This window comes from Aphis gossypii, chromosome 2, assembly GCF_020184175.1.
Source record: "Aphis gossypii isolate Hap1 chromosome 2, ASM2018417v2, whole genome shotgun sequence".
Classification (NCBI taxonomy): Eukaryota; Metazoa; Arthropoda; class Insecta; order Hemiptera; family Aphididae; genus Aphis; species Aphis gossypii.
Window position 1 is genome coordinate 71571882 of NC_065531.1, and position 125796 is coordinate 71697677.

The following is a 125796-nucleotide window of genomic DNA, read 5'->3' on the forward strand; positions in this document are numbered from 1 at the left end:
TCGATGAGCCGATCGTCGCATGGCGGCGGAGACGCGCCGGAAGGTTTGTCAGCGCCAACCCTGGTGGCCATTGATATCTTCGATACGGCAGAAGCCGTCGTCGAGGACGAGCCAAAAGGCAAATGTGATGCAATTGCTATTTTGGAAAAAGATGCGGGAGTAATACTGGCTGCGCAACAACTAGCCAACCGCGAACGACTAGAGAGAAAAGGTAATTCGTTATTACTTATTATAGTAATTACTGATTTAAATCAATGATATAATATATTTTTCTTAAGAAGAAGAATTGATTGTATCGATGAGCCGACCGTCGCATGGCGGCGGAGACGCGCCGGAAGGTTTGTCAGCGCCAACCCTGGTGGCCATTGATATCTTCGATACGGCAGAAGCCGCCGTCGAAGACGAGCCAAAAGGCAAATGCGATGCAATTGCTATTTTGGAAAAAGATGCGGGAGAAATACTGGCTGCGCAACAACTAGCCAACCGCGAACGACAAGAGAGAAAAGGTAATTCGTTATTACTTATTATAGTAATTACTGATTTAAATCAATGATATAATATATTTTTCATAAGAAGAAGAATTGATTGTATCGATGAGCCGATCGTCGCATGACGGCGGAGATGCGCTGGAAGGTTTGTCAGCGCCAACCCTGGTGGTCATTGATATCGTCGATACGGCAGAAGCCGTCGTCGAGGACGAGCCAAAAGGCAAATGTGATGCAATTGCTATTGCTATTTTGGAAAAAGATGCGGGAGAAGTACTGGCTGCGCAACAACTAGCCAACCGCGAACGACAAGAGAGAAAAGGTAATTCGTTATTACTTATTATAGTAATTACTGATTTAAATCAATGATATAATATATTTTTCTTAAGAACAAGCATTAATTGTATCGATGAGCCGATCGTCGCATGGCGGCGGAGACGCGCCGGAAGGTTTGTCAGCGCCAACCCTGGTGGCCATTGATATCTTCGATACGGCAGAAGCCGTCGTCGAGGACGAGCCAAAAGGCAAATGTGATGCAATTGCTATTTTGGAAAAAGATGCGGGAGAAATACTGGCTGCGCAACAACTAGCCAACCGCGAACGACAAGAGAGAAAAGGTAATTCGTTATTACTTATTATAGTAATTACTGATTTAAATCAATGATATAATATATTTTTCATAAGAAGAAGAATTGATTGTATCGATGAGCCGATCGTCGCATGACGGCGGAGATGCGCTGGAAGGTTTGTCAGCGCCAACCCTGGTGGTCATTGATATCGTCGATACGGCAGAAGCCGCCGTCGATACGGTAGAAGCCGTCGTCGAGGACGAGCCAAAAGGCGAATGCGATGCAAACGCTTTTTTGGAAAAAGATGCGGGAGAAATACCGGCTGCGCAACAACTAGCCCCCCGCAAACGACGAAGACGTTTGGCTGCGGCGTGGCGCGTCATAAAACGTTTCTTTTTATGTGGATGTTGCGCCCCGCGAGTAGAATAACTGGCCTCCGACAATTCATTCCCCTCCTTCGCTGAAGACTTCTCCTGTGATATTATGTTATAAATCTTAGTTTCGTGTTCCGTTTTCCGCCTTCCGTCGTCACCAAAATCTCGTCAATCGACACACCGTCGAAGCGCACGACATCGAGCGCTAGCTGCCATCGCCGTTGGCCCGAAGAAAATCGAGCCCCGCTTTCCGTCGTGATGGTCGATGCGTTACTCGTTCACCCGTGCAGGATCCGGTCGTGAAAATGTGTGCAAAGGTGACCAGTATAGAACTGGCAGTATAATGTCTTGCACCATACGCCATTTCAACCATCTCATATACAGTGTGTTTCGTTTTAAAGGTAACACTAAATAATTCTGTCCAGTGAGATCGGATTGATATGCGGTTTTTTTTTTTTGGGGGGGGGGGGGGGGGATAGGGAATACATAAATACACATTTATTGATGATTTTTACATTTTTAGATCTTTCCGTGTGCGCATGCGTAATGCAACTTTTTTGTTTTTTTGTAAGTGGCGGCAGGTGTTTTGAACATAGATAATAAAAGAATGGATAGGTCATTCCTATATTAACAACATAGGGGTTTGCGGGCCGGAATATGCATGAGAGACAGACTGCTTTTATATAGTGCTCTCACTTTAGCAAGGGGTATTATCATTTATTTATATAGCTATATATACATAAATATTGCTGTAATTTTGATATTTTGATAATAGATAAAACCCCTTGTAACATCAAAGTAAAATAATGTTCTTGCCCGTGCGATAAGGCCTGATGGCCTATCCATTCTTTTATTATCTTTGGTTTTGAATAACAAATTCAGGTAGACTGAAGTTTTCTATGTCAATTTGGTCCTCTTAACCATAGTTCTAAAACCAAAATTGACTAAATGGCAACGAGGTAAAGTTTTATTTAAAATTATTGCATTTTTCAACAATGAACCTAGAATTTTATGAATTTTCATTAATTTTAGATTCTGAACGAAGTGATGAATGTATTGATTTTACAATGATGTGTGTTTTTTTGTTTTTTTTTTTGTGTCTGTGTACAGCATAACTAGTCGAAATAATGCTCCAATTTCAAACTATGGGGGTGGTTTCCGATGTAAAAGTGAATATCCTTGGTGCATTATAAAGGTAAAAAGTAAACATTTTCCAACAGTTTTCAAAAAAAAATCGAGAAAAACAAAAAAAAAAATGATGGAAAAACGGGAATTTTAACGAAAATCCAGTTTTCGACCGAATTGATTTTTTTATATGGTTGTAATTCACAAACTAATCGCTGTAAATACTTGAAATTTTCACCAAATGTTTATATTAGCGTTCTCCATACACAGTTAAATTTTCAAAGAATTTTGACTTTTTTTGAACTATTTATAGACAATTGAAATTTTCAATTTTTCTAAGTATTTTTTTTTTAAATAACAATAAAAATTTTTTGGCTGACCAGAAAATCTTGAAAATTGAATACAAGGTTTCTTATAAGTTGTTCTTAAAGTGATAAAAAAAGTCACAATTTTTTTTATGAGTGCTTAAGTTCGTATTTATACGAAATATGTCAAAACTGCGAAAATTTGCAAGTAATTTTGTGGTTGGAAAATCGTAAAAATTTTTTCTTTTATAACTAAGTTTTGAAAATTTGGTACAAGATTTTCCATAAATTTTTCTTCAAATATCTGTAAAAAAAACTACCGGATTCAGACAAAAACTTTTTATGAGTGTTTGAAATTTAAATTTTTACAAAACCGCGTTAAATAACGGTTTAGCCTCATAACGATTTTTGATAATTGTTGTTTATTCAAATAGTATAAGTCTCGTAAATATTTAAAAATTTTACCAGTTATTTAGATTGTCATTTTCTTTACGTGATTTGATTTTCAAAATATTTTGACTTTTTTTGAGCTATTTATAGACAAATGAAATTTTCAATTTTCCTAAGAATTTTTTTTTTGAAGTGTCGATAAAATTTTTTTGGCCCTATCAAAATATTTGAAAATTTTATACAAAGTTTCTTATATTTTATTCTTATAGTGATTAAAAAATTATAAGAATACGTAGGCACAATTTTTTTTTATTAGTATTTGAAGTTCAAATTTTGACGAAAATTTGTCAAAATTATGAATATTTGCAAATTATTTTGTAGGTATAATTTATAAAAATGTTTGTATAGGTAGCTAAGAGTTGAAAATTTAATACAAGATTTTTCATAAGTTTAGCTAACAATAATTATAAAAGAACTTAAATTTTGGTGTATTCAGGCCATTAAAACATAAACCACCTTTTTCACCAACCACTGGAAATTATATTCTAGGGCTCTAGGCTGACAAATCATCTTCGTTCAGGATCGTTTTTCGTATACAATGATACCTATCATTGCATTCAAATTTAACCTACCCTAGTCCGAGATGCACCCCCCCCCCCCCCCCCCTAATGTACAGCAAAACGGTACCCACTTGCCCGCTTTTTTAGTATTGTTTTTTTTGTATAATATGTAGATTTTAAGTCATTATTAAATCAATTTAATTTAATTTTGAACAATTAATTAACCCCAATTAGACGTAAATGTTTAATTTACTAAACAAATTAACACAATATTCATAATTTTAATAATTTCTATTATTTATTTGGGTAAAAAAAAGTCTAATAACTATATCTAATAAATTGTTCAAAATTTAGCCCACCATTTTCCATACATGATTGAAGTCGACGAATCTAATAGTATTAGTATATATCTGTGGTTATTAGTGTCAGATTTATACGAACTTTAAGATAATATCATTCTTATCACACGATAAAAAAATTTGGTTTATTTTAGTAAAGACTATAAATAAAATTATCATAGAGATTACAAGTAATTACCCACTTTTATCACGAAAAATAACAATAAATGATAAAATTAATAATTGAAATTGAAACTTTATTAATAGAAATAATGAGAATAAATCATATCTGTTCGTTTAATCTTTTCTTAGTAAATTAAACATTTACGTCTAATAAGGATTAATTAATTGTTCAAAATTACATTAAATTATTTCAATCAATTAAATTGATTTAATTTTGACTTAAAATCTACAAATACAAAAATAAACAATAAATAAATAAAAAAAATAAATAAATAAATAATAAAAAAATTAAAAAATAAATAAATAAATAAATTCTAGGTTAATTGTTGAAAAATGCAATAATTTTAAATAAAACTTTACCTCGTTGTCATTTAGTCAATTTTGATTTTAGAGTTATGGTTAAGAGGACCAAATCGACTTAGAAAACTTCAGTCTACCTGAATTTGTTATTCAAAACCAAAGATAATAAAAGAATGGATAGGCCATCAGGCCTTATCGCACGGGCAAGAACATTATTTTACTTTGATGTTACAAGGGGTTTTATCTATTATCAAAATATCAAAATTGCAGCAATATTTATGTATATATAGGTATATAAATAAATGATAATACCCCTTGCTAAAGTGAGAGCACTATATAAAAGCAGTCTGTCTCTCATGCATATTCCGGCCCGCAAACCCCTTTTATTATCTATGTTCAAAACACCTGTCGCCATTTACAAAAATACAAGTTGCATTACGCATGCGCACACGGAAAGATCTAAAAATGTAAAAATCATCAATAAATGTGTATTTATGTATTCCCTATCCCCCCCCAAAAAAAACCGCATATCAATCCGATGTCGCTGGACAGAATTATTTAGTGTTACCTTTAAAACGAAACACACATTCTCCTTTCTCCTCAGTTTTGTGTCGTTCTGTCCCAAGTTTTTGTTTATTTTTTTATATACAGTGTGATTTTTTTATCAAACAACACTCATTATTTCCAAAAGTATTCATTTTTTCGCGCGGAGTGGAGTGGAACGGGGTTACCCCGCAAAATGTTTGTCCACTACTCCGCTTGTCTAAACTTTGAATAAGTATAACTCATAAACTACTCACCCTAAATTCGATTTTTATGTATCAAAATACTCAAAAAATTATTCTGCTTTGGAATATGAAATTAAAAATCTATGTTGTCATTCAAAAAAGTAAAAAACTTAAAAAATTATAAGAATAAAAAATATTTAAAAATTAATTTTTTTATAAAAATGTTGTTTTTTTTAACAATTTGAAACTATGTAAAAAAATATTTTCAAAAACATGAATACTTTTGGAAATAATGAGTGTTGTTTGATAAAAGAATCACTCTGTATAAATTATTATTGTATAAGCTACTTTGGCCACTTTTTTACGAATGAAATATTGTTTTTTTTCCAAATTTTATGCCATATAGTCCACCCATGTTTTTGTCATTAAAAAATTAAATACTATAATATATTATATAAAAATGTTGTTAAAATAAAATACTTTGATAAAAAAGTGTATTCTTTTTTTACTTAAAATTTAACAAGTTTAATTTTTACGTACATTGGTTATTATTTATTAGTTATTACTGATGTTAATGAACGATATAATATATGTTTCTTTACCAATTTTTTTTTTTATAAAATGAATTTGAAATAAAAATAGAATAAAATAAAATTGAATTATTTTAATAGTAAAAATTATTATTTTGTTATTTTAAATATTAATTTAAACTAACCTTACTTATGATTGTGATTAATTTTTTTATTATTATTGCAGTCTATTTAAATTGAAAGTACTAAAGATATAAAAAATTTATCGGCAAATAATGCGATTTAAAAAATTTTAATGGAAGTTGTACTTAGTTGATTTTATTTCAGCTCATATAAATAAGTTGTAAAGTACATTTTATATGCAATGCTATTATTGAAAATTTAATAGAAACAGTAACACTATCGAATTTTTACAGTTAGTATTTACTATAGAACCTCTCATGTAAGCTTAATGGCTGTTCAAATTATATTATAATTTATAGTACCTATTATACATAATATAATTTAAATTAAAGTTTTACTATACATTAATTATCTACAATTATTTCAAGTTGCATACTTTAGTAATGTAATCAGACTAATTTAAAGTCATTTTATTGATAATTTTATAGTGTTTTAGAAAAAATAATTTAGTTTCAATATTGATCAAATATGTATGATTTACTTCTTATTGATAAACAGATAATTGTAAAATTTTAAGATTTGTATTGATGGACCTTGAATTCTGTATACTAGTTATCTTATAGTGAATTATAGTTATAATTAATAAACATTACTAGGTATCTTAAAATGCTATAAGATCAAAGACAAGGCAAGAACTTGGTGAATATTAATTATTGACTATTTGTGAAAATTCTTTTGAGGAACCGATTCATTGTCAATTTTAGGTGACAGTTAGAATGATTTTATACAACCAATGAATCTGGATGACTAAATAAATACAATTTGTTCTAGTTATACTTCTAACCAATCATGAACTAATCTTAAGCAAAACTTAATAGGTAGGTAATAAAATTAATATTGCATATTATTTAATAATAAGTAATAACTAGTACATTATTAATAATTGTAAATACCTATGTAACAATTGTGTAACGATTTAGGTACCTATAATGGTTAAATATTTATACTAAAAAGATATTTTTGACATCGAGTGCATACTTTAGGAGTTGAGGAATAAGTCAATGTACCTTCGGTTCAATTCATTTTTGCCAATAAAATTGCAAATGAAAATACCATTGTGTATACACCAATATATATAATACGACTAAATACTAATGTACTTGTACTTTAAAAATGTCATGTGTCAACAAATAATATTTTTAAATTAGGTACAACAAAATAAGTAAAATTATTTTTCTTTGTTTAAATATTTAATATTTTCATCCAACTTTGAACTTAAAATGATTATAAAAAAGATTATATATTTTTTAGAATTTTGATCATAGTATAGAGATATGTAGCACTTATAAGAGTAATCTTCAGCTATAAAATTTGAAAATTTTATAAAGACGTCAGAATCACATACAAACACACATACAGATATAGGTATATTTTTTATACATATTTTTAATAAAAGTGTAGCTTAATTTGAATATATTTAATAATACTCGGCACAATACAGTGGCGTAGCCAGGATTTCTACAAGGGGGGGGGGACAAAAAAATTTATTAGATATTATTCAAATAACAGTATTTTTAATTTTTCAAATATGTGCACTAGTGTTTGTCGTTAATGTATTGTCATTTGATAAGCTTATGCTTATATTCTATTGTTTATACAACAACCAATTACCAATATTAAAAAGTATTAATAAAAAAATGTATCAGTATTTAGGTGAACACATTTATTTTCTTACCGAAATTGGAACTAAATCATTTGAACTCATATTATTTAATTTCTGTTTTGAATCAGCAATTCCTAATACATTTAGATTTTAGTCTAAATGATTTAACAGGAATATTTTACAAAAGAACAAATAACTAATAAGTAAGTTTTATTGTTTTAACTTTTAAACGTTTAATTTAACGGTATACGAATCCAATATTCCAACGTCCGTCGTTATCTGCAACTTCTACCGCAATTGTGGCTTATAAAGGTTATAAATTATAATTTATAACTTATAATAACTTATAATGTTATAGGTGTCTGCATAGAATAATAGTATCTGTAGAATATTTATAATCATTTTAACTAAACAATCATTTTTTTTTTAAATTTAAACTCCAAACCAATACATAGCCAAAATAAATTAATTTACATAATATGTTTTATGTATTATATGATACGGCCAATGGGGGGAGAGGCATGGCCCCTGTGGCCACCCCCACGGATAGGTTAATAACGTGATAACTTTGAATTATCCTTGATGTTTGTAGTAGGTATACATTTTATTTTAATAACATAAAACTATTTTGAAAATGTTTATAAATTAAATAAAAAATAATAGCAAGTATAAATGTAAAAAAAAATATTTCAAGTAGATACATATATAAATAATAATATATAAAATAATACATAATATACATAAAAATAATATATATATAATATATAAATGAAGCTTAAAAAAACTTCTTTTAAATAAATTTTGAATAAAAATTAGTTTTGGTATTTATAATAGTATCACAAACCAATTTTTTCATCAAACTTTGAACTATATTGTTTTGTATTTCTAATTCATCCATTTGAAAATCAGTCCATTTACTATCTTCTTCATACATTTGATTCACAACAAATTTATTTACTTTCTCTTCACACTCATCTATGTCAATAATTTGATTCATTTTTTTTATAACTATATCACTTAAATCTTTAGCATTTTTTGGTCTCGCCTTAAAGTTTTTCAATCTTTTAATAGACCTTTTCCATAAAGGTAAATTTGTTTCGTCAATAAAAAAGTCAAGTGAAATTTCTTTGCAGTAATCAAAAATCAATGTTTTATAATCAGCATGCAAAGCTGAATCTGAATCTAAAATAAAGTCATTTGATAAAGAGCTTTGAGAACCATTAAATATTTGATTAGCAGCTGTTAAAACTATTTTGTGAATTTCATCAGATGTATAAGGCATATCAATAATTGATGTACTTTTAGTGGGGCTTTTATAAGGAGGTGGTGGCTTGTTAGGGATTTCTCTTAAAAAAAATTGAGCTTCTTCGGACATTCGAAGACGTTCAATCTGAAAAAAAAACACAAATCCATTACATTGTTAAACATAATTTACCCTGAGAGACGAGAGTTATTCTACGTACTTCTTCTTCAATACGTATTTGTTCTTGTTTTAATTTTTCTGCTTCTTGTTGAGTATGGCTGAGTATAATATCGTTACTTTCATCTTGAAAAGTCTGAGATTTCTTCTAAAACAAATTTAATTTGGTTATTTTATGAATTAGTAAGAACATGTCACATATTTAAAATTATTATTATTACCTGCTCTAGATACTGTTGATAAAATAATTCAAATGATTTTTCATTGTCAACATCATTAATTTTGTGTTCTAGAGTAAAATCAATAAATACATATACAATACATACATATATTACATTATTTACAAAGTTGAAGCAATAAATATATTGTAATAAATTATAAATGATAAATAATTTGTTTTTAAATTGCATAAGAATAAAGTTCATATTATACCATAAATAAATTAAAATAAAATAATTTAATAAATGCCTGCAAAAAATGTAAAAACAAGATCTGAGATTAAATCCAACTTTTTACCCAAATTATAAAATGATAAATGTTTAACTAATAAACACAATTTGAGAACTTAAATTTGGTTTAGAATTTTATTTTATATGAAAAATACTTAAAAACCAATAAAATAAAAATATAAATTAATTTAGTCAATAAATAATACAAATTAGAAATATGGATGTTTAATGCACACAAACTAAAGTAAAAATTGATTATTATGAAATTGAAGTATATATTGATGCATAAAAAGCAAAATAACAGCATGCAGTAAGATAAGCATTAATGAAATAAAAACACAAGCAAAATACATTTTACAGCAGTCAAATTAATAACTGTTTTTTAACAAAAAAAAGAATTTATTCACTTACGAAAATTTAAACATTCTGATACTTTCAATTTTTTTCTTTTAGAAGACGACCACCCTAAATAAACTTTTAATTTTTCCATTTCTAAATCATTTAATCTGGGTAAATACATTTGAAGAGTTTCGGAAAAAATTGGTTGGAAATGTTGTTTAAAAAGTGCATCTGAAATAATTGTTGCTTGCTTTGAGAGAATAATTCGGTTTTGATTCTCTTCTTCGCGTTTTAAGATCAATAATAATGGAGTTTCTTCAGTTAAATTATTAAGATCATTTTTCTCTGAACGAAAAAATGATTTATTCATATTAGATTTTAGTGATTTTTTTGTATCTTTTAGAAGACAGTTAAAAATATGAGTGGTAATAGCATGCACTTTGTCATCAGTGGAATTTTCATTTTGAACCTAAAATATAATACATTAAGTTTGGTTAGGTTATTGGTAAAATAAAAATTTATTACTAAATGGTATGATTTTACTTACAAAATCACTATGCTCATCTGAATACTGTTCAATAAATGTTTTATCCTCAAATAGTGTTTCTCCTTCACTTCTTTCTTCTTCATAAGAAGTTTCATTACTTTGTTCACTGTCGTTTAATTCTATAATACTATCATTTTTATTAAATTGATATGACCCTTGAAAGTCGGATGTATAATCATCTGATGTAAAATCTGAACTATAAATATCATCTAATCCAATTTTATAATTTGGTACATCAAATTTATTGATATTGTTTTCTTGTTTTTCACATACATCAACATCATTTTTATTCAAGTTCATTAGTAGATTTTTTCCACTAGCACTTTTATCACATGAACTTGTTGTATTAGAGCAGTTAATATTGTCATGAACAATCAGTGACTTTTTATTATCTGTTATTAAACATGGTTCTTGGTTATTTGAAGTTTCTGATATAATTTGATTTGAAAAAGAATACTTGCATAAAGGAATATCTAAATTTATACGATTATCAATTGTTTTATTTACTTCACGTGCATGTTTTTCTTCTTTTGAATTTTCTTTGGGATAATTTGATGTTTGAATATTTAATGTATTCTGTGGTTGGGATTTAATACTTACTTCAGTTTCAATTTTATAAGATTTTTTTGAAGCATTACCTTCTTTTGCAGTGTGCTTTTCATGTAACAGCTCATCTCCATTAACTGGAATTGATTCTAAAGCTTGAAATGATTGTTCTGTAAGTTTTTTATTATCAATATTTACTGAATCAAACTTATTTGTATACATATTATGATTTTCCTTCAATTTATTAACATTTTTTTTTTGTAATTCATTTACTGATTTATCTAGAGATATACTATGATTACATGCTGTACTGGTTTCAATTGGATAGAAATATTTTTTCCCATCTATCCATGTTATTTTATCTGATTTATCTATTCGCTGATTATGATCATTTTCATAATTAATTATATTTTGAAGAACAGAACAGCTGGAATCTGTTGAAGAAGAATTAGTTTTTATTGAAGTTTTTGATTCGTGCATATTTTTTTTCTTAATTTCAACCATCAAACTTTTTTTTGATTCTTCAATTTTCTTATCATATAAATTTATTTGTTTCAAAAGATCTTGTTCTTTAGCTTTAAGATTCTCTAATCTAAGTTTTTTTTGTTCTTTTTTCAATCTTAACGATTCTAACTTTTTAGCTTCAAGCTGTTCTTGTAAAGTTATTATCCGCGTATCTAGGTCACTCTGTTCTGAATTTGTACCTTGAAAATAAATGAACATAAATAATTAGGTATAACTTTGTTTTGAAATTTCAATAATTTTATTTACTAATTGATGTTTCTGAAAGATGTTTCTTCAGTTTAACAGGACTTGTTGGTAAAATTGGCGACAATGATCTTTTATCCTTGGTTTTAATTGCATAAAATATTTCTTTTTTATAAGTTGAATCAATAGAATTAAGTGATTGTATATTTTCACTATTGGTATAGTTACATCTAAACATAATATAACTAGTTATTAATTAATAAATATAAATTTATTAGAGAAAATTATACACTAACTTTGTTTTAGAGGTTTGTATAGCTTTATCAATGACAGACTCAGAAGAATGAATAACATCTGTTTGAACTTCAACATTTTGAACTTGATTTAAAATATTTGTTTCAATACTAATAGGAGAAGTTGCTTGATCTAATAAACAAAATAACTAATAATTACCAAAAATTAAACATACAATTGTAAAGTTAATGCACTACTACATTATAAAATGGTAAATCATTAACTTATTTAAATGTCCATTACAATAATAACAATAACTTTTTCCTATTTTATAAACAAGTAAAAATTACAGAATTTTAAACACCTTTAGTGAATAAATCATCAATGTATGAACTCACTTTGCAATATAATTTTAGATTTATCCAATTCAAATTTTGTTGGTAAAGTATTATTTTTTGATTCAATCGGATTAATATTATCATGTTCACTATCAATATTATCAAAAAAGTCAGATTTATCAAATTGCTTAAAAACATGAGAATTAATTGACCGATAATCATGTTCATCTTTCTAAAATCAAATATTTCTTATTACTTTCAAGTACATTTAAGGTTTAATAGAGAAATATTACCTTTGGAAACTGATCTAAGCGTTTTAATTTACGTATTACTTGTTTGGATGATGATTGGTTTCTTAAATGTTGTAGCTGTTCTTCAAGCATTATAAAACGTTGCTTATATACTGAATCAATTACTCTACCAAGCCGTTTTACTTGTGACAAGGAGTGTTCCAATTTTTTTACAGTACCTCTTTGTTTTTGTTTGAACAATTGAAACTGTTTTTCATAACCAGGTCTGTTTTTGAAATTTCTTTAAAATGTACATAATATTGATTGTTAAAATTATTAACTAAGTATAGTGGTGGGATAAAGAACTTGAAATTATTAAAAAAAGTTCTTACTTCACTTGAAGGTCATACATAGTAACTTCCCACTTTAAACGATTAGTTAATGATTTTTCTCTTAAACTAAGAATAGTATGGTGTTGTTTTGCCCTGAGTTTTTCATCCTTCATTAATTGTTCAAACTAAAAAAAAAAAAATTATTCCAGTTTTTTGAGATCTTGGAAAAATATTTGTGTGTAGTTCCAAGTATTTAATTTATTGATTATTAAATGATTTTTTCTAAAAATTTTAGCATGAAAGCAAACATTAAAGAAATAATTGTTGTATTTTAATTGATATCTTCATATATTTTTGTTTTTATTCATAATATTAGATTTGTTATTAATAACTAACTTATACTAAATATTTATTTTAAGACACATTAAAAATCAATATACAATTACCATTTGAATAGAAAAGCCAGTTATTGTTTTATCTACACCCACCATGTTTGATGATAAAACATTTAGTTTGGAAAATGTTGAAGGGATATCACTGTCATTATTAGAATTAGTGTGATCATTGAGCTCGATAGATTGTTCCTGAAATTTTTGCAATTTTGTTAAATATAAATTAAAATTTTAGTAAAAAGTAAAATAGCACGTTGAATTATTAAATAAAAATGTTAAAATATATAAATATTACATTAGTTTTAATTGACATGTCACAACTCATTCTTTCAATATCACATAAAGAGTCATTTAATTGGTCAAGAGTATTAAGTTCTGCTTGGAATTCGTCATGGATTTCAGGAAACTAGTACATAAAAAATAATAATTTAATCTTAAAATTTAACTTATTTGGTTAATTCATTACTTACACAAATAGATGATCTATTATTTGTATTATTTTCATCAAATTTTAAATTAGTGATCGTATTATTATGAAAATTATTTGAATAATTACAATTGTTTTTTAATAACAAATCAAAGTTGTAATTAAGTTTTTTCACAACTTGTTTAATATCTTCATTAGTTATTATATTTAACTTATTAAATAGTATGTCATTATTTATTGCATTCACGTTTTCTTCACGATTATTATTTTCAATTGTTTCAATCGAAAACGAGTTACTAGACTTTGTCTTAGTTGGTTCATCAATTAATGAAGGTTTATAACTATCTAAATAGTTTTTTGGTTCAATATGATTGATACTAGGTAAATTTGTCTTTTCGTTACAAACATTTAGGTCTAGTTTATTAACTTCATTAGAATCAAGATTATTGATTTTATTAGAATACAAATTATTTTCAATTGCACATTCATTTATACTCAAATTAGCAGCTGGTTCACCGAATTCCAAATCATTTTTTTCTGATTGTTGTAAATTAAGTTTACATTTTAATACTGAAATAAAATTCATTGGAGGTGGAGGAGATTTTGAAGTCAACAATGATAATATATTATTATGATTCTCAGTTTGGGTGGATTCTGTATTACACTTTTTAACTGGCAAACACTGATCAAATAATAATTCTTGAAGTTCTTCTAGATGGTCAATATTTTTCATAATTTCCTCATGTGATCTAATAGGCAACTTTAAGCCTGTATGTGATTTAGTATTATTATTTACAATATCTAAAGGCTTTGTACTCAAATTAATGTCAGGCATAATCAATGTTTCTTTATCTAAATTAGCATCATCAACTGGTTGTTTTTCATTATCATGGCACAATTCATTTGAAATTGTCACTAAAAATATAAATTATATTAATCTTTATGTTTTTAATATTCTTAAAACAATATACCTACCATCATTATTATCTTTATGAACGAGAGAAATATCAGTATCAATTAGTTTAGGCATCGAAATATTAAACAAATTTTTATCAAATAATTGATAATCATCATCATTAAATTTTAATTTAGAAAATAAATTTTCAGGTTTGGTAACTTCACGTTGTTGAGGTTCTAAAAACCAATTAAAATTTAAAAACAAAAAATATAAGTTTAATATATTGAGCAGACAACTTACTTTGCTTGATTACTTTTGTTGTTGAAATTTTATTTGCTTCTTTTGAAGATGTACATGCACTTATAATCTAATGATAAAAAAAAATATATATATTTATTTGATTATTCCATTTATAATATATTTAATTTATGTTAAATTAAGTTTAAAAACAAAAACTGTATAATTAAATAGGTAACTTTAAATGTAGATAACTTAGGAATAATGAGCTAAAAGTATCTTATATTATAGTTGAAACAAATTAAATACAAATAATTACATCTTTTGTATCATTTGTACATGTATCTGTAGTATTAAAATCTTTTATTGAATTTTTTTGAATATTTCTAAGAGGTTCTGGTGGTTTTTTAAGACTTTTAACTTTAGGAGGTGGAGGTGACCACGTTTGATCGACCTAAAGAAACATTTTACAATTATAAATATTTTTATGGTTAAACAATAAATTTATGAGTTAGAATATTATGTATTATAGTGGGAACAAATAAAATAAAATTAATTACATCTTTTGTAGCATTTGAATATTCCTCTGCAATTTTAAAATCTTTTTTTGACTTTTTTGGTACAGGTTCTGGAGGTGGTTTTTTAAGACTTTTAACTTTAGATGGTGGAGGTGACCATGTTTGATCCATCTAATAATACATTTTAAAAATAACGTTTAATTGTTAGTAATAAATGAGAAATAATTAATGCTAAGTACTATACTTTAGGTTCATTTGATTCAGTTGCTAAATTAGTACCAATGTTACATTTGTCTTGAACACGGGGAGTCTAAAAATGTAAACATAAAATATAATATAATTGTAAAACCTAATATTTTAATAAACAATTTAAGTTATTGCAAGAAAATATTACACCTTCATATACAGAAATTGTTATTAAAATTCTTATTCATTACTCCAAAAAACATCCTAAAAATTTTTGTTATTTAATAAAAATGTAAAGAAATTATTGTTTTCAATAGTTAATTATTAAGATATGTTTAATACAAATGCATTATTAAGTATTATCATTTATCTTAAAAATATTTAAGTTTTAATTCAATACTCAATATGCTTTCTTAGCTTTCATATAATATAATTAATAATTAATAAATTGTAATTACCTTTTGCTTGATAGAAGCCTTAGCTAGTTCTCTTGTAGTTTTTTGTAACTGATCTAATTTTTTTTTTCGTTCTTCTAATAACTTTTTTTTTTCTAATAAATCTAATTTACATTTTTCAGCTCTTTCTTTTTTCTTTTTTTCAATAAATAATTTTGTTTCTATAGTCTTAGTATTTTTTGGCAGTGTACCTAAATTAATATAAATATTCAAGATAATTATTATATGAATTAGTAGGTAGTTACAATATTGAATTAGATAATACTTACATTGCTCATTAACTAGAATAGTTTCATTTATAGTAGGAATTGATGGTTTTATTATTGGCTTATTTAAAATTTGAATTGTATCCTTAACTGTTGGTAAATGTGGTTTAGATTTTTGCTTACAGGTATCCCCCGTTATTATAGCTTCTGATACATGAATCATAGTTTTGGTTAATTTAGTTTATAAGGACTTTTTGTCTTAAATTGAAACTAACACCTCTTTGAGTATACATATTCCTACAAAAATTTAAATAATAGTAAAAGTTGTTTAAGATAACACATGATTTTAGTCATAAGATAAACTTGGTTCATCAAACAAAAATACATGTTAAAATAGGAATTATACTAGTACATATTTAAAAACAAATAAATATTATACTCACTGTAGTTACTCATATATTTATACACATATTAAAAATATAACTAAAATTATGACATTTTTAGTCTATTTAGGCACTGATCAAATATAATTCGCTGTAATAAAAATAAGTTAAATACGCAAGATAAAATATATGGAACAAATTTTAGATTTTTTCTATTTTTTGTTGCAAAAAATATTAAGAACAAACGTTTTACGTTTACAAAAATACAACAATTTATCATAATAATATTATGAATCCAACGAATTCTGTTATCAGTTTGTTATCAGTACTCTTAATATTTACAATTTTTTTTTTTAATTGTTGTTACCTTATCCTGTGAAACCAGTAACCACAGTCAAAATATTCAAAGAAATTTTGATATGAATTCAATGTTACTTATGAATAAGAAATTATTATTTTAAGTAATAATTCCTTTGAATCATCATTGAAATTTCTCTGAATTCACTATTCAAGCATTTTATAGTACTATTTGATACTTAACACTTAATTACTCAAACCACTAAGATCAATTTATTGTACCAAATGAAAATATCAATATACTTGGCATGGCTAAACATGTATATTATATATTATATAATTTATATTTAGCCACGATACTTGGTAGGTAGGGTAGGTTACTAGGGTTACTTACGTATTAGAAAACCAAACACTATGACAGGGATGGAAATTCCATGATACACAAAAAACTTAAATATATTTTTATTACACACATATATTTTTATGTATTATATATATATATATATATATATATATATTAAAAGCGGACGTAAATTATAAATAATAATAATATATTGGGTACATATTAAATATTTTTCATGGCACACTCGAAAAAAAAGCTAATTTTTGGCACGTATCATTCAAATTATTTGCCACCCCTGTAAATACTATGATAATATATCTTACGATTATATTTTTAATGACTGATCACCGGATCACAGACTACAGGATTTACCTTTATTTAAATTTTGAATTAGGAAGTATTTATGTTTCAAGAACGTAATTGGAAAATGATAAATCTAATGTAGGGGAAACTGACATAAACTGTGTAAAGGCGTTATTTTTAGTTATTAAGTTTTTAAGTTATTATTACGTCATTATTAAAAACAATATAAGTAATCTCACACATTTTTGGAGACTACTCTGCCAACCTCCACGTGGTGGACTATTCTGGGTAATGCTAGTAGACTGAAGGGACTCAATTCGAAAAACCCAACAATATTGGTAGGACTCAACTCCGATAATCCAAAACTCAAAAGTATTTACGGAACTTAATTCAATGTCAGCCATTTTTTTCTCACATTAATATCATTATTCTTACACCCGGGAAATATATTATATGGCTGACATTGGATATAATAATATATATCATATAATATAGTAAATTTCCCGGGTGTAAGAATAATGATGTTAATGTGAGAAAAAAATTGTTTTTATTATCTATAAGTCTATAAATGAGGATTTATAAACAGCTTAAATTATTATTATTTTTCGTAAGTATAAGGTATGTACATTTTACTCGTATAGCATTTTATGATCGAAATAACTATAAGACAAAGAAACAGCCACTCAATTTGCAAATAACTATTCATAGGGTCGGAGCACGCCATAGTATATAAGATTATTAGTATATTTTTTCTTTGGTCTTCATCTCAATTGTACCAACTAAATTTAATTTTGAATTTTTGCTTCCAGGAACAATTCTTAAAAATTAAAAATCAAAACATTTTTACTTTTCCAAAAATAACGTAATTTATACATTGTTCATAATCCTCTCAAATATGAAAAAAAAAGTGTAATAATAGGTAGGTATTATAATACTATAACCAATGACAAATGATAATACATAATTATAATCGTGTTATTAGTTAAATAAATTATATTTAAGTAATATGTTAGTTTTTTCATAAATGTATTAAAAAATCAGTCGCATAGTTTTGTTAGTTTTGTATCGGATCTACAATCGTACCATAATTTGAAGTACTTAAAGTTTTTGGCTTAACTTTTGGATTTTTTAATACGTCATCTTTTGTTTCATTTAAGTATTCATATTCATTTGTTCGTTTCATATACAACCATCTAAACAAAAAACAAAAGTTAACAATTACTGTTATAGTAATATCTTAATTAGCTTATTTACTTATTCAATATTTTGTAAGTAGTACCTATAAAAAGTAAAGACCTGTTTACATTTAATATTTAAATCAAATATTGTTCGGATAATTCAATTAAGCAATTATTTTTCATTCCTATGTTTTAACATTGATACTATTTATACAAGTCAAAGAAAATATGCTTCGTATGATTATCATAAATCAATTAGAATTAAACAAAGAATCAATGGCGTAATTATGGTGAGGGGGTTTGGGCATCCCCTATGACTTTTTTTTCTTAAAGACTGGTTAACTAAATTTATGTACTGATTTAACTATAAAATATTATTATATTATATACTCCATATTTTAGAGAAGTAAAACAAAAAAATCCGAATTATTTATGCTAATTTTATACATTAAATACTTCGTAGTAAACGCAGACGCAGTGATAGGTATCACTATTGTAGTGTTGTACAATACTACTATGTATTGTATGATGTCTATTAATTGTGATAGTAATAGAAAAATAAACCACTGAGCAGTCAAGTATTATTTTATGGCGGATCGACGAATAGGTAAAATGTAAAAAAGTTTCACCCCCCCCTCCCCCCAACATGACCAAATTATGCCACTGCTAATAATGTAGGTATTTTATAAAAGTTATTTTTTAGTAAACAAAACTTTTTTCAAAAAAAACCTTTTAAATTTGAACATTTTAACTAATTTAGATAAAATAATTTTATTTACAGGAATAAAGCAATAGTCGGAGCGATGAATATGAAGGTGATCAAATAAAATGCTCCGGGTAGAACATTAATTGTGGCTTCGTATAAGCCATTGTACCCGAGTCCAAACACCAATGAAACCATAATTTCCGCAATGCCAAAAACAGCGGCTATTTGAGCTTAAATAGAAGACAAATACATTAATTATATCAGTCATAACTCATAACTATAATTAATTTTTAAAATTTAACAATTTATTAAATGTTTAGAATTTTGATATGTGATACATTGTAGATATATATGGGAATTTATGATTAATAGTTCTTTTATAATCTCATTATTAGTTAAATATTTTTCTAATAATAATGATATTTATAATTACTTTTTTTAAAGTAATAATACTATTAGTGATTTGGTACCAAATGTATTATTGTAGATATATGTAAAATTATATCTTTAGTGACTAAGTGATGTTTTTGTCTACTTACTTTTGGTGTAAAACATTAAAATATTGTAAATTTCAAAATATTTTTTACAAAATAAATATTTAAAAAAAAAAATGTAGTTAATATCATAAGAGAAAACAAATAGTTTTTCAAACTCTAAGAGGGATGGGTTATTTAAAAATAAATAAGGGAGAAGCTTGGAAAACGTCTATACTTATAGAATTGAAGTGATGTTATCCGTCTCGTATTATTTCCTTACTTTGACACTAAATAATATAATAATTAATGTTAAAATATTTGATCTTACTGAGTTCAGTTTTTGGTACTAATTTTGTCATCAGTGATTTGGTAGATACATTTTCTGCACATGTTAAAATCGATACTAATGGTCCTGTGTACACGGTTAAGCTCATTAATTAATGTAAAAAAAAAATATATATACTTATATCATCTATTATTTTTATTTACCAATATAGAAAAGCAATTCGGTTTTAGCGAAGGTGTAGAATAGTGCACCCAGTGTTTGGCTAATCGATGATAACATTCCTATTATTTCATCGGAAATTTTCAATAGCTTACTTAGCAAAATCGAGGTGAATAAAAGACCTTAAATAAAATAAATTTTGTTAATATTGACAGCCATTCTATTATTATAGTTTTTATATAATTATTGTTGATGCAAACCGATAATGTTAATTATTATTTCATACGATGCAAATACGCTGTATTTTAATTCATTCCAATTGAATTGAACACGAGTGTACAAATAAATTACTGTATGGTAACCTGTACAAGTATACAAATAAATATCATATTATAAATTATAATAAAATTAATTATGGTTTAGTTCTATAAACATCCTATCATATTATGAGATTACTAACATATACGAGTATGTTTGTAATGTAAAACTATTATTAAAAAACGTTTTAAATGGCTGTACCTTATTTTGAGTTTGATTAAGGTAATTGGTTTTATAATATTATGTCGTATATTATACGGTTCATACTCTTTTTAAATTTGATTTAGTTGTCACTTTGATTTCTTTATAAACATATAATTAAACATAGACCCCATAACATAACAATAATTAGAATAAGAAGCATTACAACTCGACCTCCAATTATGTATCATTTTCAATCCATTCAGCGGCGTATTTAGTATTTATTTAAGTAAGGAGATATGACTAAAATTGTCAAATCGATGCCAAATGTCCCAGCATCTTATTAATTATTATCTACTGATAAAGTTATAAACGAAAAGAAAACACTACAAGCACATATATATGTTAAAATGAGTTAAGTGGTGAGATATATCTCCCTAATTTACCCCTCGTAAATACGCCACTGCAAGTATTAATATTATTTACTTTTTGAAGGAAACTAAATATTATATAAACACTATATAAATATTAATTAAAAATTTTAAACTATTAGCTTGAGATGCCCTTTTAATAAAGATCAATAATAATACAACTAAATGGAAATTATTCGTTAAAGAGGTTCGTTTTTATAATATAGTATGTCAATGCTTAGTTTTTGTAAAATAATATCAAAAGAAATATGACAAATAACTGTTTTACGCTGATAGACTAATCATTTAAAATCATTATTAGGTACTTATTATCAGGGCCGGATTTAGGGTTGTGGGAGTCCCAGGGCCCACATAAGATTGAAATATAAGAATTTTTAGTTGATCTACATGCTTAAAAACTTAAACTTTAAAATTATATTACCGATGGGTTATTTCCTCATCATGCTATTAATTTCTTATCACATCAATTTTGCTTATTGAACATAATTAATACAGATTTCTAAAATGTCAATACAATTAATAAGTAAATACAAGCATTGACTATAGAATTCTATTCTATAATCAATAATACAAGTAACCTTTAAAGTTATCTCTTTTAATTTTTTAATTTAGTACATCAAAATCATTAAATAGGTAAGTGCGCAGTGTGAATATTTTAATATTATTAATAAAATCAGTATTTTTCTAGTAAACAGATAGTATCAAACAAAACATTATTTTTAGACAGTGGGCAATATTTTTTCCAGTAAATAAAATCCATATTTCGAACGTAGTGTACATATGTATAATAATTTATACAACATACACGAAATAATACTAGTTTTGAAATTCAAATAACTATTATGATTTATGACGCATCACTTAACTCTGTAGTTAAGTAATTATATTTATAATTAAGTAGTAATGGTAGAAAATTATCAAATCCAATCTAGTGAGTCGTTTAATCACAGTTATAGCGCCACTTGTTAAACTTAAAAAAAAAAATAGAATATTTTTTGCAAATTACTAGAAAAATTAAAAAAAAAAAGGTAATTATTTTGTGGGGACTCTTTTTTTAAATTGAATCTTGTGGGGTCACGGTATCTGGTCAACGTAACCTCCATAAATTCGGCCCTGCTTATCATTACTATTTATCATATAACTTTTGAATGGAAACAAATATAGTTTAATAATATATTAGGTATTGTTATTTTTTGAAACTAATACAATAGACCTGATAAATTAACTGGATTTATTTCAAATGTGAATAAATTCCATTGCAAATCTTAGAACTATACTTTGAATTTTAGAATCACCATAAAAGTAACCTCGATACCACTAAAGAAAAAAATCAAAATTTTAAACTTGAAAGTATTAATAACTTATTTGTCCTCTTTGTTTTTCAAACTCTAAAATATTATTATTCAACTATATAATTTTATTACTTCTTGCTTATACTAACCAGCATTTATGCCAGAACTTGCCATGAATATAATTAATAAAATTATGATTCTTATTCTTTGTCTGTTCGGACGTTGTTTAAAAGTAGTACTGAACGATTGGGTTATGTGAGTGAAATCTAGAAATTCTGATATAGTCGTCCGGTATGATTTGTTTTTATCTACTTCTGTGACTGGAGTCACATCTTTCACAAACAATAATCCATATACCAGACCTATTATAATCAATGAAGATGTTGTAAGATATGCACCGTAGAATCCTAACTTATTATATATTATGCCGGACATTGACGTTCCGATTGCCATAGATACAGCCATAACAGCATTCAACGCCCCAATTCTGAATGTTCGTTGTTCCAACTAAAAAAAATACAAAAAAAATAAAATAAAATAAAATAACGTTTATACACTAAAACTAAAACAATTAACGATAAATAGGTAGTCTTCATAGATTTTCAGACGATTTTCTATATATATTCTTATATTAAGTGTATGTATTTGTTAGTGGCTTATAGGTAAATTATAATAAATATATTTTTGTTTTAATCAAACAGTTTGATTTTTGCTGTAACATAAGTTTATAAGTTCTTTACAAGTATTATAAAGTTTTAAAATTATATATTTCCTATACGTCGTCATTCTTTAATAAATACTTATTGTGACTACTTATATATTATATATTATTGTCCGATTTTAGTGTTATGAAAATATTTGTAGGGCTTATCCCGAATTGTATACGAATCGATACGATTGTTAGGTGGGATATAACATATACATATAATATTTAGAAACTTTGCTTTATCAGTGTTAAAGTTCATGGTAATGAAAATATAAAAAATCTGTTTTTCAATAAATGTATATGTTCGTTTTTTTCGGATTATCGGGACAAAATTACAAGCAACCGATGTGTCCCAATAAAGCGGAATCGACTGTATTAAAAAAAAAAAAAAAAAAAAAATGAACCAACCGAAGTGGCGTCTCCGATGTAACTGTAAGCGGTCATGGTCATCAGGGTTTGGCCGCCAGTCAGGGCCCAAGGTATCGTTTCGGCGATGCCGGCCGCCTCCATGGGCAGCTGGTAGTAAAAGACGCACAGCAGTTGGCCCACGTTCCGGGCCAGTTCGCCGTAAAGCGGCAACAGCATGCACGGGACGCGCTTCCGGGTCCGGTCGCTCCAGGCGCCCACCAACAGCATGAGCACGCACGGCAGCACGTTTTGCGCGCACGTCTGCCACATCATCATGCCGGTGACCAGCTCCTGGACGGCCACCTCGTCGGCCGAATGTCCGGTCGTGCTCTTCGTCACCAGCGCCTCGCACGTCTCGTCCGGAAGCCGGAGGTTCACCCGGCACGCCTTTTGCATGTTCAGGTTGGACACGGTGAGCGTGACCATCGTGAACGCCGTCATGTAGCACGCGACTATTGGCTCGACGGTGACGCCGCTCCAGAACCGCCGCCACACCGACACCGTGGCCGCGGCCGGCTTGTGAAGGCTCATGTCGATGATTGACACCGGCACGTGGTCGTCGTCGTGGACCGAAGTGGACGGGCGATGATGCGCTTTATTGATCTGTGTTTAAGCAAATAAACAATAGCAAACTTTGTTCATGTCTCGTAAAGTTTTTAATTTAATCGTTTTGTTTGATTATTATTATTTTTGTTATTTTTGAAAATTTGATTTGCACTGTGTATATTATTATAGTCACTCAGATTTAACTTGTATCTATTTATGATTACCTAACCCAACACCCGTTCATCACTAATAAAGTAAAAATAAAATTGCAGTTAAATCAATGGACTGCTAAAACTGTTGACATTTAAAAACTGTGTTTTTTCTTTATAGACATTATTTAAGTTTCAATTTGCTTAGAAATTAGGTATTTTAAGGAGAAATAACGATATTTTTATTTAAATTTTGTCGTAATTTAAAAATATTATTCGCGAGTACTCGAAACTTTTAACCTGTATTACTATATTTTATACACTCTTTAATGATGATGTTTTACAATGCCGTGTTTTCAATAAAAATTAATTAAATCTACGGTAATACCCAATAATAATAATAAAAAAAATCACTTAGAAAATTATTTACTCTGAATTCAAAATATATAATATATACAAGCTAAATAAAATCTGAAATGTATTCTATGGGCATCCATTCTAACAACGGCATAATATATAGTCTACTTAATTTATAGTTGTTTATTTTTCCATTTGCTATTTTAATTTAAGAACTTAAATTTAATTTAATAATAAACCTTAGAGTTATAAAAACAAAAACATTTACTATTATAAAAAAATATTATGACTCAATAACTGATTTAAAACACTTAGGTGTATCGGCGTTTATATTTTATTTTTGACAGACACAAAAGGCGTTTTGAAGTTGTCGAGAAAAATTCACTCCTCGAATGTCGCTCCTACGTACTATTAATTATAATAAAACCATGAGGCATGCAGTATTAAAATTGCGATTTGTATGAAGATTGTTGAAAAAGTTCATGATGTTCCACGAAATGAGTATACAAAACTTTTGAGGAATCTTAGTTAAGTTTTCCCAGTATAAGTGCATCAGCCCTACTCCTTAAAAAGCAAAATTCTATTATTATACGTCATTAAAGTCATTATATGTAGTTATTGGGTAGTGTCAACTCTGCAGTTAGAATACAAATATTTTGGATATTGCTTGATGAAGTGGGATAAACATTTACTAGACGTTTATTATTTCGAAAAATGTCTTTAATATTATATTTTTGTTTATATTTTTTACTCGAGCATCTTATTACTTCTTTCTTTTTTATTATTGTTGGCGAAACTACTATTAATATTTAATTATTAATAAGGGACAAAATGTGTTTTTTTATTTCATAGTAGGTATAAAACAGGAAACTTTTGAAAAAGTTGATGTGTAAAGATATCAATATATACAGAGTGATTCTATTATTTAAAAATCTATTAACGTTTTGAAAATATTTTTATTGCTATAATTTTTTAAGTTTTTTGAATAAAAACACACATTTTTAATTTAATATTTGAAAGCAAAATATTTTTTGAATTTAAATGTATAATAGATGAATTCGTACGAGTAGATAGTTTATGTATGACTTATGACACATACTCATATGCAACATATTATACAACAATTCTCTTAAGTTGAACTTATTTCTAGCTCAAAAAAGTTTTTTTAAAAATACGATAATTTTTAGCAGTATGAAAACAATCTTAAACTTCCACTACAGCCTATATTAACACGTTGGGGTAATCGCAGTTTTTTTATTATTGTGACATCTTAGAAATTATCAAAGAAATAATTCTTCAATTGAATAGTGAAGACTCTATTCCAATTAAAAAATCCTAAGATCTGATAAAAGTTCCTAACTTGAAAGCTAATTTAATTTACATCAAATCAAATTTTGAAATAATTCCGAGCACGATAAAAATATAAGAATCGAAAGAATTAATACTTATGTTTTATATAATTTTAAATAAAATGTTTTCGATTCAATTTTAAGCGCATATTTTGTAGTACACTACAGCATTTTTAGAAACATATTTTATGCATATAAATCAGGTTCCTATTCATGAGTTATAATAGAACTTAATTTTGCCTAATAAACATATTCTACTCAGTTTGATAATTAAACTAGCAAGTAGATCATTTTATTTTAAGAACGTATTTATAGTGAATTTTATTTTTATTTATGACAAATGGCGTACAATAAAATAATTGTTTAGTTTAAATTACGCAATAATGAGTAATTTTGATTTGTCAAACACATTCAATGGATAGAATTTTGATAATCTATAAATGCGCACTGTGTGTTAGTTAGTTTTATATCACTTAAAAAAGTTGAGTTGACTTAACATTATAAGTTAAAAGTTACCTTATTTAAATTGACTATTGCTCCACTTAGATGGCATTCGATTTTTGACGGCAACGATAGGTTGACAATTACACGCTTCGCATCATTTTTAACGCTGAGTTGAGGAAGATAAGTATTCGTATTTATTTTTGGCGCGAAAATGCTTTAAACGTAAAAAAATGAGTGGTCCGGTCACTGTAGTAAACCCAACTAAATAATGTTACACTATAATAATAGTGAAATATTTAACTGACAATTGTACATATGTTAGGAATACTATGCGCCGTATACACGGTATGCTGTGGTGTTTTTCCTTATCAAGTATTTTAATTATTACTATCGGTTTGAATGGAAACACCAATGCTCACGGTGTATACTCTGAGAACTTTAAGCCCCCTTCTTTTTCTTCATTTATACATCGAACGATTCTTGTCAGTCTCGTGTATACTCTCAATGCTGATGAATACAAAATGAATGCTTCTAATTTAATACATTTATTTAACTGTTAAACACCAGAAAAAATGTTTGTCTGATTTAAAAAAAAATAGCTATCCAATGAAAAGTGAGGTATACTTGGTAATAAGTAATAGAAAAATACATAAGTACATTTAATTATAAAAATAAAATTACGTTGGTATGTAATGTACCTAATCAATATGGTGTAAGATATATTTCCACGTAAAACCATTATTAATAATTGAGATTTTGCATTCTTCTTATCGTGGCATCTTTAAACTACATGTTTTACATCTACAATGTCTTCTTTGTTGTATTTTAAACATCGAAGTGTGGCTTAAACAGGTAGTTAATGTTATATCAGTTCGCTGAACTTTCTGTTAATACGATAATCTTTTTTTTTTTTTTATAAAATAATGTATTTTTGTTAGAAATATTGAGACAAAAGTCCTATCAGTTAAGTAGTTAACTGTAATATTATATATATAGATATATATTACGTAAGTAATTAATATGTTATAATGTAAGAAGTAATTTATGTTTGTGTCACTGATTTTTGTGACCTATAAGATATAATGATTGTAGTTTATTCTGTTACTAAGTATGCATCAAGTAATGGTTCTTTATTTCGTTGTTTTCGTCCAGTTAATTAGAAAATAATGACAAATTTGAAATAGCAAGTTTATTTGACGACTATCTGATAACAATTTAATCAAACGATCAATTTACACAAAAAAAAAAAGTTGATAAATGTTTGTAAAGTTAAACGTTGATATTAAATGATATTCGTACCTAAAGAGTTGGCTTCGAACAAATCAGAAGTATGGTTATAGGGCCCAGTGACGTATTTAGCATTTTGCTATTCTCTGTTTACATTTTCTTTATAATATGTTTTTTCCCGTTGTTCAATGTTACTACATTGATAAACTAAATTGTATGATGCGATTTAGTGTTTTTACTATATACGAGTATTATGAACTACTTTTTATAGAAAATTATATAAATAAATTAATACTAAATTTTCCAAAACGAATTGTTGTAATTTGAAGATGTTATTTGTTTCTGGGCTTAGAGCTAACACAAAAGCACTAAAGAGTAATAATTGAAAACAACATAGAAATCTACAGATGATAAAAGTAAGATATTAGATAAATACAATGCATATATTTTAATTTAAGTATTTGATTTGATCACAGTATCACAAATTTACATTGATAAACCCAAAATAAATGACAATATATTGTATGGCGATGTATCAGTTCATATCAAAAATATGTGTAGTATTACATATTGTCTACATAACCTGTTGACTACCCCATAAAAAAAAAAATAAAGTAAAATATGCTAGCTGGGATATCTCCTCCAAAGATAATACGTAAAAATATAGCAAATAGTAGTAAGTTGGTTTTTGAAATTAATAAATTATCTTGTAATAATTAGCAAATTAAATTTTACACCGGATAGAAAAAGCTCATGGATGTTAGAAAATGATTTGATAGTCTATGTTGTTGAATTTTTCATCATCAACTAGGTATGCGCTAAGTGAAATTTTTAGTTATAATTAAAATGCCACGTGTTATAACTGCTAAACCAATTTGAGTAATATCAAATAACTACGTGAACCCAACTCATGTTTAATTTTAAGTGATCATTTATTTCAGATCCAAATTTAAGTTTTCTCCTTGATTTAATTAAAATATTAATGTTTTCTTATCATATTTTAGTAATTACACGTGTTATACTGTTTTACGAGTTCTATTAAATATGTATTATGCATTAGTCATATTATTATGCTAAATAATCAAAATTAGTATTATAAGATTTAGCAACAAACATAATAACGATATGGAAATAGCTAACTAATCAGAGAACAGTTCTAATGAAATATTTATTCGAGTATTATAATAGATACATATTTTTACTATAAACGATAATTTTTGTTTAGTCATATACAGGAAATAATAAATATTAAAAATGATGTAATGCAGTTTAAAAAAGCTATTGGCTTGATAGCATCAATGGTTATTTATTATTAGAGAGATAATTAGGTGCCTACCTAAATACAGAACATAGATGGAAACTAGGTATATATACCAGCGTTTTGGCGTCATGTGGCTGTAATGTTAGAGAGCACTACCGCTTGTTTCTCAATTATAGTATATTTAACTAATAACTCAACGTTATATAAATTAAGTACTAATTATTTAAGACTTTGATTAAAAAAAAAAAAAATGTAGTTATATTAATTAACAATTAAAGACTATTTATTTAAAAAATGTGACTTATTTCTACATTATCGATAAAAAGTTGCTGAACTTCGATCGTCAAACACATGAAACAACAGATACAAATTATACAATGTTTTCAATAAATTACTTAACTATTACCTATAATAAAACACCCAAAACCTTGCACTCTGCTATTATGATATTAGTACTTTATCTAAAACCTGGTTATCGAATTACGTTGATTGACGTTGAACTAGGCCTCTACATCAAATAAAAAGTATTTTGATGCGTTAGATAATATTTACACGTTGACGGAATAATGGGTGTGCTTATCGCAGTAAAGAACAAGTTTCCACGGCGCCAGCTATAATACTTATAATTCGCGACATGAAAACTAGCCCCTGATCCACATGACCCGCAAGCCAAACCTTGCTTTCTTGGAATCTCGAACTGAACCATTTACTCTGCAGCCGCGCGGTCATAAAATAGAATGTTTAATTAGCTGATATCAATTGCTAAACATTTTTTTAAAGACTTGATAAGATATTTCTTCCGAAATTTTTATACTTAAAAGCGTCAGCTACTAAGAGTTTTCCCTAAAAGCGCTCTATTTATTCTTAACTTTTTGATGACCGTTAATGTACAATTAGTCACTTGGTTCATAATGGACAGGGGCCATTTTTCGTGTCACAGACTAAATGTGATACCTTAATTCACGTGTCGGAAATCTGTTTGGTGTCAAAGGCTAAAAGATAAAAATAAAAAATTTCACGGGTTATACACCTTATTTTATTTACAGTTTAAATTTATTTTATCAAATAAAACTATGTAGAATTCTATACTTTATACTGATTATAAATTGTAATCGCGGGCTACACGAAATCGTTAAGCGGACCGTGGGTTGCCGACCCCTGCCTTAATTGAATAGCTGTTTGTAGAAATTAGTTTTAGAACATATTCATTAATAATTTTAGGCACTGTTTATTTACTATTGACTTAAGATATCACTATAGGCATATCGATATTATAGAAAACCTCATGTACAATAATTAAAATTCTACATTTTTTATATCAGGTGTTTATAATTTTTCATGTATTAATTGAATGTCTATAATTCTATATAATATAATATGGATACTCCTAACTTATTAATATCTATAATTTCGGTTTTCATATTTTGACTAGTCTATCTCATTTAATGCAATATAGTTTAATGTATATTGTTTATAATCGTTCTGGCTTAATACTTTTTATAAGTATAAATAGCTTATAATTTATATCCTATACAATGTATCCTATTGCATCATTGGATCGTATGTATCATCCGGAATCGATTGCCTTATTATTAGAACTTTTAAATAATTATAAAAATACACATTTATGACTTAATAAGTTGTAATAACTATAACATTAAAATAAATATTGCTTATTTAATAGTTTGAATATTAATAAGGCAGTTAATATTAAACAAAGGTCAATTACTACCATACTTTTAGTGTTCTAACGTTGTGTATAGGCGCATTTAAAGTAAAATATCAAATGAATGTTATCTATACAGATTTTTTAAACGATTTTGATAAAAATAATCATGATATTATGATATCATTTATACTATCATTCTTAACTGGTTAACTTCAATATGTTAAAATTATGTCAGAGTATAAGGTAAGTTCAGGAGTCTCTCTAAAATTTAATTTAGTAACTTTATTATTGGACATATTCATCAATATTCACTAATGAATTTAAATTCAGTAATATTAGATATTGTACTCTTTGCGGATGATCAAAAATTATTTCGTTTAATTCAGACCCTTAATAATTCATAGCTACTTTAAAATGACCTAAATATTTTTTAGCGCCGTAACTAGAATAACTCATTTAAATTTTTTTCTAAATGCAAAGTATTAATGTTCTTGAAAAACGGGACACCATATTTTCATTATTAATATACTTAAAAAGATTCAGGAGTCAGGACTTGCTGGCGTCTATAAAAATAAAGATTTAGGTATAATAATGGGCGCCCATAAGTAAAATTTTAGAGGGGGGGGGGGTCAAAATAAAAAAATTCTTAAATATAAAGATAATAATAATATTATGGAAATATTATTGAGCTATAAGTTTTTAATATTTTTTGTCCAGGGAGGGGCAAGTGCCCTATCTTGCCCCTCCCAATGGGCGCCTATGGGTATAATATTTGACTTATCTATATCATTTAATAAACATTTTATTAGTATATAAGACAATAATTCTTCTATGCTAGGTAAAATGAAGCTGTATAAGTTTTTAAAAATCAATATGCATTGAAAGCATTGTATTGCTAATATTCATAGTGAATTCTTGATTACAACTTAAAAGTTTGATTCTCTAGTAAAGTAATTAAAATACAAACATAGAGTTGGTAAAAAATAGTTTTTTGGGCATTTTTTTCATTAGATATGATATTTAACATCAACTGAACTCATATTATTAGTCAGTATTATCCCTTGTATGCATGGGATTGTTGAAGATACGAAGAAAAAGGTTAATTCTTTGCTTTATTTTCAAATTTCTTAATGAATAAGTTCATTGTCCAGAGTTACTATCAAACTTGAGCTTTTTAGTTCCTATATTTAAAACTAGACAATCAATACATTTTATGTGCATTTTAGTTTTTAGATTATGGTCGAAATACTCTTATGAATAAATGTAAAGAATTATAGTTAAAATAATATCTTTCATATTGATTTCTTTCATGTAAAATTGTAGATACATTAAATGTATATTTAAATAATTTAATTAATTAATATATGTATAGGTAATAATTAATAAGAAAAAATAAATTATCCAAGTTAGAAAATTGTATTCTGTAGTTGATCAGTTCAATATCATAATGTCAGTAGGTATTTTCCGTCAGAATAAATAAATATATCAAGTATAAAAAGTATAAAAAGTAATATAATTAATAATTGGTTAAAATAGCAAGTACCTATTCGTTATTGAATTACAGTAAAATAAGATAGGTAATTGATTTTGTTGAAAACTGGTTTAGTGTATTAATTACCTTATTTTTCAAATTTTATTTTTATTTTTATTTTTGTCCCCAAAATTACTAATACTAACTACAGGTTTTAGTAGAAAAGATATTAAAGCTTAAAATCTAAACACAATAACTGCATCAAAAATGATGATAGACAAAAAAAAAATCATCTTGCCACTTAGAATTTAAACCAGTTAAAAAGTAAAGACTTTATAGGTAGGTATGTAAAAAAAATTTAAAACGTACGAACCAGATATTATTAAATAGTGATAACAAATAAAACCTACATTTTCATAATCATTCATTTTTTTTAATGATTTTATTGACCTCATCGTCTATTATTACGTACCAAGTCCAAAATTAAATATCACATTAGTATGCATGTATAATTGATTTATGTACATATTGCGTAGTGTACAATGTTGCTGTATAGAGAAGATAAATTTCACAATTCACGGCGTGTACCTCAATCACTGTACAAATCAAAAAATGTAAAAACGTATTCAATTTACACTTTTTTTAAAAATATTATCATAAATAATTTTTGAAATTTTTCAAGCTTAGATGGTTGATAATAATTTAACTTAATAACTTATTTAAATGAAAATATTTGATTTTGACGGTTTAAATAGAAATAGTAGTTATCACTCGGGTATTGAAAAATAGCTTGAGGTGTTAATTGTTTTAAAAATACAACTTGGGCTCATTTTTAGTGGTTTTTCTTGCTCTATTCCTATGCTGAGAATAATATTATGTCTGAAAATAATTCATTATAAGTAGATTCTTTACAGAAATAGACATTTTAGAAACTTGGCAGGTATTTTAAATATCTTTAACTTTACAATTTTGATTTTTCCTATACCAGTTTTAGTTTTTTTGTTAAAATTAAATAAATATTCATCGTTAATAATTGAATATTTTTATCATTTTATATAAAATTAATTATTATTATTAGATTAATTATTCAAATATAGTGGTAACTTACGATAGTTTAAAGCAGTGGTTTTCAACCTTTGTAGGATCGTGACCTACCATTTTTTATTTTTGTGTAATGCAACCTCTTTAACAAAAAAAATGCTGTTTCATCAAAATTTTATTTAATTATAGAAGAAATATTTACATGTTATATATAATTTTGAATAATTTACATTTAAAAATTACATTAATTATAATACTACAGCATTATTTTAAAACGTATTGTTAAATTGATAAAATATAAAAACTACACAAATAAAATTTAGAAAATGTATACCTAATTTAAATTGTTAATCACATGTAAATGAGATACTTAATTTTAACTATTCATATTATTGATTCCATATTAGGTTTTTTATTTGAAACTACTACTCTTAAGTCTGATTCTACATTTAATTTCGTCCGATATTTGTTTTTTTTTACTTCAAGAGCTGAAAATACAAAATACATGTACTACCCAAAATAACACCTAGGACCTAGGAAGGAATTGATAATATTTGCGACTGAAATTGTTCAAATATACATATATGATACGAGTTACGATCAATTTAAAATGGCATGCTATTGTATATAGATATAGGACAAAATAAATAATTTATTTTATTTTATTTTTAAATAATATGGAAAAATCATTTCGTTCATTACTTTCGGTGACCCCTATAGTCCCTATAGACCCCTAAAAGTCTATAATGTGCGACTGCCAGGTTGAACACCACTGATTTAAAGTCTTAGATAATTATGGAAATTTTCAAGATAATACTATAATAAAATAATTGTGATAATATAAGTATTTTTGGTACTTGTTCTGTGTACTTACTATTTTATGTTGTTGATGTTTGATTTTGTTTGTTCGTATAGGCAGATGAGATATTCAAAGAATATAAGTTCTTCATAGAGACTATACAGAAATATATTTCAAATAAGATTTTATCGGTTCAGGTTTCTTATAAGCATTAGTTATAAATGTGTAAGTTCTTTATACTCAGAACGTACTCTTGTAACCATAATCTATTCAATATTCATGTTAAGTAAAAACTTCAAAGTACCTATATAAGAAATATATTTTTAAAAATTTAATAATTTTAAAGAATTGATTATCGTCAACTGTCAAAGTATTTTTACTACTCTAGAAGGTGATGATTGACAGGGAAAAAACATATAATATAAAATCAATACAATCATCACACCACCCAGAATTTAAAAAATTAATATTATAAGAGTAAAAGCAAAAAGTTAACATTTAAAGAATTCTTTTTTATTGATTTTATTCCTGACAGGTAATAAAATATTGGAATGCCAAGAAGCCATGTTTTGAAAATAATGAGGGACTTGAAATAAATTTTTTTTTCTGATGCCATAATTATTTATTCTGAAAAAAAAAATGTCGGATTGAAGTCAGGAATCGTTGATATTGTTATTAAGTACCTAATTTAAATGGAAATCTCATTTATTAGAAATAACGTCTATATCTTTTAGAAATTTTAAATTTAAAAAATTGAAAATACCTTTAGTTGCAGTTAAAGCAAATGAAACGAATTCTTTTTAACCTTTTCAATTTGTCATATTTTTTTAGAATGATAGATATTAGAAATTTGATTTACAATATGATGATAGTTTCATATGGTTATATAAAATTATTGAAAAAAAAAATTATGACCAAATTCAAAAAGTTACAAAGAGTTTATTTCGTTCTGCATGTAAATCACAATTTCACTAAATTACTTTGGAACGGGGTTTATAAATAGACATCTTAAATAATACCAACCAAATAACATGTAGATAACGAAATAGTACAAATTATCTATTGTTTAATAAGCTGCCAAGCGTTTGTTATTCATTCGCAATGTTTTATTGTATTCGTATTATCATTGATAAAAATAAAAAAATCATTGAGGCACATTATTGGTGTATAAATATATACTTTGATCTAGGTTACACTGTACCAATTAATGATAGTTAATACATTTGTCTATTGAATTTTAAACTATTTTTCATACTTAATTATATAATTATATTTAATATTATCTACTAACATATTAAGTACAAAAACGCACAGTTACCCAAGAATTTAAAAGCTTAATGGGTGGTGGCTCTTAAAATCTAAACTAAACAGTTTTTTTCCATCGATAATTTGGATATTATGTAACTGTGTACTCTGCACGCTTTATACCTATAATGTTAATTCCATTAAAAATCTTGAAAAAAATTAATATTAATACAATTTAAATGTATAGTTTTAATATTGCCAAACTATCGAAAAAAAAAGACCCCCGATCGAATTAATTTGGTTTTCAAATACAAAAGTTTATTATTGACCTTTGTAATTATTGCATATTATTATTTTCTTTATATTAAAAACAAGTAAAATTTATTTTTCCTTGATATTTCCACGTTGATGATCTCCATCACATTTAACCTTCCGTGATGATGAATTTAATTCACATTTACCTTGTGGTTTGCATTATTTTAGCCTTCAAAACTTGTCATTCTCAACTTTTTCAGATTTCTTGCAGTTTTTCTTTGATAGATTGCTTTCTTTATACATCCGTCTAAATAAATTAAACGAATTCATATGAAATGTTTACATTTTAACAAAAAAAATATTTTTTTTTTGAAAGGGTTACATTAAAACTAATTAAAACACAATCCAATATGTAGTATATTATACCTAATCATTTTTTAATAGTTCTGGATTAGTTGAAAATTCAAGAATATAATTTTAAATACATTGTTTTACACTCAATTTATAAAAATTTATTTTAATATTAATTATTGCTTTTTATTAGATTATTAATATAATATACCGAAAATTGAAAAATGTATATGTTTTAATGATAATGATTATATTATATTATATTATATAAGTCGCTAAAATATATGTCGTTTACTTACAAATATATTATAGTCGCAGGTATGGCTAAAGTTGATCCTACTAAACTGTAAGCTCCGGGTAACGTGTCTACTGTATTTTTGTAGATCACTGTGTATAGTGGACCAAATACAATCGGAACAAGGGATTCGACGATACCGTAAATAGCCGTCACTTGTCCTATAAATTATAATTTATACTGGCATTTGAGTTTTAAAGTATATAATAGAAAACAAATAAAAAAAAATTATAACTTTTACCTAATTCATCAGGGCTGACTATTTTTGCCATAATTGATCTCGCTGTTATGAAAATTGTGCCTCCCATAATGTCTACTAAGGGTCCTGAAATCAAAATCGTTTTTATATTATAACACATTACCACTATACTAGTTAATGTAATTTAGTCATTAAAATTTCGTTTGGTTTTCATCGGCGCAATGAATGAGTGATGTATTATTTGAAAACAACAAGTTATCGCATCGAAAAATGGTTGTCAGTAACCATTTATATGTATAATTTCATTGAACAGTTTATTCAATTAAATACTAATTGATATGTTTTTATAAAGTACACACCTAAATAGTATACCCATTCTTCTGTTGCTAAAGCGTAACATATTCCGGCAACAATTTTTCCTGCACACGCCATTACTCCAATTAAACTATCGTCGATTTTAAGTACATGGCTAAGTAAGCCGATGCAAATTGCTGTACCTAAAATATAATAAAGGTTTTGTTTTAATCATTTACACATTAAATATTATGCAATACCTAATTATTAAGATAGGTAGATAATATATTGATTTAAATAATATCAAATTTTAATAAATTCACATAGATCTCATAATTAATAACATTATTAAAATAATAATAATTAAAAATTATAACATAATTATTATGTTCTTAAAGAATAATGTATTGTAATTCTTCATAGCAAATTCTAATTATTTATTTTTTAAATAAGTTTTTTTTCCTATTATTTATTTGAAATACTTATCTTATAAACACTAAAAAATGTAAAATTAAAATAAAATATTATAATTTAATATTTGAAATATTTGAAATTCCAAATTAAAACCTACATAACCTAACTTCCGGAAAAGTAGTCATGTCGTTGTTATAGTTACCTTCATGGTTAAACAGTGGTTGATGTAAAATTGTATCTTATATTTAGTATTTAATGAGTATTTTTTAATATTATTCCTACTCAATGTATTTTTTTGTTTGCAATTGATGTATTTAAACTTAATATTTAGTATTTAAGTACAACTTTATAAGCATTTTGTCCATCCATGTTTACCTTACACAATATAATTAATAAATATATTTAATATTAATTTAAAACTTCCATCTGATCCAAAGTTTCTGATTTAAAATTACCTGCTACACTAATGACCATGGAGAAAGTAGAAAACACACTGAAATCGACTTCATTCCAATTGAATCGAGCACGAGTATTCAAATATGATACCGAAAGATCACCTGTATAAATTATATTGGAACTTTAGTCTAGTCATGTTACAATAGTTTATAAAGCCGTGACTACACAAAGTTTATCATTTGTAGATTTTAATATCGTATTCGTATTTAGTATTCACTATCAAGATAGTTTTTCAATAACTCGTAAAAGTATGTGTATAAAAAAATGTCCACAAACCGTTTAAAGGTCCCATGATTAAAAATGCAATACACATTAACATGATTATTCTGAGTTTTCGGTTATTTGGACCGTCCTTGAATGTAACTTTAAACGCTTCTTGAATGTGTTTTGCATTAAAAAAACCATTAAACAGACCCTTTTTTTGTGCCTGCGTTTTATTGTCCAGTTCGTTCGGTGGTGAAACTTCTTTTATGAATATCAGACCATATAGAAGACCTATTATATACAGGGACAAAGACGTGCCATACACGCCATAGAACCCTAGTTTCTGAAATGTAATACCAGACAACGCTGTACCGATGGCCATGCCTACTGTGGATAATAAGTTGACTATACCAATTCGTAGAGTTTTCATTTCCTCCTGAAAAAATATAATATATTATACACATATCAGAACCGATATTGTAATTGGTCGATTGTTTATAATAGAAACGAAAAATCACTGTTGCATTACTATCTGTTGTCTAGGCTCTACGAGAAAGAATTGTGCGAATCGTGTTTCATCATTATGCTGTCAGCTTAAAATATATTTATTAATGATAATTGGTAATTTTTAGTGTTAAAATATCTAATTTCAGGACAAATTAAAGTATTAATAAATAATTTGTAAGAAAATAGTAGGCAAGTTGTATGTACATATTAGTATATCATCAACCGTGTCATTGCTAGACCGTAATAATATAATTTTATTGATTGTTTTTTTTCCTCGAGAAGATGAATAAATTATGATAAATAAAAACAATAATTTGTTATTGTATTGAATATTCTTTAACAGCTACAGTAATTTTCAATTTATGATGTGTAACCCAATGCGTTCAGTATTATTATGTCCAAATAGGCTTAAATAATATAGGATTTTTCTTTTTTTTTCTTTATTGTGTTAGGAGGTGAGAGGAGGGGGAGACACAACCAGCAGCTTCTGAACTTCTAGTGGTCTTAAATCGGACTGAATAACATTTAGGGCATAAACGTATAGTTAAAAGGGTATGGTTGAAGTTAGGAGAAGTCTATTTTTGTCGAAAATGGAGCTATGACGTTGCAACAAAATTCAAATTCGTATTTTTAATATCATTATTATACTTGATGTTAGGACAACGAGTGGTATTGAAAATTGGTGTATTGTTTTAAAATCTGACTGTTTTGTCACGTATATTATTGGTACTTACGCCGGTCACGTCGCCGACGTAGCTGAACAGCGCGTTGAACATCACCATCCGGCCGCCGGCCAGTGACGTGGGCACCGCTTCGACGAGGCCCACCACCTCCATGGGGAGTTCGCGGAACCAGTAAACGCAGGCCAAGAGGCCCACGACGCGGACCATTTCGCTGGCCAATGGCACCAGCATGCACGGCACGCGCTTCCGGAGCCGGTCGCTCCAGGACCCGACGAATACGGCCAGGGCGCACGGCATGGCGCTCTGGACGATCAGTTGCCACAGGAGCATGTCGGCCACCAGCCGCTGTGTGGCCACCTCTTCGCGGTTCAGCGGCGAGCTGATGTTCGTCTTGGATTTGACCAAAAGTGCGGCGCACGTGTCGTCGTCCAGCCGAAGGTTGACCGAGCACGCCTTCTGCAGGCTCAGGTTCTGCGTGGCCAACAGCAGGAGCGTGCGGGACACGATGTAACAGCACACCAGCGGTTCCACGTGGATGCCGCTCAGCGCGCGTTTGGTCTGCGACCAGACGGTGGTGTCCACGTCTTTGTCCGGCGTCGTGTCGCGGTCGAGCGTGACTTTTGACATGTCGTCCGGGTCGAGCGTAACTTTTGACATGTCGTCCCGGTCTAACGGTACGTTTGACATACCGTCGAACGGCGTGTCCTGTTCGCCCGCGATATCTTTCATTTTTCACGTCGGTCGTTTGTCGCAGTTCCGACTTTTGATCACCTCGAAAACGCGTACTAAACAAGCGATCGAAGTTGATACGGACGAAAGTCGAGTTAAACAGGCGGCGGCGTGTACACGGCAATTATTATAATCACTGTGGATATCGAATAAACTGTAATAAAAAAAAAAAAAAAAAAAAAAAAAAATAGTTAATCGTCTATTACGATGATGATCTAGCATTTGAAACTGACGAGCAGAGTGGTGGGCCAGGTTTACTTGTAATTACCACTCCACTCTACTAGTTTAAACTTTATTACGTACTAATAACTCATAAACTACTCATCCAAAATTTTATTTTAATCAATCAGCATTTGTGCTGTCATTAAAAAAAAAAATGTTGTTTTTAATGACATAAAATCATTAAAAATCAATGCTATACCCATTGTTGTACATGATTTTAATTATAATATTATAATTTTAACAAATGTGCGTATCCTCCCCCTTCCGATTACTAAGAATGTAAAAATATAATCTAGGTAGATCAAATCCAGAAAAATCAGAAACCACTTTTGATATTGTTTCTAAGATTGGAGCATTTTCCATACTGTGAGAATTAATTGTTGTAAATCAAAAGAATGATGAATCTAAGAAATTATATTGTTATTTTATACCTACATAATCATTATTGATTTCAATAAGCATAAAATATGATTTTAATATTCATCATTATATGGAAATCATAAATGCTTATTAAACATTTTATATTTGACCCATATTAATAAGAAAAAATGGATGGGTAAGAATATTTACTACATCTGACGAGAAATCATATATTTGAACTAATACTTAATAATTAACAATTAATACCTTTTGAAAATTATTATTCATTATGTTAAAATTAAATTTTCCAACTGGTAATTTATTATGAGATAAATTAAATATATAGACAACAATCAAACTGTAAAAATATTATACTTACAATGTAGGAGTTAATCGCAGTGAGAATTCTATCCATTATGCATTATTACGTAAATCAATGTTTTTGCTACATTTTAAGGTTTTTATTTTAAATTTTAGTAAAATTTGTTATAGTACAATTGTAAAATACTTTGTTATAATTAGTACTACTTTAAATAAATAAACAGTTAATTTTTATTAACAATAATTGTTTTACCTGATTTAATAAACATAATATGTATACGATTATTGAAAAAGTTGAATTTTTTATCATAATTACTACTATTTAATAGGTATTTTTTTATCTTAATTTTTATCACCAAGAAAATATTTATTATGTTAAATGATAATTCAAGAATTAGGTAAGAATAAAAGTAAAACATATAACACGTACGTGAACATATTAAGAACGTTAACTAGTGAAATAATAATGAGGAATAGTTGGCGTTTCTTATACATCGTTCATATTTATGTTATTTTGTTATCATGAGTCCAATGAGGTCATTTGAATTTTATGAACCAATAGTCAAACAAAAATATTAAAATATTAGTTATTTGTACCTATACCTAATAATAAACATTTGCAAATAAATAATTAAAATCAAGATGATACTATTTTCTAATTATTAGAAATAAAATAGAATATTAAGATTTTAAGTCTATATTTATAATTTTTAGTAGTGAACATTTCTTTTGATTTAAATTACGTTGATTATTATTTTTTAAGTCTAATAAACGTACCAAAATAAATTAATAATAAAAAAAAAATGTCTTTATTAATATACTTGTCGTATACGTCGTACCAGAGCTTGACGTATACAATAGGTATCTCGGTTTCCGATTCCTAAACCGTCAAATAAGTAAATATCGACACTTACAGTAAGTGTTTACTCAACCAATCTTCGGGGATCACGATAACGAGTTATGCACAAAGAATAGTTTAATAAGTTTCCGCAAAGTTTATACTTTATAACTATAAGGTTGCTTTACTCTCGAACAACTGACTACGATAATGAGTACCGGATGTTTTAGAGTAAAGCAATCTTAGAATTATAAAATATAAATGTATTTTACTATAACATAGGTAACTATTAAATTTAAATTTAGTAGGTTACTGAAAACATATATTGATATGCATTTATTACTTGTAATTCTCAAACTTATGTGATACTATCAATAATAAATCATTTGAACCATATATAAAATTTAACTGAGATATCAAAATTTTTATTAACATTGTAATAACTAATTACTAAACTGATATAAGTGATTAATGTGTTTTATATGAAATAGCGAATGTATATTGTATGCTTTACGAGTTGTGAGTAATTAATCATTTCTTGTAGTATTTCCAATAAAAATGCAAAAATTTCCCTGTATGTCTTTAATGTTTTTATATAAGTATTTATTTTACAATAAGCAGAGTAAGTAAAAAAAGTCACATTGAAGGGTGAATAGCAATACTCAATATAACGTAATGACCGTAATGTACCTACTTCCATCAACAAGTCAAATGTTATTTTTAACTTACATATTGAATATCAAAGTATTATTTCTAGTTTTTTTTTATAAATTATTTACACATACATATAAATAAAAGTATACACATTAAATACAAAAAATATAAAATAATTATATTGATTTCTTCACTCGAAACAATTGGAATCTAAAAGCATACTAGGTAAAAAAGATAATTTTTAATGAAGCCACCACAATTTTTTTTAAATTTATATTATTTTATAGTTATGTTGGTTTAAATTCCCTTAGTAAAATGAATAAATTTTATCTCAATACCTTTATAATCATTGCTTTAAAACATAAATTTTTAAAAAAATCGTGTGTTGGTATTTGACTGCATTTATCCATTTTGTAATTCAAATTAACTTGAAGTTGAGCAGCTATCAATCTCTGCGTATAGGAATATTACAGACTACTATAGATTTTGTGTGAGTTTTTTTTGTTTTTTTTTTTTTGAAATTTATATTCACAAACATAATTTTATAATATATCAATTTTAGAACTAGCGATTTTAACATTAAAAATATTGTATAATAATATTTAATTATGGATTAAAATATTCACAATTATAAAAAATCACAATCATCTTGCAATATAATTCATAATTACCTAATATATAAGCAATTTTCGGGTCATAAATATTAATAAAAGTTATCTGGAAGGTACAGTGATACAAATAAACGTGGTAATTACATCAAAGATACAATAAGAAGTTGGGCACATTCTTAAATTAAAAAAATAATATTATTTAAACAGTACAAATTTTCTCTAAAGCTACTCAAAAATAAAATAATACATTTTTAACAAACTATTCAAACTTTTAGAATATTATCAATTGTCTAATATTTTTCTACAGCATGAACATCGTTTGATTTGATTTCTTCGACATTAGATTTTTTCTCATCTTCTTGGTTATTTATACGATACATCCACCTGTAAATGCAAATTGTATATCGTTACACAAATCATAGTTTTTTTTTTCGTAAATGTTATTAGAACATAATTAAAAAATTAAAAATATATTTATAATATTATACTATGTCAGTGTAACTTAATATACAATATTATATGTAATACATTTTCCATATTTATTTTTGCTCAATTATTGAGATTTAAAGTATAACTATTAAAATTTTTTTTTTTCAAAATTATAATGTATAACCTAAGTAAATTTATAAATTTATAGCTTATGTGAGGTTTATGACTCATAATGTATTTGGAAGTACTAGTCTGTAATATGTGAGTTAATTAAAAGAAAGAAAGTAGAAGGTAAAAATGTCCTAAGTTTGAATAAAAAAATTGCACGCCATACTCTATTAAAAGCCAGAAGTATTTCTAGACAGTCACAATTGCCACGAAAAAGTTTGTTTTCTAGCGATAGATAAAGAGTTAGCATTAATATATCTCACTAAACTTAGTGTTATATTTGGCTCTATAACCAAAATTAGAATACTGAAGAATATTTTTTGAGAATACATATTACTATAAGTTAATTTGTGAGATGGGAGCTAAAAGAACTAATATCTTGCTGTAGCTATATTTTTTCGACAGTTTGATATTATATTTTATTAGAAGCTAAAACAAAATGATAGTAAGAATTAGGTACGGGGTTTTCCGGATTTGGTGCTAGTTGAAACAAAATAGTATTATTATATTTTATGAATTTGCTAATTAATAGTTATTATTATGTCATTAAAATTTAAAATCCATAGATCAAGGTTTTATTTTTGTACTTTAATAATATTCCAGATTACAGAAGTAATCTATGTATTTTATACTAATTAATTTTTAATAACTAGTAAACAATTTTTATTACCTATATACGTAATAATATTATACACTGTGTTTCAATGACAAATGTTATCAATAATATAAATATATTCAGGTGACCTGTTACCGAAGTTTCAAAATTTTTCTTTTATACGTGTATTTTAGAATATCATATATTTTAGATTCTAAACGGAGTGAGAAATGTATTGATTTTCTTATGATGTGTGTTTTTTTTGTGTCTGTGTAAACCAACCACACCATAATTTGTCGAAATAATGCTTCAACTTAAAACTTCAGGACCTTAGGGGTGGTTTCCGATGAAAATTTCAAATGCTTGGTGTATTATAAAGATCAAATGTAATAAGTGTCCAGCAGTTAAAAAACAGGAAAAACAACAAAACAGTGACGGAAAAACAGGAATTTTTATGCCAAAAACAGTTTTCGACAAAATCGATTTTTTTTTTTTATGGTTGTAAATTGTAATTCAAAAACAAATCATTGTTAATTACCTACTTGAAATTTTCATTAAATTTTTATATTAGTATTATCTATACATGGTCAAATTTCTTATTGTTGTTAAACAAAAAAATCAAAAATCGTTAGTGACTATTTTTTTTTATAATTGTTTAAAGTTCAAATTGTTACAAAATAGGCATGCCAAAATCTTGAAAATTTGAAAGTAATTTTGTAGTTGAAAAATTACAAAACTTTTATTATTTATATCTAAGGTTAAACAATTCAACAAAAAGTTGTCCAATAGTTTTCCTTCAAATAGCTATAGAGTAAAATCGAGCTTTATTATAGGAAATAATGTTATGAGCGTTTGAATTTTAAATTTTTATGAAATTGTGTAACGATAACAATTTATACTCCGATACATCATATATTCGCATAGCCCGAATGGTGAAAGAACGGTGAGACGCAATATATCTCAATATTAATTATTTTCAAAAAATACCATGGAACATTGAATTTTTACCGTAAGTCATAATTTTAAAAATAAATATAAAGTGTTAGGTTTATTTTGGAAAAATAATTTTAAAATTATCGTTTTTGACCACTTACTGATTACACGTATCAATTATCCTAATTATGTATTTTGTTGTTGAAATATCTTATATATTATAATATTATTGTAATTACATTTATTGAATATAATTTTAAATGATTTTTATTTACCAATATATAAATATAGCTGGTGTGAGCATTATTGAACCAATCACGTAAAATGTTCCTGGAAAAGTGTTCAGAGTGGCCCTATATATTGCACTGTATAAAGGTTTGTATATAACAGGCACTATTGTTTCAATGACTGCGACTATCGCTGATACCTGACCTAGAAATTATTATAAAATCGAAAACGTTTTAATACAATATTATAAACAAAAATTATTTATGTACCTACCAAGTTCAGCATGAGGCACGACCTTTGAAAGAATTGATCTCATAACTATGTACGAAGTACCACTCATTACATCAACCAACGCACCTGTAAACAAAATATAATTTTGTTTGAATAAAAACTAAAACAAAATAGGTATCCGCATCATACAATGTGTGCTACAATTAACAGCTATTAGCCATAATATCATAGCTATAGCTTATAGCCACAATATAAGAAAATAAATAATATTATATAAATAGTTACCTAAACACAATAGTATTGGCTAAGTATTTAAAGTACCATTGCATACAGCTAATGTACCTTTTTGGGAACACGAACACCTCAGATCATCGTTTGCGCATCGTTTGTTTACCTGTACCAAAATATCATACATCGTTTGTGCATAAAATATTGAATTATAAAAAGGTATTCAAAATATTGAAAATTACATAAGTCATATATCACTTATTAAAATAACTTTTTATACCGAAGTATGGCACATAATAATAAATAATAATAATATATATATATATTGTAAATAGTATATAAAGTTAAAAATTAAATAGTTTATTCAATTAAATTTTAAATATTTGTTATAATAGTTATATACACATATTACATATATTATATATTATAAACCAAACAGTTAATCGTGGTTACGAGTCGCCTGTACCTACATGTTGGTTGTTCAATTATAAAGTATGAAAAGGTAATATAATACCTATACGTTTATATTTTTCAATAGAAATACCTTACTCGATAATTAAAAAAATTGAGTAATAGTGTAATACGTGAGTAAAATTTGTTACTGAAAATTAGTAATTAACTTGTGATTTTCAAATTTCTTTTAGTTATATTGTTAAATATGCTGGTGTAAGAATAATGTATGATAATTTAGTGGCGATGCGCAAACGATGCATAGCTCAAAATCGAATAATACATTGATATGTAATTGTTTTACAAATAAAGTGGAAATTTTTAAAAATTACGGGCAAAAAATTTATTTACGGCCACGGGCCAAGTATGCATATATTTTTTTAAAAAAATAATGAATATTACTATTATAAACAATTTCATTTCTTATATTTATATCCTAGCCTTGCATTTATAAAAAAACCAGTCTAACTTTTTTTCCATCGCTTTTCACCTGACAATCCAACTCTTCGGCTTAAGTGAAAATGACCCAGAGACATCCTTAATGATTAAATCCATCTTTCCTCGAAAAAAAAAACTAAATAAGTGTCAATGAACACCAGTTGCTTAGATTAAACTATTCGATGTTCTAATTCAACCATTCGTATTTAACCAAACCCTATTGTGATTTTGCGTGTAGAAATTGCAAAACATTATTTTTTTTTTTGTAAGAAAAATTATATTATGTATCAATTTATAATATAATTGTATATATTATTTTAAAAACAAAATATATGCTTACCGATATAAAAAAATAATTCTGAAGGCGCAAATGCAAATGCTAACCCGGCAAGTACTTTGCTAACACAAGAGATCACTCCAATGAGGGCGTCGTCTAATTTCAATAAATGACTTAACACTCCTATCGAGAATCCAACACCTAAAAAATTGATACATATTTTAAATATATAAGTTCTTTTAAATACGAGTAACTCTCCTTACCTACAATGTTTGTCATAAATAAGAAGGTCGAGAATAAACTGTAGTCAAGTTCATTCCAATTAAAACGGACTCGCGTATAAAAGTAAGTAATTCCAGATTCTCCTGAAATAATAATTATTTTATGAGTTGTTAGATATTAGTGAACGATGAAGCAACAATATTTCATAGTAATTAGTCGTCTATTCTGATCTCCTGGTTCAAAATATCTCTGCACTATAACAATTCTGGGAAACCCTTCGAGATGACCTAAGTAAAAAATACGGTCTCGTGATTTATTCTACTGAACTAACTCGTCGTAAAAAAAATTAAAATATTTGAGATTTAAATTGTATAAGATAGGTAATTAGTATAATCGGTAGGTGGGTAATTTTTCAAAACTGTTCATGTTTTTATTACTCAGTAAATATATATATATATAAGTATATTGTGCATTGAATTTAAAATTCTATACATTTAAGTACATTTTTATTTTTTAATGGTGTTGCTTAAAAATATAGCATTAACGTTTAACATCCGTGTATCGACACAATGAGCAGCTATAATTATAATACGAAAAATGATAATTTCAATACAGACCATGTGAAGGTCCTTGGATGACAACTATTGTAAACATCAGCATAACAATTTTTGTCCATCTTCTTCCTGGGCCTCTTTTAAATGTTGTGTGAAAAGCTTCTTTGATATGTTTCAGATTGAAAAAATCCATAACAAGATACATACAAGATTTGGGCGTCTGAGCGGACTCTTTTAATGGCAACGGCCCTGAATTTTCTTTAATATTGACAAAGCCGTAGGTAAAAGCTATTATGTACAATGCTGTAGAAATATAGTAAACTCCGAAGAATCCTAGTTTTTGATATAAAACACCAGAAAGTGCAGCACCGACTGGCCAAGCCACACCAAAGAATAAATTCATTAAACCGACCCGAAGAGTTCGGTTTTTTAACTGAAAATATAAACGATCTATATTATTTACACATATTATTAGGGCCCAGATTTATATGTAAAGAATACAAAATAACAAAAGTATATATAAAATAAAAAAGCATATTATGAATTTGCAAACATTAATATATTATATAAGCAAAATATACACAATATTTTAAAATTATTCTATAGAAATTATGATTTAATTAACATAAACATAAACTATAATATAAACTAATATTGATTTTTGTAATTTTTTTAAAATGGGTACTGTTATACGCATACATATAACTATATAAGTAATATGTAGTATTATTTTTTTTTCAGAATTTTTGTTTATTTTTAAAGACAAATATGATTGAGGAACTATTAATTTGATCTAGTCTAATAATATAGTAAACAATTTTACAAACATAAGAAGTTATAACTTTGAAACGAGTTTTAGAAAACACTGGTTAGGGACATAGTTTTGTATTCTTAAAAACGTCTATATTACTTAAACAAATTTTAGATAAATGTAAGTAGGTACCAACGTAACTTTTTTTTATTATTCAGAAGCATGATATTAATACTTTGAATCTATATTGACTAAAATATGCAAAACAAAATGTTATAGCGTTAAAATCTAAATTGATCATACACTATATGATCTTAATCTACATTGTAGATAGAACAATTTTAGATATTCTTTGTGCTCTGTGGTCAATGTTTTATATTGATTAATTCTATTAAAAATATAAGAGAGTTTTACTCACAGAGCTTATGTCTCCTATGTAAGAAAATGCGGCCAAGTACAGAACGGTAAGTCCACCGGCCATAGACGTCGGTATTGATTCAACTAGACCGGCCACCTCCATTTTTAGCTCATTGAAGTAGAACACACAAATTAATAATCCGATGTTCCTGATGATTTCGCCGACTACCGGGACGAGCATACACGGTTTGCGTTTCCTGTTTCGATCGCTCCACGACCCAATGAATATGACCAGTATACAGGGTATGCTGCTTTGGATCATGGTTTGCCATATGAGCATGTCTGCGACTTGTTCCTGGACTTGAACTTCTTGATCGGCATAAAGCGACATGTTCTTGTTCTCCAGTCCGTCGCAGACGTCGTCGCTAAGTTTCAAGTTTACCCTGCAGGCCTTTTGCAGATTGAGATTTTGTGTGGTCAAAGTCGATAACACGGACGAAACCTGAAAAAACGCCAACAACGGTTCCACGGTGATGTTTTGGAAGACATATTTGACTTTGGAACAGAATCCTAGTCCTTTCCAACTGTTACTGTCTTCGTCATCTGGAGTGGAACCATTGACTTGTTCCTTCATTTCCATCGTAATATAATTACCACAACTCTAGAAACTAAAAAAAAAATATATTTCAAATTATATTCTGTACACTGTTATTTGGATATATATATACATACGAATTACGAACATTCATTTATGTTGTTCTAGATAAACTAGATGAGTTATAATTAACAATTATATTACACTCAAAGGATTTTATTTTAATAATAATAAACGGGCGGTGCCCTTTGAATACAATAGATAACAAATTAGAAATCCAAACAGAGTAGCAAATGTACATCGGTATTAATATAGATAAAAATTACAATAATAATGCTTAAATAAAACAAGAAAAGAAAAAGAGTTTTAAAAACATTTTCGGGTAATATACAATAAGGGTGTTTAGATTAAAAAGGAGGGATCCTCATTGGCAATGGTCATTAAGCGTCTCATTGGTTCATTTTTCATATAATTAGTTATGTATCGGGGAATGAAGAAGGGGACAGGCGCTTGGGTTTGATACTGAGGAACATTAAAGTTTATAAGGGATAAAATACATTTTTAATAAAAAAAAAAATAATAAATATATATTTTAAAGAATATTATCAGAATGGAAAAACATCAGGATTTTAACGGTTTCTAAAATATAAAGTAATAAACAATTTACTTATGAATTTCTAAGAATTTACATTTTTCTATTAAATGATTAGTAATTAGAAACGCATTTTAAACATAAACATTTCATTATTTATGGGTAAAAACTAGTTTATTAAAAGTTTATAATTTTTTTTACTAATATAAATATCATAACTTGAATCTTTCTGCAATAATATCTAAAAATATATTTTCGATAAAAAATACCTTACTATGTTTTTGTATTGGTACCTAGTTAGATATTTTTGACTGAAGATTTTTTTTTAATCAGCTTTAATTAGCAGAAGCTACTATTTCTATTGATATTTTTTCTAAAATATTTCGAATTATTGTTATTTACTATCCTTATCTTTAGATTTGTATGAATTATATTATACAATAAAAACCGTTATACATATTTTTATGCATTTTAGGTATACTTGTATCGGTTCCACTTCAGGTATCACTATTATTTATGATTGAAAACTATACTATGTTGACTCAAGCATCACTATTATTACTTAATTATAAATTAAACATATAATTTATAACAGTATGTAACTTAACGATTTATAATATTTTACATAATTATCATAATTTATCAATAAGTAAAAATGTTATACAATTGCATCTTAAATTTATCTATTACAGATAATAACTCAGTTATTCGTAATTTGTTCACAAATAAAACGCATATAATTTATAATTGCTTTTATTCCTGGTCTAATTAATCTGTTGCCAACGTTCAATTGTTATATTTGTTCGAGATCTATTTAAAGTGGTATAAATTCACGATTCTATTGTTTATTTTTATGAAAGGTATAGCTGCTACATTCAATGTATTTGCACATTTAAATCTATTTCCATCCAAATTATTATTTCTCGAATAAATTATTTATTATAACACATTTAACTTTTTTTAGTAAGTAAGTAAATTTAATATACCGAGAATCGTTAACGACTATTTTTTTTATCAAATTTAATTATGAATGAAAATGAAATTAATTGTTTTGAATACATAGACTTAGATTTATATTTTAAAGATCAATTAATCGACAAAACATAAAAACCAAATTAATTTGTATTACAAAAATTACAAACATGTTGTTAGAACACATGAGTTGAATTATTAGTTACAGTATGTTATATTACATAATAGTATAATGTACTGCAGTAAGTTATCATTATCATTCATTAATAAATAATAACACGTTTTAATAAATCAATCTAATTGATTCAATTCAAGCGTAGTATATGAAAAACCTTTTGGTACCTACATAAAATAATATGTGTCTATTTTTTATATTGTTTTCTAATATTTATCTAATTATATGATTTAGTGTTTGATAAGATCAAACATCTAAAATTAGGTTTTATCTTATATTTAAATATTTTATCAAAACGCGTTTTCTCTACATAACATTAATAAGATAATAAATGAATGTGGTTTATTATTACTTACTTATTAAATTAGTTACATACTAATATAATATTAACGTTTACCTAAATTTAAAACATTGACTTTTTACTTGTTAAACTTTTTTCCCGTACTTATTAAAATAAAAATGTATAATTATATTATTTTTCTATTAAACTATACCTCCAAATAACTCAGAAAATTGCTTTAAACAAAAATTATTTACATAGTTATGTATAAAATAAATATTGATAAATAAGTACTGTTAAATATGTGGCTAAGTGTTATTACCTGTGAATTATTCGGTTGTGATAACCAGTAACCGATGTATTTTTGGGATAATAGAACATGTAGATGTGTAATGTGTACCTGTTACTGCCACTTTAACCTACTGTACTGCACGATTAAATGAACTATATTTTATACTAACGAATTACTAGGATCGATGTGCTTGGATTGTTTTCCCACCACAATCGCCGAATGAAATTTCGAGCCGATAAAACTGATTCATGTTATAATAGGATGTCAAAAATATTTTATATAACAGAAGTTATATGCAATCAATGGTGTATATTGTTATCACATAAAACAATAATTAGTAATTATTATTAAATGTTAAAATAGCCTTGTAGCGATGTATTTCCAAACATAATTGAGCAAACGAACCTATCCTACAGTGATAACAATATTATATATACTGTTTAATATTTATATTAAAGTACAATTTATAGTATCTAAATATAAAATATTATAATAATAATATTAATGTTATTCTCATTTTTTTATGTAAGACGGTAACTACTAATTAAAAATTATAAAATTGTACCTATATAAAATATTATGATAGATATGCACAAACATTATGACCATAGTTAATTGAATAGTAACTATTAAATTATTAATGTTACCCAACTATATTGACACGATAAAAAGTTTAAAATATTTATTACTTTTTTAATATTATTTAAAAAAAATGTGATACAAAACAATAGTTTGTTTTATTATTATAGTAAAAGGGTAATAATTTTAAAATAATAAATAAAATATTTTGAAATGAGTTTAATTAGTAGGTATAGTAAATTATTTATAGACAAATTTGATAACTAAAATGTTGGATGAAATTATATTATATAGATACTAAAATATTCGATAGTAAGAATATCACATCATCACAAGATAATAGTGTTTTAATTTTAAAGGTGATTATAAAAACATAATTGAAGTAGGGAAACGATTAAGTGGAACTCAGTTATTATGAGAACTTAAATATTGCTTGGTTAAACTTAAACATCAGATTTTTGAAGGGTTTGGTATAGGCAATATTAATGTATCTAATGTTGAGAAAAACTAAGTTCAAAATTACATTTAAATACTGATTAAAAGTAGCTTAAAAATGATCTAACAATTGTACCTTTAACGTTGACTGTTGTATAATTACTAAGTTACAAACAATAACTGCTTCAAATAGAAAATAATCGAAACAGTTATATAGCTAATCGGGTTAGCATTGAAAAGAAACCAAATTTTTCCTATGAAATGAGGAGAAATATGAGTATAATATAATGTTGTTTTAATCTTTTTCATAATGTTTTAAATACATTTTTTTTACTATTATTATTTTAATAATTTTTAAGTTCAAATTTGTTTAAGGCTATTATAGAAGTGTTATATTCTATAATATAAGTCATACGATATAGATCGGGAGATAGCCAAATTTAATAAAGTTCAAATGAACAATATTATGAAACATATATATATAATTAAAATATGACAATATTTTACTTAGATGCTTAGATGATAAACGATGTAAAAATTGATAGTAAACAAATAAAAAATATATACATATATTTTGTGCTTTAATCAATACTTTTCTTTTTTTTTTGACATAAAAGTTATATAAATTATTGTATAGATGTTTTTTATGAATATATAATAAGGATACGATTATAAATTTTATTATTAAAAGTTAATTACAGTTTAATAATTATACTATTCAATAATAATCAATATATAGTTATTAGTAACAATTAGAACTTAATCTTAAAAAGTGAAAAATAATATAACAATCATACAAATAAATTAAAAACGAGAATACCTAATATATATTATATATATACATTGCGGTCTTATTTTAATAAAATAATTATAATCACATATATTTTAGTATTGCTTGTACAATGTACATTAGTCGGACTTATATCCTTGGTTTTCATAATCATTTTTTTCTGATGTCTCATATGATTTAGGAATTTTGATTGTATCGTTCATTAGTTCAGAATTTTTCTGTATTATTTCAGATTTTTTATTTTCTATTTCACGAGCCTCTCGTTCTTTATTTCCTTTATACATCCACCTAAAATACAAAAAATAGTTATTTATTAATACAAGTTATTTGAAATTATCTATGTATAATTATTTATTTTTTTTTATATTTTCCGGAATAGATTCAAAATAGATTAAAAAATCACTCGACCATTTTCAATAAAAGTTATATCAATAGAACCTTTGAAACTAAGAAGAGTTTATAGCCTTACATTTCAACTCCTATAGATCACTACAGTATAATTCAAACGTAAATTTTGTTTCAGTTCATACAAATCATGTATTGTTTTTACGTAGGGTTATCATTGGTTACAAACTTACAAATATTAAAATAGATACTATGATTGGTTATAATTTTTGGTATTGTATTAATTTTTTTTATTTAGGTTAATAGCTATTATACTCTATAAAAATGTAAAATTTAGTAATAACTATTAAACTATAGGTATTTATTATTTACAAACAAAACATAAAAGTCAAATCAAAGCGTTAGATTGAAATTTATGCACTAAAAAAAGTTGACTGATTTTGACAGAAAACAGTTGAGAATATTTCAATTTAAACAAAACAAAAATGGTAGATCATCGGCTAATACAAGTATTATTAGACAGATTATATTGAAATAAGTAATGACATAATATGTGTAAATTGATAGCTTTCGACAAATCGGTACCAAATTTTGCAGTCATACAATTTAGGACCCATAGCGTGTTGTGAAATGAAATAAATAAAAGTGGAATTTTTAAAATTAAAATTAAATAAATAATGGAATGTTAAAATAATAAAATGAACCAATTATTTTCGGGCTGCTTATCCGCTCGCTTTATCGATAATATTAAAATCATAACCACATATTTGTTAATTTCTGCTTGAGATTAATTAAACGTAAAAAAAAAGTTACTTATTACTATCCGCCGCAAATGGATTGCCAATCTCGGTTTAATTTATTCTTCACAAAATAAAATAGTAAATTTTATAATTAATGATTAATAGTTTTAATACTTACAAAAATACAAAAATTGCTGGTATAGTTAAGCCTCCGCCGAGAAGAAAGTAAGCTCCAGGAAAAGTTTTCATTGTTGCTTTATAAAATGCACTGTACATCGGTACATATATCATTGGAACAAAAGCCTCGAAAACTCCTACTACAGCACTTACTTGACCTAAGAAATAAAACTGTTAATATAAAACTATATTGTCGCAATATTTCAAAAATTACCAAGTTCGTCTGGAGTTACAAGTTTAGTGAATATAGATCTAGTTGCAATGGAACCAGCACCATGAATAATTTCCACAATTGCTCCTGAAGAAATTAAATTATTATTTGTAAATAATAGTTTAAAAAAATCTGCTACTTTAAGTATAAATAATGAACCTACCTAAATAAAATACATATTTATTTGGTGCAAATGCGAAAACAAAACTACCAATGACTTTACTGACACATGCCATTGTAGCTATCAATGCGTCGTCCATTTTTAATTTGTGACTGAAAATCCATAAAGAAATTGATGTTCCTAAAATAAATTTTAGATAATATATTATTAAATTTATTTTTTTAAATATAGGTACTTTTAATAATAATTGTTTACTTACCAATAAAACCAGTGACCATAGTAAATGTAGAAAACATACTGTAATCAAATTCATCCCAATTAAATCGTATCCTGGTTGATAAGTACATGACTGACATTTCACCTAAAGTTTAAATGAATAAGTTTTTACTTTCACTTTATTCTAAAACTACACTACGATTCTTTTAGCGTTTTTAGAAATGGTAAAATCTAGGTATATACCTCATAACGAAATATATGAATGTCCAAATATTTAACTAACCTGTCATAGGACCCATTATTATCATGAGAACTAACATCATCATCAAAATTCGGAGTCTTCTGTTGTCATTACCTTTTTTGAAAGTAACACTAAATGCATTTTTAATATGTACTAAATCAAAAAATTCTCTAACGTTTTTTGAGAATGATGATTTTTCAACAAATTTATTGTCTTCACAAACGGCGGCCTGGGTTTCATTTCTTTTTATATCTTTAAGGCAGAAAAATCCATAGACTATACCAAGGAAGTACATAGTCGAACATATGGAATATATGCCATAAAAACCGAGCTTTTGGAACAGAATACCAGACAAGGCTATACCGAAAGATATTCCTATAGTCAAAGATAAATTCAGCACTCCTATTCTAAGAGTTCTCATTTTCACCTGAAACAATAATATTATTATAATACGTGTATAATATTTATTAGAGATTCATATAGAAGTAATGATAAAATATAATATACAAATGTACCAACCGTGGTTACATCCGAAATGTACGTGAACACACCCATGAACATGATCATCCAACCACCCGTTAGTGACGAAGGCACGGACTCGACCAGACCCGCGACTTCCATCGGTAGTTCGTAAAAATAGTATACACAAAGCAATAAGCCCAGGACCCTCACCAGTTCTCCGAAAATGGGCAACAGCAGGACCGGTTTCCTCTTGCGGGTCCTGTCACTCCAGGATCCGATGAAAATCACGAATATACACGGTATAGTGTGCTGTATAACCGACTGCCACATAGTCATGTCGGTGACTAGTTCTTGGACTTTTGCTTCTTCGTCCAGAGTATAATTCGTCTTCATCCGTTTTTCCAACGCAGAGCAAACCGCGTCACTCATATTTAAGTTAACCCTACATGATTTCTGTAAGTTCAGGTTTTGTGTAGTGAGGTTGCCAAGTACACTTGACACGATGAAAAATCCGAGTAGCGGTTCAACCGTTATGTTCTTCAAAATATATTTAACTCTTGAGCCGAAATTTAATTTTTGCCATTTTTCGTGCTCCGCGTCTACTTCTTCAGCCATGTTTATTTCCTCGCTTGTAGATTTTTTTGAGAGCTTCATGGTTGTTTTGTTTTATTTAGGTCATTTTAAAATAAAAATTATTTAATACCTAAAACATAACATTTAATATAGTATTATTCAAAATATTGTGCTACCATAAAATTATCTTATAAAAAATATAATGTACATACTACATATTATACTTAACAATAGACGTTTTTAATGGTAAAAAAAAATAATAAGCTTAGTTTAAAAACTATATACCTAAAATTATGGTTCCTAGTAAATTGAAAAAAAGAAATAAATAATTAATTGTTTTCATTTAAACATTTGATCTATAAATCCAACTTTGTGTTTTTAACTAGAAGTAAGTATTTTTTTTTTATTACTATTGAAAAAGCCTATACAAAATATGGTATAATAATAAATGGTATGAAAGAATAATACGAAGTTGGCTTATTTAACTTAGGGAACTGTTTAGTAACTGTAGATATCTACCAAAATCATTGAAAGTTATTCATAAAGCTATTTATATTTTTGAATAATGTTGATGATGATTCAACATCGAAATTCTAACGATAAGCAATTTTCATTTCTAATCTAACTATCAAGAATATTACATAAGACTATGACTTGAAATTGTTATTAAATATAAGCCACATCGCTTATGTGTGTTAATCAAATGTATTGAGGTATTGTTATTTTCAAATATTAAACAATAGGTACACTACTGTTATAGCAGATTTTAACAAAATATAATCTGTATTCTGACGAATTTTCATGTTAGAAAAATAATTATAGGTACATGCGGTTATTATAAAAGTGAATATAAGCTATATGTTCAAGGTTTTTATGTATTCTCGTAATTCTAAAAATAACCTATTACGTAAAAGTCATTGCTATAACTAAAACAATAGGTAATAATGGTATATAACATTTAATTATCTGATAAAAGGTAGGTAATACTTAACTAATAATGATAAAAATGATAATAGTATAGGTATCGTAGTTTGCAACTTATAAATAATTAAACAATATTTACGCATTCGAAAAAAATAGCAATATAAATAATAATAACAGTGAAATTGTATAAACTATTATATTATTGTATATAAAAGTTATGTACAAATAAACAGAATGATAATAATATTACTTAACAAGCAGTACCCATGTATTGAAACTTAAGATGCACAGTGGATCTGTACATTTTTTAGATATATAGATTTTAAATGGTATGCATATAATATAGTATTATAATACATACATTTCTTGAAACAATTATGTAAAAAAAAATATGTACCTATCTATAATTTAATATTATGTGTGTGTAATTTTTTTTTTTAATTTTGTCACGTACCTATTAGAACATTCTTGTATATACTATATAGCTGGGTAATGCATAGAAAGAAGTTATAAAATGTATCTCCATTAACTGTAGAAAATTGAATAAATTACAAAGGAGTTATTCGTATAAATCCTCATTTGTAATATATAAAAAAAAAAAACAAAAAAACAATATTTGATAAATGATGATGCATAGATTAATAGTACTGTATTAAATAACTAACACGTAATAATTGTTATCGTCAGATTATACTAAACGGACGGATAGTGCTTACGTCATACACGTTCTTATCATATGTACAAATCTTATCAATAGATCCGTTGGATCCAAACAAAAGCTATTACTATGTAATAATAATTAACATTTTACACGTTGTTTAAGCAGAATTGTTTAATTCTTAAGGTTTATGTGTACTAATGCACTGTGCATAGTTAGTTTAATGAAAAATCGCGTAAATTGAAAGTTTAAACTAAAATTTTGTTCAAATTTTCTAAAAGTATATGTTTTTCATATAGTACGAAATATTTGTTTGGATCCAATTGGGAACATTTGATTAGGATTTATAACATTTGTGACGTAACACTATCAGTCCGTATTGTACATTTATAGGTACCTACTAAAAGTTACTATGTCGAATTAGTGTATGAATTAACAGAAATAACTATTATTAAATATGAGTAGGTATTTATACATATGTAACAAGTAAACAAGTTTTTTTTTTAATAAAAATATATATATATATATAACAATTATTATATTTAATACACATAATATAAGAATTTTCGGGTTTTGAGAGAATCTCAGGGAAAGCTCTATAATTATACACAGTAATTTTTTAATAGTTATAATTTGTTTAAAACAATTACCAACAAAGGCGCAACATCCTTGTTTTTCTTTAATTAATTTTCTTTTGATTATTTTAAAAAGTTGAAAATTAAAACATTTTTACGACTGTGAAACGTGTGCACAGAAAAAATAAATATCATTGGAAAAAATATATATTCATCGTTTTGCTCAGAACAAGATTTATCAAACTCATTTTTTTTAATAACTTGATTTAAAAATATATACATATATATTATTAGCAATATCGATCCTAATTATTAGTATGCTAGTGATAACACCATCTCACAAAATGGTTGATTCTCCGTAGAAAAATATTTTTGTAAGAATTTATTTCAAATTTCAAACTATTAGCTACTTATTTGGTTTTCACCTTAAGTTTGAAAAAAATAAAGTACCTAGTAATAAAAGTTCTGATACGGAGAGAATTATCGGTTACTAGAGCTAACATGTCTTAATATTTTTGGAAATAATTATAAAATAAAGACTATATCATGCATAATTAATAATTTTACGGTACAAGTATTTTTACAATCTCAAAAACTGTTTTATGAAAATCTCAATTTTTTGAAAAATCAACTCATTATTCTTTTTCGATCGGTTTGATCTGAGTTCAATAATAAATAAATTATTATAACTAATTAATAAAATAAAGACTTAAATGGCTTTTTTGTGGAATTAAAAATTATAATTCTTATTTTCTATTAATAAAATATAGAAATGTATGTATTTACCAATTACTTAAGTCTTAACTTTAAAAATCATATTAAAACGGCTGCTGTTTTTTAATGCATTATTTTATTCACAATCGTTGATAATACCGTCGTCGTTCAACAAATTGGTAATACTACTAAAGATGGGCTGGTTAAATGACAATTGTTAAATTACAATTTTTGTAATCGAATAAAATATATTTACCTACTATAATACTAGTAATAAGAAGTGCCGGATCTAAAGGTAGGGGGGCAAGTGGGTATCCTTGCATCGGGTGCTGTTGGTATAAGGGCGCTCTTAAGTGTTGACAACCCGTACACTAATACTATGTAAGGGCGCTAAATTGTTATTAGCCTTAGGCGTCAAATGTCCTAGATCCGGCAGAGGTAATAAGTAACAAATAGCATTGATGTATTTCGTGAGTATTAAAATATTAAATATCGATCGCCTATCAATCAATGTAAGTGATATACCCAGTGGTCGAAGTGGCTCGAAATAAGTGGAGGGATGAAAAATGTTAATGTAGATTATAATAAGTGGTGGGATACTACCCCCCTCGTATCTCCCTACTTTGACTACTGTGAACACCTATGTATAATTGTGTACATAAAAAATTGTAAATTGAGTTTTAATATTATTATAATATAATAATAAGGGGAATATTGTTGAAGTAAAATTATGAGAGTAATGATAATAATTTAAAACAAATCATTTTATGTATTTTTCACCAATATTATTATAAAATGTATTTTAAACAAATAAAATAAATTAGCTATTTTATGTTTGATAATCAAGTAAAATATAATTATAGTATCAAAAAAGAAAACATACACTACCCTAGTAAATAATAATTGTTTTATATAACTAAGTACCTATATAAGAATAAATAATAAAAAAAGTAGGTCAGCGCATTTCGGTGGTGGATGTTTGTCCACCGTCCCTTTGGTTCTCGGACAGAATAGTGTAATTTTACTGTAGGTATTCGATTTGAATGCAATATGATTGCATTCGATAAAAAATGATTCTGAGCGGACAAGGGGATCAATATGATTTTATTTTATTCATTTCTATGGTGATAAATAAAGCTGTAATTATTTTATATTACATAATCATGAAGTTCTACGTTTTTTCTCCTTTAACCGCTTTTATTTCGAGTACCGTTTCGAAAATCCAAAAATGACCTCTTCAAAGTACCAGCTCAAAAATATTACCTTTCAGAAAACATGCTACACTTGTACTTTTGAGCAAGTTTAAGGGGAGAAAAAGTGTTTACAGAATAAAAAAGAAATAAACATCATTGTAGAACCAATACATTCCTCGCTCCGCTCAGAATCTAAAATAGAGTTTAGACTTTATATAGCTATTTACTTTTTAATGACTTATCAAATGCAATAAAATTTTATTTAAAACAGTTGTTTAATTATTAGTTTTGTACTCTTTCAGTAAGTGTGAAACAAAATGTGTGTTCATTTTTCAATTTATACAATTTTAGATTCTGAGCGGAGCGAGGAGTGTATTGGTTTTACAATGATGTTTATTTTTTTCTTATTCTGTAAACACTTTTTCTCCCCCTAAATTTGCTCAAAAGTATAAGTGTAGCATAATTTTAAAGGTAATGTTCTTGAGCTGGTACTTTAGAGAGGTCATTTTTGGATTTTCGAAACGGTACTCGAAATAAAAGCGGTTAAAGGAGATAAAACGTACGATGTCACGATTTTGTAATATTAAATAATTACAGACGACTAATTACGGCTTTGTTTATCACCATAGAAACGAATAAAATTAAATAAAAAAGATCCCCTCGTCCGCTCAGAATCGTTTTTTATCGAATGCAAGCATATTGCATTAAAATCGAATACCTACAGTAAAATTACACTATTCTGTCCGAGGACCGAAAGGACGATGGACAAACATGCACCACCGAAATGCGCTAACCTACTTTTTAAAATTAGGTTAAGAATATTTTCGAGATTAATACGTTTTCAAATAGTAACCATGTATAGGAATTCACACGTTTTTTCAAAAAGTTGTTAAGTTTTTAAAAATATTTTTTACCACAAATTATTAAAAAAAAAAAAATAATAATATTATTGCAAAACAATTATACTATATATTTTTTTATTTATATAGCTTTTTATTATTTATTTTATGAATAATAACTGCATATGTTTTTTATTTTATTTTCTGAAGCAGAATAGTTTACTGAAAATATTTATGCATAAAAACTGATTAATTTATTATTGATCATAATATTTTTTTAAGATTCCTTTTTTTGTTATAAGTTATTTATTAAAGTTAAACTTAACCTATACAACAAATACAATTTAGCATGATACATAATTAATAATATCATCATGAACTATTTTTTACGTTTTATAAGAAGGTAGAGTTTAAATTACAAGTCTTACACTTTCAAAAATCATTGTAAATAGTCGTTCTTTATAAAAATAACTTAATATAACATACAATTTCTTGGTAAAATATTACATTAAATATCACAGTCAAGTGTTGTGGAAAATTCTCGGAGTTTTTGCGGAGTAAAAATTGTTTAGAATATTTATATATTTATTGTTACATCAAAAACATTGTGTATGATGAGTCTTGTGATTATTTCTGTGACTAATTTAAACACAATTTAATTAAATGATATTATTATGTTACGATAATACACACAGCACACCTAGATTATCAATTTCATAAATTCATTTAAAATTAATAAAATTTAAAAAATAATAATTTCATTATTATTTTACTAACTAATAAGTAATAAGGTATACAGTAAAATGTAATATTTTTGTTGTTATTAGACGATTTTTATGCATAATACATTTAGATACATGAATACGATAATTTTAAACTTTCTTACAAAAATATATTTTATGTTAAAAAATTCAAATGTAATTTACCTGTTTTTTTTTTTTTTTTGAAAATATATTGCATTTAAACTACACTCACTTTAATAAATTGTTTATTCTTTTTACATAAAAATAATTTTATTTTTGTTGATATTTAATAGATTTTCATAATATTATTTAATTATACATCAGAAAAAAAAACTTATAAAAATACACTTTAAAAACTAGTAGAGCAATATTTTAATTATGAGTATATTATCTAATACTAACTGCGACTGATATCAACTCAATACTATATTGTATAGTTCAAAATTATAACAATTATTTATTATTTACTATTAGCGTGTGAGGCCTAATTAGACTGTAATCTAAGGAATATTTTTATAGATTGCATTATATAAATATATACACTAATTCCATGAAATAATTTTAATCTCGTAATTAATATTATTATCAAATAATTTTATGTTTTAAATACTGTAAGTTATTTGGTTATATAATATTATAATGTTTACGTTTAGAGATTTTAATTAACGATTATTGTGTTATTATAAATAAATAAAATGTTTATTTATATTAAAATGTACTTTTGACCAAGTCAAACATTTTCAAATTGTTCAATCTGATTCTACTAGGTATTATAAAGTAGTTTTTCAAAAAATAATTGATCGTTACCTTATATTACCTACAACGGCTACACCATACTTCGATTTAAATACCTACTGATATTATATACTAACATTATATATTTTATAATACTTTTCAATAATATCATATAGCTATCCAAGAATATAATATGATGAAATGTATATAATATCAAATGATTTAGCAATTAATATATTACATTACAATATTATATCATTTTTTTTATTTTTTATTAAAAAGTAATAATATTATTTTCATTGTTATATATAAATAAACTTGAGAAATATTAAGTATTAATTTTTTTATAACAGTAAAAATTATTAAGGGTGGGTTACTCATAATTTTTTATGAATACAAATTTTCGAAACATATTGTAGATTTAAAGTGAACAAATAAAATACTTTTCATAATTTGCACCAAACACACTCGATGCACAATCACAATCAATAATAATATGATTAATAAATAATTTGAAAACATGTTAGACTGTATAAAATCTAAGTTTTAATAATTAAAAATTGTAGCCAGTAGGTAGTAGGTGCAGTTGTTTTGTATTAAGAAAGAACCTAAGTGATACTACACATTTTATTATTCATTGAATTCGTTGAAAACAAAGTTTAGTAGTTATAGTACTAATGAATATAATAGATTGATATAATGAAACTATTTTGATTAAAAAATGTACTTAAAATGTTATTATTAGATAAAAAAACACAAATAAGCATTAATGTAAGACAATGTTTGTCATATTTTGTATTCACAAAATATTTTGTAATATTATGTAATTTATTATTGATTAATATTTAATTTAGTTTCAAAAAGTAAAAAAAAAAATATTGGTCTAAGTGCAAATGTTTTTTTTTTGTAATCGTACTTTATATATCTATAGAAGCCATATTAAAATCATTTGTTTTATTATAAACAATGTGTCATAACTAATTTTAAAAGGTCACATATCTACGTAAAATAAGTTCAAATATTTTCTTTGTAAGGAAATTTCGTTCTATTGTGCTAATGATAACCATTTATTCCAAATAGACTTTGTTACTCTGTAAAAGAACTAATTACTAGTAATAATAATTAGGTAACTATATTATATTATTATCATTACTATTATGGGCAATAGATTTTATCGAATTGCATTCGTGTAAATTAGCAGGTGAGTAATTAATCAATCGACTATGGATAAAAACGAGAAGATGTTGGGAATATTAAGACATAAAACGAAGATTTATACAGTGATAATTCATTGGTTTTAAAATATAATGTTTATTATTTCATATTTATATTTGTGTTATAAACAGGATATGTTGAAAAAAAATGTAGATAATACCATTAGTAGTACGAAAATTCTTACCAAACATTGGGAAAATACATTGTCCGATTACAGTGATACAGTGTTGCATAATACAATTTTGGTAAGTAATATTGCGCATTATTACTTATAAAAGTGATTTGTAACTAGATAATAATTTAAGCAAAGAAAACAAATCTAAGTTGGTATGTATTTTTTTAACCGAAATAACATTAAGAACAACGTTACATATTATTATCTAAGCTACTGTTGTTGAACATCATCAATAATCTATCGTCTATACAATCGTTATGTATAATGCTTTATAGTAATTAGTATTAAAACAAAATGTGAACATTTTAATATTAATGCAACTTTTATATTTTTTAGTCCTATCAAAGATCTTTGACTATTCAAATGGAGTTTAAAGATAAAATAATAGAGAAATTACAAAACGAATTGGACGAATGCATAGAATATCGTTGTAGAACTGGTCAAAGAAATTTAGAATTGGTTAATACTACACTAGGTGATTCAATCTACGTCTATATGATAGGATAAAATAGTACCTAACTAATTACAAGTGTCTATTAGTGTGTCTGGCCTAGTCTTCGAATTGGCTGAACCGATTTTATATAATTTTCATAGGCAAGTTATAGAGGACTTTGTAAACATCTAGGCTACTTCAATCTCTATTGGGTGACACACAAGTGCATTTTTTTTTTCTTAAAATACGAAAATGATTTATTTTTTGTATATTTATGGTTGCTAGTTATTAAACAAAAAAGAAAACAGATACGTTTTTATCGTTAAATTCGGTGGTCATCTTATGTGGTCGATTAATAAGCAATTGCTATGTAAATGTATACAAATTACACAATAATGATAAACTTGTTTCGTGACAGATGCATTTAGAAATGAAATTGAAAATATACATCACCAATATCAAGCTGAATTAGAATTAGCACTACCTATAGATTTGGTGGAATTAGAAGTCAGAACAAACGAGAACGATACTTATTGGAGGATGCTAAAATATGATAATCAAGTGGTACAACTTGAGATAGAAAAATGGAAATCTATTATTGAAAACAAACACATAGAAAATATGGACATTGAACGTGGAAGGGTAGGTACAAAAGAAAAGAATATAACTAAAATCTAATATTCACAGCAAGTTAAAGTAAACATTTACACCAGGGGTCTCCAACTTTTTTTTTACGCCGGACCAAGTCTGAAATACGTTTTTTCATTGTCAACATTTTTTAAGAAATAAAGATATAATGAAATTGAAGAATAGGTAATATATTATTTTTAAAACACAAATTAGCTTGGTGGGCTGATTCAAAAACGTTGGCGAGCCAGATCAAGTCCGCGAGACGTAAGTTGGAGACTCCTAATTCACACAATTAATACCTATTTTCATTGATTTTAAAAGCTTAAAAATATAATTTATTACATTATAGTGATGTAATAATGAACAATTTTATTTTGATAATTATTATTAAAATAGCTAGATACGAAAACATTTTGAATTTGTAAAGTTTATCAACATAATAAATACTATAGGTCGTATTTTAATTTCAGTTTTTAAATTATATTTTGAAGTTTTAAACCAAGGATAAACCGATGTTGGTATATGTGCTATTACCAATAGGTACATATGTAAATTAAATGAAACTGATATCTATAAAGGTTCAATAATAATAATCAATGATAAATATTGTACTTTTGTATAAATAACCACGTTAATTATTTGTACAAATAGATAACTACTTTTATAACATTATATTCATTATTGATCACTGTACGCATACGGGGATATAAAAATATTATATAATATTGAATATAATAGTATCATATTCAATGAACTATACCTAACAAACACATATAGAGACTTAATCTTATAAAATATGTATAATATAATAGTCATTATTCATTATTCATTAATCATCAGCTGTAAAACATCTTGGTTTTAACTTAAAACCATAATTATCATAAATTATAATTAAGTAATAAAGTATCATTTTAATAGTTTCACAATAGGAGCATATTCCTCACAACTTCTCTCAATATTTATAATAAAATACGTGTTATCTTTAAATAATCAATTCCTTTTTATATCCTAATAAAATCTATTAATATTCTTTGATATAATAATTATTGTTTTCTAATAATAAAAACACAATCCCTCGATTATTTCATAATCTTGTTTTTTGTATTATTATAATATTATATTATTCAAAATTTAGAGAAAAAGTTCTCCATGAACAGATTAAAAATTATATAATCAGCCACGGCATTTCATAAATACTGTCTAGTCAATTGTATTGAAAAAATGTACAACATACAATTAAGGTATAAATTGTTATATTTCACTTTTTAATATTTTAAATGAATACATTTTTTGTTTTTCATTACATTTTTACTAAATGATTTCTAAAAAAAATTAACTTCCTCCATGACAAAGTCATTTCACCACTAAGTCTTCACGTATCTAAGTAATCACGTACCGACAGAAATGTTAACTCAAATTATATAGGTATTTTAAATATAAAATAAATGTTAAATTATAGCAATAATTAAGACCTAGGTACGTGTAAAGTTAATTTATTTCATGATGTAGTTTGAATCAATCATGAATAAGTTTTGTTGGAAAGAGTACATAATGCATTACATGAATATGAAAGATGTATATTATTTTACTTTGAATGATTATAAGAAACAAACTAAATATACGGCGAGAGAGTACCTGAAGTTAAAAAATGTGAACGAACAATTATTAATTACAACAAAAAAATTAAAACTTCGGATCAAAGATTTATTAGTGAGTTTAAATTATGGTTTTATTCAGTAACTTAAAGATTTTTACTGTGATATTAATAATAAAATAATTTATTAGAATAAAATAAATACTCTGGAAAAAGAAATAAGTAACCCTAAATTGTTGAAAGAATTAAATATATTAATACAAAAAAGAGATGAACTTCAAAAGGGTTTGAAACAATTTAGAAATAAGCTCGCTAATAATTCTAAAGTCGGTCACAAACAAAAGTCACTTCTTTGCCAATCTACTAAAGAAATAAATAAAGTAAAAATCAATTTTATGACATTCTAATATATTTTTTTTTAAGTATTTGTCTTACAAGTTTTTTAAAAAAAAAACCTATTTAAAAAAAATTTCTTTTAAATATAGCATGAAAATAATATAATATTTAGTAAATAAATATTTACGTTTTTTTATTTTTATAATAAAAATAATTGCTTGTGTGTTGTATTATTATTTATTGTAATAGTTTATATTCCTGGATAAGAATTACTATAAATATGTGTATATTTGATTTTGTGGGTTTATATACTTAATAAAAGTAATAAATAAATATAAATCTAGTATAACTATATAATTTTAAATTCAAATACAGAACGTAAACATTATATTGAAGAGGGGCGAAGAAGTAATGAAATGTATTCAACTATGCCAAGAATTGGAAACATCCGAAGAAAAAACTAATAAAATTCCATTATTAAATACATACGAAAATAACGAAGTGGTAATGCAAATTTATCTAATTAACACCAACATTCTATTCAAAAAAGTTGTTTTGGCACATATGTATATAATAATATACAGCGTAATTATTTTATCTTAAACCACTCATTATTTCAAAAACTATTAACCTTTATTTTCGTACTGTTTCATATTGTTCTATTTCATATTCCCATAACATTGATTCTCTTTGATCATACAAAATGTTATTAGCAGATCCATACATTTTCATGAACTTATTAGAATTAATAAGAATATATTTACAAGGAGCTTATCGTACAATATGGATTGGTTACCTATTAAAATACAATTAACCAGTATAAAAATATTCTCACACGCCATTAACCAGAAATTAAATACGCAGAGGTATTAGTATCTAGCTTTTATTAAGGTTCAGTGCTAAAATAGACTCTCTTAATAAAAACACCTATGAATGATAACTTACACGAAATTTATTAGTGGAGATAAAAATTTAATGATGTTTTGAAATTATCTATTTTATATAATCTCCAATATTTCACTTTAAAAATATTTTCGAAAACATTTAATTAAAATAATTTTAAAAAAAAAGTTCTATTTTTTATAATAGTACCTACGTAGCAAGGGGGTTAATTATAATTTTGATAAAATTATATTACATATTAGGTATAATACGTGTTCACGTATATAGAAACATATTTCATTATAATATGGTGTTTTAAATTGTAACATGCACAGTAGATATTAATTTACTATTCAGGAAAGAAAAAAATGATTATATCTTAGAATTATTTTTATTTTTTACACATATTATTTTTGTACACATAGAATAATATATTATAGGTAGTTATGACTGCTGATGAGATTTGTATAAAATGGTTCAAGTGCTTCATGTAGACTAACCTGTATATTTATCATGTTGTTAATTATTACAGTTAAATTTTAATGTGAATGTAAATTATAATTTATTACGCATAATTTTATGATATTTATGTGAAATAGGCATATTATTATTATGGTATACTAGGAATTATATTTTCCACACGTTGAAATGCACCAAACTAATTCAAAATTTATAATTTTTTGTAGCCTGATCATCAATCAACATTACAAGAAATGTTGTCAAATATCCACCATCGTATATCATCTGTAAATATTGAGTGTGAAATTATTGACGTGAATAACAATAAACTACAAAATGAAAATATCGAATTAAAAGAAAAAATTGCTAATATTATCCAACAAATAAAAAATAAACATCGTAAATCTTAATGGACAATTCGTTTTAAATCATTCCTTTGAAAACATAGTAATAAATGTTTCTTGTATTTATTTGAATGTCAATATGGAACTTAAAATAATTTTTTTTTAAATAAAATATGCAAGTACTTACGAACCGTTTATTTTTATTGAAATTAAAGTTTTACTTACAATTTGTACATACAAATACACAAATGACATACAGAGAAACCTCGATAACTCAAATCGGTTAAGAACGAAAAAAAATTTCGAGTTATCGAAAATATAAAAAAATATATATTTTCATGCGGATGGTAAGGCATTCCTTCGAGTTATCAAAAATTCTATCTATAGAGGTTCAAGTTAGAGGATCAAGTTATCGATGTTTAACTGTAATACAATAAGCAAATTTGATTTAGGTATAATTTAAAATGTATTACTTTTATAAAGATTTCAGATAGGAAAGGGAATGTCATCTTTTGATAAAATATCAATGGTGATTAAATAAATTATACATTAAATACAGTTATTAGAAATAACTGATGTATAATTTATTCTCTACTGGTATTCTATAACCTATATACTTTACTGGTCATTCGTATCATAGTTGTATGTATAAATTGCAAGTAAAACTTTGATTTCAATAAAAAATAAAATGTTCGTATACACATTTTATGTATACAATAGTTAATCGTTTAAAATCTATATTGATATTCAAATAAATAAAATTTATTAGCAAAATGGATATGAATAACGTTTATTATTACTACCTATATATTTTCGAAGAAATGATCTAAAACGAATTTAATTGTAGTACGATTCTTGTTTTTGATTTGATTGACAAAGCAGCTTATTTAATATTTTTTCTTTTAATTTGTCATTTCATTATTTTTATGTTGTGATTTTAATCACAACACTATTCAGCTGAAGCTGTTCTTAACTTCATCCCTGATAACTTAAAAATAATTACTTTAAATAAATTGTTATCTACACGGCCGTTCTGGCGATATCGTCTTTTCTACTTTGTGATTAGATTAAATTAATTAACGCAATCAATAACCCACTATGGCCTCTCAAATCTCTAAATCTATCGTATTTTCTCTAATCATTTCTAAAGCGCATATACAAATCGTGCTAAATCATCTAATCATTCTACAAATTTATATTCCAACGACGGCTGAATCACCTTCACTCCATAAAAATGAAGTACACCTAACAACAAACGTCTTCTTTAACATATCTGTTAAATTAAATACATCACTGATTGACGTATTTAGTAATATTAATAAAATAAAATATTGTACATACCGAGAGTCAATAAAATATATTGAGCTAACTCTAAATAATATTCCTACCATTATTATTTCCTCGGCTTATTTTCGTCACAACATTAAGCTAAATTTTGATAATTTTACTCGTTACTTTAACAATTTAAAAAATCATACTTCTTGGTTTATAGTGACTTCAACGCTAAATATCTCCACTGAGGTTTTAGCCTACCTAATATCAGAGGTTGAATTTTTAATAACTTTTTACTAATTTACAATGTTAAAAAAATCTTTTCTCTTAACCTTTAATATTTACCATAACATATATTTTGACATTTTAGACTTTTTTTACCACTCTTCCTAGTCATATAAATGTCACCAAAAATAAAATGCCTCCTCTTCGGTATCCCAACAACTCCCAAGCATCCTCAAATCTCAACAATGTAAACTTATTCACAGCAGACCTCAAACATAGAATCCCACCACATCGAATTGATTTATTCTATAGCATAAACACATATGCATAGAAATCGTTATTATTATTTATTAACGTACCGGTACATAATAACGGATTTTTCTCTTTGATTAATCACACCGATATAGTCTATTACATTATAATATAATATACTATCACTCTATTGTCAATGTAGAATTTAAAATTTGAACTCTTTGTTCTATATTGTATGTCATGGTGTATATTATAACACTGCAATAGAGTTGCTAGAAATACTGGTGCGTACAGAAACATTTTATTAATATCGTGTAACAGATGTAGTTGATTGATAAGAAAAAAATTGTATTTTCATGGCTGGAAAATAAAATCAAAGCCGTTATAGAAATTTATATCGATTGATTGATTAATGAATATTGATTGGATATATAGTTAAATAACGATATAAACGCACATTTTATTGTATTTTTTTTTTATAAATCTATTATATAATATATGTATTCCATTTATGTATGTATTGTTTATGATTCATTGTGGAGGGATACTTTTACTGGTTTCAGAACGATTGAATGAGTTTTGTGTAAAAAGTAATTTTATATAATTGAATCTTTAATTCAATATCTTTAATACTATATGATTGTGGTTTTGATAGTAAATTTTATCAGGTTTGCATTTTATGGAGTCAAATAAAAACAATTCTCGGTGATTTTTAAAATAAAAGGAGAAAAAATACAAAACAACAGAAATACCAGTTTTCAAATGTTTACAAATTGGATATTTTAATGAAAAATAACAGTTTTCCATTTAACGGTTTCAATTATTTTTATGTACTTAAAAAAGATATACGCAAAGATATTTTTTAAATATCAAGCTATTGTTATCATGAATCTTTTCACACTGTTCTATTTAACGTCAGTAATGACTTATAAATTATAATATTTGATAACAATAATGTATAATATAATATTATAGTATATGAAATTTTTTTTAGAGAATGTTAAAATATAGATAGGTACTTAATGAAAAACTTCTTTAACCAATTTTATAACAGAACGTCTTCCCCGGATTCTACAACAATGATTTATGAATCTTTTATAGTGTTGTGCAACGTGCGTTTATGTTTATTTCAATTGTGTAATCATGCTACATAATTAATTTATATATTGTGTTAAACATTGTATTTCATAGATTTTTATGCCACGTAGATCAAATTGATTTACATATACAATGATTTTATTTTTAAAAAACTATTAACCAGATAACTATTACAAGGATGGAAAACAACTACTGCACGATTAAATAAATCAGAGGTTGTCGGAAACAAAGTAGGTATTATTTTTAACAAAAAATCTATTGCATTATATAAATTCAATTTTTAAATTCACCTTAGAATAATTATAATAGTGTATAACGTACCTAGGTCTTGTTTTTCATTTATTAATTTTATTTACAGAAGTTATTTAGGTTTATTTATATTTTTTTAATAGTTCCAACAATTAAATATTTTTAATATTAATTTTTAAATTTCAGTTGATTTATTGATTGGTGGTTGAAAAAAAATTATTTAAAAAAAACTAATTGAATAATCTATTAATATTAAATGCTTTAAAGTCCAATATGGTGTAAATCATAAAAAATTTAAAGAAATCTTACCTTAAGTATTTGTATGGAAATTGAATGTGGTTCAAAAACTTAATAAGAAACAGCTACATATATTTATGCAATTCTTTTATACGACAGAACACTTAATAGTTAACACCACTATAATAGTTCCGTACGTCACGATTTACGAATAAAATGATGTGCTACCTTGGAGTCAGTTAGGTCATTTTGAAGATGATAATGTACTTTTGAACAATATTGTGTAGGTACACGATTAATGCGCCATGCTGTATTATTTATTTTGTATTTACCATTAATCATAATACTAATTCCCTATCTGCTTGCTATTATACCACTCGCACTTCTATTATAATTAATTGTATACAATAACTTGAAGTGAATAAAAGTGCATTAAAAAAACAAGTAAACAGGAGTGTGTTTTCAACTATACCTAATAATTGTTAAATTTGATTATTTGAGGTGAAAATAAATCATTTCGGTTAGTATAAAAAAATAATCTAACAAAATAATTTACGTATGTACTTATAACAAAACTAACAGTTCCGGATTTCTCGGAGTAACTCGACGTCGGTTCTTCCTTTGCACGCCGACTGCCGTTATGTGAACGCGACTTCCGTACGTCTCATATTGTACGCGGTTATAGCAAAACTGCGTGTTCAGTTGAACGACCTTCATGCACACAACCTGTTTCCATTAGCCTACTCCCCACTTTGATGATCCTATGTTTGAAAATATAAAAATATGTCAACAGGGTCTAAATTGCACGTAGGTATAATAAATAAAAAAAATATATACAATTTTTTATTTTGTTTATTGATTTGTCTTGTTTTGTTTTTGTTTTCAATAAGTTTTTTATATGACAACCCATAACAAAAAATAAAAAATAAACTTTTAAAAAGTAACTTAAAAGTTAAAAGTATACATAAATGGTATGGAGATGTATGTAGTTAAGATTTTTTTTTTTTTTATTTATTATTAATAGTAATTAACTATTACGTATAAAAGTGTATAAACTATAACGAACACAAGCCATTAAGTTATGATTGAGTTTATTTTACCTATAAATAAAATTACGCACGGTCGAAAATAAAATAAAACCAGAATAATTGAACTCTGTACGATTCGATGTAGACCGTTATAGTTCATATTATACATCAGTACATCACTATATAATACGAGTGTTTATACTGCAAATTTGAACGAAATAAACAATTGTTTAAATATGTTAAATACTAAACAAGATATTGCAAAAGATTCTGATCGTGTATAGACAGTAGACACAATATCATTTTGTTGTTATCTTATTTAAATGAAATTCGTTGGTTGATAAGAATCTCTAGAATGCGAGGAATTCAATTATTGTCTTATTACCGTATAGTTTATTTACAGTTCAAGAATGGGTTTGTAATTTAATAATGATCCAAGTTACGGGATTGTAGTGTATAATTCAATAAATTTACCCAAGGAAGAATATTATATAGATATCGTATATGCTTAGATATTATATTCAATACAATATACGTAAAAAGCAACAGGAAAAATAAAAGATTTTTATTTAATATGTAAATAATGAATGATAATGTAGATACCTACAGTATTACAGTTACAGTATGCCTGTATAATATTTCATAATCATTTTTTTTTTTTTTTTAACTCGGCCAACACATCCTCATTGTGATACACATCATTGTTAAGACCACTTATCTCAGACTTGTCGTGAATATATTTTGGTATGTCTATCCTCGGTATGATATATTTATAACGTTACCTTATGTGTTATACGACGTTTTGTAATATTAAATGCTAATTCTGAGCGTCTATCCGTTTGGCGTGTATAACACATTTACATAAATATTTTAATCTTGTTCTATTTTGAAAAAAAGTTTTACAGATCATAGTTTGTAGCAAAAATATGTGATGTAATATTATAGCTAATACGTGTAATCGAACGTTCATAATATGAGTAAAACTATGTAAGAATTATATTCATATATTATACACCTATCTCAACAGGATGCTAACATTTATAATTTATATAATATATATGTATAAAAATATTATGTAATGAGGAAATTAAATGATTTGTTTGACCCTAATCATTATATTTGTATAAGCTACCGGTTACCAATTAGTTAGTATTTTTTTTAAGGGTCCTCGTTGATTGCTTGTTCACCAAAGAAACAATCGTTAAAATATTCTGATAAAATAAACTAGTTGCATCAGCCAGTCGTAGTACTATTAAATTTTACCAATAATTGAGTATTCGTCACTAAAATGATTTAACTATATTGCAGATGAAAACTGATTAACATTTTAAAATTTATTAACCATTAATAGGTACATCGTTTAATATAATTTTACTTACATAAAATTATATAAACTTTAAAACATCTCAATATATCACTATTATAGTCTATAAAAGCATTAATTTTGTTTAAATTATATTTTTTAAAACAAATTATAGAACTTATTAAAACGTATGTTATCTTTGACATAAACCATTAATTTATGTTTTATTATATAACCAATGGAACTATAATAAAATAGGTATATAATGTTATTCAGTTTTGGTTAACTGATAATGATTAGTAATTTTATAATCTTATATAAAAAAAAAAGGTAATGTAATTCCAAGTAATCTTGTATATAATTAGTAAATATACTCATATTACCTCACTTAAAGAGATCATAGCACATTAAATTATGCAATTGGCGTTAATCTCATTCCATTGTTTCTAATGTTACAATGTCTAAAAGCAGAAAAAAGTTTCAAAAATATAATATCATTAATCATTATTATGTAAAATTAATTCGATAAAAATAATCAAAATTAATAGTGTAAGCACCTAGATTAATTTTTAAATTTTTCAAAAATATATATTTAGTTTGTAATATCTAATAATAAGCACTTAATAAAGTTTTAAAATTGGATTAAGCGTACAGAAAATATTAAAAGAAAAAAAGAAAAGAAATAAAAGGTAGTACCTATGAAATTTTGATGCAGTTTATTTTTCAATATTTTTTAATGTAAGAATTGGTAATACATGTGATTTTTTCATTGGTTATGGGCTATAGTATATCAGCTAATGTCCAGATAAGATCATCTACAACTATAACGTATTATATAGCATTGTAATAATGTAGTACTACAACAATTAGTAGATTGATAGAACTTAAAAATTGAGAAAGTCACTTTGTTGTATTTTAAGTTTCAAATGTAAATTGTGATTGAAAAGTTTATGTACTGATTTGGATGTGTATTTATTGTATTTTTAATAATATATTTCTAAGTAATTAAACCTATATATTTAAAACACCTACCTCAAATAGTGATTGGTTATAGATTTAAGATAATATGTTAGTTTGGAAAATATTAAATAGCTTGCATTAGTTGTCCGGTAATAGTTGCGAATTGATTTTAGTGTTATAGGAACACTCTACAAAATTCTGGTCAAGTATACTCTACTGATCTATACTTAAAAGTTAAAACAGTACCTATAAATACTAGTTAACTATACTAAATTAACTATTTTATAAATAAATTGCATCAGTGTCCATGTATAGTACCGTTTGATGAGGAAAGTAGTACTATATGGAAAGTAATATTAGTTGGAAAGTAATATTATTATTGTGGTTCCCACCTCAGTGGTGATATCACAAACAGAAAACAAGTACCGTTACTATATACGATATTATAAATAATAATAGTATTTAGGATTATTGTATTATTATTATGTAATATGATACCAACATTTAAATAATTATTTAGTAAATTATATAATTTTAAAAAGTTATATTTTTATTAGAGAAAATCTGTAAGTTACCGGAAGGGGGGATGGAGCCTTAACCTTACCAGTTTAGGTTTTAACATGATGTAGGGTGTAGCCTCTTGATCCTTGGGTATTAACCAATTGGTTATTTTTTATCGCCCGCACCCCTAATTTATGTACAATAATTATTATTTAGCACTTCATAATAGTATTTTATTAGTTGATGTTAACTTATAAGTCAATACCAACGTGTTTTACAACAGCATAAATAGGTTTATAGAAAACGGAATAAAATTAAACTAAAACAATTTGTTTTCGTTTATTTATTCCCGATTTTTAAGAAAAGCGTAGAGAAGTTTTTACTTATGAAGTTGAAGATCAAATAATTTTTACTCCCATGAGGAGTGTCTTTAGAGTTTCAGACACGCACATAAAAAATTAACTGCATCATTGTTGTATCAGTACATTTGCGTAGGTACTGCTCAGAATCTAAAATAAACCTACTTAATCAATTTTCATAATAGTTCATCTATAGATAAAATAAATAATTTTTTTTTTTTTTTATCGATGTATCTAATATAAATATTATACAGTCATAAGTTACAACGCAATTTAACGTTTACTATTGTTTTACAGTTATTGTAATTAACCGGTATATACCTACATAAATAGAATTACATTATTTTATTTTCCAGGGTACGTGTTATGTACCTATCTTTTTGTTTGTTGAGTTTTCTCGTTTTATAATCAATGACAATCAACTGCATGACCGGCAATACTACATGGAATGATTATTTGTATGTCATTATATATAACAAGTATTAGCATGTTTTCAATGAATTCACTGGGCGTGACGGACATACGTACACATTGTTATTATAATAGTTGTCCATCATAAATCCCAAACAGTTATTATGCATTTATTTATTTTTAGTATACCCTAATTTACTCTGTTTAACGATAGGTACATAATATATGACATTGAAATAATATTCTTTCCGAAAAAAAAGAAGAATTTATCCAAGGAAATAGAAGAAACAATCCAGATAAATGCTAGTTAGTCTAAATGTAGATGTATTATTTTTATAATTCATCACTAAAAAAGTTGTGTAAATTATTTCATATTACATATTAAATAATAAATTCTTCTCATACCAGAATTTTGTTTTTTCGGTTAATACTGATTCAAACACCTAGTAGTTATCATCCACGTTATTTTAGCACTTACAACGCAATTATATACAGTTGATTATATTTTATATCATACAGGTAATATATGAATTTGAATTTATATTTATATGCAAAATACAAAATCTCAATACGCTTGTTGTATTTTATCTATCTAACCGTCCTAAAAAAGTTGTCACGAACTACAGTTATAATATATTATTACAGTTATAGGTTAATTAATCCTGTATAAGTTATTATTAGTTAAGTGTTACTGTATATTTTTTAACATCTCGCTAATTATTATCTTTGCAATTTTTTTCTTGAAGATAATTAATATCTAAAATGAAAACGTTATACCACGTAACACCTTGCAATCTAGTAGTATTTTAAAGAAAATAATGTTGTCTCGTGGATTTTTAGAGAAACTTGGAAATCTCACACGCTCGTAGAATGTGTTTATCCTTACATGTCTATTAAGTAATTAGTGTAGTGCATTTGTATTAAAATACTGTTGTTTCACTAGAATTTTTTTTACCATTATTTCTAATAATATTAAAATTAAATTGCATTTCCTTCCATTAAAACATTAATTTTAATACAAGGTTGACATCTATAATTAAAAATAAAATTGTTGATGCTCAGGTGCACATATAGGTACCAAATTTTCTACTGTTCAATAATGGAATACCAAGGCTTAACATATAAGCTTTGACAAGAACTATTGTCATTGGATAAAATTTAAAATTATTAAAATACTTATTACTTACCTATTAAATAATTACACGACAAACCGAATGTCAATATGTAATTTTTTTCGCTAATTCTCTTTCCTGGTTGTTTAATATTGTAATATATAACAACTTATACATATTTAATAACGTTTTTGTACGATATAAATTACACTAATTAAATCAAGCAGGTTGCAAGTGAATGTTGGTCTGCTATAAAGTAATTTTTGAGTGGGTTAAAGTGTGACGGATCATGAATATGTATACACGAAACACGATTATTAATTAGCATTGAAGATCTGTCAGCCTAAATTACTAATTGTATTTTATAATATGTTTTTTAATATTGCTATTTATGTAATTTATTTTACTATTAGTATTACGATGTATTACAATAATGGTATTTTTAGTATGCAAAGTGTCAAAATTTGAACTTAAAGTTCTTATAAAAAAATGTGTGTTTACATGTCTTTAATATTTATAAATGGCCATAGTTATAACTTATGAGGAACCATGTAATGAAAGCTCAAAGTATAGCCTCAAAAATATTTTTACGTACAATAATTGGAAAAAAAATTAAATCAAAATCAAAAAATATTCTCATATTTATAAAATAGATTAAAAAGAGTCAAAATATTTTGGAAATTAAATTTAAACTTAAAGTAAAATATCATAAACCACCCTCAAATTTTAAGTTCAGATCATTTTTTTTTAAACTACTTATTGTATATATAAACAAATTAAAAACACCCACACAGTATAATTATAAAAATCGATTTATTCATCACCCTACCTAGAATCTAAAATTGGCTTTACAATATTTCTTATAAGTATTCATCTAGTCTAGATAAATAAAGAAATACTTTTTAAGAAAAATAAGAAAGTATTTTTATTTTAGTAGATTTAGTTATTTACTTAAGTAAGATAAATGCATAATAACGGATATGAGTCAGAAAAACTCAGAAGTGATAGGAAGTATTTTTTTGAATTGGTTAGATTGTAATTCTATCACTTTCAAATTTGTTTTATAAAAACGCAATAGTCAGCTCTAGTATATTTTGGTATTTAATCTTTACGCTGAAAGGTTAAACCACAAATATTTCATAATCATTTATTTATATAATATAAATTATAATAGCTTGTATTTACGCCTTAACTTATCTATGTATTTATTATCAGAACTATCTAGTAATACATCATAATTTATGTAATAATAACCATTAATTTTGGTTTGTTTGTAAACAACTGATATAAAATAATACTACCCTTATGGCTTATAGTATATACGCAGGCATTACGGGCAAATTTTATTAAAATAATACAACTTATTATCTCTCTCTCTCTTATAAATACACGAGTAAACAGCATAACAAATTTACATTGAACAAAAATCAATTATTTATGGTTAGCTTGAATATTGTACAGTGAACTGACTAATGATCAAATGTCGGTTTCGTACAAAAGTTTAATTTTTAAACAAAGAAAGTGTAATGATTTAAAAAAACTCATACAATTTTTAAAATTTGAAATATTGTATAACCATCATAAGACGACGTAGATTCAAAGCTGTAATATTCTTACCTTTAGATTTTATTTGATAATTGACTTAAATATTATCTACAAATTATTCAACACATTATACACTCCATGTCTAATTTGTTTTGCTGAACACTTTTTGGAACTGGCTAATCGTGAGTAAATACTTTTCTCGATATAAATTAAAAGGAAGTCTTAATTTGTCCTTACGTTTGTTTGACATTTTTAAACTGTTGGACGTATGAGTAGGCATTTCATCAATTGCGGAAATCAGCATAATTACTTAATTTTAAATTTACATATGTGTAGTATTGTTGTAGTTACTTGATCAGCTGTCTCTTGTCTTAGCGTAATAGTATTTAACTATACTAAATTAATTGTTGTTATTGTTACTTAAATTATAATATTATGTATGGGGTTTCATAAGATAAAAACAAATATATACTGAACAAAGTTATTTCGCTGGACATTCTCTAGGATTTTATCAATACTTATATAGAAATGTCAAATTTAGTTCGAAATGTACTTGCAGCGAAATAAAAAACTGTGCATTTTATGCACTTTAAAAATAATTTTGCAAATATATTATGTTCGAATTTTATCATTGATTTAACAAACGATTGTGGTTCGTGATTTAAGTTTCGAAACTACTTACTGAGGCCAATATTACCATCATGCAATATGTATGAATAAAACGATGAAGTTACTTATGGTTTGTCATCGTTTTGTAAGAAATATATTATCAAACATTTAAACGCATACCACGTACGATACAAAAATAGGTGCGTATTTAGTATTTACCATATATAATGATTGATATCAATACATTTTTTATGGTCTGTCGCCTGACGATAAAAAACCCACAGACCATAGGTATATATCAATATATATGTTTACTACACGTTCCTACATTGTACATATTACGATTTATTCACGAACTTCTATTAAAAATTTACAGTTGACCGTAGGTAGTAAAATTCTATAAATTAATTTAAACTTCCGTCTTTGCCACTGATTGATTCGACGGTAGAAAAATAAGTCCATGACCTCAAAACTACGGCACATCCCAAAAGTCTTCCATCCATTGTTTATTTATTCCCAAACGGCTAATGTCGAAAAAAAGATAAAAATTAAATTAAAGCTCGAAGTCATATCGATACACCTAAATCTTAAAAAAAAAAAACAGTAGCTCATTAAAAACTTCATTGACAAATTTTCATCGAGTGAAATAATACATAATATGATAAGTGTATTTATAAAAAAATATTGGCTTGAAAATTTATTCAGTGTATAATTTTTTTTTATATATTCTTATATATAAATTAATTTTTTTTTAATTTAATATTATTTTAATAAAATTTAATTCACAATAATATATAATTTTTGTAATTTACTATTTACTTAGTATACATCATCACGTTTTTAACCACACCTATTTTGAGACAGTTTTAAGTGTGTATGAAATGAGAAAAAATTTGTAAAAACCGGAGCCGTTTGGGAATTTTTCTGTTCGTAAAACCTTTTTTAACAGGAGCCATTTGGAAATCGAACTTTTTATAAAACGGAAGGCGAACGGGTTACTTTCCAAAATTATACTTGTTTTGAATCTATAAACCTGAATTTAATAATTGTTAAAATGTTAAACATAGAAGAAAACATTATTGTAGGATGTTAAATTTAAATGGTAACTGAAATTAATTGCAAATATATAACAATAAAATAATAAATATAATAAAATATTATGTATCTAAAATAAACATTTTTGTAAAAAGTTTAATTTATTCATAATTTATATTACATGTGTACAGTTATAACTAAAGAGACAAGGTAGGTACAGAAACTTTTTCAAATATTACTTATAATATTATATGTATATATAATATATACAATATACATATATTATACATGAAATAAACGATGAAGTACCTACCAACTACCAATTTGTATTTTTAAGGAGCTTTAAATAGGCAACATTAAGGTTTTATTGAATATTGTTAGTGTTAAATGTGTGTAATGAGTGAATGAGAACTTTTAATATATCATTTTTATTTTTTGTATAATTTACAACTTATGAACATTACTATATATACTTACACTATTATTGAACAAAAACCTTAAAAACTAACAATTGTTTACAGATTAATTGTTTAAAGTTTAATCACTATCTCCCTAAATAAAAAAAATTAAAATACATTATACATTTTCTTGTTTGTAATTAAAAATGGTAAAAATATAATCATTTTATTATGATTATTTTTTTTAATAGTATTGGTTTGCCGTATTACTATTATATGAATAGAAGTTTTATTAGTGGAGTCATGGCCCATGGTGCCGATAGAGATTATACCTCCTAATTTTTACAAAATCAAAAAAAGAGTTTTAAGTTTCAAAAAAATTTAAAATCAACAAACTTATACTTTATTATCACGTATATATATTTTTAAACAAATACTATTTTAATGTTTCTAGTAATACATCTATACAATTCTACATTTTTAATGTTTAACACCTAATACACGATAAACATATTATTATATATTTATAATAATAACAAAAAAAAAAAAAAATTATAATAATAATAAGGTCAAAATTAAATTAATTTTCTTAAATCTATATTGTTCAACCAAACCAATATAAACAGTTCATTTATTTTAATACCTCGCGGTGAAATATTATAAAACATAACTAATGTATAACTATTTATAAGCATGTATGTATATATTTATATATTTATATATTTATATATTTATGTATATTTACATGCATGTACAAAGATAGGTAACTTAAAGTTCAGATGTTTAAGTCTGTCATGATAAATAAATTAGGAAAATTGTATTTCATGTCTATAAGACAATATTATTAGTATTATACGAGTATTAAATTAATCGCTTGACCACTAATTATTAACAGTTTATGTATATATAATATACAATATTTTTATTTGGAATCCGGTCAGTGAAATTGTCATTAAATCATCTATAGATGTTTCTATTTATGACTACAAGCATAAATATTACCTCCAGACCTATAGGAAGTAAATGGAAATGTTTTCAAAGCAAATTGGTCCAAAAACTAATATTCTCCATACACAGGAAAACGATAATTATAAATGATGATGTTTGTTTTCAACTATGGCGATAGAAATTCATAAAAAAAAAAAATTGAAAATCAAATTAAAGACATTAAGTTACTAACTTTGAATAATTCTCACGGACGTCTTAACTTATGTACACATTATACACGATACGAATGAACGAAGTAGTGTCCTAATGACATTAGGAATAAAAAACACTCAATCATATTGTTAGTCATCAGGATTATTAGCCTTTAGTAGTTCCTTCTTCCATTTGGAATGCTATGTTGTCCAATCCTAGACTTGAAAATTGCCCTGAACCTCTATGAGTCTGTGTTCGTCTATCTAATATGGTTTTCAAGTCGAAGTCATGAGAGGATATCCTGAAGTCTAAACTATTTTTTTTCTTCAGCGTAGCAGATTTCTTTTCTTCATCTTTGATCTCTGCTTCTTTTTCTCTCTGTTCCTTTTTATGTTCATTGTACATCCATCTATTATAGATATATAAATATATATTAAAATATTTATGGTAAATAAATTTAAAAGTTAGGTTAAGACATTTTCAAATGAAATAATATTGATATAAGTATATCTAAAATAATTTAATTTTCAACAATTTAAATTTAAAAAAAATATTAATAAAATATTAATTTTTAAAATATATTTTTATTGATAAAAACAATTAAAGACAAAAATATTATACTTACAAAAATATGAGAGCTGCAGGAGCAGTTAATGCACCACCGAGTAAGAAAAATGCTCCTGGAACTGTTTTCAGTGTAGCCTTGTAAACAGCGCTGTACATTGGTCCGTAAATTAAGGGTACTAGAGCTTCACATACGCCGAACAGCGAGTTAACTTTTCCTGAAAAAATTTGAGTGAGATTAGATACGGAAAAAACAATTTTAAACCGAATACATACCTAGTTCATCTGGTGGTACAAGTTTTGAAATGATTGATCTCATGGCAATAAACGACGTGCCGTTTACGATGTCAACTAGTGGTGCTGTAAATATAATATATTTGTTATCGTGGATTACGTGGATTTGTTTTATAAACTTTTATAAATAAAAAAGAAATTTTTTGTTTTAATTTAACAATTGTTCAAGTATAAAATTTTACAGACTATGGTAAATAACTGATAATACTTATTATTTCATTATTTTTATATGAGTACAATTTTTATTCTCCGAATAATATAATGTAATACTAATCGATTACAATACGCTTTATTCTTAAGATAATAAATTGTTTCTGTCTTACAAGTTTTTATCATAAAAAAATCATGGTCAATAATTCGAGTAACTCAACCAATACATAATGGTAATAAAAGTTATTGTGCTAACGTACAGTTTTTATACGATATTTATATTTTCAAGAGAATTATGAGTGTGTAAGTATTACAATCTAAAAATTAAAACATTATCGAATATTGAAATAAAAACAGAAATATTTATACTTTAAAGTTTGATAAGAAATCAATTCACCCTTATTTTAGCACTGATGAAGCTAAAAATATTCAGAATGAAAATTTAATATTATTTTAAGCGTTTGAAAGACAGACAACGAAATATTGGTGTGAGTGTATTCCAATTATTTTAAGCGTGTTTTAACAATTGATTTTTTAAAAACCAAAAAAAAAAAAGAAATAGTATACCTAATATATTTATACTCTTTATGTTGATAATAATTTTTTTACACGTATTTGAAATTATAATTTTGACGAAAATTTAAAAATGTGTAAATTATTTTGTAGTTACAAATTCATGGAAAAATTCTTATAAATTCTAAGTTTTGAAAATGTTATATAAATTTCCTCATAAGTAGAGCTCGGGTTTTAAAGCATAATAAGCAACTAAAAAAGTACACGATTGTTTTAAAAAATCAAAAAAGAAACATATTTATTTTTGAAAGAAACAAAAAAAAGAGACCAAAAATTAATATGAACTAGTTATAAAAATGAATAAAAATTTTTTTAAAATTAATTTAAATTAAAAAAATAATTAATTATCGTATACCATATATTTCCCGAGATTTTTAGTAGTGAAACTGACTCCATCCTTCGACAAAATATTTAACATTTAACATAAAAAACGAATTCTTTATATTCACTGAAGTGATCGGTGAATACTTCATATAAAAGGTTTCAAATTACAACATTAAATCTAAAATTTTGGAATGGTCAATATCGATGTTATAGGCATACTGACCGTACAGGTACTGCATCGATAATCTAAACTTTTAATACATTTAATAAACAAACCGATAACGAAAACAATAATAATCCAATACAACTATTTAGTTCACATTCTGGGTTTTTACATTTCTTATTAATTCATCTTTTTTTATTACAATAGCATAATAAACATATAAAAAATTCACAGCAGGAATAATTGAAAAAAATAAAAAATAAATTGGTTTATTTAAAATCAGAATAAACGAATTTATGTATAAAAATTAGATTTTTTTTTCATATATATAAATTTGCATATATATATGAAATGATTATTATGCATATATAATTAAAGCATATGCTTTAATATCCAAGCCCTACTCAAGTTTTCCAAACTTAAACCTTAAAATATAAAAATATAAAAAATAATTTTTTTTTTTTTGAATGTCAAGTTCAAATTTCGACGACATTACTTATTTAAACGATAAATAACGATGGTAATTATTTTGAAATAATATCAAAACATTATTAGTGGGGACTTCAATCTTTTACGTATACTATATTATTATGAATTTCCCTACATGAAATTTATTCTAAGATATTATCTATTTAAACTATGGATTTATTTTAACTGTTTTTAGGTGTTTATAAAAATATGTAATTCAATTTTGAGTTTTATAATTTGATATAATATAGTATAAATATTTATTATTATAATAAAATTATATCAACCTATTGTAATGCTAAAAATAAAATAAATGATTTTAATAGCTACCTAACCTAACCTAACCTATATTGAAAAAATGTATTAGGTATGAAATATACTTAGTGGTATAGGATGACGAACCGTCTTCACTGAGAATCGTTTTTCGTATACAATAATATGTCATCAAATTCAAAATTAATACTCCCATAATAGTGACCCACTCGACACCTATAGTACAGCAAAGCGTACTCACTCGCTTACTTTTTTTATTTTTTATTATTATTTATTTTTATGTACGGGCTGTAAATTATAATACATAAATATGTATTAATTTGTTTTTTATTTTAAGAATCTTATTTAGTTTTGTTATGTTTAAGGTGCTTTTTCTTTAGCGAGTGATATATTAATAGATAATTCCATTTATTTATTTTGTTATTGAACTATTACTAACCTAAATAAAATACGAAATCTGTAGTAGCAAACGCGTAAACAAATCCGGCCAATATTTTACTCATACACGATATTACTCCGATTAAAGCATCGTCAATTTGCAGCATGTGACTGAACACTCCGACCGAAAACATTGTACCTATTTAGATTAAAAATAATATAAGTTTTTTTTCTTTCTAATATAACAATTAAAATCTCGAAACTATTTAGAGTATACATTTTTACGAACCTACTAGGTTAGTAATCATAGAATACGTGGAAAACATACTGTAGTTCACTTCGTCCCAATTGAAACGTACACGTGTAAACAAATACATCACAGACATTTCACCTGAAAATGTTAAATTGTATACGTTAAATTACTGAATCACAAACCAAGAATTATTAACTAAAAACGATATAAATTAAAATTATCAAATCACAATTAATACTTAACATTCATAACATTTCATAATGTTTTATAGCTATAAACGGTTCGTTAAAGTATTATTATTATTAGTAGTAGAAGGTAGTAGTATTAGAAGTAGTAGTAGTAATACTACTGTATTAATATTTAAATATACTATGACACATTTTGTTGTTTATACGAATACGTCTTAAAAAAAAAAAATGATATTTTTTGATATAGTATTATGTTAGAAATAGTACACGGTCAACATCTTCCGTATTATTCAAGATAAAATTTAAAGGTAGCCTATTTGAATAATGGAATAATTAATAGCAACTGACAAACGATAATAACTTACAGTAATAACCAAGAATATAAATCATTTGTATGTATAATGTAATTCAAATAAAATTGAGTTTACCTACTTTAATAAAGAAAACAATTTTTAAATATGATTGGTATTGTAAAATAAAATTCAGTAATAATTATTCAAAACCACTTATAAATTAACAAATACAATAATGTGTACTTTAATAATTGTAAGTTATCATTTTTCAAAAAAATTAAAAAGCTTTGTACTTATATACAAGTATACACATAGTTTAAGGTCATCATGATTAAAACAATTAAATTATTAATATTTAATATTTAATCATTTCTCCTATCTTGTATTTTTTTTTATTTGGAAATCAACTATAATGATACGGTAGTACCTATATAATAACTATAATACCATTATTGTGTAACTTCAAGTTATAAATAGCTTCAAGATAATAAATTGCATTCATTTCTATTAGATTAATATTTATAACTGTTAAGTAGATATGATGAAAAATTTAAATAAGGTTTAATGAAAAAAGCGAAAATACTTATAACATTATTTATACCCACCATAATAATATAGTGTTACTCGTGTATATAAAAAAAAAATAGAAGGTTCAAATAGTTTTTTAATGTGAATAAAATGCAAGAGAAAAAATTATCATCTTAAAGTATCTAATAAAATAATAGATATTTAGTTAGGGTTATTCAAGAAAGAAGTATACAATTATTATTATATTACGACGGTAGTATTGATTAGATATGCACTTTATTTACACGTATTTCATAGAGGAACGGTTGATATTTCTTTTAAGTTATGTTTTACATAATTTATATTCGACATAGTATTGTACAATGTCATTTTAATGCCATTCAAACCAACCATAATATTAATCCGTCAGATTTACAAATTTCAAGGTCGACTTATAAACAAGTATGTAAAAACAAATTGTGTGCTCAATATCAAAAAAAAAATAATACGTTCAAGCATATCAATTTTTTATATAAATTTACAAACCATGCAAAGGGCCCATTACAACGATGACAACAACCATTAAAGCAATGATTCTTAGTCTTCGGTTGTACTGTCCTTCTTTAAACGTCACTCGAACGGCCTCTTTGATATGGCTCAGGCTGAAAAAGTCCTTGAGGAAATCCAAACAGGAGGTGTCCCTCGGTGGCTCTTTGCTTTCGATACTAATCACTGGTTTCGTTTCTTTGATAAAAACCATGCCATACACAAATGCAAATATGTATAATACTGTAGCTATGATGTATACACCGTAAAATCCAAGTTCTCGGAACAGTACTCCAGATAATGCGGTGCCGATGGGCACGCCCACAGAACAGAAAACGTTCACTATACCAATTCTTAACGTGCGCATTTTCACCTGAAAAAATAAAAACGAACAAATTAAAAAATATATTGCTGCCATTTTAAATTGCTTTCAGTGTAGGAATCGTTAATATTGTCCGCGTTCTTTTAGAAACGCGAATAACGGATTATATAAACAACTATACACGGGAATCGCAATTCTGTACGATTTGCACATGCCGTATGGACAGCGATTTAATCACAAATATGACTTGGTAAAATAATTACATTATTGACTAGACTGCCGTGGTCTTAGGCGCAATATTGGATTTTTTACTAACCGTAGTCACGTCTCCTACATAGCTGAACACCGCCATGAACATGGTCATCCATCCACCGGTCATGGCCGGCGGTACGGACTCCACGAGCCCGGCCACCTCCATCGGGAGATCGTAAAAGTAGTAAGTACAGACCAACAGGCCGATGCTGGTGAGAAATTCACCGATGATTGGTATCAACATGCACGGTTTGCGTTTGTGATTCCGATCGCTCCACGATCCGATGAATATTATCAGCACTGACGGTATACTACTCTGCACGATCGTTTTCCATATTATCATATCGGCCACTAACTCTTGAACGATCACCTCGTCTTCTTTCGTGTAGTTGTCCATCGAACGGCTCTCCAGTGCCGAGCACGTGGCGTTGTCCAGGTGGAGGTTCACCCGGCACGCCTTCTGCAAGTTCAGATTTTGCGTGGCGAGCGATGCCAGCACGCTGGACACTATATAGCACCCCAGCATCGGCTCCACCGTACAGTGTTTCAACATGAATTTGGCTTTTGACATGATGCTCATTGCCTGCCATGATTCGTGATTGTCTTCCGGCGGCGACTGCTTCTCGCGTTTCACCCCACTGGTGTCGTAAGTCATTGTTTTAGGATTATTTTTGGAATGACGGTGCTCAAACACAGCTATGTGTTAAATCGAATGTGTTCGACAGCAAGCGCGCATGGACTCAAACATGTCCAAACATCTAAAACCAAACATAATTTAAGTTGAAATAGTTGCTGAATACTTGTTAAAAATAATTTTTGTGATTCACACGGTACATTTATTTAAAAAATAAAATAACAGCGTGAAAACATAGGTCAGCTAGGTAGATGGAAAAATTGTATGAATATTTGAAAGAGATAATTCAACAATTAAGGTATATTTAAATAATATAAAATAATTTATATAGAACGTTGAACTTTTTGTTTATGAAAACAATACGGAATTACATGCGTTTACAAAGACTAATTTCGGATCATTCGACCTTTTTTCTATGTAGTTGATTTTTAATCGTTTTTGTGTCAAGATCGTGGAGCCTGAGAGACAATTATTTGTCGAGTAATTAAAATGCTATAAGGAAGAGCCATTGTGACGGCATTGAAGTTAAAAAACCACAAAATATTTTAGTTAACATAATTATTTCAATTTAAAAACAATAATAGGGAAAATACAACAACAAATTATGAAAACCGACGTGATAGATTTGTAGTGATACTTAATTATAATCGAACGGGTCAATGGTCCACAGGAGTAACTTATAAGTTATAAGCAATGACCTTATGACACACTTATTATAACACCATTAAGGTGACAAATCATCTTGTATATAATGATTATTCTTCCTTCTCTCTTCAACTCTTTCACTCTTAATTACGCTCTCTCTATCTTTTTACGAGTATGTATCTTGTTTGATCACGTAAGTGATCTAAGTATTGATTTTTTTATTTTTCATTATTATTATCAAATAACGTATTCTCAAAAGCACTTCAAGAAATAACAGGTTAAATTATGGTGACCATTAATGATCGTAATATCATAAACGTTTGTTGTCTATTGTACAAAATAATATCGTTATAAAATAAAAGAATTTGTCTTATAAATATGAAAAAATAATCCTACATTTTGTGAATGCAGAGGTTCAATTCGAATTTATTTACTGAGAAAATCCTATAGAACAATCTATATGTACTGGAAAAAAACTATACCGTTTTTTAGTTATACCATTTTGAAATAATCAAGAATGTAAGCGCCATATAAGAATGTGGTTGATATACAATTAATGTATTATAATATGATAACGTTAATCTTTTAGTTTACAACCTTTTTAAAATTGTCTGACAAACGGAATATTCTATGTAGGTAATTTTTGTAATCTTTAGTGGTTTTCTGTTGATTTTTTTTTACTGTAAAAAAATTACAGGTAGGTACATTATTAAGAAATTAATTTTTTTTAAAATAAAAAGTATGAATTTATTTAAAAAAATGTTTAACACAAGTTAAAGAAAATAATAAATAATATGACAGTGTATTTAGTTTTATAGTTTAATATTAAGTATAATAAAAAATCAATTGCCAGTATTCAGTCTCTTGATTTTATTCTTCTATTCTACAATTATAAATTAGATAAATTAAAACATTTAATAAATAAAATCTAAAAACGGTTAAAAATAATCTATCGTTGTAGACGCCTTTATCAGATTATTACATCGTTCGATTAATATTAGATTCCTATTTAGGTCTATTAAATATATAGCATTGCAGTAGTAACTAATTTAAAAACCAAAGTTTATACAGATATAATGTCCTCAAAGAAAATAAATAGAATTTTTCTAGAACCTTGCATTCATACATAATGTAATTTAGCAGATTTTTATAAATCTTAAGTACTTTCAAAATGCATTGGTAAAATGCACGTACTGTTAGTATTGTTAACTACCTACCATAGACAAATACTATTAGGCGCAAGCTCAATACGATCGGTCTAAAAATACCCATTGTGCATATTTATACGTAATGCGAATATTGTATTTGTTCATTGTTACCGTAACAAATTATAATTAGTATACGAGCAATTAATAAATATCGAGTCGTATTATCGTCTTCGATAAGTAAAAGTAATTAGACGCACACGGTGCTTGTAGTTGTGAAGAGTTTGCAACCACTGCATTGACCTACAATTAATATTAGTAACAGTGTATGTGCTATAAATGTATATAAACTTATAATACGCCGCTTGCAGTATCGATGTACCTTCGTCGGGAATTCGCAATACTGTTGTTTTAATAGAAACCGCTTTATTATACAACAGGTACTTAGAGGTCTGCACATTAAGTTTGACATGATATCTCTCCGCAGAATTAATCATGATTTTATAGTAAATATATTATTATGTCGATGTCCCAGACGTTCTTCTAATTGTTTATCTACTAATATTTTCACACGTTTTTGCAAAATACATAAGTACGATCTATCTATACGAATATACAATACATTTCTAATCTACGTTTGCGATACAACGAGTAAACATGTTATTTTTACTAATTTATTCTGAAATAGAATAAATCATAAACCTTGTAAATGACCTTAAATTGTTGTAAACAAAAAAAAAAAAATACCTTTTTAAAGAATATATCATTATCCGAAGAACTTATTACTCGTTTATTAATATAAACCAACTTTTTACTAAGTATGATTTTAAGTAAATGTTAACCATCTACAAACTGGTACCTCACAACGTAAATAATTTTATTTTTATTACAACTGTGTAAATAATAACATACACCATAGTTCAACTAGTAGTTCAAGGCTTGATGATCCGGCAATTAATGTACTTTGTTGTATGTTGTATGTGAAATGCAAATCATATTATTTAAAATTGAATAATTAAATGCATATGTTAAAATAAGATCACATCTCATTAATTTAAAAATATCATATGTTAACACGAATAAAAATCGAATTGCACTATCGGAAGAGTACTTACTACAGTATAAAATGTTTAAATACGTTTGCCAATACCGATGTAAAATAAAATTAATAGCTCAACAATAATGTAATTTTTCTCAATTCATTAACTGTGACCACCATGATTAAGATCCGATTTTTCAGCATCTTGGATTGTCTTCTCTCACTATTCGCAGACAAATATTAATGCTAATATCTTTTTTGTGTAAATTTTTATCCAATGTAGTTGATTCATCGACACCTAAAACGCCCTGCTAAGTTTTCTTGTCGTCGACTAATACCTACTACTAGAACGAATTTAAATTTTTGCATTTCCTTCTTTCACCGACAATATTATGGATTAAATGAGTTAAACTCTCTACTCAATAACTATACGATACTTACCAATGAAGACAGATCTTTCTCTTCTTTAAGTGATAAATGAAATAACGGCTATTTTATATTTTATTTTTATTATTTTCATTATTTTTCCTATTATGTTTAATTGTATAAATGTGTATTTAATTTGGAAAATGTAGCTACCGACGTCCATATTGTGCTTACATAAATAAATCAAATACCGTTGTTGGTAGGTATACAATATTAACTATTGCGTAATAGTACTACGACAATTTTGTGTTTTCTGATCGATTGTGTGTTTATTTAATATTTAAAAAAAATTATCAATGTCTATATCACAAAACAGGAATTTAAGTATATTTGCGGTGTGATTGTGATCATAATAAATACATGAAAATATTCAAAATTTCAAACTGTGCTAATATCAACATGAATTTTTTGAAAATATAGATTTGGTTAAAATGAGTGATGATGTGTAATACATATTTTATAACTCAATATCGTTCTATTTAAAAAAACTACACGTAATATAAATATTAAACAATATTAATAATATAAGTGAATAAAATACGATAGCTTAAATCTATATTCTATTGACAGTCAACACCAGTTATTTTCATTTTTCTATTGTACCATTGTCTTCGAACCGTAACTCTATTTGTTTTTGCACACATTATTTTATAATGCGCTCGTAAAATACCAATTAATCATACTGGTCATAATATTATTTAAATCTTGATATTGACCTTGTAAAAAACAAAATAATACAAACATTTTAAGTTCCTTCGTATTGTAATAGGTACTATTAGTAGTCGTTGGGCAATGTATATTTAGCATATTATATTGGTCTTCATTTTGCTTAAATCGGTAGTTCCCGTACCGTAACCTCGGTTCAGTATCTATAAATAGCTTCCGTTGACACAAATATAGAAAAAGGTGAGTGGAAGAAGGGAGGAGTAAGGAAACGGGTTAAACTCCCATTCCCACAAAAAAATTGTGTCCAAATTCGAACCAGAAAATATACAGTAGAGATTAATATGTTCCAGACCAAAGTGATTAATTGAAGATATAAACACATAAACATCTATCTACGAGTGAAAACATTAGTAAACACACTATGGCACTTTCTTATGTTTTAAGTCTAATAAAATAAATGGATTCGGCTTATATAGCTGTATATAATATTTTATATAATTGTATGAGTGTATATAACTTAGAAAAAGATTTGACGATGGGAAAATGAGAAGAAGATTCCTAAGAAAATCTGTATTCATAATATTCACACCTCTTATTTCTAAATATTTAAATAGGGATGTCAATAAAAAGTAATTGATCCAGAATAGGTACATATAGTAACACACAGTTTTGTTCCTTATTTCACTGTTTATAGTAGGTATATAAATTAATATATATATATATATATATATATATATATATATATAATAAATATGAACATATAAATATAAATATACATGTATGTAACTTTGATCAGACTCATCGATTAAAAACATTGAGTATTTTCATCATCAATGACAAAAATGTTCTGTCCTTGGCCCCAATCGAGTCGTACCTATTCACCAATTTTTTTTTTTTTGTGGTCACAAAACACAATATTATAATTTTATTTACAGATAATACTTATAATTAACTCTAGAGATTTTATTCACAATAACTGTAGATTAACACAATTCTTTTAACTCTAAGTTTTGTTACTTAATGCCTTATTTATATTAATCGCACATAATTATCTACAAAAATTATAAGAACACATTTTAATAGGTTAAATATACGGACAAATAAAGTGATACATTTAATATATGAAAATAAGTTTGTAAAAATGTATTTAATAAATACATTATAGAAAAATATAGTAATTTTGTATTGGTAATAAGTATATAGTATAATTATATGGTTGGTTGTATTAGAACATTTGAAATTTGTTGGCTATTCTTATAATTAAAATCATTTTGAACCATTTTTTTTTTTTAAATATTTTGGAAATTTTTACCATTATAGATAAAGTGATAATCAACGTGATAAGTAGACACAGTAAAATATCCTTACTAATCGTTTTAATAACTTGTTTTATGATCAATGATTTAGGTTGTAAGTTATTATTGCCTAGGTACAATGATTATTTTCTACATCTTACGATATAATTCTTCAAATAAAAATCATTTAAAATTCAAAAACACTACCTACTTTTGACAGATGAACTAAAGACGTTGGCGTGTGTATTAAATTTCAAGAAGACAATACCGTTCTTCAATAAGAACAATCACAATATATTATGTAATATGAAACAATTCCAAGTCAATTTGGGGAGATTTTGTCGTGTAAAGGATGTCATTACAGACGAGTCCTAATTTTTAATTTTTTTTTTTTTTTTTTTTATATACGCGATAAACAACCTTGATAAATAACCACACTCAGTCCCTTTATTAAATTAACTTTGACAACAACCGCTCAACGTCGGTAACTAGTTACGTGTCCATAACCGCGAAGTTTCGGTCATTAAAATTGATTTTTGAATTTTTGTTATAAATACTTGGTGATATTTTCTGTATGTAATATCTGATTAACTGTTTGTTGAAATTAAAAAATAAGATAATAATTCTAAAATAGTGTAATATTCATATAATTATAGGTACACTATTTTTACAACCAATTTTCCTTGTTAAAAATTCATTTATAACAAAACGGTATCATTCTAAAAGTAGCAAATACGAATATATAAATAATGCATATAAATTATATTGATAAAAAATCAAATTTTTTTTTTCGTTACATAGGATGACAAGATGTTTTTATAATAGGTAATAATGAATTAAAATAAATATTTTTACATAAAGGTAACCTGCCTTTAATGACTACATATTCAATGAAAACAAAATACCGCAAAAAATGTAAACAAAATGTCTTAGTAGTATAAATAATGCGCACAAAGTATCTTTTTTATATAGCTGTTAACTCTTCCTACACATAAAAAATATGTATCAATACAAATATTGGTCATGCTGAATGGAATTTATTTTTTAAAAAAGACTCACAAGGATTAAAGATTTGAAAATTTTTAGCTAATTAATAACTTCATAGTTGTTTTAGTTGTTTAATGTTTTGTCGTTGTAAACCTGTGTATTTATAATAAATTATGCAATCAATATGTGTCACGTGTCTATTATTGGCAAAAACTGATTTACCGATTACTACAGTCTACAGTCCATAGAAATCGGACGCGATAAATGCAGTAGGTAAAACGTTTGTTTTTGAGCGTTAGGTAAAATAAGGTAAAATGTAACATGATTTAAACAATTCCTAACTAACATTATCTCGAAAACTAAAATTTTAAGATTTACATAACATGAAATTATATTGAATAGACAATAGGTAATAAAATATAAATCCCAATCTACGAAGTAAAAGTACATAATTATCCTATTATTTACTTAGGTAATGAATACTATTGGCATCAAACATTGTACATTTATCAAGCATATACTTCAATATTATTATAAATTGTTTATTAAAAAACCCAAAGAAATATCTTTGTTAAACATGATGTCTTAAATATCACTATATAGAGTAAGTTCCTTTAATGTGTTAAATTTGCAATTTTATAAGTATTTTTTTCCAATATCAAATCGCATACAATAGTTATTATGGTATTATTCAAAATAATATAACTAGCTTTTAATAACGACGTATAATAATTCAACACAGACGCTAATGGTATACAAATGTTTGTTGTATAAAAATAACTTTAAATTAATCTGAAATTTTGAAAATACCGTTGTGAATAAAAAAATAATAATTTACGTAGTAGTTAAAGGTTTCTTAGTGTACGAAAATAATTAAATTTTAACTTAAACTTTTCAATTACTCATAAAAATGTATGTGGCTTTAAGCTAAAATTTTAGTTTATAAGAAACTTATGAGGAATCATGTATTACATTTTCAAGTTTTTTTACTTACCAATAAAACCTTTAAAAAAATATCAAATGTTTATAAATAGCACAAAAACAGCTGAGATATTTTAAAATGTATACAGTGTCTAGAAAATGAAAACATGCTTATAGTTAATAAGTATTTGTGGTGAATAATTTAAATCTCTACAGTAATTAACAGTAGAATTAATTTTGGAATAAATCGATTAATTTTTGCGTATAATATCATATTCTCATTTTTCTTCTTGTTGTTATTTTTGTTTTTTCCCCGAATATAAAACTGGGTATTTTTGACTTTTAATTACCTATAATAGGTATTAACTAGATATAATTTGAGATAATAAATCACTCTCAAAGTTTAAAAATGAAGCATTTTTTTTTTTTACCTCAACAAAAGTCTTCTAACATTTATAAAAAAAGCACATTTCATTTTAAAACCAATACATTCATCGCTCCTCTCAGAATCTAAAACTGTGTTAATTTATTACTGAAATGTCTGACCCACTTGCTTTTCTTCATCTTAATCATTATATCCGTTCATATTACACAACAGGATAACAAAAACCCTGTGGCGGGACTATTTTATATTAACTGCCCAAAACGAGTGTTTAATCACTAAAATAGATTCAAAATATTCTAATTTAAAACATTTTATTTTAATATCATTGTACTATACTACTGCACTTGTATATTATTAATCAACCAATACAACCATTATATCACAATATATCATTTAATATAAAATGTATAAGTTACTACGATTGTTAATGAATCAACTCAAAAAAAAATATATAATATATAATTTAAATTTAACTTTACATAAAACAAGAAGCTATAGGTACTGGATAAATAAATGTCAATAACAATGTCACACTGTTCAATTTGAGGTATAAAATATTTTCAATTTAAAGTTAAAGCTGGATAACAAAATTAATTATAACTTAGAAATAAATAAATTTTTACGTGTTACACTTTTTGGAAAATAATGTGACTAATCAATTTTCGAAATTTATCAAATATCAATTTATACAATATAAATAAATATGTATAAAATGAATAATTCAATGTTTATGTACAGTTTTTTTTTTTTTTTTGAAGTTACATATAGCGTACATGGAGTCAGTGCAATACATTATATAAATACCTTTTTGCAGTGTTTATTTACTGAAAATGTTTAACAAGTCAACCACCGGATCTTATAAATGAAATTCTCGGACAATAAATAACAACATACATACTACTTACGTGTTAGGTTAGCTAGTTAGATCAACAATAATAGTAAACTGAAATGTCGATAATGTGGTCATTTTAAAATGGAGTTCGATGAAAACTCTAGGATCAATTTTCCCCTACTTGGTGAATAAAACAATATATAACTTAACCTAACCTGTACTGCATCCACGTTGAGATTGCTTATTCTACGACGTATTTAATTTTAAATTGTTTTATATTGACACTAAAGCACATTTAATTTGTAACTAACTATATAATATATACATATGCATGAGCTACTATAATACGATGTTTGCTATCACCACATTCTTGTTAAATTTTTTTCTTATACCCGAATTTAATGGATAATATTAATACATAATGCTTGGGATCATAAATTATAACAATAAAAATCATCACACTATCTTAATCGAGTGAATGATAGACAAACAAGACTAACGCAATAAAAACTTGATATAATTTTACATCGAATAAAAAAATATCTCAAAATAAATACAAAATTTAACATTTAAAAGGTATGATGATAATGATTACACACGAATATAAGTACTACGTAGGTACATTAGTTTCGAAGTATTTAAATTGCACGACATTGGGTAAAATTTTAATTAACTAGAATACAAATTGGGATTAATGCTTTGGGTATAATTTTATGTAAGTATTGATATCAACATAATATAAAATACCTAAGAAATTATTCAATGATAAAATATACACTAGAAGTATACTAACTTTAGACAAACCATTATTTGCACAATTTAAAACCATTAGGTAGTTTTATGGAATTTGTTTAACAGTGTATCGTCTTATTCAATATCAATGATGAGAATAATGTTTAAATATTATAACGAAAAAATAAAATATATATATAGCAAAACGTGAAATTTAAAATATTTGATTAGAAATTTAAAACAATTTACATTAGGTACTTAGTTAATATCGAGGTTTAAAATAGGTAGAAAAGTATCATTGTTTATAAAAAAATATCTATTGCTAATATATTACATTACTTAATTGATAGTATGAACACATTTTAATAGACATCATCTACAAATCCAAAAAAGATAACATTTATACCCTGTGGTGCATATAAACAATAGATGAGGAAATATTATTTTTCATTTTCATTAGAGGTCCACATTATTAACTTTTATTGTTCTATTTTACTCAATTTACGAATGTCCCAGAAACAATGACATATTATGATATTCAACTGAAATAATATATCGGTTAGAATAACAGTGATAAAAAATATTAAAAATAAAAAAAATTATGCAATAGTTCGTTCAGAAATGTTACATCGCTATAAAAAGGAATTTCTATTTTTGAAATGTAATTAAAATAAAAGTGTTTTAAAAGTAATCAAAAAAAATGTATTAGGTAAACTCGTGTATAATTTTGTAAAAAAAAAGACTAATTCAAATTTGTATAGATGCAAAAACACAATCATCTATATAAGTCGTGTATTATTGTATACACAGCTGTAATAAACACATTTTAACGGCAGTGTAATAAAATAATGATTAATAAAGTGTTTATACTTTAATAAATATGATACATATTGTAACACACACTAGTGAATTTATAAAAAGGCTTCGTATAGATCCTTGTACCTCAACAAACTCTAAATTGATTGAGGTCTTTATAATAAAAAGAAGTTTAGTTCCGATCTTTAAACTCTACTGAATATGTCTACCTAATACAAGGTTAAAATAATTTATTAGTTTTAATATAAAAATTATGTAAGCTTAACTAGATAACGGATTAAACGTTTACAAATTAACTGTTTTTACGAGGCATATTGTATTATAATCTACGTATTTAAATATTTTTCAGAAAAAATAAATAAACTCGCATCGATATGCACATAAAATACAATTTAAATTAGACGCTAATAACCGATTATCGTCATAACACGGACAACAACTTTTTTAGACATAATTTTCAGACTCGAATAACTTAAGGCCGGGTATAGGTATTGACATAAAAACTAAACCGTAGTGAGTAGGTACCTATACCAATTATTAGTAGATCGTAGATACTGCAACCAGTAAATGCATTAAAATTGCGTGAAACCCCCAACCGAATCATTGTTTCGTATTTAGGTATACCGTAATAATATATCGTATAATACTGACGTACCCTAATATTATATAATATTATAATATATTATCCATCACACGTGAGACTGGTCTATCCGTTTAATTATATCTAATTTATTTTAAATGTAAAATATAAATGTTATTGTAAATATATATATATATAAATGTTGAGATAAATTGTAAAACCACAAAGTTTCAATAAATAAAATAAAAAAGTAAACGATCATTTTCATGTCTCTAATTCGGATGAAGCGCCTTCGACATCCGAGCTTAACAGCAATTCAAAAAAAAAAAAAAAAAAACATTTAAAGACATAAAATATCAATATACACTATAATATCATGATTTCTGTTTGAAAAAAAAAACTTACCCGATACGTGTACAACATAAAATTCATATTATATAATTAGTTGGGTAGTCACATGGTGTTTTCTTACCTTTCTTCCGAAATCGCGACGTTTTGCCGGGTACATCATGATGCTGTTCGTATCGAATTCCAAAATCGTGAAAAGCGACTGCGGCTTATGACATCGTTTAAACGTCTTGCAGTCGACGGTATGTATTGTGTACGACAATGTCTTGAGTTACGGATTAAATCAGTCAAGTAGTCGTCATGCAAACCTCGCGCACACACAAACACACAAATATACAACTACTGTTTTTGGCCGGTGTGCACGCGGTACAACAGCTCCTCGTTAAATCGTATTCTTCGTCGTACGACCTCAAAATGTATGCTGTTCAGGTAGATCTGTGTATTGTGTTCTATATCCCTGAGCGCAGCGGTTACGCGGTCACGTCGCGTACGAAATACGAGATTTAAATATTATATCATAGATCATTGGTATTGTATGCACGCGTTATGTGCGTATGGTCGTCGATCGACGTTCGACTTGTGACTGTTACGCTATACGACTATGGAAACAATCGTGTATCCACGAGTTACGGAAGACTGCTAATTTGTCGTCACTATATAATACCTATTTGCTGCCCTCTGCTTCCTCCCCACTTCCGACGCGGCGGCGCTTTTCCATTTCGCTCGTACCCACGGTGCGTAGTATACAATTTATGATATTTCTCTCGCACACACGCTCACTCGTTAACATAGTACCTATTATTATTATTATTATTATTATTATTATTATGTATTTGTGATGTTATTATAATATGAATGCTTCCCGTGATCTGTTACCAAAATGACAAATTTATTACCACTCAACGGTCGCGTACGACACAATGATGTTGACTTGACAGATTCGTCGGCGCGGTCCGCTGAAATTTCTGCAGTCGAATTGCGCTCGTAAACGCCTATTGCACCACGATGCAATTAACTGTTGGTATAAAATGAAACTATATAGGTAGGTAACTATAATTAGTGTTCACGTACCTATACAGTTAAGTAATTCAATTGCATATGATGATATAGGTAAAATACGTAAAAATAATAATTATTATTTATGGATGAATCGTGTGCAAGACAAAAAACTGTAACAGCAATAATGACATTTTTCAAGAAATACTTATACATAACAGGTATATTATTATTAGAGTTAACCGTGTTTTTTTGTTTTTTTTTTTTAGGAAAAATGAAGATTTTATTTGGATAAGACTACCGGTGTGACACTTCACATTTTTGTTTTATTCAAATGAAAATATACATTATTTTTTCAAAGATTAATCCACAATTCAGTACAACAATCACGTATTGGTTAAGCTCTATGTAATGTAAATATATTTGCACATTTTTATTATAAATTATAAAAAAAAAGACATTGAAACCATTAAATAAAATAATTTGTTCTCGTCATATATCCACGTCTTTTAGTAGGTCATATTTTGTCAATTAAAAATATATATTTTGTTGTCAATATTTCCGTATTTAATCCAAAACATATTTCATATGTATCCTACCTATTATAATACCATACGATTATACGAACATTACGATCTAATGCTCATTTTCATGAATTTTACTCACATAAATAGAAGCTCCGTCATTTCAAATACTATTATATTACGTAAATTTTATAATTAATGACTGAATATCACTGCAATATTTTACTCATTCGTATTTTAATTATTTCTCTTTTTTTTGTTTATACAGAGTGTTACTATTTATAAATTATAAAATAAGTATAACATGCAAATATATATTTGTATATCAATAATAAAATAAATATTTTAGATTCAGTCAAATTATATAAAATGATTCTTTTAAGTATACACTAATTTTTTAAAAAGTTATCTTGTTTTTGAAAATAATTTTTTATATAGCTTGATTTTATTAAAAAACGACATTATCGAGAATAAAAATAAGTTTACTGTTTTTAACATTATAATTTTTTAAGTTTTTACTTTTTTGATTAATAACTTACACATTTTAATTGTACATTGTATATTAAAAATATTAAAAATTATAAAACAATTTATATCTATAAAATTCGTTACAAAAAAAAACCAAATATTTTTTAAAATAATAAGTAGTTGTTTAAAAAATCACTAAATATTATAGCATGGATAAAAATAAAGACAATGTTTTGATTGATTAATCAAAATAAATAAGTATTAAAAGGTGATAGGTATTAGATCAGAAAATAAAAAAGTTATCAAATTTAACATTTTAACAGTAAACAAATTATAATTTCATTTTTAACCATTATTTTTCCAAAAGGTATTGGACATATATTTTTATTATTTGTAATCGAAGACATTATAAATACTAACAGCAAATAAATAATAAAATATAAAATGATACCTTTTTATATAATATATATATTAAAATGTCAACCTTGATAATACTATCAAGTAGGTAGATAAGTACTTATATTAATATACTAATACATTAATTAAATATATATATATTTAAAATTTTAAAATATCGATTAAATTTTATCATATCTGCTTTTTAATCTGGTTGAAATAAATATTCAATATGTAGAAAATTCAATATTACATAGAATTAAATTGGACACCAAAAATATGTTGAAGTCACGTACCTAGCTATTACTATTATATCGGCGCACTAACAAATTATTTTGGGGTTAGGATTTTTTCTTCTTCAAGATTATTATAGTTTATAAATTGTTATATTACACTGCACGTGTTTTTTGTATAAATTTTAATTAATATCAACTTTGATAAATCTATGACTCAATAGAAATGTAACTTTTCCAATCAGTCAGCAATAATCAAAGTAATTTAAAGGTGAATTAAAAAAGCTCAAAACTTTTGATGATAAAATAATCGATGACTAAAGTTAAATATTAAATTATTTATTAATATATTATAACACAACAAAATATCGATAGTCAAAAAATATGCTGTAAGTTAAGTGCCGACTATCAAGTATATCTCGTCATTATGTATGTCAATGTTATGGATGTGTTAATTTTTAATTCAATTATCATTGAATATGATAAACCATTGCTATGGTAAAAAACTATTCTTAGTGTAGGCGGCCATTAGCCGAATCGTTTATAAAATAATTCACGATTTAGATGCTTATGACAAATTTGATCAACAATTAATTTCAAAAAAGTATATTTTTTTTAAAACAAAAAAGACACCTATTGCGTACATACTCAAATTGGATTTTTTTTTTTTTAATTTAAAACATTAAATCAATCTAATTAAATTCAAATTAGATTATATATCAGGTTTACAAGGTCTCTATCCAAATTATAATAAAATATGCAAGTAATTGCAATTAATCTTGATAAAGAGTCATCTATAATAATTAATACAGAATTAGTTTAACTGCATTTGCTTAAAATAATAATCAACTAGAAAAAAATAAACAGAATTATAAATGGAGTAAATTATTGTCTAAATAATTATTGTCATTATTATAATTATTATACATTTTAAGTTCACTAATTAAAAAATCGAATTTAAACATTTTATGTGTGTGTTGGATTATTTCTGTAACTTAATGCTTGTAAGCATTATATAATTTAATAGTTATTTTAATTTATTATTAGTTAATAATAGGAATATTTTAATGCAACATAAAAAACAATAATACCTACATTAACACGTGACTATTGATTAACCATAATAAAATTAAAAATTCAACATTAAAATCAAACGTAATTATTAATTTTAAATACAAAATTGCACTTAGATACTTGGCTCTGTTTGGCAAACATTTTGTGTAATATTATAATAATGAATTGTATTGCACCATAATTTCATCCTATAACATTCAAAATAAATTTGTTGAGAAATAAATCATTTTACAAAAATAGTATTTAATGTACATTGTACATACTCGTAATATAATTTATAAATTAAACATTAAAAAAGGTAGGCAAGTAGATATTGCTATGCTTTACTTTAATTTCAAGTGGTCACTATTATGGATGTGTTCAATTTGAATACATAATATTGTAAACGAAAAACAGTTCTGAGTGGAGACAATTTACGTATAAGCCTGTGTAGTGTGTATATTACTAAGTATAGGTATTTCATGAATTCATGATATATTTTTTCGATATACTTACTTAAATCTTTTACTTTTTTTTTTAGTATTACAGTGGGTTGATCTAATTGTTCCGTAAATATTACATTCTTTAAATTATTAGAATTTAATATTTATAATAATAAATATTTATACTATATTATATAAACTTATAAAACTCATAATTTAATTACATCTTTTTGTAAATTACGATTAATAGTAAAAACAGATTTATTGTATAAATAAATAATATCTTAAAAAAAAACAATAATGTCATTGCATATAGTAAAATTCATAAAATATAATATACTTATTTAATATATTTATATAGTATACGTAATTTCTTTCAACTTTTTACTTAAAATGTCTAAAAAAAATGATTTCTCTTATATTTTTTTTTAAGATTTTATAGTTTCATTAAGAACTATTTTTTTTTAAATTATTTAGTTCAAGTATACTAAGTATAGGTTAAAAACTATGTTATAAATACCCTTGTATTAAATTTTCAAATCTTTGGTATAAATTTAAAATGTATATGAATTTTGTAAAAATTCTAACTTTTGAAACTCATAAAAAAGTTTTATGACTATAGATTTTCAATATATTTTAATTAATAAATTAATGAAGGTTTGTTTTAAATTTTCAAGTATTTTTACAAAACAATAAAATAAATTTTTTTTAAATACTTCAGATACGTTCTACGGTTATTCGTCTAATACACTAAAAAAAAAAAACAATATCGATTTTGTCAAAAATTGTATTTGTGTAAGAAATCCCCGTTTTTTATTTTTTTATTTTTTTATAATAAAATTTACTTTTAGAAATTTGAACCTTAGACCTATAAAAGTACCAACTTTATCCAATTGCTTTTAAAAAACCACTCCCATTTTTTAATCTGAATATCTATAATTTGCCCACATAAGTAATGCGGTGACTTTTTTTAATTTTTTTTTATAAAACTAGGTACTTAAAAACTACAGCTTTTATTCAATATTTATATTAATTCATGCTTTTTATAGTAAAAGAAACTACAATTATTTTATTATACCTACCACATTGGTGTAAAAATAATATAATAAATCAAAAACTGTTTATTTTGACATAGCATAATGTTTTCCGTATTTTATTTTATACAACTAATAAATTATAATTTATAATATGATTTCATTTATTTTTATTGGCATTGATAAAGTACTAATCGTTGATTATATTTTTCTTTCAAAATAATGTCGTGAAAACATTAAAATTCTGAGAACCAAGGAAACACATATACAAGTGTAAAATCCAATTCTAATTAATAAATTACTTAAATACAAGCATTAAAACCGTATAGTTCAAACTTCAAAGTACTACAACAGATATGTATTCTATCAAAACAACTATAGGTATAATTTTACTCGATAAATTACATTAACTTATTATTGTATAATATTTTCTGATAACAATGTAAATTTTATCAAACTGAAAAACAAATAAGAAGTAAATGCATAACTTACCTAGTTTATAACTCAAACCAAGTAATTTAAATTCTGTTTAGAACAAAATGTATTTCAATTTTTACTCTACTTGAATTCCAACCGAATTAATGGGATACATAAACTATATACAAGGTGATTAAACAATCATGTTCACCACCACTATTTTATTGTTTAATAATGCATCATTTAATTTTCAATTTTTAATTATACAATTCATGATGTTTTTTCATATATTTAAAATTGTTTTCAATTTAAGGAAAGTCGTCTAGTGATACATATTAATTGTACTAACTTATTTTTCCTTAAATGATAACTGACCTTTTTTACAACAAATTATTATTAAAATGAATTTTTTGAAAATATTAATACTTATTGAATGAATATTTTGAAAACGTTAGAATTGTGATAGGATTATGATTCAATGTTGTATCTATATAAAACCTTCAAACATGTTAATTTTGAGATTATAAAGTTTAAGTGCCTACTAACAATAATAGTCTTTAATAATGATTTTGCTTAAAATATAAAATATTTACCTATAATATCCTATAATATGTCATTATTAGATTAGAACTTATTAGTTTTTATGGTAAAATAAATTAAAAAAATTATCAAACTACTACAATTTTCAAATCTTCATTTCTTCTATTCTTTTAACTTGTGATTACTTACTATAATTATACCTACATTACATTTAATACCTCAAAAACTACTCGTTTGGATTTTAATTTGGATGCATCAACGTTTCTAAAATAATCATCTAATTAAAAGAAGAATCAAAGAAGGTAAAAAAGATATCATTTTATGGCTAAAACAATCAAATGTATTTATTTATGAAATGTAGTGAGATTTGTCTATATGATTTACTGATTAGGTAAGTTTAGGTTTATTTTTCCAATATATAATGGCAAATAAAATTGCTTAAAGTGTAATACTAGGTTACATAAACATTTACCAATCATTTTATATTTTAATAAATCAATTATAATCTAATAGTTCCTTGAATCGTTTAGTGACACAAGATTAATTCATTAAATTTTGATGTATCATTAAAATTAATCAATTAATTATAGCATAAGTATAAATACTTAAAGAACAGAATTTACTAAGCCATAATAATGTATTATTATTATAAATATTCGTATTATTATTAATAATTCATACTTAAATAGAATTTATTTTTTGTGTGTAAATAAAATAATATATACTTGTGATATACTCAAAATAAAAATGTTAGCCTACTAGTACTTAAAAATACAAAACCGTATAATAAATATATGTAGCAGTCCACGTGCTGCGTTTGACCGGGTACTGGTACTGGTATTGGTCCTTGGACTTCAGCCGCACTGCAACGGTAGGGTTTGGTCTTCAGTATCCAACATAATTCTGCCAGTATAAAATGAACAGTTTCATACACGTGTTTCACCCAAAAAGTGCATTAAGGATAGAAGTTGTATTCGATGCATAAAAAAAAAAAATTATAATATAGATGGGTTTAAGATGTTTGGAAGTGAACAAGTTTTTTGAGAAATATTTTAAGTGTCTAGGAAGAAAATATACAATCGAGATTTACTAGGATATACTTCAAGGTAAAATGACGTGTATTTGAAAGAGGCGAGAGGAGTGGTTGTAGATGTATCAATTTGGATAAATGTTTGAAGAAAGTGAAAAACAGGTTTTCTAAACGTATTTCAAACAACCTAGTTGAATCTACAGTCGTTATTTAGGGGAGACGTTGTTTGAAAACCGTTTACTTACGATTTTCAAAAAGACATATATTAGTGGGTGTTAATTAAATGTTACTATTAAAACATTCAAGTAATTTATTAAACTTCTTAAATATTTTACTTTAAATGTATTCTTGTAAACACAAAAATGTTTTATAATCATTAATAGAAGAATAAAATTAAATAAACTAGACAGCTTAAATATAATTAAATTGTTATACATATTTTTTAGACACATAAATATTATAATATATAATTTAGGATAAGGATAAGTATTAGGTAATATAAAATGCATTTTTTAAATTTAGTTTTTATAATTCAAAATAATTAAATTAATTTTAACAAAAGTAATATGTTAACAATAATGAGATAAAATAATGTACCTATTATTGATCATTAAATAATTTTTAAATTATGTCATTTAGAAAAAATGTAAACCAAATTTACGCTGTATACTAATTGAGTCTCTATACCTGAAGGGAAAAAAATAATATACTAATTGAGTCCCGGGTACAAACGGGACATAATATACTAATTGAGTCCGGGGTTAGGAAACTAATAGTATACAAATTGAGTCCGAATACTATTTTGAGTAAAATATAAAATCAACGTATACAAAAATTAGAAAAAGAAAAAGACGAAAATATCAAAGTATACAAGAAATTATATAAAAGTAAAAGAAATTCAACATCAAATGCAGCTGTTGCAATTAAACATAATAACTACAATATATACATTTTATCTTGATATTTATCCTCCAAAATACAGGAGATAAATCAAGATGGTCAAAAAATAATTTACCTTGGAATTAAAAAATATTATAATCAATTAATTCTCAACACAAAGTTATAAAAATGCTAAATATAATACTTTATACCTCGAATATATTCATTTCATGTGTCATTTAATCATTTATAGCGAAAAAATAGAATAATATTAGGTATTTTGAAAATATTTTTTTTATAGACAATAAATTGATATAAATAATTAACATTAAAGATACCTAGATAAATGTCGTGTTTATAACTAATTTAGTAGTATAGGTATTACACAATTTTTGAAGGTTGATTATGATTAATCACGTTTTATAAAATTTATTTTTGCCTATTAAGAGATCGCCTAAACATTGATAACATACTCGTAAATAAAAAAACACAAAGGATTAAACAAATATTTTTATATACAAATATATTTTTGTTACCTTACCCTAAATCATAGGTAAGTATTGTTGTTAATAGTTAAAACGGAAATTTTAATTGTTTAATTTTACGTGCACTATTATGAACACTGGAAATTAATATAAAACTTTATTAACGATGAATTATAGTTTATTGTATAATATAAGATGGGAGAGATACAGCATACGCATGATACGAAATTAACCGCAGTTAAATTTAAACGAAAAATACACATAGATATCTCAATATTAAAAAAATAAGTAGATATATTATAAGATAAACAACATTAGACACATGGAGCTACTAAAAAGACACTTTTTTTAAAAAATAAACTTTACAAACATTTGAGTTTTTTGGCGATAGATTTTTTAAAATAACGTGTCACAATTATTATTATACATGATAATAATAATACATTGATTTGCATATTTTTCTTTGAATAATGAATATTAGGTATCTAATATATCTTGGCCGTATCTAATTTACCAATAGTTCGTAAAGTGAATAGTATAGGTATAATATGTAAACATGTGGTTACTTATTTACTTATATGACGTAGTCATGTAGATACAACATCTTAACCTCGCACACAAAAAATTATTATTTATAATCCATGTACATAACATTTACACAGGGAATCAGATATTATTTACCAATATATTTATTTACATAGGTACTTTGTTTGTTGAAAAAATATAATATGAAGTATGAAGTCTTCATCCAAAAGTGTCCAAAAGTACCACAAAAGGTATGCACCATCAAAGATTAGGTATTAGAATTTTTTTATTTTGTAGAGCAATAGTTTTAAGGATATTTTTATTAAGACTTTTACTTCCTTGAAATAAATATAATACTATATGAAAATTTGCATTAATTTAAACTCTAATATGACACACAATAGATAAAGTATTAAACAATTAAGTAAAGAGTGCATTGCTCTGCGCCAATATCATAAAAATATATGTTTAGTCACGCGCAATTTTTTTTAATGATGTTTAAATTTAATAAAAAAAAAATATCCTTGAAGTGTATTTATATGTTTCTAAAATGTAACAATTTAGTTTAGCTATGATCATCTATAATTTATAGGTACTAAAAAAGCACATATTTAAAACGCTTTAAAAAAAAAAACAAACAAAAATAATTTTTGAAAAGCCGTTATGATTTTTAGAATAAAATATAATATTTTAATATCAATATTTTTAGTCAAATAAATAAGATGAATAATACAGAAATAAATTTAAAACTGTAACTTTAGATAATTCACTTAGTTCATGTTGTGATTAACTTTTTGTTCCATGCAATTATATGTTGAAGATGATCATTTAATCTATTTGAAATAAATAAATACAAAATATTTTATGTGACTGAAGGAAAATAATTTTATATAATCAAAAATATTTTGTAATAAAAAAATTTAATATCAATAAAATAGGCGTGGTAGAATCAAATTTAATATACCTTACGCGAAAAAACCATAAAAAATAAAAAGACACCATCAAAGAATTAAATAGATAAAAATAATTGCAACAATACTATACACATTGAGTATTGCAAAGTTTTAGACATTTTCTTGTCTCTTCCAAAAATAATCCGCTGACCAAAATTCCAAAGGATAATAAAAAGTATTGTGCATCGAACATTTTATAAAGTGGTAATATTTCACGTTATAAATATATATATACACGTATATCATTAGAAAATTAGTCGAGATAAAATCAAATTATTTAATAATACCTATAATTATGCATTGTACCGAATGCAAATAATATAAATTAAATTTTAAAAATGAATAGTTTTGCAATCGTACAATCACCCGCAGGTCGTGAAGGCGATAGATAAATCGTAATACCTGCCGTCTGGTCACAGTACGTGACAAGAAAATGTATATTATTGTATAATTACAATTAATATTGATAGGTATATTATGCCAAAACAAATTTCAAACAAAAATCCAAAAATATTATTGAAATAAATCTATGAGACTTAAACGCATACATTTTGCTATTTTTGAAGGAACATAAATGCATCATAATATAATATTATACACACTCTGTTGGGTGCAACAAAATTACGTTGTCAGCAAAAAACCAATAATACTAATATTAATAAATTGCAACCTAACTCGGGTCAACGTGATCTAACCCACGAGCTCGTTCCAAATAAATACGACGAAATTACAACCATACGAAAATAATGTTGATTTACTCAAGTATGATTGTGATGATAAAATCAATAGCTACGTGATAATCCTAGGTAATATACGCAATTAAAAGATAAAATTTTTTTAAAAAAACTGTAAATACCATACTTAGTACCAACTATACAAAAATGTCAACGACCTCAATGATGTAGAGACGTAATTAACAACACAAATTATAACAAATATTACAATTAATAAATTTATTTTATAAAATTTTCAGTTTATACATAGTATATACTTAAAAACATGAGTTACCTATATTTTATTTTATTACAAAAAAACTGACTCAAAACGCATAACTTTTCAAATACACTCACTTAAATCGTTTAAAACAGGTTCCATGTTGTAATAATAGTAACGTTTTTAGTTTTTTTCTTTTTACATACAAACACACATACACACACACACACATATACATATGAAATATATTATAATATATATACTTTACGATTGGCATTCCATCAAAATTTCAAGTTTAACTACTTACACCGTCAAAAATTGTTTATTGTCCACGTGTGTTTACGTATACTTCCGAAAAACAATCAATCGCTGCAGTTTATTAGTCATCTTAACTCTACCATACGTTAATAGCAGGTATAATTATTATTAATTATATTAATTAATAATTACCATTATCATATGATTTTGTATATATATAACCTTTGATAGTGTTTATAGTATGATCGTAATGGCCAACTAAGTTTCAAACTTTCAAATCTTATCGTTTGCCAATGAACATTTTACATTAAAATCTTTTACCGTACTAACTGAATAATATTTTCTTTAGTAGAAACACATTACTCGTATTAACATAGGTAGTGGGTGTATATAGTCTACATGAATGTTAGATTTAAATATTAAATTTTTAACGTAGAATTGTATTTTAGTTTTATACAGTACTTGTGTTAATTGTAACATTCAGATTTAGCAACACCAATTTATGATGCAACGTAATAAAAAGCTGTTTTATAAGAAGTACAATTTTATAAAAAAGGACATTTTAAATATTCTAAATTTTTCAGTTTTTAGTTTTTCTTTTTCAAGATAAAAGAAAAAATTTTATTTTAATCTTTCTTTTTAGTTTTTTCATCTTTTAAGTTTAATAAATTAAAAATCCCATTATATTTTACCTGAACAATATTGTAGAACGATAATTTGGTTTTTTTTCCATTCCTCAATTAAAACTGTAATGACCGTGACTGACTATAATTTATTAATTTAAATTTTATCTACAGTGACCTTTTATTATACACATCGAGTATAAAATACTAAATACTAAATACAATAATTCACATTAATAATACACAATTTTTGTTATAAAATATCATTAAGTAGTTATTTAAGTTTGTTTTCGTTGTAATTCCGTAAGCATATCAAGGCAAGTAAAATACATGTTGACCATAATGTACAGTTTCATATTAAACAAATATTGGACGTGAAAATAATTTAATAGGTACCTACCTAGTTGGATTCATCATAGTTTTCTGTTCAGAAGCAAACAAAAATCATCCAAATTTCTCATAGTAAAATATTGTTAAAAATCCTATAAAATCTTAATGTTATATCAACAAGTTATGCAAAATTTGAATCCATTCATAATGTCATCCATCATATGGTAAAAATTATAAAAATAAATAAATAAGCTGCTATACATCGAATACATTCAATGTATTATTTTATTTTATATATACAGTGTGTTAATAATAAGAAGTTTAGAAGTACCACTAAATATTTTAGCTGGATAACTTCGTATTAAAATGGGATTTTCGAGGAATGAAAGAGAGTACACAAACATACATTTTTAGATAAATTTCAAATTTTTAACCCTTTATATAAGTGCATGTGCAACACAGCTTATATTTTTAACGATAACGGTAACGCCAATTTATTTTTTACAGATTCGAACAGAGTCCTTTTTTTAAAAAAAATTTGTGTACAAAATGTTTTTCTAATTACAAAATTGGTAAACTTATAGTATGTTGAAATTATATATTTACATAGGTACGAATAATCTGTTTTTGATTAAATTTTAAATATATTAAGCTTACACTCAAAAATCGAAAAAAAGTCTTCGATATTGTTAAATATTTATTTGTAAACAGATAACACATAAATAAACATTAATTTTATTAGTATATTAAAAATTCACCCTAGTTAATTTAATTTAAGAAGCTTTTCGATAACTTCGGTAATATTCATTAATAATTAAGAGAATAAATAAAATATTAATAAATTATTTTTACCGGCCACTGACCAGTAATAGTTATAAAATAATTATGAATTTGTCTTGTAACGATCATTATTTATGTAATATCAAGTTTTTATTTTTTGTATTATTGTTGCTATAATAATACATTATTTCACTCGACAAACAATTTATTGAAATAAAAAATGAAAAAATAGAACTTATTTGCGAATGTAACCATAGTTTCTGACAAACTCATATTTTTTTATGAGGACATTTAAAAACCATTGTATATGCAGATTCACCTATTTATATTGAAGATTTAAAAAAAATATGAGTGGCATGTAATAATTTGGAAGAAAATTAAATACACGCTGTCATATCAAGAAAATTTTTAAAATTTTTAGAATATCAAGTTAAAAACAATTTATTAAATATATATTTATATTATAGTTAAGTTTAAAATAGGCTAATAACCACTGATGTTGAAGTCTTAATAGTTAATTAAAATAAAAAAAATATGTTAGATAAAACTATGTATGGTAACAAGTTGAAAATAAATAAATATTAATTTCAAATTCGTAGTGTGTAAATTGTTATAATTTTATTCAAACTTAGGTTAGGCATCTTATTTTGTATGTAAACGAATGCAAAAAGAACGTTACATTACAAAAACAAATAAAAGTTTATTTATGTATTTTTGTCTACAAATAGTTATTTCACAATACGATTTTCGTGTATAGGTTGAATATCTTTAAATGTCATCAAAGATAGATTATTCGTAATAAGAAAAAAAAATTTTTGTACTAGCATCGTTTAGAAAAAAGTACTCTATTCGAATCTGTAGAAAATAAATTGGTGTTGCCGTTAAAAAAAAAAGGAAGTTGTGTCGTACATACGCATAAAAAAATGGTTAAAAAATTTTAATTTATCTGAAAATGTGTTTTTGTGTTTTAAGATACTTTCTTTCATTCCCCAAAATCCTCATTTAAATACAAGATCAACTGAAATATCTAAAGGTACCTTTTAGCTGTAACACACTGTTTATATTTTTAATACTTAGCAAAACGTGCAATCAAACAAAATTATTCTTTAAACAGCTGTATATTCCAGCTATTCTGCTATAGTCGTACATTTTGTTGCCTAATTTCCAGGAGGCAGGAGTACTTGCGTTTCTGTTTTCAACTAAATGAACTAATAGCTTTACAGTTAATAACACCCACAGGGTTGTATGATAAAGAAAAAGAAAGTCTTCTCATAGCTAAAAAAAAAAATTTATTTTTGCATCATCGCGTAGTTGTGTGCTCTTGTCGTCAATGGTTTTATTTATAAATAAATCATCACTAAAAACAAATAAATGTTGTATTATAATTATATATAGGTATTTATTTATATATTATTGTATTACATTATAATGGTCTTACGGATTTTTATCTTACTCCAGAAGAAATGTTAAATTAATACCATGATAAAAAAAATATACAAAAAAAAATGTTTTAATCTTATTGCCGACGACTGTCCGATTGTACTTACATTGTATTCTTGTTATATTTTAAAACTTATAATATGTACATAAATTATTATTTTTAATAATTACATTTTAAAAATAAATAAACAAATATTAAGGGAGGAAGGTATTTGAAGCAATTTCTTCCTTATCCATTGCTCTCTAAATATTGCCACTGTGTTAAACGATCAAATTTCTAATATAAATTATAAAAATTATGTTAAACGTTTTTTTTTTAATTTATCAACAGTTATGAATTAGTGTTCACGGTATATTAATAGTTAATATATTATCGTATAAATTGATAACAGTATAGTATCGACATATCGTGTGATTTTAAAGTAGGTATTTTTCAATGCCAATGAACTTATAATATATATTAACACAGGTCGGTGAACTTAATTTATATTTTCCAATGTTGAAAGGCCAAACCATACAGAAATACCAACGCAGAGTTCGAATTGTTGTATGGTTGAGGAATATAGAGGATAAAAACCCTCTACTATTTCTTAAATTTTATCGCATCCTAACTAATTATTTATAATCTAACGTGGGGGAAGTTATACGTTCTTTTTAAAATTATTTTTGAAAAACATATTCAATACTTATTCATATACTATTATGTACCTATTTCACGTATTATCTAAGATAAGTCTAATAAATTGTACATTGTATTATAATAATAACAATTTCAAATCCATTTTATCACTGCAGACAATGAAACTTATAAAAATGATTGTGTTGCTCACTCGTGCGATCGAAAGAGTCAAAAACAAGACTACCTACCAGTTTGAACTATATTATGCGCACTAGATCCATATTATAAATATTATACAAATAGATCGAGATGTACGTCTATGATAATAATGTATGCGTTTATAAGAAAAAAAACAAAATAGTTAATCTTTATTATTTATATAATTACAGAATAGATTGAAACTACGAGTATATAATTATTATATTAAATTAAAAATTAAAAAACAGTTTTGTAATAATTATTAAGTTATAACGTAAACAATATTAGTAATTAACTCATCAATATAAAAAATAATTTTTGTATATAATTTATTTTCTAAAAGGTTGAATTATTTTATTTAGTATTATAGACTATGGTATTCAGATTATTGATTTTTCTTGTAAGTTAAAATAATTATCAAACAAATATGTTTGAGAACGTATTCAATCACATGGGATGTAGAAACTAGGAATGAAGCCTCTCGGTTAGATAGAGTTTTAACATTGTAAAAGATGTTAATATTTGTCTAAGAATCCAACTATTTTTAATTTTCTGATTCAAGCATAGAAACGATATTGTATTATTATTTATTATAACCACAAAGTCTAACAATAGAATACGAATTTATACTACTATTATTATATACTAGTAATATTGATGTATTTTAGTATCATATATTTATAACAATTATGAAATTTATTCGTTCGACATGTAAAATGTAAATAATCACTAATTACTCATTACTTAACATTGAAAATAACATAAATGTTCTGTACGGATTTACACATAATCATTTGATAATTTTTTCATTTCATCGATCATATTGCTTTGATTAACTGTCAATTTCATATATTTTATTTCATTATGCATGATTAACCAATTTAGGTGCATACAACTTTGGTATTATGTCTGTACAATGTTCGATTTACCATATAAGATAATATAGTTTGTTATTTGATTATGTTGTTATTACCTATATCTTAAACGATCACCGTATTGTTAGTAAAAAAAAAAAGAATAATAAAACCTTATCTAGTCTACATATTTTAATTTTTAATCTCTTACGATGACCGCCCAGTCGGTAAATTTCCTACGTCCTGTGTATAGTTCTTATACTATTGTAGGTACTATCTTGGTAAAGATAAAATTCATACAACACTATAATTATACTATATACTATATATAATTAACACAAATGTCTGAAAATCAATAAAACTATCAACCTAGAAATAATTTTAAATCTATATAAAACACAGATACAATAATGTACAGTGTAATTCATCAAACATACTCACTACTATATTAGATTCTGAGTGGAGCGATGAAGGTTTTAATTTTTCAATAATAATAATTTGTGTGTGTGCATCACATTTTGGGACAATAAAGGTGCTTCGATTTTCAACTTTGAACGGAGTTTGGTTCTAAAAATTACTTTCAGAAGTCAAAATTAAAAAAATTCCTAATATTTTTCTTAGTAATATAATAAGGAAAAATACAAATTTTTTACGTTATTTCCAGTTTTGAGAAGATTGATTACTTCATATAGTTATAATTCAAAAACAATAAACCGTACTTACTTGAAATGTTCAACAAATGTTTTTCCTTTTTTTTTTTTTATTAAAAAATCACTTATATACAACTATGGTAATTCAACAGTTAAAAAATAAAAAATTAAATTAAATTAACAGTATGTTATCTATGTAATAAAGCAAGCCTCCGAAATAAAAGTGATAACAAATTAAATAGCAAATTTACCCAATGTTTATTTTATAATTTTCTATCTATACTTCATATTATTTTATAAATATTTTAGCTATTAGTAGTAAACAATTGTAAAAAAAAGTTGACTGACAAAAAATGTTTATAATTGTTTGAAGATGGAATATTTGAACAGATTAAAAAAAATCACAAAAATTGGAAAATTAATTTATGATTGAAAATTCATAAAATGCATAATATTCATGTCTAAGATATAAAAATTGTCTACCGGAACATCAAATTAATTTTTTATAGACGTTTAAAATTAGAATTTTGAAAAATTTGTCAAAATCGCAAAAAAAATTTAGGTGACTAAGTTAGAAATTCATAAAAACTTTTTTTATTTCATCTAAGTTTTGAAAATTTAATACAAAATTTCTCATAAATGGTTCACGCTGAAATCATCTTTTTTATAGTTTAAATTCAATTATGGACGAAATTACATCTTTAAATTATAAATAATGATGTTCATTATTTCATTAAAATTTAAAAACATTATTCGTATAGACTTTTAGGTATATCATACATTTTAATATATGCAATAACATTTTCATAGTACATACTAGATGAGTTTAAATTTTCTATTTATAACATTAACTTATTTACACTGTTTTACGGTAACTTGTTATGGACTCGAAAGTTAACTACAATAATATATTATAGTATAAATGTATGAATATTGAATAAATATTATTAAAATAATGTAATAAATATAATATTTTCAGAAAAAATTATATTAATATACTGTAATATTAAAATTAAAACAAATGGGTTTATAACTATACCTATCAAAAAATATATCATGAAATATACGGATAAGGACGACGGACCGTCTCCATTCAGAATCGTTTTCCTTACCTTAGCATAGCAATGAATTCGAATTTAACATATCCGCAGGACAGTGATCCACTCGAATATTTACCGTATACTGCAAAGCGGTACTCACTTATCCATCTTTTTGTATGATTTATTTTATTTCTTTATGTATTTCGACTGCATTGACTAAAACGTACAACTAAAATTATTTACAATATCAAATTTTTATATTAGTTTATAGAAACGCATGTCCTAAGTATTTTATGTTCTTTGAAATAACAAAATAATATCAGTTTATCAGAATTTTGTAAAGTTTTAAAAATGTCAAGCTTAACTCAAAAACGTTAATTTATTCGAATATGAGACCATAACCAGTGAATTTCTTTCATTAAAAACCTTAACCTAACTTAACAATATCCAACAAAATTCGTGTGGCCGTTTTTGAGAAAATTATACAAGTATTCGCAATTATTGCTCAGTTAATAGTTAAGTAGAATTATAGACTATAGAACTAAAAACATTAAAATTATAATAAAATTATTTAAATATTTAAGCATTCTTGAACGATATACAACGATGATACCACTTATTATACAACCATCCACACGTATTGTTCAACTAAAATATACCTACATATTTTAAAATAAAAATTAAGTATAACAATTACACCACAGTCGACAAAAAATATTAAGAAAATTACGAAAATAGTTAATAATAATAATAATAATAAACAAATGACCATGAAATTAAATTGCAAAATTATCAAAACTATTGTTGACAACTTTTATTTATATATTATTAATTATAATGGACAAGATTCTGTACAATTTGATAAATTTGACGTGATGCTCTAATATAATGACTCCACCGTGGTTATTGTCATATTTTACAAAAGATCGTGACGCACGAGTAACAACCATTTTGTGTTTACTTTTATGAATATTATTAGATAAAATTGCATATTTATTATAAGTTGAGTAGGAATAAACAACATTTTCTACATACGACTTTTGTGGAACCTAACCTGCGTCATTGGTGAACAATATGCAATAATCCAGAAATAAATGTGATATCAATAGAAAAAATGCAGGTACCTACTAATTACGCACGCTGTACCTAAAAATTCTTAATGTATATACATTAAAATACTTTTAGTAAGTTTATATACGTATATCAACCACATGCATAATTCCATATATTTATAAAAAAAGAGAATTCGTGAAATGGTAAGACATACGCCGATGGTCACCAACTTCGATCATTCGCATAAACAACCATGTAGAGAAAACAAAATATCATCACGTTATACTATTGTTTTCGGACATACATAATGTTAATAATAAAATGATTGAAAATAGTTTTTATTTTATTTTAATATAACTGTTTGTAAAACAATATCTGGTGAAGACTACATATAACCATACATCATTGTCCATTGATCATTATAATATGTATTATATCATACGTGGTGTTCCGTGAAAACTTAATGTAGGTTAGGTTAAGTTGGGCTGCGTGTTTATATATTTTAACTGTACTGCAAAAACCAATGCTATAATAGTATGATATAACATGTATAATGCTTATAACTGGTGGTTTTTTTTTTAATTTTACAACATCTTGAATGTTTGAGAAACATTATTCCACTCAAGTAAATGAACAATAAATTATGTTCATTTATTATTTATTTTTTTTAAATATAGTATGTAAGTGGAATTAAAAAATTTTAAATCAGATTTTAATTATTACATTATTAAAAGATAAAAGTTAAGTAAGCTACTTATTTTACTATTTTTATAATAGTTATAAATATAAATCTACAAATGAATTAAATGTACATGAATATAAAGTTTAAAAAACATTTAGTAAATGGATAAACTGTGTGAATGAAAAATTATAGACACGTGTTGTATGGCATCCCCTCACTTTTATGACTGAATTCATTACAATTATTTTGTTTAAATTCCACATTTTATATGCTTACAAATTTGAAACGTGTGCAATTTGCATGACGACAATAAATGTATTTTTTCTATTTGCATAGTAAACTATAAATAAATATACAATGAAAATACTATGTTGTTTAACATTAAAAATTCCATCATTTAATCTCAATGTTGTGTATTCTCATTGTGATAATATATATTATAACCAGTGACACGGAACTGAATTTTTTTATATGGAACAATGAAAACTCACTAAAACCCACCTAATCATATCTACACGTTAAAACTTTAGCCATGGAGGACACATCTCCCTATTGCTTCCTACAACAGAGTTTTTTTCAAGTATGAAACATAATTTTTTTTACAAATAATATTATTTACTAAATAATTGTTTATATTTTGGTATTACTTTAAATATAATATACTAATACTTAGTATTATATGGTTATTTAAATGAATAGTTAATTTATTAAAATAACCTAATTTATTTACTTCTAAGTATAGATGAGCAGTGATAAGAAATAGACCGACGGAGAATAATTATGCATTATATTAATAATTACTTATTAATTTCATTTTATCTGATGAATGATTGATAATGATGATCTTTTCAAAAGTGACTTATGTTGATTTTTCAATTTTGATTTTAATCTTCAGTTTATTAGCCAAAATCCAAATGTCTATTTAAATTGCTTTATTTTGAAATAAGTTAAATACTATGTCAGGATTCCACACTAGTGACGAAAACAGTAACGTCATTGGCATATACTACTAGGATCTTAATAATAACTATATAACACCTTTATTCTAGGAGTATTTCGAGTATTATTATTGATCTTGGATCAAATTTATTTTTGTTTCAAACCGATAATGTTGAATAGTCTACCATTATAACGTAGTTTTTCATAAAATTCTTAAACCAATAAAATTAAATAAAAACATTGCAAATTATTTAAATCATTATTTCCAATCTAATTAATAACAGAGTTTTAGGTTTAAAACTAATGAAAACCTTTTTTCTGTACTATATCATGTATTTAGTAGCTGTCCTGTAGTTTATATTGTAGGTGTACTTATTGCAATACTATACCTAGTTATAGCCAACAACAAGATAACAAAAACTCTACTCTCGTTTATTATAATTTAAGTTGTTAATATTTTTAAAACTAAGGTTTGCAGAGTTAGTTATTACTATAGTATAACATATATTATAACTATCTATATAAAATATAAATGCTTCACTTTCAATTAGACATTTTTATAAATCATTTTTTAAACAACGGATGTAAAAAAATTAAGAAACTGTCATGGTCGTTCAAAGGGATAATATTATAAGATTCTGTGTCATTGTTTTTGTACAGCCGTTATCTTTACTTGAGTACGTATTAACTATTCTTATATTATATTATTGGCATAAAAATATTACACTAGTAATATTCATCAGTTTCTGTATAAAACTTCAAATGGTCCACAATTATTAATATATATATGGTATAATTTTTCTAAACTATTATATAATGCATAATACCTAAATGACCGCTAGAGTCAAGTTTGACCTCTATAGTAGTACTACAAGAATGTCATATTTTACAATAAATCTGTTATACATAGAGGCGCACTTGACTGCCGTAGGTTAATTTTTTCGACAATTTGCGAGCATTAAAGAAATTTATGCATAAGGTTTCAAATGGCAATTAGCCACGAATTCAGAAGAAAACAAATAAATACATCAATCGTTTTGACGAAGAAACCGAGCAAATGTTTATACATTATTGTGTATATGTACCTAAACAATAGCTACAAATATATAAATTGCGTTTTATGGGTGTGACACCGTGATTTTCTGAATAGACTTTTAAAAATATGTTCGTAATATTTTCGTAAGAATATTATTTGTATGTATAATTTACATAAATTTGACGTTTTATATTTTTATATAATTGAAAAATGTTGGTCCACCACGAACTTTCTACATACACACTATACACAATAGACACATTGCAGAATCAAACCAACTCTGTTATATTTTACACTTAAAAAAAAATCAATATAAAAGTCTAAAATCTAAAGTTTAAAAGTCTGTCTAGGGACAGACGGAGGATAAATCTTTATCTATTTTTGACATGTATATGACTTATGGCTGGGGGTCATTCTGTTAATTTGTGCGACACCGAGAATGTTACCAGTGGAGACTGTGATTGTGTATAGCAACTGGTTGTTAATTGTTATAGCAACCGGTTGCTGTGTAAAAATCGTGTCGCGCCTTTGTGACGGTAGAAAATTTCATGTCGATCGGATTCTTGCCATTTCACACCTCTGGATTACGCTTTAATACTGTAGAGATATAGTACTGAATACAATGTTAATAAAAATAAATATAAAGATTTATCAATAAAATAACAAAAACTTTAGTACATATTATTATACAAATCGTTTTGTTATTCTTTATTTTAAATTATTGAACAATAATAAATGATAATCTATACAGTGTACACACTAATTATGTAATTAGTGCTGCACCATAATATAGCGCATTTAAGTCTGTATTTCAAAAACTGCTAACTTCCAGTTCATTGCAAACCTAAGTTCTAACTAAAGTTTATAGACCTATTAAGAATAAAGATTTGCCTCTGTAAGCAATACGCATTTATCTATGTTTATATGGATGGAACCCTCGTAGTTTTATACATTGATTTGATAATTTTTGTATCTATATCAATAAGAACTATTTATAAACTATAAAATAATCCTGAGCCCCCATACAAGTTTCTCTCGGTGAAACCCAGTAATCTTTTAATATTAATTTAAATAAATAAATAAATATTTAATTTATAAATCCTCACATAATAAAATAATAAATTGTATTTATTAAAAGACTAAAATATCCAACCATAGATCGGCCGTTAATACTAGTAAGTCAATTGTGAAAAAGGGCATAAGTCACTATATTTCAATATATTCAGTGCAATAGAGAATAAGTCATCTATAATTAATAAAATTAACTTTTTCATTAAAACTATACAAATTTAAATTATAATAAAAATAGTTTGATTTATTAAAAATACATCCATTATTATACTTACAAAAAACGAAAATTAATTCATCTCCTAAAAATTTGTTAAATTTGACTTATACCCTTCTTCATGAACGCCGTCAAATTGATGAAGTAGCTTTTTAAAGTAAATTATTAAAAGAATTCATATTGTATTAAAATAAAAATTATTAACCAATGATAATTTTAATTATTTTAATAATCAAAATGTTTTATTTTAAAGTGAAGTTGTTATATCAAACGTTTATATTAATTTATTGGCAGCGAAGCGTTTAAATTATTGCGAGAGAAGTAAGTAAATTTATTTTAGTTTAGTATAGGGTGACCATATTTCAGAAGAAAAAAAATAGGACACTTTTTTTCAATGAGTAAAATATAGGTATATTGATTGTGAAAACATGAAACAATATACAATATTTATATAATAATATATGTATTATAAATACTACGAAAAACGGACAATCCGGTTTAAAACAGGACGTATGGTCACCCTAGTTAAGTATGCTCTTAAAAATATTTTCCTGTAAAAAAAAATACTACATATCCATTACTGTACGTACATTTTTATCATAGGCTACTTAATAGTTTCTTAGATTATATAATATAATAGTTAAATAGTATAAACCGGTAGAATTGTAAAGTAGTTAGGTATTTTTATTTTTATTTTTGTGTGGGGAGGTATGATAAATATTTATTTTAATTATTTAAGAACTTCGTCCTTTCATAGTATTAAACTATTAACGATTCAATTTAAAATGTTGAAAAAGTTTTATCGTTTGTCCAATTGTACATTATTATTTTCATATATTTACTTACCTAAAAATATATTTGAAAACCCACGGAAACCCTATTTTAAAATTTGAATATTTTTCGATTGCACCAATTATTTAGGTATATTTTTTACACAAGTTCTCGATGTATAGACAATTAAAATTTGTACCAAACTTAAAAAAAATATGACATAATAATGACATATATTAATTATTTAATAACCCAGTAGAAGATACATTTCGCTGTTCATTTACTTTACAACAAAGTACATACCATCAAACAAATTAACTAAATATATTAATGCATAGATAACTATTTCCATTTCCATTTCTAATTATATTATAGTCACGGACAGAAAAAAAGCACATTAAACATTTAATATACCTTAAAAAATTTTCAAAGATCAATCTTAGAAATTTTAACAGTTAAGAGAAATGTAAATATGAATAACCAGTATAGGTAGGTATAATGATGTTTTTCCTTTTACAGAATATAAATTTTTGGACGGCGCTATGTGTATGCAATTTAGGGTCTTACTTTAAATGCTTATAAATTATAATTATTATCAACTGCCGTTAATCTGTGTGACTTTTTAAAGAGAATCGCCGCATTACCTATCTCATTGTATTATTTTATTGTTCACTAATTTATTATTATTAGGTTTTGTACTAGAACTGTATAGATTTTAAATATTTGTTTAACAAATATTAAAGCAATTTCGAAACAAATAATTGTAATCGTATTTACACTATTTACAAGTAAATTATATTTATTTATTATAAAAAACAAATTATGTATTTTTAATTTGAAAAGCAATCATAATAATTAAACAATATGCATAGGTAACTAGATACTATAGAGTATATTATACTTGATATTTTGGAAATTCAAGCTATCTTTATATCTTACCTACGCTATAGATGAGAATGTTATCGATTGTTTACGGATATATCAACACTAGATATGGTTGTGATTTTATAATAGGTGAAGATAGAAAAAAAATTATAATATCATATTATTATCTATGGCCTATGCTCTTAGATGTTGGGTGGTTTCTTTTACCAGCATAGCTAGATAATCGGGTATACATTAACTGGTTACAACTCTTTTAGTTCAAAAAATCAAAACGGTATTACCTGTATTAATTGATAGAAAATTATCTTCTGGTTGCTCAACATTTTCACAAGTTCATTGCATAGGTATCTACATATTTGCATTTCACAAGAGCAAGAAAGTTTCGTTTAAACGGTTTGGATGAAATTCACTTGTATTTATTGATGTTTTTTTTTTTTTGTTTATTATATGTTTTATTCAATCTGTTACAAAAAGAACAATAAGAACAATCGAGGAATTATTAGAAAGTAGTAGAATAAAAAAATAAAATAACAAAATAAATATAGCAGAGCGTAGAAGCCTCCTAAATATTTATTGATGTGTTAAGTATTTGCTTCTTAAACAATAACTAAATAATTATCATATCAATATAATTTGACAACTGATGCAAAATAAAAATAAAATTTATAAGTAGATATCTAAGTACATTTTTATAGTTAATATCATAGTTATTAATTAATAAAAGAATTTTCAATATAAATAATAAAAAAAGGTATAATATTTTGTAGGACATAGGTAGGTAACTTGTGATATTTAACAATTTAAAGAATTTTGAATATTAATTAAATAAAACATATTTATAAGTCAGTATTAGTTAAAAAAATGCTTTCTAAATATTTATGACAAACATAAGTTATGACTTTATGATTTGTTTTTTGAAATTTTAGTTTCAATACATTTAATTTTATCATTCTTATAAGTTAGGGGTGGCAAACCTTTTAAACGCTACATGCTCAAAATTACCTTTTTTTTTTTTAGAGCGTGCCATAAAAAATATTGTATTGTTATTATTGTTATAATATTAAATGTTATATTCAATATTGTAAAAAAAAAAAATTTAATATTTTTACCTATTACCTATAATATTATAATATAATATATTATAGAAAAAATTTTCGCGTGCCACCTCGCGCATGGATTTGCCATCCCTGTTATAAGTTATAATTTGTTTTTGATTTAATCTAATGGTTCATTAAAACATACTATTAATATTATTAGTTATTGTATTAAATTATCATCTCCGCTGTGTTATGATAAGATATTTATCTTAATTTATTATAGGTATTTTATGTATCAAATTATATTTATAGAGTAATTATATTTTAAATTATCGTTTAATAACAGGCGCTGAATAAGTTGTAACAAGTATTGTGATGCACCACTTACATTAGAAATACTTATTTGAATAATATTTTTAAGTCTTATAGTGCGTAAGTATAATATTATGGTAGGTATACGTGAATAAATCAATTGCATATTATATTTATTTTTTAAATACCTGAAATGCTTACATTTTTTGCGCCATAGGATTTATCAAAAATTAAAAGCATATAAATATTTTGAGTAGATGAATTTATCAAAAATGAAACAGTTATAACATTGATTGCACCAAACAAAATATGGTACTTTTCTGTTATCCCTACTACCACGCCGATGCCACGATTACCGTTACCGACAGTTGTATTATTTGTTATGGGCTACGAGATATCTATGAGATATTAAGGCTAAGTTAGTATGACCATGCCTCGTGTCGAGGGAGATGCATATGCTACTATGACCATGAAACGTATCGGGATAATAAGCGCATCAATAATTATAGTGCACTAATGATGCATTTAGGATGTTATTGCACATTATCAAATCCGGGTCCGGATTTGCAACAGCTACAAAGACACCTGGTTTCACCCAGAAGACTACGATTCGACGCAAACAAGAGACGCACCACAGCTAAATTATTGCGTGCCAATATCAGATTTGAATCCAAATGGTTATTTTGAACGAAAGTTAAACTTAATAACGAATAATGTCTTTATTGCGTATAAATGAAGTACAT

The 125796-nt window shown here is 25.7% G+C and overlaps 7 protein-coding genes and 1 long non-coding RNA gene across 28 annotated transcripts in view; 3 read left to right on the plus strand and 5 right to left on the minus strand.

Moving 5' to 3' along the window:
- LOC126549913 (uncharacterized) overlaps positions 1-5813 on the plus strand; it is a 14334-nt gene extending 8521 nt beyond the window's left edge. For 2 of the 17 annotated variants that reach the window (XM_050200313.1, XM_050200312.1), the window contains 4 exons: positions 1-211; positions 279-506; positions 875-1102; positions 1170-5805. The exon at positions 1-211 is cut by the window's left edge and continues 17 nt beyond it. In XM_050200313.1, the coding sequence (XP_050056270.1) occupies positions 1-211; positions 279-506; positions 875-1102; positions 1170-1483 (981 nt within the window). In that variant the 3' untranslated portion in view covers positions 1484-5805. Of the gene's footprint in view, positions 212-278; positions 507-573; positions 634-874; positions 1103-1169 lie in introns of all 17 variants that reach the window. The other 15 variants (XM_050200317.1, XM_050200314.1, XM_050200324.1 and 12 more) reach the window with 15 other exon arrangements.
- A 2445-nt stretch (positions 5814-8258) lies between these two features.
- LOC114121758 (inner centromere protein A-like) lies at positions 8259-16802 on the minus strand. Of its 3 annotated transcripts, none has more exons than XM_050201056.1 (21): positions 16579-16802; positions 16199-16432; positions 15933-16120; positions 15533-15598; positions 15331-15459; positions 15090-15224; positions 14834-14900; positions 14611-14769; positions 13679-14550; positions 13504-13614; positions 13263-13400; positions 12877-13001; positions 12548-12785; positions 12315-12486; positions 11979-12108; positions 11746-11927; positions 10429-11678; positions 9954-10350; positions 9315-9382; positions 9137-9238; positions 8259-9063 (listed from the first exon to the last, which is right to left on the minus strand). In XM_050201056.1, exons 2-21 carry the CDS (start codon positions 16356-16358, stop codon positions 8464-8466), a joined length of 5289 nt encoding a protein of 1762 aa, XP_050057013.1. In that variant the 5' UTR covers positions 16359-16432; positions 16579-16802; the 3' UTR covers positions 8259-8463. The 3 variants fall into 3 exon arrangements, with proteins under 3 accessions (XP_050057013.1, XP_050057012.1, XP_050057011.1); XM_050201055.1 differs by having other exon boundaries at positions 9137-9241; XM_050201054.1 differs by having other exon boundaries at positions 9137-9241; positions 11746-11912; positions 15933-16432.
- Positions 16803-17836: 1034 nt separating this feature from the next.
- LOC114121756 (solute carrier family 46 member 3-like) lies at positions 17837-26925 on the minus strand. Of its 2 annotated transcripts, XM_027984207.2 has the most exons (8): positions 26480-26919; positions 23563-24165; positions 22598-22955; positions 20527-20628; positions 20311-20448; positions 20150-20233; positions 19419-19575; positions 17837-18654 (listed from the first exon to the last, which is right to left on the minus strand). In XM_027984207.2, the coding sequence occupies exons 2-8, from the start codon at positions 24091-24093 to the stop codon at positions 18516-18518; spliced, it is 1509 nt and encodes a 502-aa protein (XP_027840008.2). In that variant the 5' UTR covers positions 24094-24165; positions 26480-26919; the 3' UTR covers positions 17837-18515. The 2 variants fall into 2 exon arrangements, with proteins under 2 accessions (XP_027840008.2, XP_027840009.2); XM_027984208.2 differs by lacking the exon at positions 19419-19575 and having other exon boundaries at positions 18426-18654; positions 26480-26925.
- Positions 26926-35367: 8442 nt separating this feature from the next.
- LOC114121766 (uncharacterized) lies at positions 35368-51469 on the minus strand. Its single transcript, XM_050200241.1, has 15 exons — positions 51311-51469; positions 48436-49042; positions 47330-47699; positions 46754-46855; positions 46554-46691; positions 45140-45223; positions 44914-45070; positions 42810-42897; positions 38830-39510; positions 37661-38024; positions 37384-37485; positions 36580-36717; positions 36263-36346; positions 36026-36182; positions 35368-35682 (listed from the first exon to the last, which is right to left on the minus strand). Exons 2-15 carry the CDS (start codon positions 49012-49014, stop codon positions 35607-35609), a joined length of 3120 nt encoding a protein of 1039 aa, XP_050056198.1. The 5' UTR covers positions 49015-49042; positions 51311-51469; the 3' UTR covers positions 35368-35606.
- Positions 51470-52847: 1378 nt separating this feature from the next.
- LOC114121774 (uncharacterized) lies at positions 52848-72681 on the minus strand. Its single transcript, XM_027984233.2, has 8 exons — positions 72533-72681; positions 55655-56300; positions 55178-55562; positions 54938-55039; positions 54721-54858; positions 54561-54644; positions 54348-54504; positions 52848-53372 (listed from the first exon to the last, which is right to left on the minus strand). The coding sequence occupies exons 2-8, from the start codon at positions 56249-56251 to the stop codon at positions 53204-53206; spliced, it is 1632 nt and encodes a 543-aa protein (XP_027840034.2). The 5' UTR covers positions 56252-56300; positions 72533-72681; the 3' UTR covers positions 52848-53203.
- LOC114121773 (GRIP and coiled-coil domain-containing protein 2-like) lies at positions 63493-68884 on the plus strand. 2 transcript variants are annotated; one of them, XM_050199835.1, is made up of 9 exons: positions 63493-63677; positions 63753-63831; positions 63898-64011; positions 64278-64416; positions 64793-65016; positions 66514-66714; positions 66790-66978; positions 67310-67438; positions 68503-68884. In XM_050199835.1, the coding sequence occupies exons 2-9, from the start codon at positions 63775-63777 to the stop codon at positions 68683-68685; spliced, it is 1236 nt and encodes a 411-aa protein (XP_050055792.1). In that variant the 5' UTR covers positions 63493-63677; positions 63753-63774; the 3' UTR covers positions 68686-68884. The 2 variants fall into 2 exon arrangements, with proteins under 2 accessions (XP_050055792.1, XP_027840033.1); XM_027984232.2 differs by having other exon boundaries at positions 63750-63831; positions 68503-68883.
- Positions 72682-81205: 8524 nt separating the features above from the next.
- On the minus strand, positions 81206-99951 carry LOC114121764 (solute carrier family 46 member 3-like). Its single transcript, XM_027984218.2, has 8 exons — positions 99477-99951; positions 87966-88659; positions 87328-87700; positions 85830-85931; positions 85602-85739; positions 83194-83277; positions 82979-83135; positions 81206-82762 (listed from the first exon to the last, which is right to left on the minus strand). Exons 2-8 carry the CDS (start codon positions 88554-88556, stop codon positions 82519-82521), a joined length of 1689 nt encoding a protein of 562 aa, XP_027840019.2. The 5' UTR covers positions 88557-88659; positions 99477-99951; the 3' UTR covers positions 81206-82518.
- A 198-nt stretch (positions 99952-100149) lies between these two features.
- On the plus strand, positions 100150-100814 carry LOC126549719 (uncharacterized). The gene is made up of 2 exons (XR_007603832.1): positions 100150-100394; positions 100618-100814. It is a non-coding gene; the product is annotated as an uncharacterized LOC126549719 (long non-coding RNA).
- Positions 100815-125796: the final 24982 nt, after the last annotated feature.

Coding starts and splice junctions, on each gene's coding strand:
- LOC114121774 (XM_027984233.2), bottom strand. CDS start 56,251: ATGAAGCTCTCAAAAAAATCTACAAGCGAGGAAATAAACATGGCTGAA. Junction 54,645..54,720: donor TAAATATGTATTTTATTTAG/GTAGGTTCATTA, acceptor TAATTTCTTCAG/GAGCAATTGTGGAAATTATT. Junction 53,373..54,347: donor CCAGCAATTTTTGTATTTTT/GTAAGTATTAAA, acceptor TTTGTATTTTAG/GTGGATGTATAAAGGAAATA.
- LOC114121756 (XM_027984207.2), bottom strand. CDS start 24,093: ATGAGCCTTCACAAGCCGGCCGCGGCCACGGTGTCGGTGTGGCGGCGG. Junction 20,629..22,597: donor AAGTTCTGGCATAAATGCTG/GTTAGTATAAGC, acceptor ATACTTGTACAG/GTTACCATACAGTAATTTAT. Junction 20,449..20,526: donor AATAATAATTAACATTATCG/GTTTGCATCAAC, acceptor ATTTTATTTAAG/GTCTTTTATTCACCTCGATT.
- LOC114121764 (XM_027984218.2), bottom strand. CDS start 88,556: ATGACTTACGACACCAGTGGGGTGAAACGCGAGAAGCAGTCGCCGCCG. Junction 85,932..87,327: donor TGTAATGGGCCCTTTGCATG/GTTTGTAAATTT, acceptor TAACATTTTCAG/GTGAAATGTCTGTGATGTAT. Junction 83,278..85,601: donor AGATTTCGTATTTTATTTAG/GTTAGTAATAGT, acceptor TTATATTTACAG/CACCACTAGTTGACATCGTA.
- LOC114121766 (XM_050200241.1), bottom strand. CDS start 49,014: ATGGAAATGAAGGAACAAGTCAATGGTTCCACTCCAGATGACGAAGAC. Junction 36,718..37,383: donor CATGGTCATTAGTGTAGCAG/GTAATTTTAAAT, acceptor ATTATATTTTAG/GTACAGCAATTTGCATCGGC. Junction 36,347..36,579: donor AGAATGGGTATACTATTTAG/GTGTGTACTTTA, acceptor TTTTGATTTCAG/GACCCTTAGTAGACATTATG.
- LOC114121758 (XM_050201054.1), bottom strand. CDS start 16,358: ATGATTCATGTATCAGAAGCTATAATAACGGGGGATACCTGTAAGCAA. Junction 15,225..15,330: donor ATTCAAATGCTACAAAAGAT/GTAATTAATTTT, acceptor ATGTTTCTTTAG/GTCGATCAAACGTGGTCACC. Junction 11,679..11,745: donor TCTTTCAGAAACATCAATTA/GTAAATAAAATT, acceptor TTTATTTTCAAG/GTACAAATTCAGAACAGAGT.
- LOC114121773 (XM_050199835.1), top strand. CDS start 63,775: ATGGATAAAAACGAGAAGATGTTGGGAATATTAAGACATAAAACGAAG. Junction 64,012..64,277: donor TGTTGCATAATACAATTTTG/GTAAGTAATATT, acceptor TATATTTTTTAG/TCCTATCAAAGATCTTTGAC. Junction 66,979..67,309: donor CTACTAAAGAAATAAATAAA/GTAAAAATCAAT, acceptor ATTCAAATACAG/AACGTAAACATTATATTGAA.